The sequence below is a fragment of the Theobroma cacao genome, chromosome 5 (assembly GCF_053813885.1).
Source record: "Theobroma cacao isolate CCN51 chromosome 5, ASM5381388v1, whole genome shotgun sequence".
NCBI lineage: Eukaryota > Viridiplantae > Streptophyta > Magnoliopsida > Malvales > Malvaceae > Theobroma > Theobroma cacao.
In genome coordinates, this window is record NC_142643.1 from 35561189 (window position 1) to 35698651 (window position 137463).

Below are 137463 nucleotides of genomic sequence, written 5' to 3' on the forward strand. Positions count from 1 at the left end.
AAAGACGGGAAATGTATTGAAGGATATGCTGTTTTTGAGAATATGATTCGGAGTGGGTTTAAAGCAAATGTGGTGATTTATACAACTGTGATAGATGCATTTGCAAAATGTGGAAGGATGGAAGATGCATTAAAGCTATTTCAGACGATGAAAACTGATGGGCTTGAACCAGATGAGGTTTCATATGGGGCCATTGTTAATGGGTTGTGTAAGAGTGGAAGATTAGATGAGGCCATGGAGTATCTCAGGTTTTGTAGAGCTAATGAAGTGGCAATTAATGCCATGTTTTATTCTAGTCTAATTGATGGGTTGGGCAAGGCTGGTAGAGTGGATGAAGCTCAGAAACTTTTTGAAGAGATGGTTGAGAAAGATTGCCCAAGGGATTCATATTGTTACAATGCCCTTATTGATGCCCTTGCAAAGTGTGGGAGGGTCAATGATGCATTAACACTCTTTAATAGGATGGAGGATGAAGGATGTGATCAGACAGTTTATACATACACAATACTCATAAGTGGACTGTTCAGGGAGCATAAAAATGAAGAGGCAATGAAGCTTTGGGATATGATGATTGATAAAGGTATCACACCAACTGCAGCTTCTTTTAGGGCTCTCTCAATTGGGCTTTGTCTATCAGGTAAGGTAACCAGGGCCTGCAAGATTTTGGATGATCTAGCACCAATGGGTGTTATTCCTGAGACAGCTTTTGAAGATATGATCCATGTGCTGTGCAAAGCAGGCCGTATCAAGGAGGCCTGCAAGTTGGCTGATGGTATTGTTGATAGGGGTAGAGAAATACCTGGAAGAATTCGAACTATCCTAATCAATGCCTTGAGAAAAGCAGGCAATGCAGATTTGGCCATGAAGTTGATGCATAGTAAGATTGGTATAGGTTATGATAGAATGGGCAGCATTAAGAGGCGAGTGAAATTCCGGATTCTTGTTGAAATTTGAGTAAGCGCTTTGCCTTTGTTTCTTATTGTATAACACAAAGGTGGTCTCGTTTTATTATCTAAACCGACAGAGCAGATTCTGAGCAAATGCTTCATCCTTATCCTTCACATAATTCGGTTTAAGAAATATCACTTGTCTGTTCGTTTAACTAGATGGCAGTCAAGTAACCAATTCTGTTCAGCAGCTAGGACCATCCATCATGTTATGCTGCAAATCCTTGGGCATCCAAGGTATGTACTTGGTCACTACTTTAGAACAATTATTTTACATATAATATGTAGAAATTAGCCCATAAACACAACAGCACCTGATTCCGGTATTGCCATAGATGTATGCTAGAAGGTGCACTTTTGACTAGATCTTATGGATACTGTTCATCAAGTTATGACTCTATATCTAAAGACTTTGGAGATTTTGCATATGACAGATCTCTGTTCCAAATGGTATAATATTTCAGACCACAGCCAGATTTTGGAATATAATCTAGGACCACATATAACTTAACTTGCACAAATAACTTTATTATAACTTAACTGCAATTTTTTATTTGGTTCTCTTAAATGAAATGTGTAGAAATGCTGCTCAAGCAAATATTTTTGGTGTCAAGAGAGGAAGCTGAAGTTTTCCTTATATTTGTTTTTCTTTTCTAATGTAGCATTTGGTATCATTTTCAAGATCTCCTTGGTGATCTTATTATCAGGGTAACCTTTTCACGAGTGAGTTAAGATTATCACGTTTGGTTAACAATTATCAATTATTGGGATTAAGGATCACTGTGTTTGGTATCATGTAAAAATCAAATGACATTTTTACAAAATAAAAGTTAGTAAGATGAGTAACTTTAACCATTTTTACGTTTTACCTTCAATGAATAAAACCTCATCAACCACCAGATGATGATTTTTCGTTTCCCATTCCCCTCCCTTAGGTGGAAATGTGCATGTACATGTTTCCTAGGAGGACACACGGGGAGGGCTTCCAGTTACAATTAGCAGTCAATGCTATTAGACACAGACAATTTGCTGTCTGTTGCTTTAGAAGCTTGAAACTATTTGAAAGAGTAATATTAAAGGAACACTTACTGTGAAATTTTTTCAAAGATGCATCTTTGTTTGGATATCTGAATTCATGTTTAGTGTGACAAGAATTTCTAAAACAAGGCAACGTGGTTTTGATTAGAGCTGTTTAGTGTGTATGCTTATATTTGTTTCATAGCGTAACATCTCATCAGGTACTGTTTGTGGATCATGTTTTTATAGCATTATGATATTGATTTTTAGGTATTAAGTCTGCTTTGGTTTGATAAATGTGTTTAGCTGCTACTATTCAAAAAAAAAAAATTTGTTTAGCTGCTGATGCCATAAAGGGAATTAAAATGTAGTACTACACAAGCAACCTGATGAGGGGCATGCTGAGAGCAAGGATGATGGTATAGAAACCAGAATGTATTTCCTGAATTGCTTATGCCTTCTTCTGGGGTGTTTTGATGGGAAAAAATTTGAAGGCATAGTGGCAGAATATGGAAAGCAGATGTTACATCTCCTTTTATCAGAGGTAAGTATAGACGAGGTCTTGGAGAAACATTGTTAGTTCAACATGAGTCCACATATGCCTATACTTGATGGTATGCTTTAGTCTGTTGCTATGAGAATCCTTTGGCAGCATACTTGCATTCAAGTTCTCCTTCCCTAGGTAGTGACAGGTAGTAGGTCTAATTCCTCAAAACAAGCTGTGTATGCACAAGCTTTTGCTGTCTGCAGGCAGATGTGGGGGATTTGCAGTCTGTTTGCTTTGTGCTAATTATTTTGAAAATGGTTGGTCATGAGGCTGTTCAAAATGGTTTATGTGTTTGCAGCCTTCAGCCTGCTGTTATTTTAGACTGGATGGGTCCAGCTGGCTATTGCTATGTCTATTGAACTTTTGGGAAATGAATTGACTGATTGTACTCAATCTTAGCATCCATAATACCCTGGATTTGAGTGCTAAGCATTCAATGTTGTTATCATTCTTTGCAACACACAAAGTCTAGGTTATTGTTTGGGCATTGTGTCTCATTGTTGACATACTCACACTGTTTTTCTGTCCTTGGTGCATTTTGGCAAGCTTCACTGCAATGATGACAATGTAATCGATGGGGTTGTGAGTATATTCAAGGCTGTCATTTTTAAGCCAAAACATTCGTCTGGAAGCAGTGTAACTGACACCAAGCAGATGGATGCTGTGGTACTGTTGCTGCTTCACCTTCTTGATGAGAGAGATGGTGCAGCTAGAGCCGTTGTTATGCTCATAGCAGAATACTATTCCATGTAACCTGTTTAAGTTTTCATTCATTAGTTTTTGACTCATGAATAAATTTTCATGGCTTTTGTTTGGGGTTTAAACCTGACTTAGATTAATGGTCAACCAGAACTGCTGATGGTCACTGTCTTGAAGAAGTTATTAAACTCCTTGCTTCTGGAAATGCTATTCAGAGAAGGAACGTGTTTGATGTTATATCTGAACTAATTCACATATTGACAGATGCAGCACATATAGTTTCTCATTCTACCTGGTATGAGGTTGATTTAGATGCTATGATTTTATGATTTCTTGAGTTGTCACTATTTAGTCTCTTTGTTGATCTTCTTCCTATTATTATTGCAGGCAAAATATAGCAAATAATTTACTTTTGTGCCTTGGAGATGAAGAAACTGCAATCTGGGAACAAGCATCCAATTTGCTTCCTCTGATTGGTTAGTTTGACATTATTTAGTGATAAGTCTCAACACTATTTTGTGTGACTTCGATAATTTTGGCAAACCACATAATTGGATTTGCCTTCCTGGCTACATTTCTTGAAAGGGTTAATTATACATTTGGTGTTCGAACCATAATCAAATGTTTGACTTGGTACCTAAAGTTTACATATGTTCACTGCTACTCAAACTTTGCTACGGTTAACCGGATTGCACATTCCATTGGCAGAAAGTCTGACATTTCCCCAACAGCCAACCCCACTCTATGACATGGTGATGGTTTGGCAATGACATGACATTGCCAGGCCACACTTTCCGCTAACAGAGTATGCGATCTAGAAACAGAAGCAAAGTTCGAGTACCAAATTGCATGTTTTTAAACTTTAGGTAACAAATTGAACACTTGACTGTAGTTCGAGTGCCAAATATGTTATTAACCCTTCTTGAAAACAAGAAATGCTGTGAAGACAACATATTAGTACTAAAGTGTTTTCTAATGCCATATTTATGTTCTACAACTGGTTTGAAATTGAGCTTTATGTAATTTCTTGCGGAATTTTTTTTGCGATTAATCAAATGCTTTAGTACCTTGACAAAAATCTTCTTTTGTTCTTGCCTCTTGTATTTAAGAGTAATGATTTAATTACGGCTTTCTGCATAACTGAATTACTGCTTTCTGCAGACCCATCGTTTGTGTTGCCTGCATTAGTTCGTCTTGTTTGCTCGTCAGATGAAAAGATACAACCGGCAGCTTTTGTCAGAGTGCTCAAGCATCATAATCAGAAACCTGAAGTTGCGTTCAGGCTGCTTGACAGTCTTAGGTACCTTGCTTTCTTCTTTAACTTTTTATCCCTACAATCCTTAAAATTAATCAGGAATATCAAGAAAACTATTCTTTCCTTCATGAATGTGTGTGGGTACACGCGCAAGAATCTGAGCATGCATATACATGCTTACTGGGAGTCTTGATTTTTATTGACCAAGAGGAAAGATAAGTTGCACACACAGTGGGAGATGCTTACTGGGAGTCTTGATTTTTATTGACCAAGAGGAAAGATAAGTTGCACACACAGTGGGAGTCTTCGTAAACTGCAAATTCTACTTCTTAGTTGTGTTAAATTAAACAGTTGTTGCACCTGCTTACCATTAATCTCTCATTTCCTTGCAGCAACCTAAGTCAGGGTCTAGCTGATGCAGAAACTGGAGCACATACAGTGGAAGGTGTGGCTCTTTCATTGCCGTACCTTGATATTTTAATTTCTTCCCATTCTGTTGTTTCAGAAACAATGTGCTACTGCTGTGGTTTATGCATTGCTTTCTCATTTAATTGTTGAAATTTAGTCATTAGGGATGCAGTATTTGATTAATACTTTAAAAGCTTGTAAGAGCTATGAAATCTAGTTGTCTAATCTTTGTGTGCATGTGGGTGTAGCTACAAATTTTGTTGTATTTCTTTTCGAAATGGACTTTGCAATTTGATATGTATTTTTATTTTCTGTTTGGGTTCTGAATACACAGGAATTTTTGAAATCTTATTTCAGTCATTTTTATCCTTGTTCTTTGCTTGCTTTTCCTTTTAATCTCCTCGTCAATTTATTAAGTTTCGACTATTCAAACTTCAGCATTTTATTTCTTTGCAAGTTTGTTTAGTTTCTTTGGACTAGAATACTACCCTGGATTATTTTTGTTTATCATCTATTTATACTCTTGTGGCAGGATCAAAATTGGACTGTGATAGGGTGCTCAGACTGATCTTGGAGTGGTTTAAAACTGTAAGAATTATAATTATAATGCTACTATCCATTAGATTTATATTTCGCCATGATATTTCCCTCTTTGTGATGCATTGGGATGCCATATATCTCTTAAGCACAGATACAGAGACTAGTTATGTGAAGTGCTACACTTTAGAGCTGTGCCACAGGTTTTCTCAAAAAATTATGATTTGAGTAATAACTTCATACCTGGAAACATACATATATCCTATCAATTTTTATCTACAGAAACACACACGTACGTATAGGCATATACAGACATACAAACATACATATTTCCGATCATAGTGAATTCTTGTTTTCTGAGTAAAAAATGTGAAAGAAAAGAGGTGAGAATAGAGCAAGGCAAAATGAACAGTCTGGTTTCCTAGGAACTTGACTATACTTTGAGGGAAGAAAAATTTTAATTATTTGGACTGTTTGGTTGACTCACTTCTAGTCTCCCTCAAAATTGAATCTAATATCCACACCTATTCTAAGCATTGAGTGGGATAGGCTGAGACTTTTGCCTTATACCCTTTTTGTCTCTGACATATCCCATACAAATCATTATTTCTAATCTGAAGTATCTGTCATATATATATCCAAGCATATTTGAGGCAGATTCTGTTCAATATGGTATCTGAGGGGGTTAAATTGTGTGTGCACTGTGGCTGCATGGCGTTTCCTACTCTAGGGGAAAATTTTTCTATGTGCATCTTATGTCTTTTAATCTTCTTTAGATCATTAACATCCAAGTAGCAAGAAAATGTGTCTCTTTGTCATCATTAGTTGTGCGTACTATTTTAATCTTGGCCTTTGCCAACATTTTAGATTGTATGTGCCTAATATTTAATTCCATTAATATTTTATTTTCTTTGTCGTTTTTACCCTTTTTCTTCCTGACATAAAGGCTTCTTGACTGCAACTTTAATTGAAATTGCGGAAACAATTTCCTGGCATATTTACTTCTGGCACCATTTATAGCATTTGAATTATGGCCATGGAAGGAGAAGGGAATAGAGGGATGGCATAGTGGTATGATCTCCTAAAATTTGAGGTCCCTTTCTCTTACGCACTCACATGCAGCAAGCATGTGTATTTAGTGCACTCATAAATGTAACCAAAGATGCTTGTGCATGATGATAACCAAGGTGTTATTAGCACTCAATCAAACAAAGCTCAAATTTTGGACAATCAAGTTTAATGCTTTTTGAATCCCAAAATAATTTATATGCCTTGCTGGTTTAAGAGGATATGGCCATGGACAGGGCCTAGTTGAAAAAAAGGATGTGTGTAGTTGAGCCAACTAGTTCGAAATCATGTTTGATTTGGGTTGGGTTGAGCTAGTCCAATTGTTGACTTGAATGTGGTGCATCTACTGTGTTATTCCTTTTGTTGGTTCTGTACCATCTGAGAATGAAAACAATTGCCTGACCCATTAGCTCCTCTCCACATACATGCTTATGATTTTCATCTGTTTCTTTGTATGCATGTCCATGAAATCAGATGGTTGGAGGTCCATTTTTGCCCCAATATTTGAATGTTTTAACTCTCTGGTTCTTCTGACATATTTTAGGTTCAAGACTGGAACATCTTGATTGGACCCCTGATTGACAACATGCTTGCAGAGCCATCAAATGCTACTATTGTCTGGCTTCTGAGTCACATAAATGCGCAGTTAGCAGAAGCTGCTGATGTAGTCCATCATCGAGTTTTGTTGCTGATGAAAGGACAGAAAGAGTAAGCACATAATTGTCCAAATTATTTTCATAACAGCATGCATTTTTTCTTAGCTTTCTAAAGGCTTGTTTAACTTTAAAAAGAATGAAGTATATTGTGTAAGGATGATGGCATTGAGGCCGTGGGAGATGACTATTCTCGTGGGGCTGGAATGTATAGTAGGAGAATAAGCAAGTAGGATGATAGGAAAAGCATGTGTAAGAGAAGGGACTGTTCCCATAAAGGAGTGGAAGGTTTGCTCTCAGTCAGGGAAGGCATGGCAGGAATAGAGTGGGCAGCTAGGAACTGTAAGCAAGGTGTGGAAAGACATAGGGAATATTAAAATTAGGGAAATGGGAAAGCTTCTAATTAATAGTAAGGTGTTCAATAGAAAAAATGAGAGTAAAAAGAATCATTGGGTGAGTGATAGAAGTAGATGTACATATTGGTAATGGGTGACCTAACTAATGAGACTTCTTTATAATGTGTCTCAGCCAATCAAACAAAGAATATGTGATGGAACCACCATGAAATGGAAAGTGTGGGCACGTAAAACTTAAGAATAACAAATCTTCTTTGCCAGTTCACCTTTTTCAATGTATTGAATAACTGGTATCTAGTATTCGGTTATAGTATGTTAAATTTTATCATAAGCTAAGTAGCATGAACACCTTTCTTTTTTGAAAATAAGTAGCATGAACACCTTAACAAAAGGGCTGAGTCTGTATGGGATATAAACACTTATTCAACACTCCGGGACAAAATTTTTCACATTCTTTAGATCTGTCGTTTGTTTGACCATTAATGATTGATTTTGCAATAACTTAACTGGTGGTTTGATTATTATGTTTCCTTTACCTTAAATGATTTTTACTGGAGAGAAAAGAGTCTAAGTAGTTGCAAACTGCAGTTTTAATTTTTAGGAAATTGTGATTGTTTTTCTTGTCAACTTAATTGTAATTTTTCACTCATTATTTTCTTTTAATTTATTGAAATAATTTCCAGAAGCCATGAGGCTAGTCTATTCTACTTGTCAATACAATGTTTCCTTTTATCCATTTGTGGGTAATTAAGGAGATTAATTTATGTCTTGGATAAAATCCTGTTGCATGGAACACATTTGCATGACATCTGAAATGAACAATTCCATGTTGATCACACTTTTTTCTTGTATTGACTGCTCAAAATTTTCCCTGTAGCATGATTGATGAAGCTTTCTTCTCTTGATGGGAGACAAGAACCCGTAGAAGTGATGACTCCATGACACTGCAGCAATCTTTGTTTGAGCGACTTTGTCCATTACTCATAATTAGGCTGCTTCTGTTGAGAGTATTTAATGATCTAAATTCCTCTGTCATGTATGGTCGACTTCATAATCAGGGTATTATGCATGGTATGATTTGTAATTGCTGTTAGCTCATCCTTTTTTCTCTTCCTATGACAATCCAAGTGTTATATTCAACATTTTTTAATGGAATGAAGATCTGATTGACTCAACTGCATTGTGATGTATTACAAAAATTAAATTCTATACATACTATGACAGAGAAGAGAGTTCTAGAAATTCAGTAATCTCATACTATGAAAGAGAACATTACTCTGGAAATTCAACAATCTGCACTGGTTTATCCTGAGGAGACTGCTATTTGACTTGTACAGAACAAATTCAGCATGCTTTTTTTTTTTTTTTTTATGTAGATTTATTCCATTTTATTATCTTACTTTCAATATGTCACACTCACTGCATGTTATTGTTCTTGACTTGATTTGAAAGGGAAATTGTTATGGTAAATTAGAATGAAGCAAAAAAGACAAGTTAAGTTCACAGACCCCGCGATACTCCATTTTAATCCCGCTCCCTACCCCGCTGTGTGTTTTTTCCTGACTTGTTGGAATGCATCAGAGTTAATTTAAGCTGGTGCTGATTGGCCACTTGTTGTTCATCAGGAAAGGATGGCTGGTGCAAAGCTGATGGCTTCTCTCATGGGCGGTGAAGATTCAATTTTGGAGAGTATAGCTGATGGATTAGTAGAAGCCAGATGTGTACTTTCAGAAATTTCTTTGACTGATCCATCATCTGACGTTCGATAAGTATGTAAAAAGTTGCTAGCATGCTTAACCTCTACATAGTTTCTCTACGAGGGTTTTGCCCACTAGGAAAGGGAATAACATTACCAACTTCTTCATGAGCTGCAATAATACTCTGTTCAATGCTACTGTATGTATAGTTATGGTGTATAGATTTTCAAAGTGTTTATGGAGCTCAGCTTTTATTGACCTTATGTTGAGTTCAATATTTTATCCTCGTTAAGCTTGAACTCAATCCTGACTTCACTTGCAAAGAAATTTGTTTATTTACTTTGCAATTCATTAAGATAATATATCAATAATTCAATATAGATTAAGTTTTTAAACCATACATTTCGCATAAATTACACAAAATATAATTAAATACCACAAACAAAAAAGATTCTAAAAAAGGAAAATTTAAGAACATTTCAAAAAGAGGTAATCAAAACTTGTCTGATAAAATCCAAAAAAAAAATGTTATTAATTTATTTTTTTAAGGTAAAAATGTGTGCTTGCCTTAAGCTTTGTATCATATGTCAGTGATTAAAAGGACTTAAGGAGTCCTCATTTCAAGCCAAAAAAAAGAAGAAAGGAGTCATCATCGATTTATTTTTTGGTTTTTGCATAATTGAATAGGTTTTGTATTATATCCCAGTTCTGATTAAGACAAATGAAATTTAGGTTTTGAGCTAACCTTTTTTTTCTTTGTTGGTAGGATACTTACAAAAATTTTAAATAATTCATTATTCTTTTATTATGTTTAATCAAATTTTTATATTTTTATTTTAACTAAATAAGTTTTTTATCATTAATAGTTGATTAATAATTATTAATAAAAATATCATTTGTCATTTTATATCATATGACATTGACATGATATGTTGATATGTCATAATAGATGATGACACGACATACTGATGTAATAGAATGATATGATCATATTATATTTTTCATCATTTTCGTCAATCTCATGTGGATGTAAAAATGATAAATGATATTTTAACTAATGATAATTAATCAATCGTTAGTTATAAAATCTTATTTGATTTAAAATAAAAATATAAAGATTGACTAAACGTAATAAAAAAATTTATTTAAATTATTTAAAATAATTAAAAAAAAATTTCAAGCATTATACCTTAATTTTTCCTTTAAAAATTTTCATAGATATTAAAAGAAAATAACTTAAAAAATGTAAAACGTGATAGAGTTTAATAGTAATTGTCTTAAAACTAAAATGTAGTTGAGAATTGTCAATTTAATTCACGATGGTCGAGAACGGTCAATTTAATTCATGAACTACAAGGTTTCTAAGAAAAATATTCGTGATTTTGAAGTTTCAAATTGAGTTTATTTTAATTGCATTTGACGATAAGCGTTGATTCAAAAAATTGTTATTAACAATTTTTCTATAAGTAGATCTGACTGTGTTGAATTAATTTTCTAAAAATAAACGGTTTGGTCCAACTCCAAAATGATAATGACACATGCCAATTTTCATAGCATATTTCATGTCATTCTTAATTGAGAATGACGTATAAAATTTTTAATTTATTTTTAAATAAGATAATACATGTATCGACAATTAAATAAGATGCTCATCAACTCTTTCATTGTCATCTCATTATAAAAATAATAAATCAAAAAACCTTATTCGTTATGAATCACAACATTCCTTTTTGTAAATATTTCTTTTTTAAACAAAGACTTAGAAACAAGACAACGATGTTAGATTGAAAATAAAATAATTTAATAATTTAATTTTCATGTCACTATATATCTTTTTATCTGATTTAGGTGTCTAACTTTATACATTAAACTTTAAAACTTATTATCTTTATCCATATCTATCTATTTATCCAAACAAAAGTTCAAAAAAAATAAAAAAAATAATTTTTAATGACATACATAATAGTGTTCAAGCTGTCTCATCTGATTGAACTCTCGATGCTTTGACCCAATTTTCAATAAGCGCCTAAATGCTTTTTTGTTGTGTAGTTTTCATAGGTGGATAGAAGAAAAGCTTAGGCTTTAGCTATGGCCCCTGCCTTGAATACTAGAAAAGCTAACTTTAGCTGCAATTACATGATACTTGTTGGATCCTTTTGGTGAGGTAGGAAGATGAAATAAATGGTTGTTAATGTGTTTCTACCTATAATTCCTAACTCGTGATTTGTTCATCTACCTCATAGTTTGAGACTTTTAGTTATCATAATTGAGGTAGAAAAGAAAGAAATTTGAGCATATATGATTGTCGCCACTTCTAAAATTTGTTTAATAAGAATTTTTTATTTTATTTATAAATATCGCTATTTCATGTTATTCAATTTTGAGATGAACGTCCAATTTAAATCAATTGACTCTAACTTGTTAATGTTTCATAACTGTCAAAACTCTCTTGTTGACTATATCTTTAGCCACAATTGTAGCTTTATATCTCTTGAAACTGCCACCAGTTTTCAATTTCACTTTATTGACCCATTGACAACCCGTGGTTTGTGCATCACTAAGAAGAGAAACTATGGACCAAGTCCCATTGTTTTTTAAGGCCTTTATCTCATATTTCATTGTTGCTCTCTAGTGAGAATACTTGACTGCCATATGGTTTTGAAAATTGGCTAAGAGAAGTAGTAAAGGCTTTATGATTATTAGACAATTGAGTTGAAGAAACAAATTTATGAATAGGATGATGGGTTACTAAATTTGTTTTTTTTTTTTTGAAAGATTATATTTCATTAATATCCAGGGAAAGTCCCCTTGACCAAGTAAACAGAGGAGGGTTTGCAGCTTTTATGCCCCAGTGTTAAGCATAAATGCTGCAAACTTTTTTAAAAAAAAACCTATCCAAAGGCAGCAAAAGATCAAAAAATTACAGGAAACCTCAAAGCCAGAGACCCACCAAAACCCAAGAAACAAAGGCAACTCCCTGCCCTAACCAAAAAACATAAGAGATCACTGTACACAGGGGCTAAAAAACAAACTCATCCATCCGAGATCAAAAAGCATAGAGGACAGCCACATTCAAGAAACAAAAAACAGATACTCAACATAGGAATCAAGATTGCCCATCCTACTGCCACCGAAGCATAATAGGGAGCCAAAACCAACGGGAAACAAACAAAGTGTCACTAAAACATAGTCGCTAAAACGTCAAAAGCCCGCAGACAAACAGTCCAAAAACTTCAAACGTAAAGGTTCACAGATAAACATGGAATAAATCAGACTCTCTCATAACTCCCTTTTTTTGCTAACATATCAGCAGCATTATTAGCACTTCCTAAGGTGTGCACCACATTCCACTCTTTGATTCGCCCTTTCAAGTTTTCAATCCTAAGCATCCATCTCCTATACTTCCAAGGAGCACGGTTAGGATTGTTTGACCATTTCACGGCATTGAGAGAGTCGCTTTCAAACTCAAGAGAGTGAGTTTCAGCCCATTTTAAAGCAGCAAAAATTGTGAAAGCCTCGAGAATAGCTCTAAGGTCATGTTTGGTAGGTGGAATGGTTAAGCCATTCCCCTCTATTCCTTACAAAATTTTATCCCCTTGTTTGGTTTGCTCTTGAGGAAGGAATAGTCATTCCAAAAGTAAGCAAAAGCTTAGAATAGCTAATACCACCATCTCCCATGGTATTAGCTATTCCACACCTATGGAAATAAAATTCATACATTTTGGACTAAAATGTTATTATTTATTTTAAAAATTACAAATTTAAATTTAAAAAATTAATATTTTAAATTAAAATATAAAAATATTAATATTTTTATATTTTAATTATAACATATTTAAATTATAAATAAAAAATTAGTATTTTAAAATATTAATTTTTAAATTATTAAGTGAAATTTAAATTAAAAAATGAAAAATGAAAATAGAGAAAAATAAATCTTATTATAATAAAAAGGTTAAGTTATTAATTATATATTATAAAATATTTTGAATTTAAAAATTAATTAAAAGTATTAATATTTTAATCATAATAATATTTAAATTATAAATTAAATTACCAATTATTAATATTTTCAATCAATTATAAATTATTAATATTTAAAAAATAAAATAAAAACAAATAATCATAATGACATTTAAATTATAAATAAAATAGTAGTATTTTATAATATTAATGATTAAATTACAAATAAAATATTAATACTTAAATAATCAACTATTAATATTTAAAAATATAAATTATTAATATTTAAAAGATAAAATAAAATAAAAATAAATAATCACAATAACATTTAATATTAATGATTAAAGTATAAATAAAATATTAATATTTAAACTATCAATTTTTAATATTTTAAATAAATTATACATTATTAATGTTTAAAAATAAATAATCATTATAACATTTAAATTATAAATAAAATATTAGTATTTTGTAATATTAATGATTAGATTATAAATAAAATATTAATATTTTAAAAATAAAATAAAAATTAAATAATCATTATATAATAAAGGGTATTTTTATCTTTTTATTTTTATTCTTTTCTTATTTCAAAGTTATTTTTACCAACAAAACACTGTAATACGTCATAATAATCATTCATGCTCTATTGCATTTATCATACCAAACTACGTAATAGTTATTCTATTCCATTCCTATCTATTCCGTGAACCAAACGTGCTATAAGTTCAACCATTTTTGCATATCCTCGCTTGATTAATTTGGAGAAAATAACTTTGCTCTCCCCATTTTCATTCCTTAGAATCTCACCAATACCAGCATCTCTTGGGTTGCCTCTTGCAGCCCCATCCACATTGAATTTCATCCACCCATTGGCTGGTGGCCACCAATCCACTCTTAACTTGATTTTCTATTCCTTCCCCGAGACTGTGATTTGATCCATACACTTGATAATATTAGTGGTGGAGGCTGGTAAATCAACCCATCTAGCTTTCGCCCAAGTGGCCAGCCTAAGCTTTGCAAGATCCAAAGTTTGTGAGATATTCCATTGCTTGCTTCTGAAAATTATCCTGTTCCGTGCCAGCCACAAGGTTCGTACCACAGCATAAAACTATAATGCCCAAATATTTCTATAATCATTATTTGGCACGAGCCCATTCCAAGCATATAGGAAATATTTCGCATCTCTCGGGCTTACCTAAGAACAACCCTATAAACCGAGCTAAGAGCTCCATAATTTCCAAGATTCGTAACATGAGAAAAAAAATTGTTCCATTGTTTCAAAATCTGATTTACAAAACTCGCACCACGCACTTCTGCTGTTAAGCATACCTTATTTGACTAAAGCACTTTTGACCATGACTTTCTCTAAAATCATCTGCCACACAAAACCGTCCACTTTATGGGATGCTATCCTTCTCCATACAAGTCTCTAATATCCTCACCTAACCTCCCCTCCTTCATAACACTCTACAAAAAGATCCAGTAGTGTAAATTCCATCAGTCTCTCTCTTTCACACCAACCTATCTTTTAGGCTAGGAACTAAAGGAAACTCTCCTAATAACTCTATCACTGCCTCCCATTGACCCATTTCCCACCCAAAGACTCTCTTTCTTAACTCGATCCTCCACACCCACTCATTCTCAACCCAAACCCCATACTCACTAACCTTACAAACCTTTTTAACTGCAAGTGCAAAAATTCTTAGGAGCCTAGTTTTTAAAGACCCTTCCTCGACCCACTCATCCTCCTAGAAAGACAAATTTTTTCCATTCCCAATGACCACCTCAATGCTCGATTTAACCTGCATAAAAAATTTGTTAGTAGGTGATAGGGGGCCAATGATGTTTCGCCATAAAATAGAGCATTGATAATTCACAATAGTAGCTACGATGATACTTGAAGGACCTCCTCCTGTCTTCCCATCCACCATAGCCCTCAATAAACTACCCACCTCATCTCCATATCTTCAAATCCATTTATTAAGTAATGCTCTATTTTTTAGACTTAAATCTACATGGCCGAGCCCTCCAAATTTTTTTAAGCTGCAGACACTTCCCTAGTCAACCATGTGGATTTTATCTTTAGAGCCACCTCTACAGCAAAGAAATCTGCGCTACATCTTCTCAAGCTCTTTAATAACTCCTTGCGATAGTTTGAATAAAGACATATAATATAATGGAAGACTCGCTAGCATTGCGCGTAATATAATTACTTTCCCCCCCATGGATAACAATTTCGACTTCCATTCGCTTAATCCTGCTTCCACTCTCTGAATCAATGATTGCCACATCTGTAAGTTACAAGGATTAACTCCAAGAGGCAATCCCAAATACGTGGAGGGTAGTGACCTTACTAGACAACACACCGAATCAGCCCATGTTCTGGGGATATTTTGTTCAATCCCAACTCCAAATAGATTACTCTTATTGAAATTGATCTTAAGGCCAAACGCAAGCTGAAAACACTTCAAAATTCTTCTTATATTCATAATATCACCAAACTTTGCTTGACAAAATAAAATGATGTCGTCCGCGTACTATAAAAGTGTGAGACCACTTTTTCTCCTGCTTTAACTATTAAACCTTTAAATAACTATACCCTTTCAGCTTTAACCAAGAACACACTAAGTGCCTCTGCCACTATATTAAAGAGAAAAAGAGAGAGGGAATGACCTTGACTCAGATCCCTACGAAGGGTAATTGGAATAGTGGGGGAGCCATTAACTAAAATCGAGATCGATGAGGTAGAAACACACTCCATAATCCAACCTCTTCATTTTTCCCCAAACTCAAGCTTCCCCATCATGAGGTACAAAAATTTCCAACTAATACTATCATACGCCTTATCAAAATCAGCCTTAAAAACAAGTCTCCTTTTCGGTCCTTTTGTTACCATGTCAATAAGCTTATTCGCAATTAAGGCACATTCAATGATCTACCTCCCTTTAGTAAAAGCAAATTGAAAATCTCCAGTCACTTTTTGAATCACTCTCTTGAGTCTATTAGCTAACAGTTTCGCTACAATTTTGTAAATACGACTAATGAGGCTAATAGGTTGAAACTCATTTACTGTTTTGGGATTAGAGACGTTCGGGATCAAGGTGACGAAAGAAGAATTAACACCTCTGCCTAACCTCCCACCTTTGAAAAAAAAACTCCATGAAATCCATGATATCCCTTTTAACGATACTCCATTGCCTCTTGAAAAAATTAAGGTTATAACCATCGAGCCCTGGTGCTTTGTCCCTATCACAGTTGGAAATAGTGTCCCATATCTCCCTCTCTAAAAAAGGCTCATCCAATGCATTTCGTGAGCTCTTTGATAGTTTCCTAAACTCACATCTGATTTCTCTAACAAAAACTTTAAGGCAGGCTCCGTACAACTTAACAAAGTGATTTCTGATCATCTGCCTGATGACCTTAGGTTCTTCACATTCCTCCCCATTAACCTTCAAACTCTTTGTGGTATTAGTTCTTCTCCTTGCTGAAGCATGGGCATGAAAATATTTCATATTCTTGTCCTCTTCAGCCAACCACTTTACTTTGGATTTTTGTCTCCACACCCTTTCCTCTTTGCATTATAAACCCCACAGCTCATTTGTTTTTTTTTTCAGAATTTTGACTCTTTTTTCACTATTCTCCACCTCTGACTGCCATTGATTGCTCAACTTATGGATATCCAACTGCAACTATTTAATTCTCTTTTTATCAACACCCAGATTTGCACCTTTCCATCCTTTGATATTCTTTTTAAGATTTTTCAACTCCCACCACAACAAGGAGCAACCCACAACTCTTTCCTTTTCGCTACTTGAAATTGGAAGAACCCCTAACCCCATCACCCTTCTGTCTTTAGATTTTGAACCGCTCATCCCAAGCTTTGCGTGCTTTATCTTGATTAGATTCAATTTTCATTTTTTCCTAACCTTTGGCTTTTCACACCTCTTACCTGCAGCTATGACCTCTTCCCCTTTATCAGTTGACTCCTTATGACTTTTCACCATTATATCCCTTAGGCACAGCGTGGATGTTAAGAATGCGAAAATAAACATATAAGCTTTCCTTGTTTTTGACTGCTTTTTTTTCCACTGATTCCTTGTTTTCCAATGCCTACCTCTTATCGGGGCTTTAGTCCTCTTGCCAATCATTTGACATTTGCTAGGTCTGCGGTAACACTCTTCACTTGCTGTTAATGTCCTTTAAACCATTACCAGCTTTGAATCTCGCCAATCTGCCCACTATAGACTATGATAGTACTTTTTTATTTGGATTATGATTCGCTAAGGTGATGACCCCCTTTTCTCTGGTTTTAGCTTTGTAGTTATCATTCTGGTTTGATCGACTTGTCCTTAGCCCCATTGAGTAGCTACCATTCCCAATTTTTTTAGATGATCCTGTTGAAAGATTTTCGCTATCATTACCCATCAAATCTACCCATTTTTTTCTTCTTAACTCTGAATGGTTGTGAGCTCTTTCCATATATTGTGATAGGTTCTTCTATTTCTTCAACCGAACTCGACTTTCCTTCAAGACACACCATCGGCCCCACCTTTTTAATTCTCTCCCCATCCTCAACATTCACTAGATCCTTGTCTTGGGCGTGTTTTTTCTCCTTGGAAATTGTTGGTTGAGCCTTTGGTCCCTTAGGGCATGCCTTGCCCAAACCCCTATTTACATCTAGGCTTCCCACCATATTCTTGGCCTTCTATATAGAATTGTTCATCTGCCTTTTTTCACCTCCCTTGTGGATTAAAAGTCCACCATCTTGTCCAGTCATCCTATATTGTTTATTTCTTTGGCATTCTTTAGCCCCATTGCCAACGTCATTTATCTTTGGGCATGCTCTTTCTCCATATGACCTAGTATTGCTATATTTTTCTAGGCTAGTTGATACTGACACCTTTTTCAACCCACGTCATTACCCTAGAGTCATTAGCTAACCTAATCTCTTTCAATGGGGCTTGTGACGGGGTCAGTTGCCTCTCTATCAGTGATTGGATTACGTGTTTTTCTTGCACTGACTCTTTCCACATCCTTATTTTCATGCAAAGTTGGCTAATCAACACCTCTACCTTTATAAGTTACTTGGTCAAGGTGTTCAGAGTTACTAGAGGGTCTCGAAACCCACATCATTCCTACTTCATCCTCGTTTTCAAATTTTAAATTTTTTTTAGCCATCTAGATGGCAAACTTGACAACACCGTCGTCTTCAAATGGACCTTCTTCACCAACTGCCTCTTCTCACCATTTTATAGAGCTGCTCTCCAATGAAGTGTCAACATCTTCCTTTGAGGTCGTAAGCCTATTAATGACTGGCACTAAAATTTTCTCCATGTCAACAATTGTAATTTTGATAGCATATGTTTGATTTCCCACAAAGACTTTTGTAAACGGTTGGATCTTTCTGAGGCTGTCGATCCCAACCAACATTTTCCCCTTATCCACCTTATTTTTATCCTCAATATCTTTATCAATACAAATGAAATAGCCCCAAGCGTCACCCATAACCTTGAACACCTTTAAATGCCAAATATGCAGAGGAACTTCCTTAAGCTTAACCCACACCAATAACTCCTTCTTGTACCTTGACTAATCAAAAGAACAAATCTCCTTGAATTAGCAGTAAAAAATCTCTCTATAGTTGGATAGGAGAAGTTTCATATATTCATGACTTTCGAAAGTGACCATTACTGAAAGATCCTCGGCAGCTTTCATAAAAGCAGACACACCTTCTCTAGCATGCTTGTCTTGGATGCGATCAAATTGAGACAGATCATGTAGAAGGCCTATTGCACTTCTCTTAAGCCACTCAAAATCTTCCTCGGCACCTGCATTTGGATTCTTTTTCTTTGACTCTTTAAGTGTCAAGATTCCTACTAGTTGAACCAGTCCACCCCCCATGTCTTCCAACCTTTTGTCACTTTTCATATCTAGCCTGTTGGACTTTCCCTTGTCATCCCTCACTAAAGCATCCTTAAAAGATTTACGATTTTCACTATCTCGATTAGCCATAGTTCTAAAAGGCCCACTCCTTCCACTTTCAGGTCTTCCCTCATTTGTTAGCCTTCTTCACCATTAATTTCTTTCCACCCACCAGTCTCCCATTACAAAGTGTTATCGTCATTCGAAGCTTTACTTCTTCCCTAAACCGAATGAACGCAAAGTTAACTGCCCTTCTTTTTGGAGGGAGATAGACGTCCACCAGCACTCCTGCTTGATCAAATAAATCTTTCAGATACCTCTAGTTTACCCTGGTACTAATATTGTCAACAAAAGCCGTGTGTAGACTCCTTCTCCACCTTTCCAAATCTGACAAACTTGAACGTCATTTCCTTTGAATTTATCCTATTTCTCTCCAAATCATATTTACCATTCTCTTTCCTTTTTCTTATAACAAGAACTGTGTTACACTACACTATTGTTGACATCTTGAAAGAATGAAGAAGATATGTTCTTTACAAATCATACATATCTGGTATTGGTAGGACTTCTTATCTTCAAAATTAACGTCCAAAATTCTACTTGAAAGTGTTTTCTTTTCTTGTATTTTTGAGTAGATAGATGATAAACAACCAAGTATTTTGGTGTTTTTCTAGTTCTAGTACTTTTCCTATATGTAGGTAATGGTTGTGAAGAAATTATAAGTACAGTACCACTGGTATGAAGCTCATCAACCAAATGTTCAACATTGTTTTCAACAGGGACAGTTTGATCAAAAATAGAATTGGTAGGGCTAGTTTGGTTAGGAACAAAATTGGTTGGTTGGGAAGTTCAATAGAAGGATTTTCACGGTCAGAATGAAAATGACAATATAATGATGAATCATCATTAGCAAAATGTTAGGGTGATGATATTATTTGAATGGAATCATCAATGGTATTATGAGATGGATGAATCCTAGACATTTGTTTGGTAGCAAATAAGGAATCTAAAGTAAGAATATTTGAATTAATATTGATATTTTTGAAATGAAACATATGCTCATGAAATTAAAATCTTTCCGAACAAAAGTCTGATGAGTGTTTAGATCATATAGTTTGTAGCCCTTTGTCCCACTAGGTTTATCTATATATATACATTTTCTAGCTCTTGAATCAATTTCTTTTTTTTTCTATTGTGTGTGAGAATGGAAGCAAAACATAAGGCTCCACACACTCTATGAGTGTGAATATGTAGGAACCTTTCCAAACAAAATCTCATAAGTTGATTTATTTTCTAAATTTCATGTAAAGACTATTGATAATGTGTGCAAAAGCTATTACATAAGGACACCAAATATCCATGTGAACTAACTCAAAGCACATAACAATAGATTTAACATGAATAGGAAATAACAATTTTCTCTATGTTGTTATAGGACAAACATCACAAACTGATGTTTGTAGAAAATTCACTTTAGGACATAATTGTCGAATTATATGTAATATGTTTGAAAAGATATGATTTAACCTAAAATGTCAAAGATTAAAAGACCTTGGTATAGAATTACCAACATCAATATTTACATCAGAATAAGGAAAAAAAATTATGTCCAAGCAATTTATAGTTCGAAAAAGAACATGGTCAAATATCAAAACTAGCTTTGAAAACATCAAGGGTGCTAAATCTGCAACTTTACTTGATACGATGTAAAATCTAGCCTTGAGTTTAGCAAGATCAATCATCTTCCAAGACTTGGTGTCTTAAATTACACATTTTTTATAAAAAAAATCAAAATATATTTTTTTGATTAAGTTTCTTTACTTACTAAAATCAGATTAAATTTAAAACTAAGAACATGAAGAACATTATGCAAGATGATATTGGGCAGCAACCTAATTGATCCAATGTAGGTGACTGATGCTCTAAGGCTATTAGGCGTTTGAATAAAAACATTTCTAACTGGAGTACATGTAATGAAGAACTCTTTTTTTTGAAAGGTATGGACATATTGAAATCCAAGAATATCCATTGCAAATGTGAGTTCTATCACAAATAAACAGAAACTCGCACCAGAAGCCAACTAAAAAAAACACAACAAAAGAAAAGAATCCTAAGATGCAATGAACACCATCAACACACAAACACATGAGACGACAAAACAATAAAGCAAAATCCCAGCAAAGAGCAAAACAATTTAAGAACCATATAAGAATCCCACACTCAATCAACCAACCCAAAATCAACTAGCATCATCTTCATCAAAATATAGCATAGTCACCAGAAGAACATGAAAAAACCAATAGGTAGATCCCTAGGTAAACACCAACATTATCCTTTGATCATTTTGAATTAAAAGCAGGTTCTATTCGCGTAATACATATTCTTTAGCCAGATAGTCAACTTCACTATTAGCACTTTTAAGCACATGAGAAAACACAACTGTTTTAAGTTGAACTTTAAAATTTTCAATGGCCAAGATTAGATTCTTGACTTTCCAAGGGGCAGATCGACTATTACTCACCCATTTAATAGCATTAGCAAAATCACTTCCAAAAATAACATTAATAGAGCAAGCCCATCTAGAGGTCGTAAAAATAATCAAATTATCTTAGACGGCAAGTAACTTAGCCTCATTCATTTGCATCACAAATGCCAATGGACTTGGAAAAATGAATTTTAACATTACCTCATTCATCACGAAAAATCCCCCCAATGCCAGCATACCCTAGACATCCATGAGTTACGCCATCAATATTAAATTTAAACCACCCTTCGATGGTTTACTTAACAAGTTTAACAACCTTTAAAATTGAAATAAAACTAGGAAATCTAATAGCATTAAGAACCGAAGCACTTCACTCAGGCCCTTTAGCCTTGGACCATTAAGCAACTGTAAATTTAATAATGTCAAACACGTTGAGCTTATCCCATAACTTTCCACTAAACTCAACTTCATTTCTAGCCAACCAGATAGACTAAATGATTGCAAAGAAAAAAATCTCAAAATATTCAAATTACCATCATTGATCAACAAATGATTCCAAGTCGAGAAATAATTAATTGGGTTTTTATGACACCTAATCAATCCCTCAAGTTTTGCACCAAGCATACCACATTTTCCAAACTTCATAACAAGAAAAGAATAAATGCCCCACAGTTTTTTTTTTCTCCATTACAAATAGGACAATTTATCACAATAGCCTGAAGCAAACTTTTCTTAAACAACTCAAATTCAATAGCCAGCTTACCATGAAAAAGATGCTAACATAAACCTTAACCTTATAAGGGGCCAACCCCAACCTAAACGTGATTTAAATGCTTAGCAACAAACAAATTATTACCAAGAAATAGCTCACAACATGATTTGGCACTATAAGTACTAGAAAGAGATTCTTTCCGCACTAAATTATCCTGAAGATCTTTACTTAAACACGCATTATTTATCAGCATCATAAATCTGTCCCATTGGTCCATTTCCCGACCCAAAAAGTTCTTACAAAGATTAACCTTCCACGACCAAATATTATTGACCCACATCCTAAACTCAACAACCTTACCAGTTTTATTACTCGATAGCGTATAAATACGAGGAAACCCTTAAGACAACGCCATTAATCCATTCATCACACCAAAAGACTATTTTTATCGTCCCTAACAACTATACCAAAACTAGTCAAAACAACAAAATTATAATCATTATGAGGGGACAAAGGTTTAACAATATTTTTTCATACATGAGAATACGTTCTATCATTGGTAGCCATAGGTAGTAAGTCAAGTTGGTTGATTTCATTTTTTCTAGCAATGATTCTCTTCCGAGAGTTCTCATGTTTATTACCAAAATGTCAAATCCATTTATTGAAAAGACTACAGTTTTTTAATTGAATGTCAATAAGGCCTAAACCACCAAGTTCTTTGGATCTACAATTTGTATCCTAATTAATAAAATGAATCTTTCGTCCTTCAATTGAACCATTCCATAAAAATTTTCTTTGAATCTTTTTAAGTTCATGAGCAACCTGAAAAGAAATTTGAAAAATTAAAAGATAATACAACGGACGACTAGCCATAACACTTTTCAATAAAGTAATCCTTGCTCTAAACAATAGACATTTAGCTTTTCAACCCACAAATCTCATTAGGAACTTCTTAATAACATGTGCCTAAGAATTATTTATCTCATGGCCACACCCAAAAGCAGACTAAGATATAGAGAGTAGGAAGGCACTCTATCTTACAAGCAATTAAATCAACCTATTCATTCATCTCAGCTTGCTTAACTCCAACACCAAAAAGACTGCTTTTATAAAATTGATCTTGAGGCCCAACATAGCTTGGAAGCAATACAACACCGTTTTGATATTAAGTAAACTTTGAAGCACCAATTTGCAATCATTAACAAATTGACGATAAAAACACTCTGCTAAATTCCTTCCGATCAAAATACCTTTCACCAACCTAATTTCCATAGCTTTATTCATGAGCATGCTAAAGATATTAACAACAATATTAAAAAGAAATAAAAAAAGAGGATAACCTTATCTCAACCCTACACATAGAAAACAGCCTTGTTGAAACCCCATTAACTAAAACAAAAATTTTGGCCGTTGAAATACATTCTCTAATCCACTAACTCCATAGATTACCAAACCCTATTTTTTCATGATATGCAATAAAAAATCCTAGTCAATACTGTCATATGCCTTTTTAAAGTTGACTTTAAGAATGAAACCACCTTTTCCATTCTTTCTAATCACATCAATCAATTCATTTGCTATAAGTGAGATATCCAACATTTGCCTCCCCTTAATACAAGCAAACTAACTCAGACCAATAATCTCAACCATCACCCCTTCAACTTATTGTTCAACATCTTGGCAATCACTTTATAAATATTACCGACCATATTTATCTAACCTAAAGTCCTTTAAATCCATATGAGAAACAATTATAGCAACTAAAGTAATAAAAGAATTGTTCATATTACCTTCCAACACCCCTAAACTAGGAAATTTAGACAAAAAAACTCACAACCCCAAATTTAATCGTGCTCCACTATTTCTTAATGAAAGTGAGGTTGAACATGTCCAAATCGAAATACTTATTCATATCGCATTGACATATAAATTCCCAAACCTCCTCCTCAAAAAACAACCTTTCAAGGAATCTTGTTGAATTGCTAGTTAACACACTAACTTCACAATTCCACTTTTCAATACTCACAACAGTTTTTTTATTATACTAGTTTCCAGAAAAAACAGGCCACCTCTTCCTTAATTTGGTCTAAGTCCAAAACCTCCACACCACCAGTAATGAGTTTATTGATCTAATTATCTCTTTTTCTTGCCGACACAACTAAACAGAAACACTTTGAATTTTTGTCACCATCGAGGAACCATTTAACTCTAAAACGTTGATGTCAAGCTATTTCCTCCAATATATACAACTTTCATAACTCATTTTTTTTCGAATTAATAACTCTATATTATTAGACTCCTTATTACCCTACTAAATATTGAACATGATTTGTTGAATTTCATTCTAAACTTTTGAATTTGTTTAGTTGAATCACCAAACACAGTATTCTGCCATTTTCTAATCTCTTTCTTTACTTTCTTAAATCTAAACCAAAGGCTTCTACCATTATGAAGCATATCACTTGCATTCACCCACGCTTTTATAAATATTGGATAAAAGCTAATCTCCTTTATCAAATGATTAAAGATTTTAACTAGTTTCGGACCCCAATCAAAGCTAACCTCGCAACGTACAATAGGATTATGGTCTGACAAAGAGTAAGGTTTGCAAATTTGACTAAGATTTGATACCACAATGAAATCTCAAAATCCAAAAGAAACATATCTAAATGACTAAAAATGGGAACCTTTCTATTATTTTCCCATGTATATTTGTCTTCCAACAAAGGAAGATCAACTAAATTTAATCCCTTAACAAAACATGAAAATTGGAAGCAAGAATTAGAGATGTTAGACACTCTCTAACGTTCATCCTCATTTCTAATAGTATTGAAGTCCCCCCCAAGAATCCATGCCACACCAAAAGACCTCACAAAGTCATAAAGAAACAACCAAAATTCTTGTCTCTTCCATTCCCTTTTAGGGGCATAAATATTACCTAGCCCATACCCCCTGTTACCTGAAACCAATTGTCCCACCGCTAAAATACAATGTTTCCTTTCAACAATAGAATTCAACCTGAAAAAATCATCTTGCCACATCAAAATGAGACCCCCGATGCTTCCTCGGCTTAAACACCCTTTCCTTGAATACTGTCGATAAACTATAAATTCTCAAAAAAGTTTCTTCTAAGTTTTTTCAATTTTGTTTCTTAAATAAAAACAACCAAATACCTTTCATTTCTAATGACATTCTTAACCGTTCTCCACTTCTCACTATAATTAAAACCTCTAACATTCCAAGACACTAGCTTCATGAGAAAAATAAAATACACACACAAACAAGAACTCAACAAACCTGTAACTATTTTCTGCCATTTTCCATTGCTTGTTCAATATAGTCATTAATCAATCCTTCTCTACTCTTACTGAATACTATACTAAGTTTCATGGTGACCTTATAAATATTTTCAACCTTTTTAACAATCACTAAGTTCTAGTGTGCAATGTCAGAATTAGAGATTATTCCTTCATCAAGAATGAGTTTAAACAAATTACATTGTTCGGCCAATTCCCTAACTTCTTTCCTTATCCTTCTTTTTCTTTTATTCACAGAACAAGTCCCTTTAAGCTTCACAGACTCAGTTGAATTCTTCACTTTCTTTTTTCCTCCACAGCTATCTCTAGAACCAAAACATTCTTTTATATGATTCATAGCACCCAAATCAACAATTCAATAATTTAAATTAATTTTAGAGATATCATTATTTAATGATCTTTCATATAAACTGTGAAAGGAATTGAAACAAAAAGGTTTAGCTATTACACCTGCCATTAATGAATCCATAATTGAAAAGCTTAAGTTGCTAAGCATTCATATCATTATTGGTTGGAAAAGGTAGTTTATCACCATATTCAACATGATCCTCATTGGTTAACAACATTAATTTCTAACACTAAGTCTTTGTAAAAGACATATGAGACGAAACACCATCAAAATCTTCTTATTCAACAACTTGAGTATTCACCATAATATTGTTAATTGAAGGGACTATCTTTTTAGGAGGATTTTTATTTTTGGTAACTTTAAAGTCATGAGAGAAACCAATAAGTTTGTAACAATTTTCTGTAGCATGCCCTGTCTTACCACAACGAGTACAAACAATATTAGGTTCGCACTTTTTCCTTTTATCACTGAAACTTGCTACAGTTGAGCTTTCAACAAATGGTTAGGACTACAAATGAATGTTCCTATGTTTCCTTCTTAATTATTAGATTACATGCTTCATCCAAGCTTGGGAAAGGCTTCACTAGTAGTATTTGAGATTTTAAAACAGTGTAAGATTCTTTCAAACCATTCAAAAACTTAAAGACACTGTCCTTTATTGACTGATCAATATTCTTCTAGAAACATTTTGGATTACACTTTCCATAATCACAATGAGGCAATGGTTTAAAATTCGTAAGTTTGTCCTAAATGGCATTTAATTCAATAAAATATAAATCCATAGTTCGAATACCTTGAGTTATATTGGAAAGAGTAAATTGAATATTACAACTGCTACGGTCATTTGGTTGAGCAAAATGTTTCTTTAGAGTCTCTCAAATCTATGCTGTTTAGTTGATATATAATATAATTGTCGTAATTGGAGGAGAGATGGACTCCAAAAGCCACGCCACTATGAGGTTTTTACACCTCATCCAAGCCATATAAAGCTCGTTAGAATATTCAATTCCTCAATAGATCCATCAACAAAATCCGAAGAAAATGATTGACTCGTATAATTGTTGGTAATAAGTTTTGAATTTATCACCACTAAATCATGATGATTTAAGTGACACTCAAACATTTGATTTATTAATTGATGTATGATCTTTTATCTAAAAATTAGAGTTCAAATCTTTTTTCTTTTGATGATTTTAGTGGTGGATGTAAAATAAGGATTAGGGAACCTCCATAAGAGAAAACACACACATCCTAAGAAATTTGCCATATGATTTTCAACAAAAAATGAATCAAACAATTAAGAATCTCAATTGAGATACAAGAAAATCTCAGCAAGAACATAAACAAATAGAGAGAAATACCAACTGAATTGAAAACCAAGTTAGTAACCAAATCAAGGAAGCAAAATGAATGAAATCAAGAAGGTAAATCAAATGATGAAACCCTACATCTTGAAGATATGCTTCGATACCATATTGGAAATGAAATTTGAAAACTAAAATTAGATGAATTGAGACGCAATTGGAAATATCTTGTAGTATTTTGGATTGCATGAGAGATCATGAGAGAGAAAACTACCTCTCAGTATTGATAATTACAAGCAAAAGAGTAAAGTAGTATATTGCTAACTTACACATATAACCTTAACTATTACACTAAATTACAAGCATACCCTTTAATAAAATCTAACAGTGATATATATATTTTTTAAAATTTAACATCGTTTGACTTTCATTGATAAACAAAATCTCACTTCTCATGAAAAAAACTTGTGTAATTTATGCTTATGCACAAAAATTCATTAATTATTTTCTTGCACCCAAGCATTTGACTCATTGGTTGATGCATGATCCCTCTACCTAGAGAATAGAGTTCGAATCTCCCTTCCCTCAAATAATTATTTTCTAGTACTTAATTATGACAAAGAAAGTACATGTACACAGCGTGACAAACTATGTCCAAACTGCACCTATTTAATTTGACCAATCCTTTTAGGAAAATTATACATCTCATAAATAAAAAATAATTAAATGACATAAATCACTTAAATAAACATGTATCAATTATTCAAACCTGTTGATAAAATTTATAAATTTTAAAAAAATTATCAACATTAAAATATAGGATAATAATCATTTTTTAGTATCATATCTAATTCATCAAATGCTCAAAGAGTTATAAATAAATTAAACCAACTTTCTATAGAAAAAGAAAAAAGACCACTGCTTTTATCTAATAAAACCAATCAACATAATTCTAATTATAACAAAAAATTTTACATTTTCAATACCTCTAACTTAAAACTTTTGATTTAAAATTCTAGGACATAAAAGATAAAGTTTACTAAATCCAAGAGGCAATGTAATAATATGGAAACATAGTTAATAAAACGAATATATCACCTATAAATATTTTTATAACAATGTTACAATTATCAAATCGTAATAAATACAAACTTTATATAGTAATATTTAATGAACTCTACACAATTTATGATTGTATTAAACAATTGTAATGTCAAATTGACAGTGATATAATCTTGTTTATTAAAAAAATTATGACGGGTTCACTTAATACTTTTTTTTTAAAAAAAAACCTCCTAGCAAGAAATAAATAAATTTATTAAATTATTATCTTTATGCTAAAACGATTGGAACATTATGAATAAATTGTGGACCACTTAGAAACAAAATTATCACATCAAAATTTAAATGGAAAAAACAAGGTGATGTATATAGTAAGTTCTTTTATTTGGAAGGTAAAAAGAAAAAAAACAAAAGAATTGAAGAGAACTGTACACCTCAAATCCAAAACAAGGAGTACTGTTTTAAGGAAATAAGTGATGAATATTTTAAATTGCAAAGCATGTACAACGTAGGAATTGGTTCTAATTAATAAATACATTGACTTAAAAAATAAATACATTTAATTCAATGACAACTGGCGACTATTCCATAGTAAAGTAATATTAATACAAAACAATAAAGAATTCATCCATAAGTGCCGCCCAACACGTACAACTACTATTCAAGCTCCCCACCTCACCAGATTCCTCCTCTCGTTTTCTTTCTTCAAAGTAGGAAAAAAAAAAAAAAACCAAAGATTTGCAAAATGCTGCAACTGTTTTTCGCGGTGGCGTTCTCGGCGGTGCCTTTGACCCTTTACGTGCCACCAGTTCGGAGCCTCAATCTATTCGTCCAGACCGTCGAAGATATACTCCGACAGACAGCCTTGTACACACTCAGGGCTTATCCTCGTATCCGCCTCGGTCTTTCCCGGATCTTCCACTCCATTTTTCACTTGTCTAGGTAGATTTCTCTTTTTTTTTCTTTCTTCTTTTTTTCCTTTTTAATCCTCTCTGTACATTTCCTTATGAGAAAATCTTTTTTTTTTAATCTTATTTTATCCTTCGTGTTATGAAATTTGGATTTTTGGGAGATGGAGATGATACTGTTTGGTACACAAGTAACCTGGGATTTTTCAGGCATTGGGTTTCTCTTAAAAACCCAAAAATTTCTGATAAATTTGTTATCTTTTTTAATGGGTTGTGTATTTTTGATTGTTGTTTTTGTCATGAATGAAGCAAATGTTTTTCCTTTTTTATGGGTAAATCGAATGACTAATATATTATATCACGGATTGCTTTTATTTGTGTCAGTGATTTATTGCATTAATTATGGTAACGGAAGGCAGGACCATACCCCAATTAATCTGATTTTGTTTCTTCTTGTTGGAAAAAGTTATGCCATTGCTGGACTGGCTATCGTTGCTCAGAAAAGCTTTTTCTTTTCCTTCTCCTTTTGGCTGTCTTATGGATTTTGCCAGACAAACAAAGGGTTATTGGTGATACTGATTGGGCATGCCGTTTATTTATCTTTCTTTGTAACCCCGAATTCATGGGACAGACAAACTTTATTGTATGTATTTGTCTCTCCCTTCAGAAGAGACAAAGCGAAGTAGAGAGGAGAGGCTGAGCCCTTTCCCTCTCTGCTTAATCTCGGAAATCCTTGGATTTTTTTTTGTTGAAAGTTGGAAATCCTTGGATTTTAAGATGAAACAAAACAAACGCAGAAGCAACTACTCTTGCATTTTACAACATGGTTTTCATTAGGTGGGTTAGTGGGTTCATTCATTGGTCAAATTGAAGAAGCTAAAGGGAAAATACTTGTCACCTTTCTGGCACCTAGAAAACACAAGAGCCGTTGTACTTGGTCAAATTCAAGAAGCTCAAGGGAAAATTCTAGACATCCTTAATCTGTTTGCGGATGTCGCTTGTATTTTTCCTTTTGGGACCCTTTTAACAATTTTGTTCACTGTTGTTGTTTTAAACGATTTGCAGATAAGTTCAAGTGTGAGCATTAATTTTGAGGTCGAGAAGAGATTGGTGGAAAATGGATGACAACAAATTATTATTATTTTTTGTTCTTTTTGCTAGAGATTAAGTTAGAAAAGAAAGAGATTAGTGTTCTTCTTTTTTCCCTCAAACCCATGAATACCAACTTCTATGCCTATATATCAACAAGAACAAAAGTGGATCCATAAATGAATTTTCTTTCTTTCCGTTCACTATTTCACTACTCCTTAACTCTCTATTTTCACACATTTTTTCAACCTTAATCCTAACAATACCAAACATGGTCTAAAACCCAGCCAATCTTCTTATGCTGGGAATGAATATCACCACCAAGAAAGATGTTTGAATTAGGCATAGGTATACCCATTTAATTTGAAAGATAATAAGATACGAACCAAAGCAATTTGCAGCAAAAGTGTAAAAGACAATGGCTTGGCTTCGTAAAATTGTTTTTCTTCTCTTTGCAGCAATCACCGCTCTTATTCCGGTATTACGTTGAAAGTATAATTTTACGGATATGTACAGATTTGAATAATAGAAAAATAAGAAAAAGATGGAATTTATCTCATCTCAAAATATTTAAATCAGATAAATAGTGTCAATATCAAATTGTTTCAACCTTTATATTTGGAAATTCATATGAAAATGGCACAAAAAAGGGATTCGGTAAAATTTAAAAGCCCAACAGTTTTGGGAACTAAAATTCTTGTCTTAATCAGAGCAGCCCAATAAGCTAAACTCAGCAAGCTCTGTCTAGTGTATACTCACTCGCGTCTGTTTTCCCGCTCTACCCTTTTTTCTCCCATTAAAGAAAAAATAAATATTAAAAACCAGCTATAAAGTGTAAAGCATTTCTTTTTTCTTCCATGAAGGAACTTTTGGGAAACACTTGAATGTTTCTCATTTCTGTTTTGTGAATTTCGTTCAAAAATTTTGAGCGGTTTCCAAGGTATTAAGTTTCTCTTCCCAGCCTCTTCTTTTTGTTTATTTTTTTAAACAAGTTAGGGTTTTGTTTGGTTCACTTGATCACTTTACTCTCTGTGTTCTAACCCAACTTTGATTTCTTTTTCATTTTTAATTTGTCGATAATTTTTAATAATAAAGAAATGGCTAAAATTTGTGAATATCAGATAAAAATAACCATTTTCGTATTTTAAATTAAAGCTTTTTTCCCCCTGTTTTGTTTGTTCTCTCTCTCTCTCGCAATTAAGTTTTCATCTGATATTTTTATTTTTTTAATGTGGTATATTATTAGGGTTTATTTACATTTCTTAGTCCAAGGGCAATGGGATTTTTTAAAATGTGGATTTGACTTCGAATTTGTAGTCTTTTCACTTAATTTACGAGCGTCAAGCTGTTACTCCAGTGTTGTTTTGTTGAAGTACTTTTCTTGAGATCAATGCACTTAGTATTCATAGCTGAGATAATTTTTTCTTATTTCAATTGTCAGTTAATAACGTTTCATTTGTTGCAAAGTTGTTGTTTTATTTCTTACGAAATTTAAGTTTGATAGCTCATTTCTGCGCATGGCATTGTAGAATAAGCCGAATGGAGTTACAAACAGTGATTCCTAGTGGTTGAATAATGCCATCATTTAGTGTTTTTTTTTAATGTGGATATTATTGTTTGTTAATGCTTAGTATGCAGTGAAATTTTGCGTTTTTAAAAGGTGTTCAAACTTACAAAACTCGTGATTTTATAATAGGTATATCGAGTGCTGGCTCCTGAACTCAAGCATTCTAATGGACGAAATAGGCCGGATGCTTGGCATGTTTTCTTCTGGTCCAAGCCTTCCGTGGCTTTGGATCATTGAGTACCTATCAAGCTTCCGCCAGATAGACACTTCTATCATCCGTGGTAGGGACAAATTGCGTTCACTCTTGATTTATGTTGACCATACTTATTTTAGGGTGTTTTACTATTTCTCTCTTCTTTTAGGTCTGATTGAAGCAGCTCCAGTATTGCCAGATGATTTAGGGGAAAATACAAGAGAAATGATTGCTTTAAGATGTCTGGAGGAGTTATTTGGTCCTACTAATGGTCTCAGAGATGTTGCTCCTCCTGATTCAAGAGTTGTCTTTGATCTTGCGGCAAGCTGTGAAGATGTACTCAAACACATTGTGCAGGAGGTAAAATATGGAACATACTTTCTAGTTTCAGCATTGCTTTATGAATTTTGGTTGCCTAGAAAGAAATTAAACTCTTTTTTACCTTTCTCTCATAAGAGCTTGCAAGCGGAAATGTACACAGTGAGTTATAAGTATCTTTCTTTATCAGGTCTCACTTTCAAATCTAAGAAAGGCTGGACCAGAGCTGTTGAGATGGGATGTTCACCCCTTTATTAGGCATAAAAGAGCCTCCCTACCAAAATGTGCATTAGAACAGGTAAAAGAGGAGTTTCTTATTTCATTGTTCCCGTTGCAATGATGGCATAATGGGTTGTCAATCTTCATCCATCTTTTTGCGCTTATGACCCTTTTTTGAAACAGTTGAAAGATTCAATTTTGGAGGAAACTCCTGTCCTTGATGGTGATGAAAATACGCCTACATGGAGGCTTGATGATAGTGATGATGAAAATGGTAATCGAGAGGGCAACTTGATTCCTCAAACTCACAAAGATGATAATGAAGTGTTGCAAGATGGGTTGCTTGAAAGAAATTTAATCCCCATTAAGAGGTGTAAAAGTGATTTGGTTGCTGGAAATTTGGTGGGACTAGTCAGTTGTAACCAGGATGGTATGCATAATGATTTTCTGGTAAATGCAAAGAAGTTCAAGCAGGATGCCACTTGTACTATTCAGTCTGTTGAAAAGATTCCAATTCCCTTGCATGGTGTTGAGCAGTTGGATGAGTCTGGAAAGATAATAAAAGTTACTGAAATAGAAGGTAATAACTTGGGAAAGGATTCTCAAGCAGGTGAGGGCGATGAAGATGTGTTTGTGGTCTCAAGGACACTTGGGCAGAGTGATGCTGTTGGTCATGTAGAATTGCAGGACAATGAGATGGAGAATGCTCAAAATGCAGATATAATGGGTGAGCAAAAATATGGATATAGGCCTTCCAAAAATGTTATGATGGATGAATCCAATCATGTTGAAAATGGTGCGCTGGAAAAGAGTCCTGGTGGTGATGCTAGTGAAAATTTTGATCAAGGTTTTCCATTATATTCCCTGAATTCAACTTCTGCTGTTGGATTGCAGCAAAATATTGAACCTGATGAGGCCAAAGCTGACATGGAGCATCCTTGTGCAGAAAAAATGTGTGAATATGTAGATGAAAGGTTTAATATTGCCTTGAATAAGAGTCTTTTCTTGAGTTCACAGTGCATACCAAGTCAAGATCCTCTAGGGAAATCTGGCTGGACAGAACAAAAATTTTGTGTAAAGTGTAACAAAAATGGACAGGTGTTGGTCTGCAGTTCTAGTGGTTGCCCACTTGTGGTTCATGAGAGCTGCTTGGGTTCCCCTGCTAGATTTGATGATAAAGGCAACTTTTATTGCCCTTTCTGTGTATGTTCTGTTTCCATCACGAAGTACCTAGAAGCTAAGGACAAGACCTCCTTGGCAAGGAAGGAACTAGATGCATTTTTGGAGCATTGTTCAAAAAAACTTACTGAGCAACAGTGGAAGCTTCAGAGTCATCTAAGATTAAATGTAGATGAGGACCTTGTTGGAATTCAGATGAATGGACATCTGGGAGAGAGTAAACACAAATTCATTAGTCAAAAGAGAGAAGTTAAATGTGGACCTTCTGCATCATGTCTAGATGACAAACTGTGTGTGGAAGAGAAGTTTGTGGGTGGGGCAGTACGTGTTCAAGGTGAAAAAAATGAAGAGCAAGAAAAATTGGTCCATGGGCAACAATCCATGAGAGAGCATGAACACCAACAGGACCAACTACCAGATAACCGTAAGTGCAGTGATGATAATCCAGCTGGTGAAAACACTAAAACCATCCCGGAAAATCAGGTAGAAGTTGGAGGAAAAAATGTGAAGGAAGCTGTACAGCCTCAGATTACTAATCCACCTCAGAAACCTGTCTGTGCTTTCAACGGTGATGGAGAAGAATCTCCTACTGCTGCAAATGATAAGTTTATAGTATCTAGTTACTCCATAAGGTTGAGAAAACGTGAGACAAAGTGGTAAGTTCCCTTCATGTAAATTGATATTCTTGTTATTCCTGTAACATTAATGCCATATTTAAGCATAGATGTTTTGATTTCACATTGTAAAGCGTCTTTTTAAAATCTCTAACATGCTTTGGCCATCAATTTTATGGCTTTTGTGGAACATGAATAGTTGTTCTGGAAGAAATGAGGGAGCCTTTGATTTTATTGATAATTAAATTTAATTTAATTCTTATTTGCAGCACATTCCCTCCAATTCCACAGTTGAGGAGGAAGAAACTTCCATGGACAAAAAATGAAGAAGAGATGCTTAGGGTAATTATTCTGTCATAAATGACTTGTAGAAGTTATATAAATTATAAATCATATTCCTGTCTAATCCTTGTGTTTGGAATTTTGGTTTCAGAAGTGTACTTCCTGAATGTTTATTTTCTATATGCCTCCAGTATCATATGGGTCTGATGAAGATTTTATGAATCCAGCAGGCTCAATATTAACATTTAGATTTTCCAAGCCTGTGGCTTTTAATATGTGACTCATTATTTCTTGAAGGAATTGCATCTTGTTTCATATCTTTCCTCTCAAATTATAGTTTTTCTAAGATTTTAGCTGGCTGTGAACTTCTTTTTCCAACGGTTTTAGAAAAAATTGCTGCTATGTTTTCAGAGGGAAGTTGAGAAGTATGCAAGTCACGGTGGAACTGTTCCATGGAAGAAGATTTTGGACATGGGTACTTCTGTTTTTCTGAGTGGTAGGACTACGGTAGACCTCAAAGATAAATGGAGAAACATGTGCAAGGGTGGCCCCTCGATGTAAATGAAGTGATGTAACAGGCTCACAGCCCAGTGGTTTTGCATATGGAGTTATGTCGTTTTGTTTTGCTCAGCCTCCAGAAGTTTATATTCTCGGTTAAGGTATCTCTCTGTATCAGTTTGAAGGAAGGAGCTGGGTGTTGGGCTTCCTAGTAGCTCTGTTGTTATCATATACCGTATTAAGGCGAGTGTATAGTAGTTGTTAGAAAGTTGGGTGTGGCGGGTTTTCCCCTTCCTTTTGTTTTTGTCCATGTGAAAAACCTGTTTGTCTTTGGTGGAAGCTAATATTTTGAATGATGTTTGTATATATGTTGTTAATCGTAAGCTAGTTTCCATTAACCTTTGCTGTTTGATCTTTGGTGGTTGTTGGGTAGTGGTTCTTAATACTTATTTTTAAGCTTATATGTGGTTGGCATATATTTAAGGCCAAAGTAAATAACAAAAGAATATTGGCAATAGACGAATAAAATTAAAATAAAAAAAAAAGGATTGGCATATGGAAACCAGGATAATAATTGGGTAAAGCAAATTTAAAAAAAAAAAAATTCTTCAACAGATTGATACATTGAAGCTTTCAAATTTCATTAACAATGTTTTATTCTTCCTGGCTCTTGAGCTTGTGATTAGCACAAGAGTTCATGCATGTATAAGATAATTAAGCAACCTTTGATGTATCTACATGAAATGTCAAAAACCAATAATTATTCAATTCGGAACCCTTTGTAATAAGAGTGATGATAGTGCTATGCCATCATCACCATCCATGTGTGTCGGCCAGATTCATTCATATGCATGCAGCCACTAGCATACGAGTGATAATACCAATTCAACCAGTTTGGTTTTGTCAGGAAGACCCTTTGGTGGCTGAATGCGATCCAGGTTTTTGTAGAGATTTTTGTCTTTGGATTTCTTTGATTGTTCAGGGTACGAATATGATGTGTACTGGACAGTCAGTTGCCTTCTTTGTTCTTATGCTTAGGAGGTTATGCTTGTATATTGAAAGCGTACAGGAAAGGTTTCTTGTGTACATTGCTTTTGAGGGCTACTGGGGAGGTGTAGGGAGGCCAGGAATCCTCTCCTTTTTGTATAGATTTTTGGATACAGGGCATGTGGTGTTGATTCAGGGAGGTTACCCTCTTAAGAGAAGAGTAACAGATTTGAACTGCTTGTTTCTTTTTCCAGAGAAGTTGGTTTCCTCTGATCTGAATACATTATCAACTTTCAAAAAAAGAAAAAATACCAATTCGACATGTGAGATGGTTTAGGAATATGAACATCTTTGCAGAGAGAGGAAGGGAGGGAAGCAAGGCATGGGAAAAAGGTGAAGGGAGTCCCGGGAATCAGGTCGTGGATGGCAGGAAACAACATGTGAAAAATAGTGGTGCTCGTGAAAGTGAAAAATGTTGTGAGGTGGGTTTCCTCCATGGTAAAATTCAATTCATGTCTACATCTCACTCCTAGAATCCGAGGGAGATTGCCAAGCCCTAAACACTACTCACAGCATTTACTGCCCTTGATATTACTCCAAACAGTAAAGCAGCTTTAGATTAAAAAAAGACAATTTTCCCAGTCGCCACCACGACAGTTTTAATGCATTCTTATCACATTTTCGCTTTCTGGGTGGCAAGCTTACCTATATTTTGTCTTGCGGTTCACAGGGTTTGCCACAAGATGCAGAATGTTTGCTTACTGTTTCAAGCTATAGGGCATTAAGGGAGGAAGCAGAGAAGGAGTTACTACTATTATCACCACAATTGTTTTAACCTTTTTTTTTTTTTTTTGTTTGGTTTAGGACACAATAAGTTCCCTATTTCAGTAACTTTGAATGTATTTACTTGTGAATTGTAATAATGCAACTTTTAATTACATACACTAAACTGAGTCAAATCCATACATTTCATTGTACCCAAATAAAAAGAAATTGTATTTCATAAGATTACATGGATTATCAAGCTAGATGAACCCTTCTTTGTGGATAATTTAGTTAGAAGTAGTACTGAGACTGACTCTTTAGATGTTGATTCTCTAACCCTTGTGCTGTACAGACTTGTGTATTTAGATTGCAAAATGAGCTCCAAAGAAAAATGATTTCTTCTCCAAGGGTAGGGGATGAAATTGACAATGCTGATGACCCGACAAATGCCATGTTAACAATACACTCGAAAAGCTTATTAGATATTCGTTTTATAGGATATTTAATTATTTTTTAAATGATGAAGAAAGAAAATTTGAATTTGATTTTTGAATAAAAGATATATGCATTTATCATTGAATCAAACACTCATTTTTGTTAATCACGATTCAATATTATAAAAATTTATTCCTTAATTATAGGTATATCTATGTTTGTCATTGATCTATCCATAATTACAGAATGGTGCACTCTTTGGACATAGAAATGGCACATCCCTTGTTTTAAACCATGTCACAATTACTTGAAAAGATTTGATTATAATAAAAACCATTGGATTTGAAAATAATCCGATTAACACCAAGTAACGGTCACATGGACATGAGCATGAACGCTTTTCATGGAACGTGAACACATTTAAACCAAACTGCACTTCAACTCCCTACATATCCCGCGCCTTTCTACCCACTTCTCTTCACTCCCAAAGTTCCAACTTCACTCACTCTCCTCACTCCACACTCAACTTCCTCTTTTCCCCCCTACTAAAACTACCATGGAAAGTTACAGAAGATCTCCATTGAAGCCATGGAAGAAAGGCCCAACTCGAGGCAAAGGCGGCCCCCAGAATGCTTCATGCCAATACCGTGGAGTCAGGCAGAGAACGTGGGGTAAATGGGTGGCTGAAATAAGAGAACCCAAGAAGAGAACTAGACTCTGGTTGGGTTCTTTTGCAACAGCTGAAGAAGCTGCCATGGCCTACGATGAGGCTGCGAGGCGATTGTATGGTCCAGAAGCTTACCTCAATCTTCCACACCTTCAACCCAACTCCAATCCTCAAAACAAACTGCAGAAGTTCAAATGGATTCCTTCCAAGAACTTCGTCTCAATGTTTCCCTCTTGTGGATTGCTTAATATAAATGCTCAACCTAGTGTTCATGTTATTCATCAGAGGCTCCAAGAACTTAAGAAGAATGGGGTTTTAAATCAGACTGGTTCTTCTAGCTCATCTTCCTGTGAATCAAAAACTGACATTCAGATTATAAATGATAAAACCCCCGCAGAAGATCCTCAAATGAAGGAGAAGGATGTTGAAATTTCATCAGATAAAATGGCGGGAGCCTATGAGGATAAACCACAGATTGATCTACATGAGTTCCTTCAGCAACTAGGAATACTGAGAGAAGAAAAGCAGTCCGAAGGAGCTGAGACTACAGAGAGTTTAACAGCAACAGATTCTTCAATAAAAGATTATGATGAAGTAGCTGTCTTTGCAGAGAATAGCTTCAATTGGGATGCTATGATTGAGATGCATGGAGTTGCTGATTACCAAGGAGCAGAGGCCAGCTTCCAAGTTCATGATGCTCAAGAAGACCTAACTTTTCCTGCTTCTATTTGGAATTTCTAAGAAGCCTAGTCAATCTCGGAAGAAGGGACCTAGCTTCTCTATAGATTGTTATCCTTTTTCAGTTGGCATCTGAGCTATGATAGAGATTTGATGCTAGTTCTAGAACTGTTTTGAGGTTGTAATGATATACGATATATAGATGCATTTCTATCCATTGCTGGCAGAAGAGATCATACAAAAAAATAGTTTGGAATTTGATTGACAACTAGAGAGTGAAAGAGAGGCTATCGAATTTAATGGCAAGAGAATTTTTGCGACCTGAAGGGAGGTAGAGGTTCATTCCTTTTTTTTTTGTAGCGGTGGGAAAGTTGTTTTCCACCATTGTGTGATATGAACTGGTAAAGTTTACTTTAGTCACCTTCACAACATAGGACTAGTTTCCTTTGGCATTTCTGCTTTCTTTCCAACTCGGTAGAAAATTCCCAGAGACCGTAAATTAATACCATCAAAAGTTTCAGCATCTAGCATACCATTGGTAGAAGACAATTAAGGTGGCCAAACAGTGCTGCTTGTGGGGCTCATTTACAGGATAAAACCAAGTAACAGTCAAGAACTGAAGATGAACAACTAATTAAGACAATAGGAAAACCTAATACGGTACCTTGACATCAAGTTACTTAAGCACTCACCAAATAATACTGCATAAATAATTAAGACACTAAAGAGTACCTGGAAATCAAGTTATCTAGGTACTCATCAAATAAAACTGCAGCTCATAAATCTGCCAAGTAATAGCACCCAGTAAAAAGAAGTGAATAGTGCACAGACTATGCATTGTAGGTCAAATTCACTATTTTTGAAATTGCGGAGGCTTTATGATGAAGAATTTTGCGCAGGGCTTTACACATTTCTGTCATAAATGATGAAAAATAACCTTTTCCTTTATCTCCATGTGTTAATGAGGAGGTTCAAGCACCATTTATAAATCTTCTCTGGAATCCAAATCACTGGCTTGTGCGCATCATTCGACACCATATTCTTCTTGTGACAATCCAAGATTTCTATATCCAACCAATCTAGCTGCAAGCCTATGACTTCCCAAGACCATTAAATCTGGAAAAGTACTTTGTTATTATCTATCAAGATTCTGATGTCCATACAACATTCCTTCAACCTAAGCTCAACTTGTTCGATACTAGCATGAGATAAAACAGGGATGATCAGGATGTCTCTATCAGGTCATTTTCCATTTGCTTCTGCAAATATAACAATAATAGACAAGATAAATGTATAGAACATAAGAATACCATTTTTTTTCTTCTCCAAATGCATGTAGTAAGAGATTCAAAGAATGACAACCCAAAGCCAACAGATTGAAATACCCTCATAATGTGATAAGACTATTGTTCCCTTGGGATCTTCACTCATTCATTACAGTACTCAGAAGCACTTAGATACTCGCCATGCTCCTCAAAATACTCAACCAGTCGCTTTAAGAATCCATCGCTACTTACTGTTTCAGTGTCACATACAAGACAACACTGTCTTCTTGCTCGTGTCACAGCCACATTCATTCGCCTACAGTCACTTAAAAACCCAACCTGAAATGGTTTGAGAATTATATGAAGGCCAACTATATCGTAAATCGTAACTTTAACACCAAGACTTCTACTATATATTCTGGAGTCAATTAGCAATGGTAACAGATGCTTAAAATACCTCTTTCTTTGAGTTTGATCGAACCATTGAAATAATAATTGCTTCCTTCTCCCGACCTTGGAAACCATCAACAGTTGAGATTTCCATGTCCTTTAGCTTATCGTCATTGCTTTTCAATGTCTTCAGCAAGACCACCTGCAAAATCATCCATGGATTTAAGAGTTTGTACATAGAAATAAAGGGTACAGGTCCAGTAGAGTGATTCAGTCTTCAAAGGTTTAATCAAGTTGTGAAGCCCACAGAAATGAGACAAGTGACTACTTTATAGTAAAATCTTTTATACCTGTGCAGCATAAGGAGTAATAATTCCGATATCAGAAGCATGGACTCCAGTCTGAACAAGTCTCTTTGCATGTGAAATAGCAACCTCGGCTTCACCCTCGTTCAATGTGCTCTCTTCCTCATCCTTCTTCTCTTCCATATCACACCTGTAGCAAATTCAAATTAGTCATATATGCTTTCCATGGCATTTAAGATGTTTCTTGTGGTAGATTCAAATTGATTCCTCATTTTCACACATTTATCTTAAACTTCTACCAACATCTGGTCTCACTTTCGTTAATTTTAAGAAACCAATAGTCAATTTATTTCACTAAAAGTAGGTTAAATAACAATACAGATGAAAGGGTGTGATTCCATTTCTTGTAGTTGTCTAGAAAACAGCCAAAAAGAAGAAGAACAACAGGTCAAATCTAAAACACACATGCTGCTAACCAAATTTCGATAATAAGCTGCTTACCCAGATATGTCTATAAGAAGAATGGTTGGCTCAGAAGAAGAAGAAGTCAAATCTAAAACACACATGCTGCTAACCAAATATCAATAATAAACTGCTTACCCAGCTATGTCTATAAGAAGAAGGGTGGGTTCTGTTGAAGATGACCTCTTAACATTCTCAAGATCAAAGAGCATGTGTGCAGCAACACTTGGATGGGCTTCGATCTGCAATAATCATGTAACTGCCATTACCCATCAGCACACCAAAGCCAAAGGAAAAAGATTTTAATTTTGAATTTATTAGCCAACAATTTGAATATGTAAGCAAGAATACAGCTAAAATCTTATAACCTTGCTGTTGTAAAGCTCTTTAGATGACCAATTCATAATAAGCTCATGCATGCGGTACTGGACAGTGAGCATGGATGTGACTTTATCTCCATACAGATCTGCAAGGCGTTCAAAAAGGGTTCTTCCTAACCCTTTCCTCTCAGCTTCAACACTCTGGATAGTTGGAGGAAGCTGAAGATGGTCACCTGCAAGTATACATCTTGAACCCTGAAAACAATGATTGTGGATCCTTAGTTGGGATTGCAATCTGTTGTTGCTCTACATGCTAGGTTGATGCTCTGCCATGGAATCTTAAATATCAATTTTCATTTAAAAACATTGAAGAAGAAACATGCATCCTGGAGCCTAGAAGAAGGCAGGTTTTACATTTATAAATCTCTGAGAACCATATTTTAAACACAGCAAAATAACTACGTATAATAAGCGGGAAAAAAGCGAGTTCTTAAACACATATTTCTGCATGTATCTAAACTGTATAAAATGTTAGTTCATATCTGTTTTCTTTTTTATATGAATGCACATATCTATGTTCAATAAATTATTACCTTTAGTAGAGCCATCCAGCATGCTATCTCAAGTGCCTGAGCAGCTTCATCAATTATAACCAAATCAAATGTAGTGTTGTCTAGTTTGCGAGAAAATGCACCAGTCAACGTTGTCAATATGACATCAGCATTCTTAATTACATCAGTCACAGCAAGCTGCTGCCTTTTACGTTCTTCTTTCGAAAGAGTCCTAAGCTCCTTCTGGATATCTCTCCTTGTACTTCTGTCTTTGGTTTTCAATAATTTCCCATTTAGTGCCTGAAGCAATGAAGTGGAGTATGCTGAAGAATATAATAAAAGTAAAATCCGTCTATTTTACAACAATAAAACAATCATCTTGCTTTAATAAATCAAGAGATTAGGTTGTAATGTCAAAAACGAACTCAGTATGCAGGTATGTTTTATAGAAAAACGTGCTAATGTCAATAGTAAATTATTCAGATATAATATATTACCATATCATTTCAGATGAAAAAACTTAATAGCTAAACAAAGCTCACAAGTATAGCATCATTTTTCAGTGGATTAATTTTACTATAGCAAACTGAGAGTTCTTTCTTTTTGTGTGTGTGTGTGTGTGTGTGTGTGTGTGTGTGGGTGGGTAAGGGGGGGGTGGGTGTACAGCTGAGACTTCAAATTCTAACATATACTTATACCTTCATTTCCTTTCGAATGTCATTTGCAAGAGAGCTATTATCCCCTCGTAGAACCTAACAGAAAAAAGCAACCAAATATTTAATCACACCTCTGGTTTAAACAAGAGATAACCTCAAATCTAGTAACACATGCAGAAAGGAAAAGTTTGCATCCACTTGAAAAGGCTAAAAGTTTTAGAAAACAAAGTAACCATATTCGAAAGTAGATGACATCAAATGAAAGTTTCTGCACTTTGTGAATAGCCACTCAGATAGTGGCGGTACAAAACCTGCATCCATTTCTCAGCAAATAGAATAGTGGTAGGATATTTCTTCCCTACAAAAACTAAGAATAACATCATGACAAAAGATCCTTAAAATCATTTTCCCAGAAGCATTTTTGTTATCCTTTCAACAGATGAACAAAAGCATAGAAGCATAGTAAAAGGATTAACACAAATATGTGATACATTGGCTTGGGATAGCATTCAGATATGTGTCTGAAACTGAAACCAACAATTATTAATACACAAATTTCCTACTTTAGTTCTTTTCCTTTTCAAAAACTAAGGCTTACCAGCACATCAAGCGCACTGTCTAAAACTTGAGGTAGTAAACGTGCAGGATGCCCCAGTCTCACCAGCTTTACTCTGATAAAAGAAACAGAAGCAAAATTGAGTAATACCATGCCATCTTAAAAGCATCTTACATTTTAAGTGTTAACATTAATCATATGAAAGGAACTGAAAATAAAACTGAGGAAGTATAACTGGTGCATCAAATAGTGATTCAGGTCAAAATATCTTTACAGCATCTTACATGCTAATTTAACTACTTAACTATGATTCCCTGAGAAAGATAAAAGCATGATTGTCAACAGTTTGAGGGTTTGGGGAAGACTTGTTTAGTTGAAAACATTCATAGCTATTATTATATATTAGTAAGAACCTTTTCCCAAAACTCAAGGAGTGAAGAAACTTTGCACCCAGTTTAGTTAAATAAACAGCCCACACAAGTACGGGCATGCATATATATATTTGACAATGCTTTATTAGATAAAAGAGGACTCCCTGGGATTAATTAAGTCATGTTGTTTCAATACCTACTAACCAATTGCTCTACTATGTTCAGTACTCTAACAAAATTTATTCAAACATAGGCAATTAAGTACAAGAATTCCTTTTGTAATTCAGCTAAACAAATCTTACCAATTGAAAAATTTATGGAAAATGAAAGCTGCCAAAAACCGTTAACTTCAACAGAACCGCAGAAAGCATTAAAAAATGGTAGTTTATAGCCTTTTGGTTCTTTTCCGCTCAAAAAACCATTAGCACTTTTGCATGCATAACAGCATAAGGTCCCCAAAGAGAAAACCACGCAGATTAGAGACAAAAGCAAATGAGGAAAGTCTCCTTTACTAGCTCAGGCAGAAGTATCATTTCCCAACATATTAACTCCCAGTGTACCTGTGAGGAGCAAGTCGCTCAACAATGTTGTCAACAGCAATATTTGAAGCAGCACAGGCAAGGATCTTTGATCCTCGCTTCACTTCTTGAAAGATAATTTCCACAACTGTTGTAGTTTTTCCAGTTCCAGGAGGCCCATGCAGCAAAAATACATCCTTTGATGACAGTGCCTTTAAAATGGCATCTTTCTTGACCCATAAAAAGGAAAATAAATAAATTATGGCAGGGAGAAAGAACCTTAGTTTCTAAAAATGTGGGATCCATGAAACCTATATATTGGATATACTACAAAAAAATATTGCATAAGAATGTCGGTTATATGGGTTTATAATCATGGTGATGGTCACAATACTATACAACAGTTTGTAGATATTTTACATCAACATTCAAGGAAGATGATTTGTGACCATCAAATGATACATGACGGAGAAAAAAAAGGAAACCATCAAATGCTTTAGGATGTAAATATTCTTCTAAAGCTACTATAGGAAGAGCATGGCAATAACTATTTTTTTTTACTTCATGTTGATTGAACTTAATAAAATCTGACAGAATAAATTTTTGATTGCTCAAAAATATGAAAAAAAGAAAAAGTATGATACATGACAAAGGAATAAAAAGGACACCATCAAATGCTTTAGGATGTAAATATACTTTGATGCCAATATGTTCATAGTGCCACTAAAATAGCTTTTAACCACATCTCCATTCCCTTCCCAACCAGAGAGAGAGAGAAGCGGAAAAAGAAAACAAAGGCAAAGGAAGAAATAATAAGCTATTTGAAAAGCTAAAATACTGTGAATCCAAACATCACCTGAGAATGATCAAGGCTGGAGTTAAAGGGGGTGAATGTGACACCCTTCTTTGATACCGATGGCAGTCTCTCTCCGAACAATACAGGAACTAGATCTGCAGCAGGTCCCTTCAGCACAGCTTTACTCAATTGTATCAAGGCATCCTTCATCCTACGATATGTCACCTGCACAGGCAATTAACTTGTGTAATGCTCTGATAAGCTTAAATCTATAAAACATAGTCAATTTAATGACAGTACCAATTCCAGAATAATTGCCATATTTTATATTTTATATTAATTCCACAGTTTCAATTTAGTTTAGGCACTGTCTTTAAGATTAGACATTAACAGTCAAAATGAACACTATAAATTAAAGTTGTTCTAGATGACTCCTGAGGTCAACCACAATGAACTTTTAAAAAAACATAAAAAGATGAAAAGTGATTTGAAATGCATATGGAAAGTTTGTGTCCACCTAAAAATAATAATAATAATAATAAAAAAAAAAAAACTATTGTCTACACAGAGAAACGGAAGAAGCCAACATGAAAAACCTGGAAGCAACTGAGAATTCTGAATAGCAAACCTCATTTGCCACTTTTTCAAGACGCAAGGGACTGTTTAAACCATCTTCTGGGACGTCGTCAAAAGCAACAGTAATTGAGGAATCCTGTTTAATGTGAACGCCAATCAGTGGTACAAGAATTTAAGTGAGGACCATACATGACTACAAACAGCAAAATCTATAAGGTAAGCACCCAACAGTCGATCACTAATAAAGTCACAATTACCTTCAACCGGTAAACTACACCTTGTCCAAGAGCAGGAGAACCTATATCAGCCTTGTTCGGTTTTAGAACAACTACATCATGGGTTCCAAGCTGCATTACAAGGGGGAAGTAACATAAGGTCGTATAAAGAAGCAAACATGCACTTCAAAACAAGAAGTAAATATATTTTCCCTTTTATTGTCAATGGATGGGACATCTATTAGTAATCAATTTCAAGTAGCACCAGCTAACAGATAATTTAAGTTTCTCTTAACTGGAACATGAAAATAAGCTAGGCCGTCTTTACAGTTTTTACTTTGTGTTAGAAGTTTAATCAACCATTAACTAATGCAAGTGAATCTATGCCATTTCTTATTTACATCAATTACTTATTTCAATGTTTTTAAGTAAATAAATTAGAGCATTTGGAGCCAAAGTCCTGTTTTTGACAACATTACTCCAATAGTGAAGTAAGCCAAATAACTGTTAGAATCCAGCATTATAGAAGACTCAAGGAAACTGAAACAGTGTCATGCATATAATAGAAACGATTAAAAAGCCTTAAAAGGTTTTGCAATTTCAAAAATTACAAAGAAAAATCTTACCAAAGAATAATTAAATAAAAAAAAATGCTTTCCTCACTACAATTCACAATGTATTCTACAGTAGATCATTATTATGGAAGAAGAAATGTAGCACCTAAAAACCCAAAATTTGCAAACTCTACTACTTTGAGAATCCTTACCTTGTGAGCAGGAAGAACATCTCCTTTGGTGGATTGGAACTCAAGTAGAGATTTCCCCATTAGCCCTGTCTATTTGCAAAATGAAAAGCAGAATAAATTACAAGAAACCCAAAATTATTAGTAATACTTAATTTTGAGCTTGTTCCTTTCAACAAAACCGAAAGCTTGGTTCCCTTTTTCCCCTGCCTTCTATTTTTCATAAACACCAAACAATGCTAATTAAAAGAAGCACAAAGGCCACCTATAAAGCTAAGAAAATAATACAACCTGAGCATCAACACACTTCAAATTTAGAATTGTGGAGCCTCTCTTTTGAGCAGTATCCAAATTTCTTGATGCTCCAGAACTGATAGAAGCCGATATCTCAGCTTCCTGAAGCACATAAACAAAAATTTCCTTTCAAAAGTTTGTAATGATAAATAATCAACTAATAGAAATATCCAAAAATATTATCTGTTACATCTAAATCACCAATTCAGGAATGCTGGAACAGCGTCTCAGCATTCATGTATGAAAATTTCTTCATTTTGGTGCTATTTGATGATTGAAAAGTGATTTAGAGAAACGCCCATTTCTTGGTTTGGGATAATAATGACATACAATTGATATCAGATGCATTCAATAATTTTTTTATTTTTAGAATCAATGGAAAAAGGTAAAGATAATAATTACACACACACACACAGAGAAAGAATCAAAGAAAGAACCTTCTCCAAATCAATTAAAGGGGTCATGGTGGAGATGAATTGTTGTAGAGAGATTGGAGATGATTTCTTCTTCGTTTCTCCCTCCATCGCCATTGTTACTTCTTTGTTATAGCTACTGTTGAGAGAGAGGCTGAACTTTTATAGAGAAACTGGGCTTTGAACTTCTGAGAGGTTCAGCAATTTCCCTTTTATTTTTTTAATTTTAATTTTTTTTTATCTCATTGAAATAAAAACTTACAGATTAAAAAAATATTTATAAACAACTTCAAGCAATAAAATAAAGAATTCATTTCATTTTTTTCCCCTGTACTCTTAGATTGCGGTTTTGTTGTAAAAGAGATAAATATAAATGAAATTATAAGTTTAATTTAAATGCCCACAATTATAGTTAATAAATAAGAAGATTGGGTAAATAGTGTAAATAATTATGTGTTCTACAGTTAAGATTAAGTGATTTTACCCAACAAAAAATTTGTGATGCCAAACATTAATTTTCTGGCATAAGAAAAAAAGAAACAACAACGATACTAAACAAATTTATTAAAAATGTAAACAAGTATATACTGAAATATTGTTAAATATGATTCCTTATCAATCTATTAATTATTATGAATTTTCACTGCTTATGCATATTTTACTTATATTTCACTCAGACACAAATTTTAATATACTAGTGGAAGATTTGAATTTCATTTTATTTAAAAAATAAAATCCATGACACTTGCGAAAACAAGAGGGTTGGTTTTGAAAACAAAATAAACCATTAGGCAAGTAGTTCTTTTTTCCAAGGACATGATCTCAAACGCCTTTTTGGTACCACGATCTAATCAGAAATAGCCTTTTATGACTCTATGCCGCTGTGCTTGAATAACTTGTTACATAAAATTTCTGATGCAGAAGCTCTGTCAGAGTGGTAACTGCAGAATATATCTCATACCATTGCTTACTAAGTATTCTATAATTCAATATTCTTGCGTATTAAAAATGGGTCCAGGCAAATTGGCATGACAAGATTAATAAGACAGGAGATTTCTTATTTAAGTTGCTGAAAAGCTACAAAATTGCTGTTACATTAAACCCTTTTTTTAACTCTTGCTTGCAAACTCACCACTGCAATCAAAGAGACTTCAAAGCATAATAAGCTCAAGAACTAATACTAAACCAAATTTCCACAAGCAGATTGAAACCTTGGACCTTCATTACATATATAAATCGAAATCCCCAATTCCAAGTAACCCGCACATGTGAAGGTATTTGTTATTTCGTGACTTCAACTTCATGTATTTTCCTAATTTTGTCCCAAAAAATTTTCCCAAAAAGGGGAATAAAAACTTTCTTGCACTAATAGTTTTGTTTTGCCGAGTGCAAGATAATAAACCAACAATAATTTAAGAGAAAAATCATCAAATTATTTGAAAATGAGAGCATCACGGCCAGGTCCAACACCAATATAATGGACAGGCACACCAACAAGTTCCTCTATTCTCTCAACATATTGCTGTGCACCCTTTGGAAGATCTGAGTAGTTTCTGATAGACGAAATATCACAATTCCATCCAGGCAAAACTTCATATTCAACCTAAACACATTGGAAGCAAATGAATTAACAAGAGTGCTTAACAACTGCTAGAAAAATAGCAAACATGAACAACCTAGTAATTGCTAATTCATCATTCTTGTTAGCAGTCAGAGCAGCATACAACAAATTCATAGATAGTGCCAGCTTTCCCTGTGTCTTTGTCCAAAATAAAGATCTCAAAACTATCAAAATTGCATCCATTAATGGAAAGCTCAAAGAAAAAGCAATCAACATATGGTGTTCTCCTATATGGCGTCTATATTTCAAGAACTTCCAGTCAAGTCTTAATCTGTACTAAGAATGCAGGATCAGTAAGGCAACTGAAGGAGTTAGGTTTGCAATAATGAAGAGCAAAAAGTAAAAAATTAAAATAAAATGAAAAAAAGAAAAATCTCAGGAGTGTCATTTATGTTAGAAAAGTTGGCTTACCTTCAACTGCTCAAGAAGACGAAGATCTGCTGGGAATGATTGCACTGGTGTACCATCAACTTGTTTATAAGCAACACCCAATTTAATTTCAGGAAGATCCGACAGGACATCCAATTTGGTGAGATTTAGAGAAGAAAAGCCATTAACCTGACAGCAGAACTTAAGAGCAACTATATCGAGCCAACCACAACGACGGGGGCGACCAGTAGTAGTGCCAAATTCCTGCCCAGCAAACCTAAGGAGGTCACCCCCTTGACCCAAGATTTCTGTTGGGAAAGGACCAGAACCAACTCTTGTGGTATATGCTTTTACCTGCACAGAGTGTTTAAGAAGAACATATATGAATGAAGTTAAACATATTTTATGTGTTAAAACAACCAGCTATATTCAGAACCCTTTGGCTTTGCATGTCTATAATTCATACCACCAACCATACAGCTAATCAATTCTAAAACGAAGAAATCAAGAGCAAACAAAACAAATCATTCACTTACAACTCCAATTAGATCACCCACAACTCTTGGAGCAATACCAAGCCCAGTGCAGATTCCACCAGCAGATGGGCTTGACGAAGTTACAAAGGGATAAGTACCAAAATCAATGTCCAGCATAGTAGCCTGGCCACCTTCAACCAATATCCTCTTCTTCTGTGCGATCGATTCATTCATCACATGCACAGTATCAGCAATGAATGGCTCCAATCTCTCAGCAAATCTCTTGTAGTTTTCAACCTCTTCCTTGAGCATTTCTGGGGTATAGTTAAAACCAGGGAATCTCGAAGCTGCATCTGATAATAAGATATCAAGCTTCTGAGCGAAAGTATCCATGTGCCTCAAGTCACTAACTCTAATGCCATTCCTGATCACCTTGCTCGAATAACAAGGTCCAATTCCTCTTCTAGTTGTGCCAATCAAAGACTTAGCAAGCTCAGCTTCCCTAAGCCCATCAACTACTTGATGAAAATCAAATAGCAAGTGAGCACGGTCAGATACCAATATCCGTCCTTTGCAGGAGACACCATTAGCTTCCAGCCCATCAATTTCTTTAAATAGACCTGGCAAATTTACTACTACTCCATTTCCAATAACACATAGAGTCTCCTCATTAAGGATGCCAGAAGGAACAAGATGAAGGGCAAACTTCTTTCCTTCTGAATTGTAGATGGTATGTCCAGCATTAGCTCCACCCTGAGATCAGAAAAATTTCCAATACTAAGAAGGATGCTACTTGTTTAACAGCAAGCTAGCTAATTAAAGCCTAGATTAGGACTACATCAGCAAGGAGGTTCCAATGAGGACCACCATAAAACTATATTTTAAACCAATCAGACGGAACTTTGGGGTTCTCCAAAAAGCCCAACACAATGAAAATAAAATTCTTACATAATCATTATATGATGAAGTCCTGCAAAATCTATTTAACACATTTCTGCATATGCTTGTGTTCTAGTAGTAGTACACAAAGGAACGGTTTGTTAAAACTATCCAACATTTGTATTTCCTTTCTTTTTTTCAGAAAGAAAGCAGTAGATAGACCCTGCAATGTATTAACAGTAGAACTCATATGCAAGGCAAGTCACATAATGTTACTTATGATATATAAAAGTTCCTAAAATTACAAGTACTATGAAGTAAAAGGGTCATAATACTGCAAGGGATAACTTAAAGGGTCCAGGCTAAAAGCAAAAACCTTAATTGAGAATTACATTCCAAATGTATATCAATTAGAGATATGGGTTATTTACATGACCATAGCTTAACATTGTAGGCATGACATCATAAACACTCTCCCAGACACAAATCACAATCACAAAATCAAATATTGATAAGTTAAAAGTAAAAAGAAACTGTGAAATGAAAGGGTAAACCTTAAATACTTGCACTCCTACAAAAGAAACATTAGGTTGAAACTTAAAAGAGAAGCCCTTGCTAATGCTGTTCAAAAAACTTGTGTGTGGTACCATGATTTCAGATTTAAGGTTTTTAAATCCAAAAACAACTCTCAGATATGCAAGCCGGCATAAAATTAATTATGCTATGTTTCGGCTGTTGATTTCACTATTTTTTTTTTCTTTTTGGCTTTGTTAAAAGTTGTTAAGAAGCAAAAGCAAATACAATTTAAAAAAAAAATTCATATTTACTTACAAATAACTAAATAGCTATAATTTAATACACCAAAAACATAATTGTTTGATATAAAAGTAAAATATCATACATTTTGTCACTTTCAATATTTTCATTTTCAATTTTCCATTATTCAAAAAAATAATCTTACTTAGACATACTTCAACAACCAAATAGAGCTTTAAGAAAAAAAAAAAAAAAGAGTTCCACCTCAAGATATCATATACTTACTAACTCATATTGCACAGTCAATCGAGGTTGACTTTTAACATCATTTTTCAGGCAGTTTTCTCTCCATCAAATTGCAAATTACTGATAATTTCCATTTTAATAAAAAAAATCAAATGTATTCATTTTTAATTCCAACCTAAAATAAATAAAGCCCAGGCTCTTTCTCATGTTAGCTTTTCCACTTTCTTTCTGCCGTTTACATTTTACTAAGAAATTGCAAAGTAAAAAGCAAAATTATATTCTATTGATTAAAGCTCTTGAAGAAAAAAAAAAACACCAATACGTATAAAAGTACGCATATAAGAGCGGTACCTGGCAGCGAGCAACGATGTCGAAGTGCCCAGCCAAGATGTCAACAAGCTTGCCTTTGCCTTCATCACCCCACTGAGACCCCAACACGCCGGATACCTGACTCAGCGACCCGATTCGACTCAGCGACTCACTGGCGGCTGACTCGGCCACGCTTAGAGAAGAGGAGGCGGCGGGCTTCAAGGAGCAGACAACGAAATTACGGCGGTGGTGGTGAAAGTGGAGAGCGGGTCTCTGGTGGGCCCATCTTGAGGTGGCGACTGGACTGGGGTCGAGAGCGAGAGATGAGAAGTTCATGGTAAACACAGAAGAGAAGAAAAAACACAAGCGAGAAGAGGAGAAACGTTATAACACAAGGGTTTTGTTGAAAGGAGGGAGGGACGGTTTGGTGCTTGGGAGTGATTGAGTTACGGACTGGTGATCAAAGAGGGATTGTGAATGGATGACACGTGGAGTGCGATGAGACTTAAAAGAAAACAGCGTTGGGTTGACGAGGGAAAAGGAATAGTTGCTGGTCAGTTGCAAGCTTGGAAGTCCAGCTTAGCCCTTGAAGTTTCTTCATCATTGTACTAAACAAGCACCGACGCCCGCAGGATGCTGTGGGCAAAATTATCTTTGTAATTTTATATTTTACACTATAAATAAATATTCAGAATATTAGATAATAGATAAATTTTTTTTTTGAAAAGCATTAGATAATAGATAATTAATGTAATCAATTACTTCACTCATTTTTTTAAAAGATAAACAAATTTTAATTTATTAATAAAATTACAGATTTGAATGCTTGAGTAAATAATAATGCATAAAATAGAACTACTTGATTATAAATTCAAGTCCAATACAAAATTTTGCACTTAAAATATTTAAAATAATAAGATTTCCAAGGTTAAAACAATAAAGTGTTTTAAATCGATAACAAAAATAAAGATGTTTTCAAATCTTATATTATATTTCTCACATCAGTAGAATTTTGTAAATCCACTTACTATATTTTGAAATTCTCGAATCTTACAAAAAAAAAAATGCTTGTGTGTCTCCCTTTTGGTTTGTTTTCTCGACAATCAATGTGAATATTAAGGGCTAAATGGGCTACTTTCCCAACCCCAATTTAGTTTCTATAGATCCCTAACATAAGAATGTATTCTAAGTATTCTAATATAAACCACACTAATAAATCAATAAGAAATTTTTGTCACATTTTGAGTTTTATAAATATATTAATTCAAATGTCATGCACTTTTTTCAATTTAATTTTTAATTTTGAAAATTGTTGATTTTTAAACCCAAGACTTCATACAAGCACATTAGTTCCTTGTCAACTGTTCTAATCCCTTGCATTTGATTATATATATTTATATATTTTTATTTCTCTCTTCTCACATTTTCCCTTACTGCACGTTTGGTACAGGGAATAGCTTACCTCCGTTTGGTATGGCAATATCACAAAGAATAGCTATTACTTAGTAATAGCTATTCTCTCAAAAAGGGTAAAACTCAAGCATAGTTAAACCCGAGGTTTCCCATGGTTTTTGCTATTCCGTGACCATGGGAATAGCTCTGAATTATGATATGACTAAAATGCCCTTTTATTATTTAAAAATATTACAACCCTAAACCTATATATATATATATATATATATTTCTCATTTTCCCTTTTTTTTCTCTCTCTTCTCATTTACTTTCCTCTCTTATTCTCTCTCTAAGTGGCATCAACGCCGGAGATGATGTTAGTGGCGGCGGCGACGGCAGCGAAAGCGACGGCAACTGTGACGGAAGCGGCTGTGACGACAACTGTGACGGAAGCGGCTGTGACGACGATTTTATGACCGAATATGGTCGGATCAGGTTACGCCGGAGATTTAGCTAGATCTGACACTCAACGGCCAGATCTGGCAGCGGGAAGCACCGGATCTGGTGCTTCCCGACCAGATCCCACGGTTGGATCTGGCACTCCACAGCCAGATCCAGCCGCGAGGAAGCACCGATCTAGCGTCGTAGTGGCCAGATCTGGCCACATGGTGCGCCAGATCGACGTTTTGTTACACCGGTCGCCTTTCCGACGACCGGCCCATGAAAAAGAAAAAAAGAAAAAGGAAAAAAATAAAATAAAAGAATAAACTATTTATAAAATTTAAAATATTAATATTTTATATATAATTTAAATATTATTAATATTAATATGATTAAAATGTTAAATATTAATATTTTAAACTATTAATATTTTATTTATTAAATTATTAATATATTAAATTTTTAATGAATATAAAAATAAAAATTATTAATATTTTAATAATATTATTATTAAATTATAAATAAAAATATTATTAATTAAAATATTAGTAATTAAATTATATTAAAATATTAATATTTAAATTATTAATTATTAATATTTTAATTAATTATAAATTATTAATATTTAAAAAATAAAAATAAAAATAATTAAATATAATAAAAGATATTTTTATCTTTTTATTTTCTATTCCTTTCCTATTCTAAAGCTATTATTATCAACCAAACACTGTAATAAATCATAATAATTATTTCTACTATATTCTATTCATCATACCAAACTACATAATACATATTCTATTCTATTCTCACCTCATTCTATTATCACGTAATAACTATTCTATTTCATTCTTATCCATTTCGCGAACCAAACGTGTCATTAAAAATTGATTGTCAATCACTAGACGTCACTAACGATCGTCGGTCAACAAACGCATATTGTCATCCCACGATCACCAAACACAAGTTGTCGATCCTTAAAAGAGAAGATAGGAGGAGAGAAAAAAAAAAAGAAAAAAAAAAAGAATATGAGGGAAGAAAAGATCAAAACAATAAAAGCAACATATAATCAACAATAACGGCTTAAAGCTGATAGCAAGAGTTTGTTGTCCTTGCGTGACGTCTTGGTTCGAGTAGTTTAGTGAAAATAAGAAAAATATACGCCCACTTGATATGCTTGACATCCTCTAGACATGCCGCATGGTGTGTCATGGAAAAGTGTTAAAAGGAGAGTGTGACACATGATGCCGTCCACGTCATGATGTCAACATGTCAAATCACCTTAGCACTTTCAACCCACTTCATATATCACGTCAACAACAATGCTGATCAATTGTGTGAAGGATAATTTTAAATAAAAAATTAAAAAAAAATTAAATTAAAATAATTTTTAAAATTAAAAAATTAAATTGTTATAATTTTAAATAGATGATTAAATTGAGAAAATGTATGAGTATAAAGATTGTTGAGGTATTTTGATCATAAATAATTTTCATTGTCACATTCAATCCATATAATCCCCATTTATGATTTTTATTTCTATTGGACCTTAAAAAAATATTTTTCTTAGAAAAAACACTAATGTATAATATTAATATAAGTAATATAATTCTAAAACACTTTTTATAGAACATTCTAGTCGAATTTCTTAATTCCAACAATCCTATGAAGATCGTTTGAATATTTTTCTCAATAGAAAATGGTGAATCCTTTATTAAGCATCGAACATAACTTATTTAGCATGTACATAACCTAATGTATTAGGGTATAGCATTTAAATTCAACATCATCTATTGATAACATCAAAGTCATATATAATAAATTATATTTACTTTTCAAATCTAAGAACAATTAATAAATTGTAATAGAACTCTTTTAAATTATTAACAGTGACAAACTTATATGGAGCTCTTTAATTGGATCTTATTCGATGTATGTATCTCATACCTTACATCCATTTATTTGCTTTAAGGTCACTACCTCTAATGCTAGAGTTAAAACATTCTATCGTTTTTGATAAAGGCATAACAAGTATAAACTTTAAATAGTTTGTCACATTTCGCCTATAACAATTTTGACAAACAAAGAACGAAAGAACTATAACTCTCTGCTTAATAGTTCATCAACTATTAGCATAATTTTTCTATAATGTTACCAAATAATTTATGATCATATCATATGTGTCATAAAAAAATAAAATATCAATTAAAATATAATATATATATATATATATGAAATTAAAAATTGATGTAGCAATTTATATATCTAATAAATAAATAATAAAACTGGTTTTTAAGAACATAGGTCCAACAATTACATCCTCCCACCATCTTGAAACTTAATTTACCTTTATTTTTGAATAAATAAGGATGTTTTTTCTTTATATCTTCTTTGTATTTCGCAAGTTGTTTCCTTGGTGTATGTTGGTGCATTGGACTTTTTACAAGAGAAATAGTTGGACTATTAAAATAGGATATTTCGAATATATTAAATCTTCTTAACCTTGTAAAGATTCATATTCCACCGCATGGTTAATATTTGGTGGTAAACCTAAGAAAATATTTAATATAGATCCAACTGCTTATAAAATAAATGAATAAATTACCTATTTATTACACTTTAAGTTTTATAAATAAACTGATTCAAATGTCATTTGGATTACTTAACTATTTAATGATCATGAAGGATTCATTATTGGAGCACAAATCAGTGGACAAATTAACACTCAAAACGACAAAACTTCATCAGCGAGGGAACCTACAATTCATTGATGACATTGTAATATCATACAATATACAACATGATCACCTTCATATTATGTAACCACTATAAACAAAGATAGTAAATCTCATTGTTTTGGTTCTTTTGGCTTTGCTTTCAGAATTATTTCTATGAGTTGAGAAAATATATTACCACTAGTATAAAATGAAAGAGGTGATGTTGGCTGTGCTTACAAGGAAAGTGTTGCTCAACTGGCGTGGGCATTGAATTCTTTAATTATTGGGCATATGCATGGTCATGATTATGCCAAAGCAGTAACCTCTGTTGCCGCAGGGAAGCATAATTATGCGAGATTCAAACTGATCTATTTTGTAGGAACTCTACTTCAATGAATTTTGAGGTGAAGATAAAAAATGTCTTGATGCATGGTTTCTGTATTTGTATTTGTAACTGTAAATGAAGTTGAATATATATATTAACTACATCTTGTGGCAAATGATATCGCCTCTTATATATATGCTGTAAGGAGTTTTATTAGCTGATCCCATTGACTTTTATAGAAGGCAAATCTCATTTGATATCGTAAACAAAAAAAAAGAAAAAAAGAAAAGTTTCTCACAATCTTGAACTAGTAGTGGGACAAGTTCAGCATTAGGATTCTAAGAGAAGAGTTTAAACGTGCTGCTGATGTTATGCGGTATGATCACATTAGATGAATCTTATTCTACTAGTTAACAAAACCTTGTCCATCTGTGTTAAATGTAAGCTATTTGGTTGGTTTCATTTCATTTTCAATTTTGTCCTTGCGTCGGATATCAAGTTTATCAAATTATCCTCATTACAATTTAAAAAAAAAATAAAATGAAAGAGATCTCAATCCCTCACACAGCGTCTGGCAGTGGTGCATTGGAAACTTCATTGCCGTCAAATTGAGCTTGTTCCATGGTATTTGTCGAAGGATCATATTGTTGGACCACCAAAATGGATGACGTGGTGGAGAAATCCGACGAGGCTAAATAGCTTCCAAGATGGCCTAGTTCAGGACAGTCAGTACTTCTTTCCGTCAATGGCATTGTTGGGGACATTCGTCCTACCAAAAACAGGCTAGATTTGCTCATTGATCTCAGAGCAGCAATGATGTCTTCTTTGCTTCCCACTATTTTCTCCTCGTGTCCTATTGATTCGTTTCTCTTGCTTAAACTAATGAACTCGGACAAAATTTCATTGTCCTTGTCTGATTCAGCTCCAACATCAGCTTTAGCATCTAGTGACATTCCAGGTTTGGCTGTAAACTTGAGGACAGTGAGATTGATTCCAGGGTGTTCAGCCATCCTCATTCCGTAAGCAAGTGCTTCACGATCATCTTGACCCCCAAAGAAAGGTACCACCACCGAGTAGGACACTTCACTAGCAACCACTTGGGTGGTGCCTCCCAGGCCACGGTCTACAAGAATTCCCACGGAGCAAGGGGCATGTCGAAGGACTCGCTGGTTCACTAGATGGAATGAGTATCCTAAGGACTCCATCGATCCATCTAATCTTTGGTGCTTGTGGAATGGCATAAGAATCAGGGCAGCTCGCTTTCGGTCTGCGCTAGTGCAAATATCTTCATGGATACTATTGAAAGCTGATATTGCTGTCATGGGACGGACAGTGACGCTACTGAGCTGCTGATAGGCCTCAAATGCAATGACCATTTGATCTTGATCCTGACGTTTCTTGTTCCAAAAGGGTAGACCATTTTTGCGGGCTTTATGAATCATTGTAATGGCTGATGATCGTTCCGAGAGTTCCATAAGATGCATGGCATACACACAGAGGTGTCCCCTTTTTTGAATCCCTCGAGATGACTCTATCAGATTGATCAGGGTAGGAATGTTACGAGTACTATGAAAACAAGCAAGGATTCGGAGCTCCGTATCAAAGTCTTTGCGGTGAATTCTTCGATGCTTGTAAGGCTCTCCCTTTCTAGCAGGCTTGTAAATAGCCATCACAATTGGGGTCGTGATGAAGGTAGTGAATAATGCCATTAGAACCATGATTGCAAAAGATTGGTCGTTTAGCACCTGAAATGGAACAATGCACGCGGTTGGTTTGCACTTCAGTTAAATACTTAAGTTGTGGTGCATTTCAAGAGAAAGTAATGTCGAAGAACATGTACCTTGCGGTCCTTGCCTATATTAAGGACGATGAGTTCCACCAGGCCTTTTGTGTTCATAAGGAATCCAAGTGTCAAAGCTTCCCTGAAAGGTACCTTGAACAGCATTGACACACCAATTGTGCCAACAATCTTCCCAAAACAAGCATTGAATATAACAAGCACTAGCAATCCCCATGATTGTCCCCCTTTAATAGTTGCAACATTGGTTTTCAATCCACTAGATGCAAAGTAAAGCGGCAAGAAAAGCCCTGAAACTAGATCTTCTATCTTCTCTATCAACACGCCAGCGAAAGGACCATCTTTAGGTACTATTATGCCCACCACAAAAGCCCCAAAGAGTGCATGAATGCCAATGGTATCCGTAACAAAACCAGCAGCCAATACTAGTGACAGTGTGATACAAATGTAGAGCTCCTTCACTGGCTCACCATCAAGACAACGCCTAGCCATCAATGTAAGAATCGGTTTCAATAAGAAAATGGCGAATAACACGAAAGCTGCTCCACAAAGCAGCACCCATACAGAGACGAGAGGGGAATTGTTGGATCCTGTGAGTGCAATCGCAAGTGCAAGAAGTATCCAGGCAACAACATCATTGACAGCTGCTGCCGACATGGCTATGCGGCCAACATCGGTGGTGAGAAGTTTGAGCTCAGCGAGGATACGAGCAAGTACAGGAAAGGCCGTTATAGAGAGAGCAACCCCCATGAAGACAAGAAAAGCTATTTCACCAACTCCTTTATTGATGGTAGAACGAAGAACAAATGATGTTCCAATGCCGAGAACAAATGGGAGACTGATCCCTGCAGCGGCTATTCCCAAGGCCTTTTTGCCAGTGCGACGAATTGCACGGATGTCAAGCTCAAGACCCACCAGAAACAAGAAGAAGAGAAGGCCAATGTTGGCTAGGGTGTCCAACACGGTCATGCTTCTTTTAGGGAAAATTTTGTCCATAAACTCCTTGTTTCTTCCCAAGGCAGAAGGACCAAGCAAAATTCCTCCCTGGTAAAATAAAAAACTAAAGAATAAGTCACATGCATGTATATCATCAGTAGTGAAACAAACCAATTCATGTTTGCTTTTATTTGATTAACAATTATATTCATTAAAATCAACAATTTCTTAATATAAATAACATCTAAATTCAATTTGTCTATATAAGAATTTACCCCTTTTAATTGTTCTAGTTACATAGTCAAGACATTGTTCCCCTTCATCTTCTTTTAGGAAACAAAACGCTGAAAATGAAGATGAAAATTTGGGAAGCATGCAGATTAAAGAGATAAATAGCAGAACTCACAATGATCTCCGCAATGACTCTGGGTTGCCTTAGAGGTCGAAGAATGAAAGCAAGGACTCTGGTTAAAGTGACCACCAAAATTATCTGAACAATGAGCAATGGAAGGGCAAAATCGAGTGGATTTTCATTCTGGAAAGCTCCATTGGATGTTGCCTTCATTGGTGCAGGGCAAACAGGCGCAGCAGTGCCATTGTTGGTAGCCATTTTGAAACCATGCAAAAGCAAACTTGGCTAACAAAGAAAAAGAGGAACCAAGGCCTAGACCCTCTGCCTGTATAATGTCCTTAATATTTTGCATGCATGAAAATTCAAACTTTTTGTCTGTGAAGACAACGAATAAAAGTTGTGTTGCACTGATTATCTATATAAATTAAGGCATGGAAACCAGAAAACCCCGTCAAAGGAGATCGTTAAGGAGATTAAAACACTTTTAACGCAGTTTCTGCCTAACTCTTCCGTTACAAACTCAGCAAAATATGGAAAAGGAATCCAACTTTGAACAGTACTAATTACTATATATAGTATATTTTCTTGGTCAAAGCTTGTTATGAATCCAGAGTTTCTTCTTCGTTGTCCTTTATTTACCATAAACGTTAGCATCCCATTTTTTTTTATTATATAAGATAATAGCATGAAACTCACAATTTTCCTGATAGTTGATCTTCTTACCAGGCTGCTGGGATTTTGAATTTATGTAATGATATAAAAAATTCCAAATTTACCTCCAATTTCTTATGTAATCCAGTGGCCAAAATGGAAATCTCATTTGATTTTAGAAAACGCAATTTGAAAGATAAAGTTGTGCTGGAAAGTGAGAGAAGTTTTGATGGCAATGGGATTGAAGTTTTTATCCTTTTGTTGGCATTATAGTATAGCACAATTCACAATGTTTGGGCAGACAAAAATGAAGTTTGGCTTACAAATAAAAAACAAAAAGAAAGCAAAAATGAAGTTTGGCTTACAAATGAAAAACATGAAGAAAAAAGGGTTCAACTTCCCCATCTCTTTGCTAACATGCACTTGTATATTCCAACAACCCCCTCATTACTTCCCCAAAAAATTTCCTTCTTTCTTATTCTTTTAAATACTCTTAAAAAATTCTAACAAAATCCTGTATTCTGTAGCCACTCCTGTTTGGTTAAGAACCTTGCAAGAATTGACATGTCTTGGGATATCCAGCTTTCTTGTCGATATCCTGCTGGCCGGTTTTACACACTTTTAAGCCCTGACACAGTTTTCTGAAACTCAATCATTTGCTAGAAGCTAAAATGTTGATTCATGTACATTTGCTCTGGACACTTCAGCTCTTCGACTGCAGCATGCTATGTATGTTAGTTTATAGCTCTTCACTTGGTTCTTATCAAACATTCGGGTGGTACTCCATACTCCTTTTTAAGGTGAGCAAGTTGCCGCCTCCAAGGGTCATTATGCAACTTGTAGTGCAGAACCTAGTTAACAGCAGAAACAGGTTAGCATGATATGCATACAAACAAGCAAAACACAAATATGTACTCATGGATTAAGATAATCTAAACAGCGTTGAGACCCAAGGTCAAGAAGTGTAATCGAGAGTGCATGCAACACTTCAAAACATACATATTGAAACTTGCATTATTGGTTCTCTGGTGGTCAAACTGCATATTCAAACTTCAGAGAACAGAGCACTGCAGAGAGTTAACTGTAATGACCATGCAATGACACAAGATATCATCTCTGAAGAGTTGCCCTACATATTTTGAACCCTGAGCCCCACCAAACACTCAACTACCACACCATGCATAAGAAAAAGTGATTCTAGGATTTTAAATAAACAGATCTGGTTATTATTTAAACATTCCACAGAAATCCGCAACGCTGCACAAATAAGAGCAGAAGTTGTTGCTGCTATAAGAACTAAGTCTGAAGAACAATTTTGGTTGACAGTGTAAATTTATAAGTGTCAAGGGGACAATATAAACTTGAACAGGAAGAGAGAGATTTCGACCTTTAATATGAAGAAAACTACAAAACTGTCTAATCCAAATTTGTTTAGATGTACAGCAACTAATCAGAAAGAAACTACAGCAGTTTTTAAAATTCAAGGGAAATAACATAAATACATAGGGTGCCATTGAGGAGAAACAAAATGAGAACTCTAGTATGCTATTAAAGGACTTAATTTCAGTCCGCCATCACTAGTGACAATGGCACCCATTTCCATTACTTGATTATTCACTTTGCTTCAAGGATAAATGTGAAACGCTCCAGGGAAAGCATCTGCTAGTTTCCAATTTTTATAGGATATCCAAAAAAGTCTATAAACAATTTTAGCTGTTATGATCAGACCACGTCCAGTTTCATCTGCCCTGATACCTTAATATTATATTACTTAATAGATATTACTAAAAGCTCACATAAATGCTGAACTTCACTCACATCATAACAGTCCATATCTTGAGAAAGCCAAAATGATTTTAGTGTTTGGCCAAGAACTTCTTAAAAAGTTCATGCTCTTGGATCTTAGTATGAATGAGTTTGCTAAAGATTCCTTAGATTCAACCCTCAAGTATCAGTAAGCTCACATTCTACTGAGAAAAAAGTGTTCTAGGGAAATAAATTCTACAAATATGTTGAGAAAACTGCTAGAAGGTTCTTCTGTAAGCAAAAGTATTAGATATTTCTTTACCTTTGGTCTCTCTACTAAAACTACTCAAAGAATAAACCTAATTCCAGGAACAGAGGTTGTATATTGGAAATATACTCAGATGTAATGCAATCTGGAATAGTTAATATCAATTTCACTTGTTTCATTGCATAGGATTTGGGGATAAAAAAGCTTTATATTCAGTACAGAAGGAAGAATACCTGTAAAAATGTTGTAAAGACGTCATCTTCAGTTTGTTGCAAGAATTGAACCGCCCAATCCTCCAATCGGCCAAAAAGAGTTTTTTGCCTCTCAGCTTCTAGCAAAATAGAATTGCGATAGAGGAACCTCTGCCATATTTTCTGTACATTGGCCAACTTGAATTCTATTTCTGATTCATTGATTCCCTGCAAGACGTAAAGGCCACCAAACAATCAGCTACATACTAAAAAAAAAATATCATCTTTCTATGTTCCAGTTAATAAGAGACACCTAAAGAGACAATACCTGTAGAATCTTTATCAAATTTGGAATTTCGTCTTCACGTATTCTAACAGCAAAGCTCTCATAGTTGAGCACATTCTCATATGGCAGGAAGATCCCATCCTATAAATGAGGAGATGCCAAATAAAAAAGGAACAAACCAGAAAAAAAAAAATGATCAAACATGCAGTTCTTTTAAGGTAAAGATAGAAGTTAGAAGTCCAAGATGTAAAATAACCCTGGAACTGGAGGGGAAAACATTCAGGTGTATTTGCGACATGATGACCTAAAAAATGGCCATTGAATTCGATCATTCAAAGTATTAAACTATCAATGCACACTCCCCTGAAGCCTGAATGTGAAGCCATAACTCACCCTAATGGTTAAGGTGTTAAAGACAACAACTAGATAAGGGTGATAAAGATAATTTTCTTGTCCCAGTGGTATTAGCCACTTCAATAAGTTAGATACCTACTTCATAATCAGAACAAGTTATCCTTTTCTCTTATAGATATATACTTTTCAGAAAGCATATTTCAGGAACTCAAATGTGGCTAGCTCTCAAAGTGCCTAAGAATTGTTATAAAAAATCTTATTCAGAGGTCAAGGATGAAAGTTCGACTCCAACAACTTACAAGCACTTTATCAATGTTTATAGCAAATCGTGGCCAATGTTTGCAGCAGCATGCATTTTTCTCATTTGAACTTAGTCTTGAGAGAATGAAAGCCTACCAAATTCAGGATGTGGGCTCATGCAAATTACCATTTCTCGATAATTAATGTCAATTTTTTAAATTATCATGGTCAATCAAACAGTGATATCATTGATCTCAGCACAATAGGTTATTTATATATGAGTTTTCAAATTGCATCTTTGGTGAGCCAAATTCCTCCAGCAAAAGTGTTTCATTAACAGAAAATAAACCAAAAGCTCTTGAGCTGCCACTTGGTGAGAAAGCCAACTGGCAATAGTCTGAAAATAGCTCATTTATATGAGGTCTTTCAAAAAAAAGGGAAACCAAGCTCACATCTAATAAGGCCTATATAGAATAAAGTTCTGTCTTCTAAATATCTACCTAACAGAGCCAAAAGTCCTTAAGCACTGCCTTCCAAAAGGATACCTTAAGTTGCACACTTTTAAATGCAATGAATTTTGAATTAAAAGTTTTATATTTTATATTGCCAAATATTTTGAGGTGCAAAGCAGAAAGGTGAAGCCATAATTCACCAAAATATGACAATTGCTTATAACGTATGCAGAAAATCATTTGCCACTCCAACATAGAAAGTAATCCAAGTCTCACTACATTTTCAAAGAATTATATGCTTCAAGCTATAAAAAGCTTCTCTAAACCCATAAGCTGGCAAGATCAGGTAGCTATGTGAGGAACAACATGCATTAATGCAGTACCTGAATAACCACAGGAATGCATCCTTGCAACACACTGTCTTCCATGCGACCACTCCAACCATCTCCAGGCAGCACACCACAGAAAGTAGAATTGGCTATATCCTCATGATAGTTATTAGAACGAAGAGAAGTCACAATCACATCTTCTGCATACTGTTTCCCTAGTTTTCCCTCCTTGTTAGGGGTTGATCCAAACTCATCTGCCAGTTTCTGTCTGATCCCCATGCTATACCTGCATGAACAGCAACAAACCATCCATAGGTAATTGCCATGATTTGAAACTTATTAAATGCATATCAGCTGCCATGTGATGACTGAAAACCAACCATTAAACTATGATGGCCGCCAGATCAGTCAACATGTTTCTTAATAACGACACCAAAAGTGAAGACTAATAAAGTTGATTAAATACCATTCTTAAAACATCAGAAAATGGCTCATTTTAGATAATGAATACGTAAGAGATGGAAGAAAGAAAGACACAGCTACCAAAAAGAAAGGTGCGGATCGTGATCCTCTGTGCAGATTGTCTACATTTCCTTTAAATGTCCCTAATCAAAATTTATCCATATGAACATGTAGTCAACTTACGTAGTTTCTGGTCTTCCACTTGTAAAAGCTGGTCCTAGATTTCCATTGAAGTAAAATAGCGTCTTCCGCTTCCCACGAGGCCTGAAAATAAATAATCAAAGAATTTTGTTTTTCTCAGAACCTATGTGAAGGTGTTTCAAATTGAGAAACACAAGTATTACATATAAATACATATATAGATATATGTATATATGTATATACATGACAGGTACCTAGACCACAGTTTGGCACTCAAGGCAGTAACATCAGGATGTTTCCAAGCAGGAAGAACAAGATCTTTCGCAGGATCGAAACAAGGATGGTTGCCTCTTCTATCAGATGGAATCTTGTCCCAGTTGTCAGCCCAGTATGCTGTTGTTGAGTGGTTGTGCTTAGAATTTGTATTACCCCAGTGAACCAACATCATGCTATTCCATATCTCCTTAGGGGCATAGCAAGCACCTTCATCCCATGAAAAAGACTGCCTTCAGAGATAGAGGTGGACATAATTAGTATACATACTGTAAAAATCTACACACAGAAAATGCTCGCATATGGATAGACAGACACACACATACACACATATACAGAGAGAGAAACAGCAACCATTCTCATCAAATTTCATATCATACCCAAACATGGTCTCTTCCTGCTGAGCGGTTCCAATAAGCATATTTCTCAACAATGTGATCATATGCCTTCCTATAAAATTCCAAAGTGAGAGAGCTCCTCAGGCCAGTATGATTCTGAAATTAGACAGTAATAAGCACATAAATATGTGGATTGTGGGCTCAAATAAAAATAAATAAAGCCATGTAGATGTTTGCACGCGAAACAAAATAGTGCTGCCCTTTCGTTGCTCTGCAAGGGCAGACTAAGGAAGGACCATATAAAGCACAATGAAAACACTTTTCTGAGAGGTGAAGAGATGATACTGATTTTGAAAATTACTAGGTTATAGACCCATAAAAACATTGAGTAGGCCAAAGCCAAATGTAAAATTTTTGTTAGAAAGAAAGGTAAGTTACAAAGCATCAACTATGCTGTGCAATAGACTCAGTTCTGTCTCAATTTAAAAAATTCATTTAAAAGAAAGAAAAAAAGAACTTGTTAAATGACCCATCTATTGGTATATCTACAGACTTCCTCTCAAGAAGAATCAGATTGAAGCCTATAGTTTTAGTTGAAAATCCTAAAGAGGATATGAACATTGAACAAAGCCCCAAAAATAGAAAGCAATAGAGATTCTGCTAATCCATTACGCAATAAGTTCTTTTAAGCATGGTAGAATATAAACTGAAATATAATAACTTATGAAGTTTACCTCCATGCTCAAATGGGGTGCATCATCAGCACGTGTTATGATGCAAGAATCCAGAACAGGAACAAAGAAAAAATCTGCTTCTTCACCATTTAATGTTCGATATGGACTAGCTAAAATACTCTCATAGAGTGCCATCTGGAAATTTATAGCATCAAGAAAATTTCTAAGCAATGCTTCAGGTTATGTGGTGCTTTGCATTGATACTAGTTTGAACAATACCTGGGAGCCATACAACTGATCTGTCCACAATGTTGCATTCCTGTCATCATAGATTCTGTTTACGCACTCAAACTTAAAATGTCGTCCCTACAATGGCCATTAAGTGAAAAAATAAGAACCTTTTCTTGATAGTATCAGATACAAAAATATTGCTCATTCTTACCTCAAGAAGTAAACTGTTGAACTCTGGGGGTAAGTCATATACATAGATAAGGGGCCTTTTCTTTTTCACTGCAGCATCGAGATTGACAAGGCTTCCTGTGTGTTCAATACTGGGAATATCAACCTGAGCAGGTCGGAGCCACTTAGGCCACTCTCCCATAGGAGATACAACTGAAGGAATACTGCAGTCTGTCCCATACCAGCCATTATAGCACTGAAAATAAACTTGATTTAGTTTTGAATACAGTCAAGAAAGACGCAAGTTAAGCCAAATATTTCCAATGTAAGGGGTGGTTAACTCAAACAAATAGAAAAACCATCACGGACAAAAATTCATAAGTATTGAATGATGTAAATCTCTCTAACTAATGGAACAATCCTCATGGGCAAAAACTCACTTTTTAAACCACATAGAGAAAATGTAATTGCCCAAATCAAGGAGTACAGTGTCATGTAACGTTGAAATATGCTCCTAAAATTTCCAAACTATTCTAAAATTCCAAAAACACTTACGAAGATTGTTGTTATTATTAGCCTTCCAACAAATCATAGTAGTCCCTTAGTTTTGTGCTATTCCAAAAGTGGATAATTGTTTTTATGCTCATTTATTATTGCTGATCATATATCTTTGCCTTACAAGGAATGTAGGTGGAAGGAAGATTGTTGACCAATTTTTTCCTTTCAAAGGCAAATAAGTCCCACTATTAATAGAAACAAACAGAATATTAAAGCTATTACCTGACAAAACCCACCACGGCAATGGCCATGTCCAGAGCATTGATTGATACAAACACTTTCAACAGGCACTTCACAGAAACGTCCCCAAAGACCATCATATTTACAGTCACATTCCTCTTTGAAGAGCACTTTTGAAGCATATGCAGCATCTGGGTCTACATTACACCATCCTGGTTTGCTACCATTTGTTGTAAGAATATTATCCAGGTCAGCTTTTGACCAGTCGGTAAGTTTGGGACCTCCAGGTTCAGAAGGTAAGCTGAAATAGAGGCAACACAAGGACTGTGGCTCGTGATGTTCATGATAGAAGAGAAATACCATAAAGCACATGTTAGGAATCTGACTATACTTACTTCATTTGAAACCCGCATGCCTCTGCCACAGGACGATTTGGATATTTTGTGCCTTCTCCACAAAAGCACATAGCTCTGGTAGTGTCACAATGAGCAGGACATATTGAGACAACCCATCGCCCATATGGTAGCTCTGGTGTTTTAGGGTAATTGCAACTCAAATGTACCCTCTCAGAGCATTCTTCTCCTGTTCGATCAGATATGTTATTTAGCCTAGAAATGTGATTGCCATATTCTATTATTTTAGGAATTTGTTTTCAAGTTAAAGTAAAATTTTTAACAACACTTAACATTATTGATTGCACCATAATCAACCTAAATCTGCCGTTGGCATTTAAATTGGTTATATTTCAAATTCATTGTCTTTAATTGATCATCCTAGAGATGGATAAAACATACAGTTGCACCGTCCAAGTATTGCATGGTGTCTTATGTCCAATTTTCTAGAAGCTAGGAGCAGCAACTACTAGTAGTGGGACAGGACTATTTATTTTTTCATAATAAGTAGTACTGTGTAAAGAACAGTATCAAATAGAAGGAAAGCACGAAAAAGTTTTTACCATGTCAAGTCCTCTGTATTTTATCATTTTATAAGTCTATAATAGTCCACTGCATTTTATCAAGTTTTTATGTTATCAGTGTTTGCAATGGATAAGGCTTTGCTTTCAATGAAGCTTCTTAAAGAAGTTTAATTGAAATGAAATCAATGAAAGGAGAAAATTACTTACCACTAAATCCATGAAAGCATCTGCATTGGCCCATTTCATGATTGCAAACACCTTGACCACTGCAGTCAGCTTTGCAGCGCCTACCACCTATGGTCTGCCAAAAGGAACATTGTTATGGCGTGAGAGTCAAGATGATATTGATGCAACATTAAATTAGTTGTCGCATAGGTATAAGAAATTTAGCAACATATACATCCACCTGAGTGTAACAAATATAAACTTTCTAAGAGTAGAAGTATTAAATTAAAGTGGCCACTGACACACAGAGATCCAGGAGAAGGGAGGAGGGGGCTGCTCAGAAGACGAGAAGGATGAATGATGATAAAAAATCATCATAATTACCTCAACAATATTGACTTCCCTAGCAATTGCATCACAACTAGAAAGCCACCGCCCAATTTCTGCCTTCCATGGTGCATTATGATAAACAACTCCATTATGCAAGTCAGAAGGAAACCTGTGATCTAAATCAAGACCTGGTTGTATATTTTCCCAAACATGATCAGCAACCTTTTCAACCGACGCATTAATAGGAACACATTTGTACTGAACTTGCGGGGCACGGAAGTAATCAAAAGAAGGGACAACAGGAAACAGGAATAGATGAACTACTGAAACTAGCACTATAACAGAAGCAACTGTAGCCACCAGAGACCATGAGCATTTCCACTTCTGAACAGAAAACATCATCTCAAGCACCTCTTCTACTACAAATTGAGAACCAAATCACCAAACAGCAAGTTTCACAAGAAAAAATTGTTGTTTATTTATCCCACACTCTATTCCAAGCACCTACAGCAACAATCAGGAAGCAATATTAGGCAACAAGCACAATAATCTTATGCTTCATTCGGAAATGATTAATCTGAATTGGATTTGATTCATTTTACAAATCATAAGAATGAATGTAATCATAATTGTATCTGAAAATCACTTTTTATTTAGGCATTTCGAATTCACTACTCAATAGAAATGTAACAAGTCCATGAATTTGAGTGTAATCATAAAACTCAAAAGTGTTGAAATACATTACCACAAAATTTATACAACATTTGACATCCGAATCCCTCCTTTCCAATTAAATTCTCAAAGGCAACCTTAAAATATTTTCGAAATTACAGTTTTCAACCCCAAAATCCTACTGTAATTTGTTAATATAAGCAAACAGAAATTCATAATTCACACAACCTTAAACAAAAAAGGTTTTTTTAAAAACAACACCTCAAACTAGAAGCAAAGAATGCCAAACAAATTCTAGCATTAAAACCGTTAAATTCTCATCATAACTAACAACAGGCCAACAATTCACCATAATTGGTAGGAGAAAAGTGGAACTCTATGGAATAAATATAGAATTTTGATGATCAGACAGCAATGGCTGACCTTTAACCAGATCTGGGGTTGCAGCTTTTAACAAAAAAGACAAAAAATTTTACAGGAAAAAGTTTAAAGAAATAAGAAAGAGAATTTGGCACTACAATAATTATTGTATCTAATAAAATTAATGAGGTTCTAAGGGAGAGTTTACCAGTTTGGAAAGGCGCTTGCTTTGGAGATTCCCAGTAAACCCAGAGTTTAAAAAAGTATTAATTTGTAATAAATTGTTAAGATTTAAAAGGACATAAGACTGTGGCCGCTAATCTTAGGAGAGTAAATGCACTGATTGCAAAAGCCGCCAAGGCCCTCGCTGGAGAAGTTTGAATGCTGGCATTTAGCTGTTAAAATTACTGTAAATACCCTTGCCCGCTTTGCCAATGACTGCCTGCAACTAGCCTGTTTTGAAAGAGAAAGCCGTTAGAGAATTAAGGCTAATTCTGTCATTTCACACCAACCCTGTGTTGTCTGTGAATTTTGTTAAAAGAAATACTAGATAAAAAAAAAAAAAGTTGTCCAAAAAGATTGTCTGTACCTGAAGTGAACAAGTTTTAATCGGGGACCACTAAAAAGATTAATAATATTTTTATTAAAAGGAAGAAATTAAAAGTTTCACAATCAAAAAAAGAAATAGATTAAAAAAATTGGTTCAAATGGCATTAATTATTGGACACGTGTGAAATAATTGAGGGGTCTCTTTTTTCTTTTCTTTTTTCAAAAAAGAAAAAAAAATGTTTCTATTGCTATTCAAAGTAAATTTCTAGTCTTTTTTATATTTCTTAATGGAAGTAAATTAAAAAAATTTAAAAATTATTAGTTTTATCAAAATAAAAATAATGTGTGATTAATTCAATGTTAATAATTTTATATTGGTGTCTTTTTCTCATTGAAAACCTTGAAAAAGGATAAGCAGTATACACTTTGTCTCAAAATATAAGAATTTTTGTTCAAAAAAAGGTGCTCCTAAATACTACTAAATCAAACCCTCATTTTATTTCTGTTTTTCCATTTACAAATAACTAAATGCAATCTTCCCATTTTTCAAATTACTTAACTTACCCAAAAAAAAAATACTTTTCCTTGAAAATAGGAAGGTTTTCATGTGGAAAGAATCAAGAAAATAGTATTGATTATTAGGATGACCGTATTTTTTTTTTGCTTGATGTGATGATTAATTTTAATTCTCATATACTCTTTCAATAATATTTTTCTGATTCTTTCCATATATAATATTGACCGTCAATTATGTTTTGTCGCCTTAAGATGTGAAATGCATGGCTTGTAAAACAAAGGACAGCACATGGTGCCATGGCGTGAGTCTAACTCTTCAGCCTCCTATGTCCAATACCATGAATATGAAGTAAAAAACTACATTATTTTTGGTTGTATTAAGTATATATAACAAATTCCTTTTCGATCAGATCAAATCAGGTCCCATAGACAATCATTTATTTAATTTATTGTACTTATTTACAGGGCAACATGTCAGTTGTTCAGCCGCGTTTTATATAATTTTTTGAAGTCATAAGGTTCAGCTAGCTTCGTTGGCATTTCTCTGCATATTAAAGAAGGAAAAATACTTGATGCATTGATAATATATAATTTTTATACATTATCAAATCATCAAATCTTAACATTTCATTAAATATTATTTTAAATTAAATAAAAAATTGATATTAAAATATATCATTGTTTTGAAACTTTATTAATATTTTATTTTTTTAAAATAATATTTTATTAATAAAATTTGATGACTTGATCATTTATAAAAATTATACACTATCACTATATCAAATATCTATAAATATATAAAAAGGGAGCCTCACGAGGGCTTCAAAATTGTGACACGTTACCTTACCCTTTAATCATTTGACACGTGGCTAACTTTTGCTGTGAGTTTTAGATCTATGGGGCACCGTTCATCTCACAGACTATTATTTATCTTGGGTTGTAGTCTTCAAATCTAATGGGTACGCTTGATGTTCTTCAATTTTTTCTTCATCTTTTTGCCTTTTTGCTTCCATCTCTTTCAGTCATATACATTATTACATTGTTGGGTTTTGGCTTGGTGGCTGTGGCAGCTGTTTTCGGCTTTACTTGGTTTGTATTATGGAGGCTCAGCTATCAATCGCAAGTCGTTTTTGTTTGCACTCGAATTCCTATTTTGGAGCTCAACTCTTACTAGATGATGAATGGTGAACGGCTTTGGTAAAGTCTTAACTCTTTAATTTTGTTGTGTAGTGTCATTCTGGATATGGGGTTTATTGAAATTTTTTAGGAATTTTAAGTCTCTTTTGGTCTTTTGAAAATTTTTCTTTTGCTTTGGCTGGGGTTCTTTTGGGATTTGCAAAAACTAATTCATACATTTTGGTATTTTTGCTCTGTTTAATCTAATCAAGAAGCTTCCTGCTTGCTATTTTCCGTTTACTTTCTTCCTGTTTTCTTTTCTGTTCTTGTTCCTGGTATTGTAGCTGCGATTTTATTTTGGTTTGTTGTGCTTTGTTGGTTCTTGTATGTTCCATTCCTTTTGTTTTCATTTGCTTAGTGTCTTTGTCTTCTTTACATGTGTACACAGAAATTTCTCATCAAAATTTCTTAATTTAAAAATTATGAGATAAATACAAATATTTGATGACGCGGGTGATGATCTCTTAAAATTCTTCTGATTAATTTTTTTAATTCATTTTCAAGAGTCACAAACTTAGATTTAATTTTGAACACAAACTTGTTTGATCTTTGTTTTAAGGGTACTTAATCTTGATCACGAACACTTGATCTTCGCTAGGGTCTTAACGACTTAATCTTGATCATGAACTTTCTTTGATATCTTGGTCACGAACTTCATTGTTGCTTGATCACGAAGGGTACTTAATCTTGATCACGAACACTTGATCTTCGCTAGGGTCTTAACGACTTAATCTTGATCATGAACTTTCTTTGATATCTTGGTCACGAACTTCATTGTTGCTTGATCATGAACTTTCTTTGATATCTTGGTCACGAACTTCATTGTTGCTTGATCACGAATTTCGTTGTCGCTTGATCTTCACTTCAGAAATCTTCTATTTTTCTCGATCTCTAAAATACTCTCAATCTTTGAATGCCTCTAAATGAATCAAATGGCTTGGAGGAGTTCTCTATTTATAATGTTTGGTGAGAGACTTTGATAAAAATGTAATTTTTTTGAATTATCTTTAAATTATTTTAATTTATTTAGAAATAAATTATGATGATTCATTAAAAGTTTTTTGATTGACCGAACCTTGAGTCTTTGAATTTTGATTGGCTAATTTAGATATTATCTTTAAATTATTTTAATTTATTTAGAGATAAATTAAATAATTTAATTTAATTTTTATCTCTAAATTAGTATAATTATTATAGATAAATTAAATAATCAATAATTAAATTTTGATTGGTCAAAAATATGAATATTATCTCTAAGTTATTTTGATTTATTTAGAAATAAATGGGATGGCCAATAACTAATTTTTGATTGGTCAAAAATATGAATATTATCTACTAATAGGTGAATTGGTTCAACTATATGTCTAAAATAATCTAACTAATAAATTAATTATTTTATAATTAATTAAATGGTTGTTAAATCCACGTGGCGGCACGCAATTGGTTGATAATTTTTCTCCTTGTACAAATGCCCCTTAAGACTTGTTCACACATGATTTTGAATGTGGCCAGTGGACAAGTCTTGAAATTTTAAAATTTTTAAGATTTCTTAAAATCCTAATGTGTCTTGGTATACTTGCAATCCAAATTAAATTTAAATTATGCTTACTCATAGGTAAGAGAATTATGATATTGGAAGATGTATATTGCAATTAAACTATTTGAAGAAGTATATTGCAATAAGGCTATAATTTTGAAAGAAGTATATTGCAATAAAACTATTTAAAGAAGTATATTGCAATTAGGATTGCATTCCTTAATCAACAGGGACTTTGTCCTTTTACTCTATAAAAAGGGAATTTCCTTGTTAATTTTCTGCACATCAAAATATTAGAATTACAAGTATTTCATAAACTAGCAAAAATCTTCAAGGTATGTCGCTTATATCTCAAGATAATTCGGCTATCTCTTTTTTTTATTCTTATTTTGATAGCTTACTATCTTGTCACCTTGTTTATTCAATTCCTTCTGCATTCCAAGATTTTATGCCACGTTACAAAGCCAAAAAAAGCCAAGAATTGGCTAAAGTCTTTTTAATTCTCATGACCCTTTTGCCATGTTATAAAACTAAGCCAAGATTTCAACAATTGACTAATGCCCACGTTACATCATCTTTCTGCCACATTACAAGGCTCATGCACTTTGTATTCTTGCCACATTACACACCTAGGAAAGGAAATTATACTAGCCATGATTTGTTTCAATCGTTATGCAAGCCGTCACTTCTTTCCATTGCCATGTGTAGATACTTGATTTTGGTTAATAGCTATTCTCTAAAGAATTATGTTACAACATAATGTTGTACAGAGAACAACTTAAACAAGTGATGTGTTACTTCACGCAGAATAACTAGAACAAGTGAAGCGTTACTTCACGCAGAACAACTAGAACAAGTGAAGTACTACTTAAAGCAGGACAATTAGAATAAGTAAAGCATTACTCCATATGGAACAACTAATACAAGTAGAGCAATTACTTTGAATAGAATAATCACTTCACTTGGATGATAGTGAAAGTAACTCAGAATAAGTGACAGGGTTCATGGGTTACTTTCATCTTGGGATGTTTCGGAGAGTTTGGCTTGGTGGTTCAGATATAGAGGTAGTTAAAAGGTTTTCCTCTTAACCCTTTCCTGAAGTACAAGTGTTTCACCCTCTTACCTTGTTCTCGTATACCTATTCATGTACAACTTCTTCTCATGTACCTATTCTTGTACAGTTTCTTCTCTTGTACCTCTTCTCACACAACTTCTTCTCTTGTACATATTCTCGTACAACTTATTCTCTTGTACCTTTTCTTGTACACCTATTTTCTATTACCTTTTACTTGATAACAAGTCTTATTATATTTAATTACAATAATGGTTATTCACATTAATGTTCTTCATAATAGTGTCATTTATTAGGTGCATTAAAGCCTATTCTTGAGTAACCGTCACTTTTAGCACTATATATAAAGCCTCACAAGTCATTTAGAGGGGCTCTTCTCTCCCCTTCTAAGCTAACAGATTCTCAACTTGAGAGCTTCTCTCTCTAATTTTTTTCTACTCTTTAATCCTCTTCTTACTTTATTCTACCTGTTATTACACTCAGTACTTCAGGAACTGCTCCAATTTTCCTTTCTGTTGCCTTCGGTGCATCTTTTTACTTGTTTGCAACGCTTCTTCTCCCTATCACATATCACCCTTTACATTTTGGCGACTCCACTGGGGAGGAGTGATTGCATTAAGTAAAAGCTTACTAGAAAAACTTTGCGTTATTGGAAGAAATAGACAGTTCCTTTAGTAACTAAGATACATCTATTCCAACCTACATCCAAAAGCTGATGAAAATGATTGAGGCTTCTTAAGAGAGAATGCAAATGTTAGAAGACAATAATAGGCGGATGTTGGAGACTATATCTCAACTTACATCCTTCATTTCCACCATTTTTCAAGCTCAATCTATACACTTTAATGAGAGTGCACCTAACGAAGTCATTCCTTTAGTTGTAAACACTAAGGGGAATGAAGAAAATGGAGAAACTACAATTGATGTGGATGTTCAGGGAGGAGTTCTTTTTCTTTACTCAAGAAAAGGTTAATCTCCTTGATTTGGGAACAGAATATCAAAAGTCTAGAGAAGACCTCATGGAATACATCTAACATTTTAGAGAAAGGGTGTTGGATATACAAGAGTCTTATGATGAGAAGGAGTTGGTGACGGTTTGCATTAAAAAAAAATGTTTGACGAGTGTAGGCTATACTAGCAGAATTTACCTCTTCCAACTTTTGCTACCTTAATGGAAATGGCACGAAGAACCAATAATACGATTTTCAAACAAAAGGGAGCTACTCGCTTCGATAGGAAGAACACTCAAACAGTGAATGCAATTTAAGGAAGAGGTAAAGAAAGAAGAGATCATTTTCAAAAGGGAATATTCCATAAGAAAATGCAAGCAAAAAAGTTGTTGATTGAGAACAACAGTGTTCAAAACAACCCGCTTCTTGCTTATGTATGATATTTCTATGACTTTAACTCTTCATTGCTTTATGAATTGCAATTTGACATTAAAAAAAAAAATTCATATTCAGTCGTTAGTTTTATCGTTTATATTTTGGCTGTAATTATATTATACTATTGGTCGCAAGCTTTATCGCTTATTCTTTGACCATAGTTCATCATTCATACTTCAGTCGCAAGCTTTACTGCTCATATTTTGGTTGCAATGATATTTTTCTATTAGTCACAAGTTTTATCGCTTATTCTTTGACCATAATTGATTATTCATATTTCAGCCGCTAGCTTTATCGCTCATAATTTGGCTGTAATGATGTTATGCTATTGGTTGCAAGCTTTATCGCTCATTTCTTGGCTCTAGCTTATTACTCACAAATCGGTCGCAGTTATTACGCTTACTTATTTTAAGGGTTGAATTAATCTCTTTCATATCAGGTTAGAATTAATCTCCTTGATGTAAAGTTGAGAGTTCCCTTTGGCCATATACAATAATATGAAATGTGAATAAATACGCAACAAGTGTATATCATTATTATTATTGTAAAAGAAAAGAAATATGATATATCAATAGCGAAGTACTAGTTCAAATGAGCTTTCAAAAAGAGTAAAGGAAAAGCAGTCAATTACATACTCCATAGAGGAGTTATTATTGGCAAATACATCTAATTGTTCTTGTACTTCAGCTTCATGATTTTTCAGTAAAGCTATCTTCGCTGCAATGTCTTCTAACTCATTTTCCAAGGAAGACTTGTTGAGAAAAATCTTGGTTTTAGATCTACAATCACTGAGGCACTCAAGCTTGAATCAAAAGTTACAAGCATCATCGAAATCCTGTAACATCTGTTGCAATTCCTCTAGTGAAGTACTCATTAGTGGAGCATGGGAAATGGCTAAAGCTTTACCCAACACTTCCATCATTAGGCAAATGACATCTACGTTCTTTATAAAGGAGGTACTCCAAAACTCTCCTTATATATTGAAAACATTCTCCAAGTATGCCACATGCTCCAATGAAACTTGAAAGCCATGGAAGTCAACTTTCTTACCACTTTGTTCAGTATATGCTACTTGAGTGCTAAAAGCACTACTTGCATCTCTGTGTTTTGGCACTGGGGAGGAAGAAGCATGAAGAGTCATTGGAATAGCTCTAACATCATCAGTATCAACTCCAACATCATGAATGACCTCAACATTTGGAGTAGCCTCAAGAACAACTTCAATAGCAGGAATAGTCTCAGTGTCAGGAACAACCTCATCTCGAATAGCCTGCGGAGTAAGAACAATCTTAATTAAAAAAAAAAAGGGGAATGGAACAGCATCAATCAGAGTAACATAGTAATATGTTTATACTTGGTTCATGGTAGAGCTTTGAACATGATTTGGAAATAGAACATCCAAATCAATGAAATCATCAAAAGGGGTTAGTTCACCCTCAACTTCAGCTTTATCAACATCAACTGATTCATCATCAGATTCATCACTACGTTCAAAGTCACATGATTCTTCCTCAGTCTCAGCTTCAAAAGTCTCTTCCTCTTCAATCAAGTTAAGTTCTACTCTCGCAGTTGTTTCTCTCTATAAAAAAAAAAAAAGTATGATGAGGAAATGAATTTTAAAAAAAAAAGTAGAAAAAGAAGTAAATGATGAACTTACTTTTTGATGCACATGTTTTGTTTGATGAGTAAGAACGCAAGGAGCATCATATTTTTCTTCATTTACATTTCTTTTCTTTTTGAGAGAAATCAAGCGTAAGGATACATCGAAGTTACTTATAGGAGGAGTGTAGAGACAAGCTCTGGGATTAGTCAAAGGCATAATAAAAGATCTCCATTCTTCAACACACTCCATCCAATAAGCAAACCATCCAGAAGTGTTAGTACCAACTCTATCAAAAGCTGGGATAGTACAACTCTTAAGTTTATCTAAACGAAGTTGAAGTCTTGCCATGAAGAATGAAGAAACGCAAGAAGAAAAACTGATACTTGAAGAAGAGTCAGGCGGAGCTGGTTGATCAAACCCAAATTGACGTGCCACTCTAAAAGGAGAATATATCTCAACAGAAAGAATATTTCTATCTCCACCTGAATTAGAACTCTCAATCATAGATGGCAATGGGGAACTGTGAACCCATACACAATGAACTCATTCTTCCAGACTGTAGAGGGTGGCGATCATAATAAATTCCAAGATCACCAAATCCATTTATGGGCTGCACATAAGGTCTGGGATTGAATTCTTTTGTCACATCCATCACTTCAAGAACATTACCTCTCGGGAGTCGATCATGCCATGCCCAAGCTCTGTAGTTATTCTTGGATAAAGGGTTATTCACAGAAAAAGATGCAAAAAGATATGCATTAGGCACGGGAGCGCAAGTACCAAACCTTTCCCATAGGCACATCTGAATGAAGGAAACATCTACATAAGTCAAAACCTTGTAACGCCCAGCTAATTCAACAGTTTTGAGTTGTTGCAAGTCTAATCTCTTATATAAGGAACCTAAATACAGTGGAGCAAGAGGAAAACGTATTCCCTTAACAATTTTTATTACTAAAGGAACAACTGCTGAAGAGATACCATCATCTGGACACCTTAGGAGTACGTGTCGTGCCAACCAAAAAATTGTTAAAGCTACTAGCTCATACTTATGGTCTGGGTACTCAGGAGAATCGATCTCAATACCCTTAGCATTGAACTTTTTATAAAAAACCCCTATTCAATTAGAGAATCGTGCAACCTTCGAAGTTTTACTCAAACTCTTAAGTAGATCGAAGAAAAAGTCTCGAACATACCTCTTCTTCAGAAAGCTTAATAGAATGAAAATCATCATTTTCTATACAAGGAAGTTCTAAGAGAACACATACATCTTCTAGAGTGAAGGTAAATTCCCCCCATGCAGTAATCATAGTATGAGAAAACGTGCTCCACCTCGCAAGAATAGCACGCCACACATCTATCCTTTTTTCTCTACGAATATTGAGCTTGGAAGTGATACGTACAGCATCAAGTATCCCAACAGAAGAGAGAAGTTTAACATAAGAAGGATTCTTTAACACCTTAGTTACCCATTCATCCCAACTATGAACAAATTGAGAATTAGAGCCTAACTTAGTAGCAGAAAGGGGAAACTCACCACGTTCAAACCTGAATTTTAGAATAGATGGTCCTAGAATACCACTTCTTCTATGAGGAGGTGCTTTTGAGCATAAACGATTCCAATCATATCCAACAGACTCAGAGGGATGTTCGTCAACCTGTTTGGCACGAACTTCTTCCCAAAAATGATCTTCTCCTCGTTCTCTAATAATTTCATCTCCCCAATTTTCAGGGACAAGAGGAACTTCACCACTCTTTCCTACTCTAATTTTCGTAGGAGCAACTAATTCAAAATCATTATTCTTCCTTTTATGTGCAGTAGTCTTTCTCCTTATTGCAGCCTTCCCAAGCTCACCATAATGGATCTTCGGAGGAAGATGCGTCCTAGGCATAAAGGAAGATGGAAAAGAAGCCTACAAGCATGATAATGGAAAAAGAGATAAGTAAAATAATTTTATTATTATTATTTATGTATTTGTCAAAAAATATATATATAAATAAATAATAAAATAATAAAATAAAAGCCCCACAAAGTAGAATAATAAAATTTATCAAAGTTGTAATTTTCATTATTAATATATATAATAAAAATAATAATAACCAATGAATAAAAAATAATAAAATAAATAAATAATAATAAAATAAAAAAATAAAACCAAAAATATAATATTTTAAAATATATATATTACAGAACTCGTGACGCTTGCCGCGAGCTTCGTTTAAAAGAGTTCGTGGCAAATTTCGCAAGCTTCACTTAAAATTGCTCGCGACACTTAAAAATGCTCGCGGCATGTCACTTAAAAGAACTCTTCAAAAGCTAGAGAAAGACATGACACAAGTCAAAGTCATAATACAAGCATAAGTTTAAAAAAAAAAAAACCAAGTAAAAAGCTGCACCAAAACACAATAAAAGTCAAAGTCAATTTATATTAAAATATATATATATATATATATATATATATATATATATATATATATATATATATAGAAAGACATGCTGTTCATTTTGTTAGTTTTTATGCAAAACAAAAGACAAGTGAAAGTCAAATTATATTAAAAAAAATAAATTTCTTTTGCTTAGTACTTGTAACACTCCAAAGGCCAAGAAACTCCTTTTGTGTTGCTAACAAATAAAAAAAAAAAAGTAACAAGAAGTTGACATACACCAGCTTTTATTCACCTTTTTTCACTCTAGCTTTTATTTGTTTCTTTATTTTAATGTTTCACATGGAAGGGTTATACTTCAAAACAAAAAGAAGATTCGAAATGAAAACAATCAAAGCATCAAAAACAAGCTTTTAAGGCAAAAATCAATTCAATAAAAAAAAGAATTTTTTTTGACGTGCTTGCTTGAATTATTTTACATCATGACTTGAAACAAATCCTTGATTTACCAAGATAATTTTCTTCCAAGCATAAATAATTCTTATTTTGAACTTTGAAAAAAAATTCAAACAATTTACTGTCTGTTTAAATATATACATAAAAAAAATCTCTTTTAATCGAAAAACTTCATCTTATGCATGAATTTTTTTTAATTAAAAAAAAATTCATGCAGGGGGCAACAAACATGTAAGCAAAAGAAATTCAATTTTTTGCAAGAAAAATATAATAAAAATAAAGAGAGAGAGCAAACAAAAATTACAAGAAGAAGAAAAATTTACTTACTTGAAAAAAATTCGCAAAAGAATCGACTTTGCTTTAAAATTTGTTTTGCTTTACTTTGAATATGAATGAAGAATATTGTTCATAGTAACTTGATATTTATAAGCCACATAGAATCAAGGTTTTTTATGAAAAAGATATTAAATATTATTGCATAATCAATAAAATATTACAAATAGAATCAAGGTTTTTTTATGAAAAAGATATTAAATATTATTACATAATCAATAAAATATTACAAAAGATATTTACATTAAAAAAAATGCAATCAAATATTACGAAAGATAATAAATATTATTTCATAATCAATCAAATATTACAAAAGATATTGACATTACAAAAAAAAAAATTTGGTATTACACCTTACAGAAGGCAATAACGTATTACTGCCTAAAACGTTACTAGCTAAGGTGTTACTGTCTAAAACAGTACTGCCCGAGGCATTACTGCTCAAAGTGATATAGTACAATACGTTATAGTACAAAAAAAATTATACTTTAAATTAATACATAAGAATTATTTTTAACAATGAATTCTTATGCAGGGGGCAAAATGTAGATACTTGATTTTGGTTAATAGCTATTCTCTAAAGAATTATGTTACAACATAATGTTGTACAGAGAACAACTTGAACAAGTGAAGTGCTACTTCACGCAGAATAACTAGAACAAGTGAAGTGCTACTTTACGCAGAATAACTAGAACAAGTGAAGTACTACTTAAAGCAGAACAATTAGAATAAGTAAAGCATTACTCCATATGAAACAACTAATACAAGTAGAACAACTACTTTCAATAAAATAACCACTTCACTTGGATGATAATGAAAGTAACTCAGAATAAGTGGCAGGGTTCATGGGTTACTTTCATCTTGGGATGTTCTGAAAAGTTTGGCTTGGTGGGGCAGATATGGAGGTAGTTAAGAGGTCTTTCTCTTAACCATTTCCTGAAGTACAAGTGTTTCACCCTCTTACTTTGTTCTTGTGTACCTATTCATGTACAACTTATTCTCTTGTACCTATTCTTGTACAGCTTCTTCTCTTGTACCTCTTCTCACACAACTTCTTCTCTTGTACATATTCTCGTACAACTTCTTCTCTTGTACCTTTTCTTATACACCTATTTTCTATTACTTTTTACTTGAGAATAAATCTTATTACATTTAATTACAGTAACGGTTACTCATATTAATGTTATTCATAATAATGTCATTTATTAGGCGCATTAAAACCTATTCTTGAGTAACCGCCACTTTTAGCACTATATATAGAGCCTCACAATTCATTTAGAGGGGCTCTTCTCTTCCCTTATAAGCTAACAGATTCTCAATTTGAGAGCTTTTCTCTCTAAATTCTCTCTCTAATTTTTTTCTACTCTTTAATCCTCTTCTTACTTTATTCTACTTGTCATTACACTCAGTATTTCAGGAACTGCTCCAATCTTCCTCTCTGCTACCTCCGGCACAGCCTTTTACTTGTTTGCAACGCTTCCTCTTCCTATCACATATCACCTTTACACCATGCTAAACCACCATTTATCTTGCCACATTACATGAACATAGGCAAACATTAAAGAGGCAAAGAATTGGCCAATATCTTCTCATCAACTTCCTGTACGTACAATCGTAAATTGCTGTGCCAAGAAAATCCAACGTTGCCATGATTTTTTTTTATTGCTTCAACTTTTTTTTTTGTAAATCGTTGTTTTAGACTAATAATTTGATATTTTATTGACAGTTAAATCTCAAATTTATCAGCATATAATCAAAGCAAGTTCAAATTAAAGCGGAGAAATTGATAGCAATTTAAAGTGGTGCTCTTTATAATAGCACGTAATTTATTATCCTCGAAGGGTGCTCTTTATAATAGCACTTATTGATCCTTGAAGGGTGCTCTTCATAATAGTACAATTTATTATCCTCAGTGGGTGCTCTTTATAATAGCACTTGTTGATCCTTGGAAGGTGCTCTTTAAAATAGCACACAATTTATTATTATACTTCAAGGATTACAAAGATGGTCTCATTGTCTTCAAGAATGAAGATATATAATACCCCGTACTTTTATATGGTGACTAATAAAGCGTATTGGATGCCAATTGAGGGTAATTATAACGTTTAGAAATGATGAAAGATGAAAAGAATAGTTTGGGATAAAATATTTCGCACACGAGGAAATAATGATAAAGTAATGATATTTTTATCGGAGAAGAATTTGCGAGATAAAAAGTGATTCGAAAGTCAATTGAAGCATAATAAGATATTTTGGGTACCAAGGGGACAAGAGGAGATAAGAGGAAATTTTTGTAATAAAATAATATTAAAATATTAATATTTTATTCAATGTCAAAAATTTTCATGAAGAAGGAGTATATGGTCAATCTAAGTGAGGGAGAAGAAGAATGAGAGAAATTTCGGAGAAAAATTACGTTAGTGGGGCCCGCATGTCTTTATTAAATAAAGATAGCACGGGGTACATAATATTTTAAATATTATGGGAACACCGCGTTGGGGTACAAACTTTATATTTCATTTGTACATATGTAAAAGAAGATAATAGAAGAAAATTGGAGATTTAAAGATTTTGAGAGGACTTAATTAAAAGGATGAGAACCTTGAAGGGTAAAATAGTAATTATGTTACAAAGCTTGGTCAAAGCTTCCTTTGGAAGCTTTGACTCTTCTTTTTGTTTCTCATGACCGGCCATCCATGTAAGAATTGCTGGAAATATAAGGCTTATGTACAAAGAAAGGAAAAGACAAAGAAAATGAGGAGAAAAAATGAGACAATAGTGAAATGGGAGGAAAAGTCAAGTAAAGTGGCTTTAAAGGTTCCAAGCAATTGTTGACTTGCATTCTAACCACATGGTCGGTCAAGAAAGACAATAAAAGAAGAAGAAATGATGGTATAGGCGGTCACATGTGAAAGAAAAGAACGAAATGGAGAATTTACAAGCAAGCTTGTCATTGTCAGCCCCACTTGCAAACCAAATCAAATGAAGTTTTATCAATTTCTTTTGTTACCAACCGGTTATGGAGATCGGTTATGGAGACAAAAGAGAGAGTCAAGCTATTAGTATTTTATTTTAAATCATGTGTGAAAGTAAGAGGGGGCCGACCATTGAGATGAAAGGCCATATAAAAGAAAAGAAAAGTTAAGTCGGTTAAGTGAAGAAGAAAAAGGAAAAAGAGAAGTCGGTTGTGAGGGAGAGCAAAAGAAAAGCAAAAGAACAAAGGAAAGAACAAAGAGAGAAATAGCCGAGAGAGAGAAAAAGAAAGAAGAGAAAAGCTGAACGGTGAGAAAAAAAAAGAAAGAAAAGGAAGGGTGAAGAAGCTAAGTTGAGAAGGCGGTTTTGCTACCATTTAGGGAGGAAAGGAACAGCTGTGGCTGCTTATTTTTGGAGGAAGAATAGAGCAGCTTAGCTACTGATTTTTGAGGAAAAATAGAGCAGCTTGGCTGCTGATTTTGAGGTGGATATGAGCAGCTTTGGTTGCTGAAAATTTTTGGTTGAAAGAAGCAAGAACTTGTTGCCGGTTGTGAAAGGGAGAGAGAGGAGGAAATTGTGGCTAGCTTGTGCATGTAAGAAAGGAAAAAGAAAGACAAGCAGAGTGTTGCTAACCTGCGGGAGAAAGGAGAAAGAGAAAGAGAGAAAGGAACGGGAAAGGAAGAAAAGAAAAGAAAGAAAAAAAAAATATATATGGGCATAGCCCAATAAGAAGAGAGTGGGCATGGCCCAATAGGAAGAAATTGGAAGAGCCCATGGAAATGGCCCAATTGCAATAAGAAAAGAAAAGTCCAAAAGAGAAAAGGAAGGTTGAGACTTGGGCCATCTAGCCCAATTTAGAAGTGCTTAAGTGAAGATAGTGCACTATAGTGGCATGCTAGAGGAAATGACGAGCGACTGACAAGTAGAAGTAGCGATGTAATATCTCGCTATTATGAGGTGAGTAGGGGGTGTCAATTTTAAAATTTTCGTAAATATATACCTATACATATGATTTATTTTAAACGTGAAAATTTTATATACATGTTCACGACTACATGATTAAAAAAAAAATTTCATCGTTTCATTATGGTTATGTTTTCAAGTCATGATATGGGAATGTATATGATTAAGCAGTAACATGAATTGATGGTCGTGTATAGTGAGTTATTGAGAATATTCATTAAGGCTTGTTTGGGACTTGATGGGATCTTCCGGAGGTCTCGGACGTCGATAGCGACCAGGGAGGGGTCATACTTTGATATGGTGACTAATAAAACTTATTGGATGCCAATTGAGAGTAATTATAATGTTTAGAAATGATGAAAGATGAAAGGAATAGTTTAGAATAAAATATTTCGCACACGAGAAAATAATATTAAAATAATAATATTTTTATTGAAGAATAATTTGCGAGATAAAAAGTGATTCGAAAGTCAATTGAAATATAATAAGGTATTTTGGGTACCAAGGGGACAAGAGGAGACAAGAAGAAATTTTTGAAATAAAATAATTTTTTATTAATAAAATAATATTAAAATATTAATATTTTATTCAGTGTCAAAATTTTTCATGAAGAAGGAGTATATGGTCAATATAAGTGGGGGAGAAGAAGAATGAGAGAAATTTCAGAGAAAAATTACGTTAGTGGGGCCTAGTGTCTTTATTAAATAAAGATAGCGCATGGTTAATAATATTTTAAATATTATGGGAATATCGCGTTGGGGTACAAACTTTATATTTCATTTGTACATATGTAAAAGAAGATAATAGAAAGAAATTGGAGATTTAAAGATTTTGGGAGGACTTAATTAAAAGGATGAGAGCTTGAAGGGTAAAATAGTAATTATGTTACAAAGCTTGGTCAAAGCTTCCAAAGGAAGCTTTGACTCTTGTTTTTGTTCCTCATGGCTGGCCATCCATGTAAGAATTGCTGGAAATGTAACGCTTATGTACAAAGAAAGGAAAGACAAAGAAAATGAGGAGAAAAGATGAGACAATAATAAAATGGAGAGGAAAAGTCCAGTAAAGTGGCTTTAAAGGTTTCAAGCAATTGTTGACTTGCATTCTAACCACATGGCTGGTCAAGGAAGACAATAAAAGAAGAAAGAATGATGGTATGGGCGGTCACATGTGAAAGAAAAGAACGAAATGGAGAATTTACAAGCAAGCTTGTCATTATCGGCCCCACTTGCAAACCAAATCAAACAAAGTTTTATCAATTTTTTTTGTTACCAACCGGTTATGGAGACCGATTATGGAGACAAAAGAGAGAGTTAAGTTATTAGTATTTTATTTTAAATCATGTGTGAAAGTAAGAGGGGGCCAGCCATTGAGATGAAAGGCCATATAAAAGAAAAGAAAAGTTAAGTCGGTTAAGTGAAGAAGAAAAAGGAAAGAGAGAAGTCGGTTGTGAGGGAGAGCAAAAGAAAAGCAAAAGAACAAAGAGAGAAACAGTTGAGAGAGAGAAAAAGAAAGAAGAGAAAAGTCGAACGGTGAGGAAAAAAAAAAGAAAGAAAATGAAGGGTGAGGAAGCTAAGTTGAGGAGGCGGTTTTGCTACCATTTAGGGAGGAAAGGAGTAGTTGTGGCTGTTTATTTTTAGAGGAAGAATAGAGCAGCTTAGCTTTTAATTTTTGAGAAAAAATAAAGCAGCTTGGTTGCTGATTTTGAGGTAGATATCAGCAGCTTTGGCTGCTGAAAATTTTTGGTTGAAAGAAGCAAGAACTTGTTGTCGACGGTGAGAGGGAGAGAAAGGAGAAAATTGTGGTCGGCTTGTGCATGCAAGAAAGGAAAAAGAAAGACAAGCAGAGTGCTGCTGACCAGTGGGAGAAAGGAGAAAGAGAAAGAGAGAAAGGAACAGGAAAGGAAGAAAAGAAAAGAAAGAAAATATATATATATGGGCATAGCCCAATAAGAAGAGAATGGGCATGGCCCAATAGGAAGAAATTAGAAGAGCCCATGGAAAGGGCCCAATGGCAAAAAGAAACGAAAAGTTCAAAAGAGAAAAGGAAGGTTGAGACTTGGGCCATCTAACCCAATTGAGAAGTGCTTAAGTGAAGATAGTGCACTATAGTGGCTTGCCAGAGGAAATGATAAGCGATCGGTAAGTAGAAATATCGATGTAATATCCCGCTATTGTGAGGTGAGTAGGGGGTGTCAATTTTAAAATTTTCGTAAATATATACCTATACGTATGATTTGTTTTAAACGTGAAAATTGTGAATAGCATGTGCTGGTAACAATCTTAGGAAATTGTGGTTGCAAATTATATTTAGAAATCGTCTCAAATATATATATGTATAAATTATATGTAAAGTGTTTTGAAAATCGGGAAACAAGCCTTTCACATTGTTTTGCCTCACAATTTGTGCCTTATATTTGTGCAGTGTGCATTCATGATTATATTGCTTACTCACAATGCAAATCACTATTTGAAATTCATGCATAAATTTTAAATAGTGATTTGCATGGTGAGTAAGCAATATAATCATGAATGCACACTATACAAATATAAGGCATAGATTTTGAGGCAAAACAATGTGAAGGGCTTGTTTTTCGATTTTCAAAACACTTTATATATAATTTATACATATATATATATATATATATATATATATTCGAAACGATTTCTAAACATAATTTGCAACCACAATTTCCTAAGATTGTTACCAGCACATGCTATTCACAATTTTCACGTTTAAAACAAATCATACGTATATATATTTATGAGAATTTTAAAATTGGCACCCCCTACTCACCTCACAATAGCGGGATATTACATCGCTATTTCTACTTGTCAGTCACTTATCATTTCCTCTAGCACGCCACTATAGTGCATTATCTTCACTTAAGCACTTCTAAATTGGGCTAGATGGCCCAAGTCTTAACCTTCCTTTTCTCTTTTGGACTTTCCTTTTCTTATTGCCATTGGGCTCTTTCCATTGGCTCTTCCAATTGTTTCCAATTTCTTCTTATTGGGCCATGCCCACTCTCTTTTTATTGGGCTATGCCCATATATATATATATATATTTTCTTTCTTTTCTTTTCTTTTCTTCCTTTCCTGTTCCTTTCTTTCTCTTTCTCCTCTCTCTCGTCGGTCAGCAGCACTCTGCTCGTCTTTCTTTTTTCTTTCTTACATGCACAAGCTGGACACAATTTCCTCCTCTCTCTCCCTCTCACCGTCGACAACAAGTTCTTGCTTCTTTCAACCAAAAATTTTCAGCAGCCATAGCTGCTCATATCTACCTCAAAATCAGTAGCCAAACTACTCTATTTTTCCTCAAAAATCAACAACTAAGCTGCTCTATTCTTCCTCCAAAAATAAGCAGCCACAGTTGCTTCTTTCCTCCCAAATGGCAGCAAAATCGCCTCCTCAACTTAGCTTCTTCACCCTTCCTTTCCTTTCTTTTTTTTTTCCTCACCGTTCGACTTTTCTTTACTTTTTTTTTCTCTCTCTCGGCTGTTTCTCTCTTTTTTCTTTCCTTTGTTCTTTTGCTTTCTTTTGCTCTCCCTCACAACCGACATCTCTTTTTCCTTTTTCTTCTTCACTTAACCGACTTAACTTTTCTTTTCTTTTATATGGCCTTTCATCTTAATGGTCGGCCCCCCCTTACTTTCACAGATGATTTAAAATAAAATACTAATAACTTGACTCTCTCTTTTGTCTCCATAATCGGTCTTCATAATCGGTTGGTAACAAAAGAAATTGATAAAATTTTGTTTGATTTGATTTGCAAGTGGGGTCGACAATGACAAGCTTGCTTGTAAATTCTCCATTTCTTTCTTTTCTTTCACATGTGACCGCCTATACCATCATTCCTTCTTCTTTTATTGTCTTCTTTGACCAGCCATGTGGTTAAAATGCAAGTCAACAATTGCTTGGAACCTTTAAAGTCACTTTACTTGACTTTTCCTCCCCATTTCACTATTGTCTCATCTTTTCTCCTCATTTTCTTTGTCTTTTCCTTTCTTTGTACATAAGCCTTTCATTTCCAGCAATTCTTACATGGATGGTCGACCATGAGGAACAAAAAAAAGAGTCAAAGCTTCCTTTGGAAGCTTTGACCAAGCTTTGTAACAAAATTATTATTTTACCCTTTAAGGTTCTCATCCTTTTAATTAAGTCATCCCAAAATCTTTAAATCTCCAATTTCCTTCTATTATCTTCTTTTACATATGTACAAATGAAATATAAAGTTTGTATCCCAACGCGGTGTTCTCATAATATTTAAAATATTATTTACCCCGCGCTATCTTTATTTAATAAAAATACGCGAGCCCCACTAACGTAATTTTTCTTCGAAATTTCTCTCATTCTTCTTCTCCCCCAGTTAGATTGACCATATACTCTTTCATGAAAAATTTTGACACTGAATAAAATATTAATTTTTAATATTATTTTATTAATAAAAAATTATTTTATTTCAAAAATTTTCTCGTCTCTTCTTGTCCCCTTGGTATCCAAAATACCTTATTATGCTTCAATTGACTTCCGAATCATTTTTTATCTCACAAATTCTTCTATGATAAAAATATCATTATTTTATTATTATTTTTTAATGTGCAGAATATTTTATCCCAAACTATTCCTTTCATCTTTCTTCATTTCTAAACATTATACTTACCCTTAATTGGCATCCAATACGCTTTATTAGTCAACATATCAAAGTACAGGGTATTATAAGATATGAAGAAGAAGATGTTTCTTCCCACAGCGAAATTGTTGATTCATCCTCATTGAAGGACATAGCTGAAGAATGCTTTGGACAAGTTCGCAAATTTATTGACCTTGAACCATCATTCAGTAGTATGTTTGTAAAAAGATCAAACTTAGAAGTTTCAAAAACTTGACCAAATTTGTTGGGCATGTTGTTGATTAACAAATTGAGTTGACAAATCTTAAAATGAATTGAATGCTTTGTGTCGCAAGAAATACGAGATGGAATCTTCTCTTAAAGAAAAGAGATGCAAGGAAGGAAGTCAGTATTTTCAAGATTAATGAAGAGATAGCTTTCATCAAGTGTTCTCCTATTTTGTCCATCAAGTTTTCTCCTATTTTGAATGAAAGCAAAGTTAATTCCTTAAACTTGTTGCAGAATATGTTGGAATCTTCTCGAGAAGAGCTATAGAATTTCAAGTGGAAGCCTTGATTTGATTACTTCCTTATTCATGTAGCTCTTTTTTTTCCTAAGATTTATACCTCTAAATTTTCTTTCACATTGTAATGCATTTCGAATTAGCAATAAAGATCAATTTGTTTTTCTTATTGCTTTTCTTTACTTGTGAAGAAATTTAAAAGAGAATCCTATGAGACCTTCAAAATACTTTATGTTTCACAAATTTTCTTGGATACTAATTGAATTTCAAAATAATTCAACTGGCGATTGCAATTTGTTTCACTTGCAATTTAATTGATTGAATCACATAACTTGACGAAGAAATACAAACTGGATTTATTCTTTGATCTTCTATCTTGGTAGCTTCATCATCATAAAGAATTGAGCCATGCTTGATGCAAGAGATTTTTTTTTTTGTGTGACTGAACTTGGCAATGGGACCAAGCTGCCTACGTACCTTCGAAGAAGGATCAAGTCATAACGTAGTTCATTTTTTTTTGCCTTAACTTTTGCCTAAGTCGTCCTATTAAGCATTTTCAACTTAGCAGGCTTCTTTTTTTTTTTTGCCTTTAACTTTTGCCTAAGTCGTCTTGTTAAGGATTTTCAACTTAGCAGGTTTTTTTTTTTGTCTTAACTTTTGCCTAAGTCATCCTGTTAAGGATTTTCAACTTAGTAGGCTTTTTTGTTTTGGATGCAGTTTAAGCTCTTGCCGAGGAGCATCTGACCTTCAGGCATAGTAACGTTTCAAAAATCTGTCATTAATTGGGCCAACTCTTACTCCATCTTGATCAACAATTTGTATGAGCCAATATAGTAGACTTTTTGAACAACATATGGTCCATCCCACTTTGAGAGGAACTTGTTACCCATATGAACTAAGTCTCCCACTTGGAATGATCATGGTTTAACTTTCTAGTTGAAAGCTTTGGACAATCGAGCTTGATAACATTCCAAGTGTTGTTGTGCTTTCAACCTTTTCTCATCCAACGCTTCAAGTTCTTCAAGGCGTAGGCGAACATTATCTTCATTTGAAAGACCTTATTGAATGGCAATTCTCAGTGATGGAATTTGATGCTCTAATGGGAGGACAACTTCCACACCATAAATAAGCGAATATGGAGTTGCTTAAGTAGGTGTGCAAAATGTCGTACGATAAGCCCATAAAGCTTCTTCTATTTTCTCTAGCTAATCTTTCTTTGCGCGATTAGCAACTTTCTTGAGAAGATTGCACAAAGTCTTGTTAAAAAGCTTCTGCTAACCCATTTGCTGGTGCGTGGTACATGAAAAAATTATATTGCTTGAAGTTAAATTGTGCACATAACTTCTCCATATTGAACTGTTTTCCATTATCTGTTATGATGCATCGTGGCACGCCATAACGATAAATGATGTTTGTTCTAATGAAGGTAGCAATAGTTTTTTTTCTTTACTTCTCGATAAGATGTTGCTTCCGCCGACTTTGAAAAGTAGTTTATGGCTACGAGTATGTAGAGATGCCCTATGGAACTTTTAGGTAATGGTCCAACAAAGTCGAGTCCCCAAGCATCAAATGGCCATGATGTAACTGTTGGGTGGAGTGGCTCAAGGGGCTGATGAATGAAATTAGCATGAAATTGACATGCTTGACATCTTTTAGCATAATCCATGCTATCCTTCACCAATGTTGGCCAATAATACTCCATTTTTTTGATTTGGAAGTGCAACTTGACTCCTAATTGATGCACCCCACAAATTCCTAAGTGAGCTTCTTGTAAAGCCTTGTATGCTTCTTCATCTCCTAAACAATCAAGAAAAACTCTGTCAAAGGAACGACGATATAGTGTACCTTTGAAATAAATAAATCGAGGAGCTCGACATTTTATTTCTGTTTTATGTCTTAGATCATTAGGAAGCTTCCCATACTCCAAGTAGTCAATCAACGGCTGTGGCCAATCTTCTTTTTCCACTTCAAGGACTGAGACGACATTAGACTCTACGTCGACTTTTTCACCTAAAGTGATTGGTGATATAATCCATCGCTTGCAAAGATGCACTTTTAATTCTGTATTTGGTGATGCAATTGCTGACGCTAAATTAGCCAAAGAATCTGCTTGCCTATTTTCTTTTCTAGGCACATGTTCTATGCTAGCTTTGTCAAACCACTATAAAAGTTTCTTAACATAGTTGACATATAGCAAGAGCTCAGGCTTTTTAACTTCATAAAGTGTAAGGACTTGGTTTATAACCAGCTTAGAATCTCCAAACACCTTAAGTTGAGTGATTTGCATATCCACTGCCATCTCCGAACCTATGATCAAGGCTTGGTATTCTGTCACATTATTGGAACAATTTTTTATGACAGTAAATGTGTAAGGCAATACTTTTCTTTTTGGGGTAATACAGATGACTCCTGCACCTGCCCCATTTTGTTGAGCTGCTCCATCAAAGTATAGCTTCCATGGCTTAGGGATTTCAATGTAGAGAGCATCTTCATTTGGGAAATCTTCAAAAAATTTTCAATCATCTGGAATTAGATGACCAGCAAGAAAATTTACAAGTGCTTGTCCTTTAATGGCCTTTTGAGGGATATATGTGACGTCGAACTCTTATAACAAAAGAGCCCATTTTGCCAATCTTCCACTAAGCACCGATCTTGACACATGATACTTGAGGGGATTTGCTCGTGAAATTAAGTGAACAAAATGAGCTTGCAAATAATGCCTTAATTTCTTAATGGCAAACATTAATGCCAAGCATGTATTCTCAATGGGAGAATAATTTAATTGTGTGCCATTAAGAGTTATACTAAGGTAGTAAAGCACATTTTCCTTTCCTTCATCATTTTGTTGTGCCAAAAGTGCTCCTAAAGAGCGTTCTTGTGCCGCAATATAAAGGATCAATGGACGTTCTAGTGTAAGAGTCCTTAAAATTGGAGGCCTTAGTAGATAAGACTTTATGCTTTTAAAAGCATTACTACAAGACTCATCCCAAACAAAAGGCGTATCCTTCTTCATCAATCGACTAAAAGGTTGACATATACTAGCCAAGTTGGATATGACGCCTCGAATATAAGCCAATCTTCCTTGCAAACTTTTAAGTTCGTGGAGATTGCTTGGCTCAAGCATTTTCATGATTGCATCTATTTTTGATTGATCAATTTCAATCACATGATGACTCACTATGAATCCTAAAAATTTTCTAGAAGATACTCCGAAGGCACACTTTAAGGGATTGATTCTCAATTGATATCGACGCAATCTCTCGAATACTTGACGAAGATCTTCAAGATGATCAACCCTCTTTTTAGACTTAACCACCAAATCATCCACATAGCATTCAACATTCTTGTGTAACATATCATTGAAACTCTTTTGCATTGCTCTTTGATAAGTGGCGCCATCATTCTTTAACCCAAAAGGCATAACTTTGTAACAGTATATTCCTTTAGGAGTTTGAAATGCAGTGAGCTCTTCGTCCTTTGGATCCATACGAATTTGATTATAACTAGAGGAGCCATCCATAAAAGATAAAGCCTCATGGCCAGTTGTTGCATCCACCATTATTTCTGTCAAAGGGAGAGGAAAATCATTCTTTGGGCAAGCATTGTTCAAGTCTCGAAAATCCAGGCAAACTCAAATTTGGCCATTCTTCTTTCTAACTAGAACAATATTTGAGATCCAAGTAGGGTACTTGACTTCTCAAATAAAGCCAGCCTCAATGAGTTTATTGACCTCAGCCTCTATTTGGGGAATTAAGTTAGGGTGAAGACGTCGTTGAGCTTGTTTAATGAGTCGAACGCCTTTCTTTACTGTTAGATGATGCACAACAACTTTAGGGTCTGATCTTGGCATTTCTTTGTAAGTCCATGCAAAAACGTCTCGATACCTTGTCAAAAGGTCAAGATAAGACTTTTCTTCTTCAGAAGTTAAATTAGCACTAATGAAGATTGGACGAGGATCTCCTGTAGTGCTTATGTTAATTTTTTTAATTCATTAATTGTAGGCCAATTTCCTTCCTCTAATGATGGAGGATCTTCTAGGATATCTTATTCTTCATATTTTTCATTACTTTCTACTATAGACACATGATTGCATGTGAATATCTTCATTTCTTCTTACTCTTCCTTTTTTGAGGATGAGACTTGTTTAGTCACAACCACAGTGCACCTTCTAGCCTTTAATGTTTCATCATTTGTTACAATCCATTCACTTTTTCTTTTCATTCATGAAGGGATGATACTATGAAAATCCTTTAATTCATGTGTCACGAGGCTCTTTTATTCCTTTTTTGTGAAGGTTTTCTTTTTAGCCTTGAATTGATGCAATCTCTTGAAGTCCCTTCTATACAATCTTTCTTGATACGATTAAACACTAAGCCTCGATTTGAAGGCATGCTTAATCGATCAAAAACTGATGTTCGAGTTGTGGCTGTGCCCAAGCAATTGAAAACTGAAAGTCTAGATGACTATACTAGGGTTTCTTCATCCTTGTCGACTTTTTCAGTTGTTATATATCTTGAAGCTTTTTTATGAATCTTTAACTTTAAGGGTGCAAATCTCAACCCTGATTTTGTAGCTTTGACAACATTTGTCTTTTTCTACCAAACTCTACGATTCTTGGAAGGATCTTGTGAAGTTTCTTTTGGTTGGTTCACTAGGCTCGTACCAACTTAGAAACTTCTTCTTGCTTGTAACCAACCCTTATTAGGAGCTTATAAGCATTAGGGTCAAAACCATTAGCTCTTTGAGAGGGAAGATCATTATGTTCAACCAATGGCTCATTTGTTGGCCTTACAAATCCTTTCAATGGAGACTTAGAGAATTTTGACTCTTCTAGGCTAGTGAGTGGCAAAGTCAAATTTTTTAAGCCTTCAATAAGATCATTATTTTCCTTTGTAGACGAAGACAGTTTCTTTCCCTTTTCCTTTGATGATTGTCTTTCATCATTTCCCTGATCGCCTTTAGGTTGTACCTCTTTTACAAAGTACTTTCCAAATAGAACTTGACATCAGCCAAATGCGCCTCTGCTGTAGTAACTGGCTTAGCATTCGCTATGACTATCTTCACTTGACCATTTCTACAATATTTAAAGCATTGATGAAGTGTCGATGATACTACACCATTTTGATGTATCGAAGGTCGTCCTAACAACATGTTGTATGTTGTGTTAGCATAAATCACATGAAACAATGGATTGGATTCCATATCATCAATGAAAAGTTGAAGTCTAACTTTTGCTATAGCTCTTTGCCCTTCAAGATTGAAACCTTGGATCATCAAATGGCTTCTCGATAATTCATCAAAGGGCATCCCAAGCTCTTTCATTGTTTTTAGTGGGAGTAAGTTGACAGCAGATCCATCATTTATTTGGATTCGATTGATCTTCTGTTCACGACTATATCCCTGAACAAAAAGAGGCCGATTATGAGGGGTAGACCCTAACAATAAGTCTTCATCAGAAAATGTAATTTCTGCACCATAAGAAGAATTAGAATCGAACTTAATTTTTTCTTCATTCCAGACATCTTCATCAATTTGGAAACATGATGTGGGAATTGGATTTTTCTTTTTGAATTGCATTGGCATGAAATCATTCAAGGTGATTAGTCGTCTAGGCCTTTGCACCATCAAATTTTCACACTTGCCCATACTTATATTTCTCGGTATTACCTTTGGCGTCATCCTCCTAGATGGCTGTTTCACCATTTTGGATCTTCTTGGTGCTTGCTTGTCCTTGGGAGGACTTTTCTTTCCTTTTCTCCGATGAGTAACTAGGATCCATCCTTCATTGTCTAGATCCTCACTTGTAGAACCACAAGCTTTGCCCACATTATCATGAGGGTTGGATGTTTCCTCTATGTTCAGAGCCAACATTATATAGTTGAAGGATTCGAACTTTATCTTGCTCCACACATTAAGTGGAGAAAGCATGCTGGTTACTGATGCTACATTTGCTGTAACCGTTTCTTCTTCAAACTCAATTTTCCCATCCTGGTATAAACCCATGATTTTGTCTTTTAAGACAAAACATTTTTCTACCGGGTGACCAATTAAACGATGGTACTTGCAGTAGTTGGGGTCATTTACTCGATCAGCTTCTTTCGGTCACTTCATCTTTGGCAATTGAATGAGTTTAGCTTTCAGAAGTTCTTCCAACATTTCTGCGATATCTGAGTCAAGGAAATGATACTTTTTCTCTTGTCTTTCTTTCAAAGACACTTTCTTTTTATCTTGTGAGGGAACAAGCTTCATTTCTTGAGTTTTCTTTGAATCGGCCATCACTTTGATAAGCTTGGTATTTACAATCATAAACTGTTTTCCTTCACCCTTATCTACCAAAGCTTTGCCCGCTTTAAGGACATCTTGCTTACCCTCCCTTGGCTTTTGCACTAGGGGTCCTTGATTTCCAGCTACTGACATGCTTAATTCCATGTCATGAGTGCGAGTAGCTAATTCCTCAAAAGTATTAAGCTTAATGCCTTGAAGAATATTGCATAAGCCCCAATTCATCCCTTGGATGCACATATCAAGAGTTGAGGACTCGGACAGTCACTCTTTGTAATTAAGACTGAGATTTCTCCACCTGTGGATATAATCAATCACAGGCTCATCTTTCCATTGGAGCGAACTTGTGAGTTCAATCATTCTCACCACTTGTCGAGTGCTATAGAAGCGATTAAGGAACTCACGTTTTAATTGCTCCTAATTATCAATCATCCCAGGCTCAAGTCTGTGTACCAATCAAAGGCATTGCCCTTTAAAAAGCGAACAAACTGCTTAACCATAAGATCATCATAAGTGCCAGCGTTGTTTCAAGTTTTTACGAAGTGTGCAACATGTTGACGAGGATTTCCTTTACCATCAAACTGTTGGAACTTTGGTCGCTGATAGTTTAGTGGCATCCTCATGCGATCAATTCTTTGAGAATATGGCTTGGCATATGTGTATGAAGGTTGAGTGACACTTTCCACCTGTTCCTTGATAGCTTCTTTAATGTGTTCTTTCAATTGATTGGTGGTGACTGCTTCATTAGATTTTTGTTAGAGATTATTTTCCACTTCTGTAGTGGAATTATCCTCATTATCTTGGTGTTGATTTTGACCAAGATCCATTAGTGCCTTCCAGTAAGGCTACTAATTTTTGCCATCATTGAGGCAATTTGTTCATCCTTTTCTCTAATGCTTGTTGTCAGAGATTCCACAATCTTCGCAAGAAGCGCAACTTGTTCTTATAAAGATGCTGTTCCAGTTGTCATGACAACCATCATTTCAGAATCTTCTTTTGATGAAGAACTTTGGCGAGGGGATGACGAAACAGAGCTACTGCTTGAGTAGCCATCATGTTCCTTTAGTTGATTGGTACTTGATCCTTTGAAGGAAGCAAGTTTCATATGGGCTTTTTCAGAACTTAGGGAAGAAGCATCATACAAAGGATTTTGGTTGAGGATTGGGAGAGTTTGCTCATACAATTTAGTTAGAGCTTTTGTCTTTCTTCGAGTACCATATGAATGTTTTGGAACCTCTGTGCTTGATGATGAGATTGGAAAGACTGCAGGATTCGCTCTAGCAGGCTTGACAACAAGTTTATTGATGAGATTCTTCTTAGGAGCCATTTCAACTTGGAGATATTTGGAGATTTGCTTGAAGAAAGAAGATGAGAGACAGAGATTGTTCCACCAGACGTGCCAAAAATTTGTACACACAAATTTCTCGTCGAAATTTATTGACTTGAAAATTATGAGACAAATACATATATTTGATGATGTGAGTGATGATCTTTGAAAATTTCTCTAATTAATTTCTTCAATTCGTCTTCAAGAGTCACAAACTTAGACTTAGTGTTGATCATGAACTTGCTTGATCTTCGCTTCAAGGGTCTTGATGACATAATCTTGATCATGAACACTTGATATTAGCTTCAAAGGTCTTGCCGACTTAATTTTGATCACGAACACTATATCTTCGTCACAAACTTCGTTTGATATCTTGATCACGAATTCTGTTGTTGCTTGATCACGAACTTCGTTGCCGCTTGATCACGAACTTCGTTGCCGCTCGATCTTCACTTTAGAAATCTTCTATTTTTCTTGATCTCTAAAATACTCTCAATCTTCGAATGCCTCCGAATGAATCCAATAGCTTGAAGGAGCCCCCTATTTATAATGTTTGGTGGGAGACTTTGATGAGAATGTAATCTCTTTGAATTATCTCTAAATTATTTTAATTTATTTAGAGATAAATTATGATGACTCATTAAAAGTCTTTTGATTGGTCGGACCTTGAATCCTTGAATTTTGATAGGCCGAATTTAGATATTATCTCTAAATTATCTTAATATATTTAGAGATAAATTAAATAATTAAATTTGATTTTTATCTCTAAATTAGTATAATTATTAGAGGTAAATTAAATAACCAATAATTAAATTTTGATTGGTCAAAAATATGAATATTATCTCTAAATTATTTTGATTTATTTAGAGATAAATTGGATGACCAATAACAAATTTTTGATTGGTCAAAAATATAAATATTATCTCTAAATTATTTTGATTTATTTGGAGATAAATTGGATGACCAATAACTAATTTTTGATTAGTCAAAAATATGAATATTATCTACCAATAGGTGAATTGGTTCAACTATATGTTTTTAAAATAATCCGACCAATAAATTAATTATTTTATAATTAATTACACGGTTACTAAATCCACGTGGCGGCACGCAATTGGTTGATAATTGTTCTCCTTCTACAACATGTTTGCTTTTTTGTTTATTGTTTGGTTTTATTCTGTAGTGTCATACTAAATCTGCGGGTTTGCTGAAAACTTTTAAAGATTTCACATCTCTTTTGGTCTTTTCAAATAGGTAAGCTCATAATTTTTAAATTTAATTCTACCTATCAATCTGTATGGTGTGAATGCCACCTTACCTAAAATATTTGAATATTTTAGTGGGGCAATGGCTGGATAATGCTAAAATTTGGTGGACTGTTTTGGTTCAAAGAAATTGGCTGAAAACTGAATTCATCTTACCTGTGATGGGCAATCTTCCTCATAGACCCGTAGTGAGTAGTTAAACATAATATTTTTTTCTTAGAAATGTCCATAATTCATGGGAGACAATAATCATGTAGACATATAGCATAGTTGGTAGTTTTTAATTTTTTTTAAAGATTATTGGAAAGCAAAAAGAAAGAAATCTTAAGATTGAAAATTTTATAATTTATATAAAGTTAAGTTACATTATTCATAATTTTCAAAAAATTCGCTTTTCTTCCTGCATCTATTATTTGTTTAAATGGACTTTTGGATGGTATTGTTCAGACTTTTTGGCCTATAATTGTCTTTTATTATTTTTTTTGATTTGTTCTATTTGAGTGAAAATGCCTTTGCATTGTATTATGATAGGCAAAGTAGTGAACAATTTTTCTTAAGTACTTTACGACAAAAATTGAAGGGAATTAAGAGAAAACAATAACAAAGTAACATTGGTCTTTCTTGGATCAGCCGCCTAAGTTTTTTTGTAGCTACTAACAGTCACTAATTGTGCAGTTCTTTTGCCCAAACCAACTTTTTTATGTCATGGGGAATCTTTAGCAGTTGGCTTTAGACTTGTAATGGCATGTCGGCTTAAATAAGATTAAAAAATTCTCAAAATAAAATTGATACCAATAAGTTTTTTTATCTGATGGTTTTAACCACCACCTTTTACCCCATTATTTTAGCAAATAAGTAAAAAAGATCATATAATATAAATATATATATATTTTCGCACACACAGAGATACATGGACTAATATTTAATAATTTAAAATTTTTAAGTTTTTAAAATATAATCTATACACATCAAAATATATTATGTAAGTTTTTAGGATAATTAATTATTCAAATATTTCATTTTTAATAGATATTCTATATTTATTATGTTTATATTTTAGTAAATAGATCTGAAATAAATTCAAAATTAAGTTACAGATGAAAAATAAAAAATTTGAAATTGAGAATGAATATGAAATATTGCAAAAAATTTACAGACTAAAGATTCAATTTTCATACTATAGTAATAAAATTATGACAAAAATTTGACATACCTTGAACTATATTTTGATATTGGACAGATATAAATAAAAGAAAAAGCAAATCTCAAAGATTACTGGATTGCTTGACCTGACAAAAAAGAAGGAAAGTAAAGCTTAAAAGTGCAATCAGTGAGAAGGACCAAATTAATTAGTAAAGGTTGTTGTTGCTTGCAGTGCAGAGCATATATGTGTGGGTCATTGTCTTGAGACTGTGACTATACCTTGGAAACTGGATTAGCCTAGAATTTTGTTTTCCAATGAATTAATTACCTCATTGAACAAATAATTGATTTCTTAGAGTAATCTATTTACTTTATATTCAGTCTAAATTATTTCTTTTTGTTGTCTATATTAATTGATACATTTTTATTGTTATAACCCTCAATCATTTTTTTAATCGGTTTCATTCTTCTGTTTTCATTATCTTTTCAAATTATTTCAATATATAAAGTAGAAAGCAAACATATATATATATACATACATATTCATGTGTGATTTATCACTTATGATCAATTTTATTCTCAAACAACATGCTCACGTTTATTCTTGTCTTTTCTTCGCAGTTTATTACTCGATTTCTCGCAAGATCTCAAAGTCAGCACTCCTCTTATATTATGAAGTATGTTGATTTTCTCTTGCTTAGTAATGTTATTTACACTTTTTCTGCACCCTTTACAAGTTCAATGTTTTGCTTAAATTATTAAGCTTATCTAATTTTCTTCTCATTCCATTGCTTTGTTTGCAATTTATGCTTTTAATGTTTTGTATCTACTTTAACTCAAAACAGAAGGAAATTTGATAAAAGAGTTGTTAAATGTGTCTTTGTAGGGTATCCAAGTGGTATTAAAGGGTATAAAGTGTATGATATCAATGCAAATAAGTTTCCTGTATCCAGGAACATTGTTTTGCATGAGCATAAATTTCCTTGCCAGATAACACAAAATATCATTAATCATCATTCATTTCTACAAACACCTGGTGTGTATGATTTTGATTTTGATATTTAAACTCCTGACATTGTAAATTTTGCTCCAAATCTTCATTCTTCTTCTTAAAGATCTCCATGTACACTTATTCCATCATCTGAAACTGGTTCTTCATCAAAATTCATTTACATACCTCAAAATTCAATTAAACTTGTCCTTGAACATAGTCTTGCAAGTTCTGTTTCTGCACTAGTTAATCCTGTTACTGATGTTATTCAATTTCCTAGAAAGAGTAGCAGGCCTAAGCATTTTCCAAAATACCTTGAAGTTCATCGACTTGATTTACCTTCCACTTTACATCATGTCACAGTTCATCCAATTACCAATTTTTTGTCATCTTATGCTCGTCATTTGCACATAAAGCCTTTACTACCAGCTTATGTCAAGTGTATGAACCTCATACATATGACCAAGTTGTTGAGTACTCTCATTGGAGAAATGCCATGCAATGTGAACTTCAAGCTTTAGAAGATAATGCTACATGGAGTATTTTACCTTTACCTTCAGATTCTCATGCCATTGGTTGTAAATGGGTGTTCAAGGTTGCAATGAATGCAGATGATACTGTACAAAGGTATAAAGCAAGGCTGGTGGCAAAAAGGTATAATCAAGTAGAAGGGTTTGATTATCAAGAGACTTTCAGCCCAGTTGCCAAACAAACAGCTGTGAGAGTTTTTATGGCACTTGCAACTGCAAAATGACTGATTTTGTCCTAGTTAGATATCAGTAATGAATTCTTAAATGGTGATCTTGATGAAGTAGTTTATATGGACCTTCCTGAAGGTTATTCTATCAAGGGGGAGTATCCACTTGGTTCCAAAATGGTGTGTAAGTTGCATAAATCTTTTTATGGGTTGAAATAGGCCTCAAGGTAGTGAAACACAAAGTTTACAGATTCATTACTCAAATATGGATTAACTCAATCATATGCAAATTATTCCTTGTCCACCATGACATCATACAGTAGTGATTTCAATGCTTTAGTAGTATATGTTGATGATATAGTAATTGCCAATAATAATGTTCAGTTGACAGATCAAGTTAAGAATTATCTGAGTTCATAATTCCAGCTGAGAGACCTAGGAACAATGAAGTATTTATTAGGACTCGAGATTGCTAAGGGTCCAAAAGGCATTTCTATTTGTCAAAAAAAATATACATTGGATCTTTTAGATGAATATGGGATGCTTGGTACTAAACCAGTCACTACTCTAATAGATTATAGTCATAAGCTTAGTAAGGCAGTTGATGGAAAGGAGGTTGATAATCCAACAAGATATAGGCAGCTGGTAGGCAAACTATTATGCTTAACATTCACAAGACCTGATATTTCCTATGCTGTTCAGGTTTTATCTCTGTTTATGGAAAAACCAAAGCAAGAACATATGTCTGCAGCTTATGGGCCATTGAAGTATCTTAAGTTAGCTCCAGGACAAGGGATATTCATGAAGGCAGACTCGTATTTAAGCATATTAGCCTACTCAGACAGTGATTGGGTTGGTTGTGGTGATACAAGGAAATCAGTTACAGGGTATTGTGTATCCTTAGGAGATTCATTGGTCAATTGGAAATCCAAAAAGTAATCAGTGGTTGCTTGCAGTTCAACTGAGGCTGAATACAAGTCAATGGCTGCAGTTTGCTATGAAATCATGTGGCTAAAATACTTGTTATCTGATTTAGGCATTAAACGGAGTGCAGCAGTCAAACTTTATTGCGATAACCAATCTGCATTTCATATATGTCGCAATCCAGTGTTTCATGAGCGCACAAAACATATAGATATGGACCACCATTTTATTAGGGAAGAGGTGCTTGAAAGATTGATTGAACCAGTGTATATTTCTACTGGATCATTAACTGCAGATTTGTTGACAAAGGCATTGCAACCAACACAATATCACCGTTTATTACACAAGATGAATATTCATGACATTCATGCTCCGCCATGAACATTCATCTTGAAGGGGAGTATCAATCTAAATGAAGGCAATAAATGCAACATCAAGAAGTCAGAAATAAAGACTTGGTTAATGAAACCAAGTAAAAAGAAGTGGACACGTGAAACTCACATGACTTCTAATAACTAGGAGCATCTGCTGCGAAAGTTAACTTTATTTTATATTTTACAGTTTTACTCTAGTTAAAAAGTTAGTTGATTGTTAAAAATTATTTTTAGTTAGTTTACTTCCCTCCTTTTATAACAGCTTTACTCTTTCTTTCACTTCGGGTATATAAATACTCTGTACTATTAATATTTTTAGATCATTTGAATTGTTGTTCTTTCCACAAGATATTTCTTTCGATATATCATGGTTTCTTACAGACATTGTGCCCATGTTGAGAATGATTCTAGCCATTTCTATTCAATTGGTATCTGCCCTTACAGTTTAAGGAATCATCGTCTGGCTATGATGGAACATTGCATAACAAGTATTAACACCCAAAGCTGAGGTTGTTGCAAAACATAAATGAAAGAAATTCATAATCTTTGAAATCTTCATATTCTATAAATTAAATAGCAATTTAGAAAGCCAGACCACATTTCACTTTTCCACAGTTGACATCCTTCTCATTAATGTATGTCCAAAGCAAAATTTATCCCACATGGAGTCGGGAGAGCTTTCAAAATGGGCATGGAGCTTTCAAGTATGAAGGTAGGAATGAAGGTGATTTTTATTCCCATATATCTCTCCCTCAGTTTTAATGCAATGTTAGTTTAAAAGAATACTATAAATAAAATTTAAAATAATTTTTGATAAATTTAATGACAAAAAAGAGTTAGAAAAACTATTTGATAAATTTAGATAAAACATCTTCATTTACTTGTCATTAAATTTCTCTCAATCTCTTTCTTTTTTTTTTTTAAATTACAAATAATTCAATGAAATCTTCCCTTTCGCCAAATCAGATCTATTTGAAATGCTATAGTAATATTTTTGAATGAGATTTATTTTTGAAAAGTCAGATTAAACAATTGACAAGTTGCTCAAGAAAGAGTGAAGAGTATGATTAGCAGGTTATTTGTTAGGGGAATGCTATTAGCCTCTCCCTCACTCATGCACTGCATTTCCCATCTTGCCTGATAAAGCAAGTGTATAACAAAGTAATACTAGTTTGGGCCGTCATTACCTGAATTGAAATGCATAGTAATTTCTGTAGAAGGTAGAGGAAACCATGAAAATAACGAATTATAGTCAATTTAAGCCGATAGATCCTGAAACTGATGAAAGCAATCGATTTTGACTCAACACTGGAAAGCAATGTTAATTTGGTACATCCTTGACCAGCTCAACAAAGATCAGTAGATATGAAGTGTTCCAATGAGAACTACTAGCAATAAAGATCCAATAAAAACATCACAAAGGAGATAAGACTATTTATGGATTCCAATCATGGCTGCAAAGTCATGTTTGATCTAAAAATGGACACTAAAAACCAAATTGACAAACAGATATAAATAAAAAACATGAGCAGTAATTGATAAATTGGGTATGTGCAGGTACCCTGGCTTGTGACCTCTATATTTGATCAACACTAGGATGTAATATCATTTTTTATACTCTAAAGACCAGCTGCATTCCCAATGGACCATAAGGTTGCATCCAGGTTCTTTACATTCAAGGGCCTGTCCATTGCAAAGCTTACCGCATACACTACACCAAGGACAGTCCCAAATCCTTTTGACAAAAGTGAAGGGGTGTGGATGATCACGGTGTCTGTATGTGCTACCAAGCTTGCTAAATGGGAGATCCCCAAAAACACATTTAAGATGAACAGAGTTATCACAATCTGCACAGTAGTAAACCAGTGGTTTGGGTCTCTTTTTTCCTCACAAATATCATAAAAATGTTGACTAGGATCAGAATTATCATGATATCTTAGAGTGAGATGATGTTTGTCATACTTGTACCAAGCTGTATTTGGCAATGTAATGCAGTTAAAATCTAAGACGAATTTGCAATGCTTACATCTATATGCTCCTAACCTATAAGAATATGATATAGGACTCTGACAAGCACTACAGTCTCCTGAATACTTGTGATCAAGAAAAAGTAGGTGTTCATGACTTGGATGCCACAAGGTGTCTGATAGCAAACTACATGTAATGTCAACACTAAAGTCACAATATTTTTTGTCGCATTTATAGCTAAATCCTTGGTGATGTCGATGGCAAGCCCAACAATATGCAAGCTCATCATTCGTGAGTGTAAGCAGGTGCGTGCGACTTAGGTGTTGCTTTTGTCTAGGCAACTCAGCACAGTTCATGTGGAGAAAAAACTCACCTTGCTCACAACGATAAAAAGGGGCTGATATAGGCCTCATACACCCATCACAGTTGTTAACAACTTGGACTTCACCGCTAAAAGTAGGCATGTTTGATCTCTGTCGCTAATACATCTTCTCCCACACTCATTTTTTTAAGAACAGTGATCAAATTTGTAGATTCTTGTAGTACTTCATCTTTGTCTTCCACCCAAGCTGTTCCATCCCAAATGCTTGTATCGGTTTCGCAGCGCACATGAGTAATGTAATTGCAGTAAAAAACAGAACAAGAGTAACTCCCATGATCTAAATTCACTTCTTCGTGACAAATTCTGCACTCCTTGATGATGTCGTGTTATTTTGATGGTGTGTGGCAATGTCGATGAAATGCAATCCTTATGAACCATAAGGTCACATGTAGTACAGATATAAGGATTGCGGCCTCCATCTATACCACAAAAATCACAAATGAATTTATTTTACTCCTTACAAGTGTAAATGGGTGTTCATGACTTGTAACTGTAACCATGCGCAGGGGAAAAGCATCTGCAACCCTAATTCCCAACTTGCAAATAGAGCAGTGATAAACAAATCCCTTGAATGTTAGTTTGCACAAATAGCAAGAACATTTCCCTGGATGAGTTGATGGATCTGCCAAGAGTGTCAGAGGATGCTTGCGGTGGTAGGTATGAGTAATCTCAAGGGGCAGCTCAGCACATTCCTTATGAAGGTGAAAGTAGCAATCCAAACATCTGTAAATCGGAAATGATAATGGTTCCTTACATCCGATGCAATCCCCACGGTCTTTCCTGTTATGCTTTTCAATAAAGATCAATGGATGCTTGCGGATTAAACGTTCGAGTTTCGGAAAATTTCCAATCATAGATAGTTGAAACAAAGCACAATTGACGTCGAGACTGAAATTACAAGAAGCACAGTGATAACCAAATCCCCGACGACCCGTGTGACAAAACCAATATAGGTATATACCAACACGATGTGGTGGTTTTGGTCGAAGAATGAGAGGGTGTTTGGGGTGGAAAGGATGATTGATCTCAGGGTGTAACTCAAACTCCGCGCATGTATTGTGAAGATAAAACTGGCAGTCGTTGCAGCAGTAACTAGGACCCTCTACTCGATCCTCACACAGAAAGCAATATGCTGCTTCTTCTTCTTCTCCACCAGAGGTTGAATCTGCAGTCGGTGCATGCATCTGCTTTTGGATTAACATCAGAGGATGTTTATGGCTAAAATATTTGAGTTCCATCTCTTTCTTTCCCTCTCTCTACTTATTTTCTGGATTATGAGCTAGATATTGTTTGAAGAAAACCATGTATTTTTTATCAATAAAATTAGGATAACATTGGGCCAACTGACAACCATGGTTTCCTTTTCTTTTTTTTTTTGGAAAGATACCACCATAGCTTCTTTATCCCTGAAAGCTCCCACTCCAATAATTCTTTGCAATTGGTCCTACAAACTTATGAACTGAAGATCGAAAATAGACTAACACATAAAAAAGCTCAAAAATCAAAGAGATCCAATCATCACAATGATTGCATTCTTATCTATGAAGAAATCAAAGTAAAAGCCAACGGGGATTGGAAGCTAATTGATTAAGAATTATACCTGCCACAAATCAGAAGAAGCTATAATAGAAATCAATTGGGTAAAGGAAAAGCCTGCGAGAAAGAGAGCCTTGGGTTGAGAAAATAAGCCAGACAATGGAAAGAGCATGAGACTGTCAGAAATTGCTGGTAATGGAGAAATTAGAAATATGAAGGTAAAATGGGGACTTTGACAATTAGAGTACCAAATACTTCAGCTAAATATCAAAGTACCAACTGTAAAGCCTCTTTCAAGATATCTTACAGAAAAAGGCCACTTGTACCTCATACTTTCATGTAAAAAAGAAATTGGCATCTAGAAATCGCTTTTATTTTTTTTTTAGTTTAAATGCATCATGTTTGTAGAGTCAATTCCTTCTTTCAAGCATTCAAAACAATGTCAAACTATAAAATAAATAAATTGCTCAGATTTTAACATTTTAAGTATCTTTTTAGATTAAGTTAGACTACATGTTAAATAGTTAATTTAAGTTATTTTAATATAATTTTATTTTATTTTATTTTATTTTACTTTAAAAAGAGTTATTGTTGATTTCTCTCATGGTTTTTTGTATATTTGATGAAAAAGATGCATTTGAGTTAAAATCGCACAAGAATGGTGAATGCTTCATTGGTAAATGTTGCTATATTTCAAAGATAACTTGAGCTACAGAAGTCCAATTGATACGATTCTTAATCCATTAGAAAGCTAAGAGAACAGGCTACAACTTTCATGTTTACCACTTTAACTAGTTTACATTCGATCAAAGTGAAAATCATGTTGGAAGATGATGGATGGATGTAGTTTTGCACAATGCAGCATGTTGACTAGAGGTCGCGGCCTTGAGTTACTCAAGGCTGTAGCGTTGAGGAAGTTAAAGCAGCAATGCTGGGAAGATCATGGTCGTGACGTTGGACAGTTGAGGTGTGTCATATAAACTCCCGAAGCTAGAGCGTCACAGGCACAAATGTAGCCACGGTGCTGTCGTGCCAAGGAAGCATGGTCGTGATGTCTTGCTATTTTTCAAAAATAAAAGTTTTGATAGAAATATGGACATTAGATTAACTTGAACCTATAAAAAAGACATTTTCAGAGCATTCAAGAGGAGATGATGGCAACAGTTTTTTTGAAAAATAAGAAGAAAATTAGAGCTAAGAATTAAGCAAGAAATTGAAAGCAATTAAGAGAGATTCAAGATCCACAAGGCTTCAGTATTAGTTGTTTTCTCTCTTTTGTGTTAAACTTATTTTCTTGTTTTGAATTCATGGCTAAATTTCTTTGGATATTGTTTTATTTAGATATCATGAACTAATTTGCTTTTCTAGAATTATTATGGATTTCAACATATTGTTTGAATATTAGCTTCTCTTTTATTTATCATGAATATGTACAGTTTTGTTTATTCATATATGTTCTTAATGCCTTTAATTTTTTTTGGAAAAGCTTAATACCTTTACTTGACTAATCAACAATTAATTGATGTGCGAACCTAATTGAAACTTAACAGAGAGATTTTAGATTGAACTAAGATTTGAATAGTGTATGTTCACGTCACTTAAGGGATTTGATTCGCAATTTAGGTAGACATACGCTAATTGCCATACATAGAAAAATTAGGACACTAGATTAATGAACTTAATTTAATTGATTCCTATAAACATATAGTGAACTAATTAGGTTAGGTATTTGTGCAAGCATCTCGACGAAAACTTGTACATAGCTTTGGATTTTAGGTTAGTAAAACCACCTAGGAAAGATAAATAATAAAAGAAGCTAATATCAAATGAAGTATTGAATGAACCCACAATCCTAAGTCTTTAATCTATTGTCTTTCTCAAGCATATTTAATTTCTGTTTGTTAATTTAGTGTTTATTTTAATTTCATTTTAATTAATTTTTTTTTGTAATTTCCAGTTATTTAAAGAAAATTGATTTGTTATAAAATTTTAATATTTAGTGAAAATATAAAAACAAATCCTTGTGGGAACGATACTTTACTTATATTATATTACTTGTTTGCGATAACATGCACTTGCATGAAAATTTGACAACACCACTCACCAAGAAGCAACAAGCAGGAATTGGTGGAATTTTATAAAATAAATAAATTAAAACCTATATTGATGATTACAGTGAAAACACCAGTTGAGTTATGGACTAATATCGAAGAGGGATTAATATGTATGAAAAGAATAGACATCACTCCTTCAAGCATAGAAACCGATAAATTCTTTTAGTGCATTTGTTTTCCCATGTCATGCCCCTTACCTGCATCCCTAAGCCCTTAACTTAAGTATTACTTAGTTGATGCTCTTTCTGCTTTGAACCAATCTGATGAATGACTTTTCTCTATGCTTGTCCCTTGTAGTAGTTTTCTAGTTTGATTGTAGTAGTTTATTTTGCTTTTGTTTTGGATGAATGAAACTTCCAATTATCCAAAAGAAAGAAAAAACCAAAAGAAAAGCCTATGGATCAACTGGAAATAAAAAAAACTATCATCTTCAGTCTAACATTTTAATAATCTTTGTTCTTAAGATCATAATCACATCTGCTAGAACTATAGCATGGCTAGGGGAAACTACTAGTGTGGTTCAAGTTAGACATGCAATCATGTTGACATAAGTTATAAATAGAAGATTTCGTGAAGAAATTACTGGGATCATACAATCAACTATTTTAGCCTAAAATCATGTTTATAGTTGTTATCGATTTCTTTCCAAATATAGCCTGTTGTTCATGCTATAAAACAGTTATCATGCAATCAAAATTATATGAAAAAAATAAGAAATATATCATTTTATCATGGTATCAGAGCATAGATCCGAAGACCTTATGATTTTTTTTTTTTTTTGCAAAATAACAAAAAGAAAAGAGAGGAAAAACATGAGAGGTTGAAAGAATGGAGGACCAAACTCCTTCAATTGGCAAATTCCAAGTAAGAGTTAAGGATTCTCTACTCACAGACTTAACATCCAATGTCACAACCCGAAACTCCCATCGAGCCCGTGACAACCGTCACGACTTCTCGATCGACATTCATTACTCGAAATGTCAACCGAAACCCCGCAAAGCTTTAATATCAGCTTAACATTTCCCCTATGGGTAACTGTTGCCAAATACCATATTCTAAAAGATTTTAAACTGTTTCCAACTTAAACAAATAAAATAATAACTTTCATCTCAGAAAGGTATTTTGGTCATTTATCTCAAAAATCTCAAAATCAGTTAAAAATATAGTATGTAAGTGAAAAACACATATTTCATAATCAAAAATAATTTTGGATGTCTAAAACATTCGTTTAAAATGGAATTATGACTATTAGAATAAAATAAAAGTATTAAATAAAATATTCAATTTTCCCATAAAATAATATTTTAAGAACACTGCATGAATAATTTTTACAGCTTAAAAGCAAAATAAATTCCTACATACCGTAATGCAGATAACCAAAGTATAGAATTTAATTTACAGTAACACGTGGGCCCACGAATGATCAAAAGTATCAAAAGAAATGAACCTACAGTTTTTGGATGTGGTAAGTTCAATTGTAATCCTCAGCGATATCAGTTATCTACAATCCATTCTGAGCCTGAAATGGGTGGAAAGAAGGGTGGTGAGATTATAAAATCCCAGTGAGTAAACAAACATCACTCAAAATATCTAAAGTAGAGTAAAAGGAGATTATTAAAATATTTCATCAAACTGTAATTTATCATCTTTCAACTTATTTCAACCAAATGATATCAATTTATTTAAAGCAAGTAATCAGTATGACTTATGAATTTCTTAAAAAGCTTGGCTCATGCAAAAAATTATTATCATACTCAGTTATCTGAGATACCTTGGCCGAGAGCTTTCCCAACTGAGTCCGCCAAGGCTATTAGAAAGTCATGTTTTTATTTTGAAAATATAGTCGTTCCTTGGTGTTGGCCGAGTTCCCCTTCACATGGTGGTTTGGCGTGAAGTGAACTCTAAAAGTTATATCTCGGGAGTTACCCTACTCGCCTCTCCAACCGAGGTAAAAATATAACAAGATTTCGTGCCCCTCTAATAGGCTAGTCCACAGAACTCAGCCCATTGCAGCAAGTCAAACCCACCATACAATAAAATTCGATAACATGATATGGCTATTATTGCAATTCACAGCCTTTCAAAGCTAAATATATATTTTATATATTTCAACATAAATATCAATTCAGCCATTCATACAAATACTGTCATAAGCCATTCGATTCAAATAATAAATTTAATTCATAACAAATGGTCTCCAATTACTCTATTTTCAAAATCGTTATTTCGTTTTAAGACAATTTATAAAATATTTTCATTTAAACTCATTTTGTTTGCAAAACATAAAAATTTACCATTTAAACTTATTTTCATAAAATTCACCAAAACTAAATAAAGACATACTTTAGATAATTAAAATGATGGTAAGGTTACTCACAGTGCCTAGAATGGGGATTTTTGAAATACTCAAACTACTGGTCATCGGGTGCAATTCCCTTGCCTTTATCGGAGGACTCACCACCTTGACACAGTACAAAATCGAAAAATTCACCACATTGGTACTAAATTAAAATTAAACTAATTTAGACTACTAATGCATGATATGGAATGCAAAAATGTCTAAATTTTGCCTAAACGCGGTGTTAGCCTATTTCGGACATTTACTTGATATATCAATATATGCGTCCGTTTAAACTCCCAATTAATTTTTTTCAATTTCTATACCTCAATTGCACCCAAATTGACTTAATGTCCCTCAGTGTGGTGTAAATTATCAGTCTCGGTAGCAAATTACGAAAATACCCCTAGTGGGTAAAAATTCGTATTTTTGCTCCGAAAATTTTCATTATTTTTCTAGGCTCATAATTCATCATAATTCCTCAAATAAACATCAAGATCAGCAGCCAATATTCCCCTAAAAAATTCAGCATAATGGGTTTCAATGGGAGAAAATTATTTCTCTAGCTTATTTTTGCTATATTTCAATATAACCTAACTAAAATCACTTAATTCAATTAAAATCAACCAAAACTCAAGCTCAAAACTCATCCATGGAGGTTTGACCAGCATGGGTGTCCATACCCACTTTCTAATTTTGCATGGAAATGAGAAAAAATGCATGGGTAGTGAAAATCACAAGGAAATCAATGAAATTTACCTTTTTAATGCTTGATTTCTTGATTTCTCTTGATTTTCTCCAAATTTTTCAGCTAGGGTTCTTATTTCTTTTCCCCTTTTTCTCTCCTGGTTTGGACGGCTTGAAAAAGATGAGAATTCTGGAAATTTTGACCTTTTTAAAGGCTAAAATAATATAATATTATTTTATTCATTTTTTTTGTTTTATTAATTCCTTAAATTCTAGCCATCCATTTGTTTCCAAATTTTCACCATACACTTGTCCCACATATCCATAGCTCAGATAAAATTCTCAGACTTATCCAAAGTCTTGGTGGTGTAATTTTTTTGAAATTTACACTTTTGCCCTCGTAAAAGTCAAAAATTACATTTTTACCCCAAAAATTGAAAAATTACCCATAGACATATTTTTCATCCCTTATACTCATACCATTCTCCAATTTGTCAAATTTGATCTAAATTCTCTCAAAATCTCAAATTTTGTCAATAGGTGGTAAAATTACGATTTTGCCCCTACACTCTAGAAATCACCGAAATTAAATTTTTTCACTTCTAAACCTTAAATCATACTCCAATACTCAAATCATACTCCAATAAGTCAAATGGGGACAAAAAAAAATCTTTTTTAAAAATTCCCATTGTGTCCCTAGGTGGCAAATGACCATTTTGCCCCTAGACAGTGAAAATTTCGATTTGACTCCAAATTGATCTTCGAACTCCGAATCACCATATTAAACCATTCTGGGACTTTAATATTCTTAATTTCATTTTAAATTCTCTATTTGATCTAGTTCGAGGCTTAAATTAACTTAATTGTACCATTTGGTATATTGTCGTCTTTTAAAGATTTTTCTTTCGGGGCTTTCCAAGTATGCAAGCATATTGTCAATCATATGAATGACATGACAAGTATTTTATAAGGTGGGGCTTGACATCCAAGCTATCTTAAATGATGAAACAAACACCAACATTGACAAGTCATGAATCTCTTATTGCACCGATTATCATCAAGCTTGACAATACTAACTATGGACTTTGGTCCCAAGTTGTGGAGATGTATATCTTGGGCAAACACAAACTGGGATACATAAATGGGGATTTTCCATAACCACATGAGACAAATCCTACTTTCAAGAAATGGAGGATAGAAAAAGCAATAGTGAAAGGTTGGTTAATCAACTCTAATGAATCTAAAACTAATCAGCAATTATATTCGATTTCCAAAGGTGAAAGCAGTTTTAGACGTTATTGCTACGATGTATTTTGATGCAACTAGCACTTCACAACTCTATGATCTCAAAAGAAATGTGACAAGGCTGAAACAAGGTGGAAGATCTATTGAGATGTATTGCAACAATCTTCAATGCTTGTGGTGAGGGATTGATTTTTGATGACCAAACTCGATGAAGATGAAGTGCGAATTTGATATACAGAAATAGAACTTTATTTTACAAGAAGATAGAGTTTATACCTTTCTACATGTGCTAGATGATCGACTTGAAAAAATTCGAGGTGATATGCTTTAACTTTAATCGTTTCCCATAGTAGAACAAGCCTATGCACATGTTTGTTGAGAAGACTTAAGGCAATCTGATATGTTGACAAAAGAAGATAATGTGCACTGCGCAATTATGATCTCAAAAAGACAGAAGTGACAACAACAAATTCACTTTAGTTGGTATGTAATGGGAAACCAAATACGTCAACAAAGCCAAGGTCACAAGTAAAAAAATGAGGTTGCATACACTATGGGAATGCAAAGCACAACAAAGACATCTGTTTTAAGTTACACGGATATCCAGAATAGTGGCATGAACTCAAAGTAAAAAAAAAAAAATTGTGATGTTGGTCGAGCCGTCTTCATAAACATTGGAGATACTTCAACTGCTGCATTTACCAAACTATAATTGTCCCTCATACCAAAAAAGGACTCACTACCTACTACAGCGAATAAAACAATGGCCTTTAATAACCCAAGTAATCAAAGTTGGATTATTGATTCAGGAGCTACTGATCATATGACATTTGATTAGCAAAATTTCATTGAGACAAGCCAACCAAAACGAACATGCATTACCAATGCCAATAGAGTAACATACCTAGTGACAGAGGTAGGAAAAATGGCACTTTGACCATTTCTTTTTTCACTTCTAAATGCTTTGCTAGTTCCATCCCTTTCTAATAACCTACTATCTATCAACCAAGCCACTGAAGAATTAAACTATTGCGCACTAATGTGTCCTAAGTTTTTTTTTTTTTTTAGGATCTTTTTACCAAAAAGATTATTAATTGTGGTACTAAAAGAGAAGGATTGTATTATATGGATAATCTTAGTCTTGGATAGACAAACATTGAACATGGAATCAATAACAACGAAAAACAAATTTGGTTATGGCATTACCGACTAAGACATCCATTCTTTTCATACTTAAAGCCTCTTTTTCCAAGTTTGTTTTCAATTTTACATGAATCTTTATTTCATTGTGAAACTTGCATTTTGGCTAAAAGTCACCGTGTTCCATAACCTATTAGTTTTAAAAAATATAAGAAAACCTTTTATGATAATCCATTCAGATGTTGAGGGCCAGCCTCTATCACAATCTCTTTTGGCATTAGATGGTTTATGATATTTGTAGATGATTGCACACGCATGACTTGGCTTTATTTGATGAAGAATAAGAGTGATGTGTTTGCTATTTTTGCTTTTTCCATAACATAATCAAAACTCAATTCTCAAGCAACATTCAAATTCTTCAATTTAATAATGGCAAAGAATATGATAACAATGAATTGCGACAATATTTTCAGGAGTGTGGTTTATATCAAGAAACTACTTGCACAGATACTCCAAAATAAAACAGCATTGCGGAATGGAAGAATAGGCATATTCTTGAAACGACTTGAGCATTATTGGCAACAACCCATGCACTAAAAAAATATTGAACAAATGTAGTTATAACCTCCATGTACTTACTCAACCGAATGCCATCTTGAGTCTTAAACTTTGAAACTCCATTACAAGCTCTTGCTCATCACGCGCAATTACACTCAATCTGGATGTTTCCACCTCGGATAGTTAGATGTGCAACATTTGTGCACATTCACAAAACACAGTGAACCAAACTTCATCCTTATGCTGTTCGATGTATTTTTCTAGGGTATGAAGACCATAAAAAAGATTACTAGTGCTATGATCCTACAATTATATGCCTTTATATCACTATGGATGTTACCTTTATAGAGTCTAAAATGTTTTTTTATAAATCAAATTGCCATTTTTCTCTTCAGATGGAGCTATTTTGTGAAAAGTAAAATATGTGGAAAGGCTGGCCAAGATTTGAAGGTATTACCAATGGGAAAATGGAATCCAATAGAGCTCAACCACAAGAAGCAGTACAGACTTAATCAAGACTTGAAAAAAATGAAAATGTTCAAATCATTGAACCAATGATGGCAATAACAAGAATGAAAGAAGATAATGTTATCGATTCAATGAGTGACCAAGAGAAGTCCACTAAAGATGTACAGAGTAAGCAAAAGCAATCTACCAAAGGAAAACAACTTCTCCTCCCTCATACTCTAATACCAAACAACTCTGAGGTACAATCCCTAAATTTCTATCTTGACCACACTACTAATGAATCTGTTGGCTATGAATTACCTTTCAGACATAATCATGGCAAGTCATTACGCTAATATTCTCCAAATCATGAAGAAACGAGGACAAGGTATCCTATTGCCAACCACGTTTGTACACGAAGACTGTCACGACCCCTTAAAGCCTTTGTGGACAAACTATCTTCCGAACACACTCCAAGCACAATACAAAAAGCCTTGAATGACTCAAAGTGGATCCAAGTGATAAATGAATAAATGATAGCATTAAAAAACATGAATACGTGGAGACTAATCCCACTACTTGAAGGAAAAAAAGTAGTAGGGTACAAGTGGGTGTTTTCCATTAAATACAAGGCAGATGGATCAATAGATTGGTATAAAGCGAGACTTGTAGCATAGGGGTACATTCAACCTTACGATGTAAACTACAAAGAAACTTTCTCTCAATAGCAAAGCTAAATACAATTAGAGTGGTATTATCACTAACACCTAACTTGTACTGGCCACTACACCAGTTCCATTTGAAAAATGCCTTTTTACTCGGCGACCTAGAAGAAAAAGTTTACCTAGACATCCCACCGAGATTTATTGCTTTTCAAGTTGGAACTGTGTGCATGCTACAAAAAGCACTATATGGTTTAAAACAATCACTAAAAGCATGGTTTGGACGCCTCAGGTTAGCCATGAAGAAGCATGGTTTTAAACAAAGCAATGTCGACCACACCTTGTTCTTGAAGTATCGAGAAAGAATAGTGACAACTTTAATAATCTACGTCAATGATATGATAATCACAAGGAATGAGGAGGAGGAAATTACAACTTTGCAGAAGTACCTAGTAGCTGAGTTTGAAATGAAAAATCTCGAGGACTAAAATATTTTCTAAGAATAGAAGTAGCTCGGTCTAGCCAAGGAATTTTTCTCTCACAAAGGAAATATATTCTTGACTTATTAGCCGAAATGGGAATGCTTAAATGAAAACAGACCAATACTTTTATAATCCAAAATCATGGACTAAGTGAATACCCAAATCAAACCCCCACAAGGCCAGATACTACTTACATCTCGAGCTTAGTAAGTCAATTTATGCACAATCCAAGTGAAGATCACATGAACATAGTAATCTTAATCCTACGATACTTGAAGACATCCCCTGGGAAATAACTCATGTTTAAAAAACATAACCACTTGGATATTACTGGCTATACAGATGTAGACTAGGCCAAGAGTGTCATGGACAAGAATTCTACATTAGGATACTTCACATTTATTAGAGGCAATTTAGTCACTTGAAGGAAGAAGAAGTAGAGGGTGGTTGCTTTATTTAGTGCAGAGGTTGAGTTTAAAGGAATGGCTAAGGGGCTTTGTGAACTACTTTGGCTAAAGGAACTATTGTCAGAGATTGGTCATTCATCCAACTCAGCAATGAACATGTTTTGTGACAACAAATCAGATATAGAGATTGTTAAAAATCCAATTCAACATGACCGAACAAAGCATATTGAAGTAGATCAACACTTTATCAAGGAAAAACTTCAAGCAAAATAATGCGTTTCCCGCTTCTGAGGTCAGAAGAATAGTTGGCAAACATCCTAACAAAAACAGTTCCAAGCAAAATGTTTCATAACTCACTTGACAAGTTGAGCATTAGAGACATTTATGCACTAACTTGAGAGGGAGTGTTGATATGAGATGTAAATAGAAGATTTCGTGGATAAATTATTGGGATCATACAATCAACAATCTTGGCCTGAAATCATGTTTATAATTGTTGTTGATTTCTTTCTAAATATAGCCTGCTGCTTATGCTATAAAGCAGTTATCATGTAATCCAAATTATATGAAAAAAATGAGAAATATATCAATTTATCAAATCATACTGAAATTTGGTTTTTTGATTATTATGACAAAGTCACATTCAAAACAGAAAAAGCAAAAGAAAATTTCAAAGAAAAGTTTTACGTACTAATAACTATCTAAGAATGGAAGAGAAAGGCGTGAATGTGAGAAGAGAGAGAAATAAGAAGGAAAAATGAGATGAAAAAGAAGGTATTTATATATCTAAGGTTGTAATTTTTTACATTTATAAGGAATATTTTAATCTTTTCAATTTTTAAAGTTATTCCCTTAACCATGGAATGACAAATACCATGGGAGGATTTGGTCTAGTTAAGCATGACTTTGGGCTTATTTTGAGGAATAGCTAATATTCAAGAATAACTATTCCTTGAGACTATTATTAACCAAATGAGGAGGAAAAAAAAGATGGGAATAGAGGGGGAATAACTTAGCTATTCCTCGTACCAAACATGTTATTACACATTACACAGAGATGCTTGTGAGATTCTCTTCTTAACTTTTGTTTTCTCTCTCAAAGAAAATGGATTGCTAAGTTTAAATGGGTTATTTATACTAGCCCTAAATTATTTTCTAATAAACCTTAATAAACTTTAGCATAAAAAATAGGATAAAATACCCTCATCACCTTAAGTTTTAATTGAAATTTCAAACGAATTCATTAGTCTTCGAAATGGACACTCCACCCCAAGAGTGCAAACACCGTTAACATGGATTATGAAAGGACTAAAATACCTTTTGCTTTCTTTATTAATTTAAAAAATTATTATTATATTATTTTTAAAAAAATAAGGATATCCGATTGGTGTTCCCCAGCTCCCCAAGAAAGGGGAGCACTGGTGAAGGGGAGCTTTGATCTGTGCTCCCTAAAAGAGGGGAGCACCAGTGCTCCTTTAGGGAGCCACCCCAAGGGAGCACTAATGCTCCCCGAATAGGGAGGTTTTTTTTAATTAATAAAAAATTGGTAGAATTATATAATAGTAATTTAAAAATTAACCAAGGGTTACATCATCAAACTGACGAAAACAATAATGGCTGGACTTACGTGTCTAGCAAAAAATATTTTTTTGGGACGGAGTGTCTATTTTGAAAACTAATGGACCTCCGTGTAATTTCGATTAAAATTTAAGACAATGAGAGTATTTTACCCTTAAAAATAATATAATTCAATACGGGCTTACTTGATATGCTTTAGAATAATACTACCAATATTCAAGAGCCAATAGAACTTAAAAAGATGTACATCAATTATGGACTTCCAATCATGTCTCCATAGTTATGATTGATCTAAAAGCTTTGAAGTAATCAACTAACACTAATTTGTAACCAAACTGAAAAAGAAAGATATAAACATGAACCAAGGGTAGCAATTGCAAAATTTGGTATTTGCAGTTACTTGACCTATGGCTTCCTCTATTCTACCAACTCTAAAGTGTCATTTTTGTGTGTCTTTAAAAAATGACAACTTTTCCAATGGACTACAAGATTGCATTCAAGGGCTTGTCTATTGTAAAGCTTGCAACATAGGTTACATTGAAGGTAGTCCCAAATGTTCTTTACAAAGATGAAAGGGTGTGGATGACCTAGCTTGATAAATGGGAGATCTCCAAGAACACATCTAGGATGAACATAGCTATCACAATCTACAAAATAATAGAACTAGTGGTTTAGATGCTTTTCTTCTTCACATATATCACAATAAAATTGATTAAGATTAGAACCATCATGATAAGTTAAAGAGTGTATGTTTCTCATACATGTACCTAGCTGTAAGTGGTAATGTGATGCATAAAAAGTTTAAGATGAATTTACAATCCTTCCAACATATGTATGCTCTGCTTTCATCCTATAAATAGTTGGGACGAGAACTACAACTCCTTTCGTAGTTCTAGTCAAGAAAAAGTAAGTGCTCATGACCTGGATGGCTCAATGTGTCCTCTTGTAAACTACATTGAGGTTGCGTTTGGTGTCTTACAATGCAATCACATCGTAGGGAATACGATTGCTAGTAAGATAACATTACAGTGTTTGGCTTACAAGCACTTTGCTAATATAATAATAATTTCTAGAATTACCCCTATATTAAAATGCAAGTTTCATATACTTGTATGTTTTTTTATTGTAAATTTTTATATGATATTATCTCTTAAATAAATTTTCCAACAAACAACCAAGCATCGAGCAAATCCATGTTAATCTTAATTAGAAAATAACTTTTTATTTGTTAGCAATTTTAAATCTTTTAAAATATATTGTTATTATTGTTATTTTGAAATATTCCTAAAACATCAAAAACAGAAATAATTCTTTTTAGAAAAAAATAAAAAAATAAAAAACCACAAGAGATTTTCTAACAAAATTGAAAGTAAAAAAGAAATATTTTTTATTTTTAATTGTTTATTAAAAATTACAAAGAGGAAATAATTTTATAAAAATTTTAAAAAATTATGAGCAAAAAAAAGAATATCTTCTATTTTTTCAAAAATTCTAAATATATTTTTTATTTTATGGATTTTCTAATATTTTATAATTTCTAAAAATAAAAATTATTTCTATTTTTTATCATTCTAGAATTTTTTTAATAATTAAAAATTATTTTTGGTTTTTTAAATTTTTTTAGAATTTCTAAAAATTAAAAAATTATTTTTATGTTTTTCAAAATTTATAGATTTTTTTCAAAAATTTAAAAACATTTCTAATTTTTTAATTTCTTTAATGTTTTTAAATTTTTTTAAAGTGGTGAAAATTAATTTTTAAAATTTTATTTATTGAATAATGGCAAAAATGTCAAATCAAGTTTGATAACATTACAGAGTACGTCGTAATCTGAGATTGCATTGATTTATGAGTGCAATCGCATTACATCCATTGGCAGTGATGTGATTGCATTACAATCTTAAATTACATTAGTTTGCATTCAAAACAAACGCTACAATTTAATTTAATTAAACACATCACAAGGAATGTGGATGTACATCCCTCGTATCAAACACCACCTAAATGTCAATCTCAAAGTCACAATGTTCATTATCACATCAATAGCTAAATACATGGTGAAAATGAAGGTAGGCATAGTGTCAGAGTCCCAAAGAGGAGCCATTAATCTCACATCGAGGAGAATGTCATGGTCTTAGTGGGAAGCCATGAATCACACATATAAGGAGGATTTTATGGTTCCAAATGGGAGCTATGAATCTCACATCTATTGTATACTAGAGTGAGATTAGGTATTTAAGAGTTCACACTATTTTCATTCTGTGAGATATTTTTTGTAAGACAAAATCGTGAGTATATCAAGTCAAAGCGGACAATACCTTGTTAGTTGGTGTGGATTTTAACAATTAGTATCAAAATGGCTGACAATTGTTGGTATCTAAATGGACTCTATTGGTATCAAATGGACTTTGATAATCACTAATGCCATGGAGTACAATGGGTCCTTGTTGGAGGACAATACCTTGCAGTCGCAACTATAGAAAAATTAATATCAAAATGGACTCAAATAATCACTAGTGCCACGAAGGACAATGCATCCTTATTAGATGACAATACATTATAGCTGCAACTATAAAAAAGAGTGGTATCAAAGTGCCATTGAGGACAATGGGTCCTTATTGGGGGACAATACCTTGTAGTCGCAACTATAGAAAAGAGTGGTATCAAAATAGACTTTGACAATTGTCATCAAACTGGGCTTTAAGGTACTAGTGATTAGGGATGGCAAAGGGTACCCCATTATAGGGTACCTGCGGATACCTGACTCGATTTTATAGGGTTATGGTACCTTATAACCGAGGTTTGGGATAGGTTCGAATAATGATTTCATTATCTGAATTGAGTTCGGGTACCACCCCTTAGGTACCCATTACTAGAACTCGATTACCACTTATAAATATTTTATTATTATTTTAATAATTAAATTAAAATATAAAATTTTTATCAACTTTACAAGCAATTCTTTTTGTTAAAAACTAACAAACATATAAAAAGTATGGTCACTCTAATTATTAATATGATGACATTAATATATTTAAATTAAAAATTATTAGATTGTTAATTATGTTTAAATAATATGAATATCATATCATATTCTAAAGAAATATAATTACTATTATATATATACTTTTAACATAAATATATTTACTTTTTATTTTGTGTTTTAATATTACAAAAATTATGACTTACAAAATTATTAATTATAATGTATATACCATTATTTATATAAACTTATAACATATATACTTAAAGAGAGCTTTAAGATTAGAATAGTTTTGAAATCTAACTATTTCTTTTAATTTCATGAAATTAAGGACAAATTCATATAGTTAATTAAATTTATTCATGAAACTATTATTATTAATTAACTTGTAATGTCTTTCAATATATATAAGTTATATATTGTGTTAATTTATAAGAAATATAATTACTATTATATATATACTAAAATATTTTTAGTATATATATACTTTACATATAAATATATTTACTTTTTATTTTATGTTAACATTACAGAATTATAACTTATAAAATTATTAATTATAATATATATAACTTTGTTTATATAAACTTATAATATATAAACTTAAAGAGAAGTTGTGAAATTAGAATAATTCTGAAATGTAATTATTATTTTTAATTTAATGTAATTAAGAACAAACTTGTATAGTTAATTAAATTAATTCATGAAACTATAATTATTAATTAACTTGTAATGTCTTTTAATATATATACTTTGTATATATTAAGTTCATTTATAAGGAATACAATTACTATATATATATATGAGTGTGTGTGTGTGTGTGTGTGTGTGTGTGCCTGTGTATAAATATGTACTTTAAATATAAACATATTTACTTTTTATTTTGTGTTAACATTACAAAAATTATAACTCATAAAATTATTAATTACAATATATAGACCTTTGTTTATATAAACTTATAACATATAAATCTAAAGAGAAGTTGTGAGATTAGAATAGTTTGGAAACTTAGTTATTTTTTTTAATTTCTTGTAATTAAGGATAAACTTATATAGTTAATTAAATTAATTAATGAAAGTATGATTATTAATTGACTTGTAATGTCTTTTAATATATATACTTTATATACATTGGGTTCATTTATAAGAAATATAATTACTATTATATATATATTAAAATACTTTTAGTATATATGCACTTTAAATATAAATATATTTACTTTCTATTTTGTGTTAACATTGCAAAAATTATAACTAATAAATTTATTAATTATGTTTGAGATATTTGTGTTTGAGTATTTAAATTTAAATTTTATTATTTGTGTGTTTTAATTAATTTAATTATTAGTAAATTATATGGAATATGTAAGTGAACTATTATTTTGTATGGATACGGATTAGGATTTGGGTAATTGGGTACCCATGAATAGTATTTTAATAATTTTTTACATAATTAGGTTTTTAAACGGGTTAAGGTAATTATAGGGTAGTGGAAATGTATTAGAGTTAAGGTTAGAATAGTAATTTTAAAAAATATTCGGATAGTTAATAGGGTTCGGGTAGTTTATTTTTTATAAGGTTCAAGTTCGGGTACCTCAAACTTAGCGAGTACCTTACCCGTTGACATTCCTACTAGTGATGTCAATCAATAGTGCCATGAAGGATGATGAGTCCTTGTTGGAGGACAACACCTTGTAGCTACAACTATAGAAAAGAGTGGTATCAAAGTGCCAAAAGAGTGGTATCAAATTGGACATTAACAATTGTTATCAAAGCGGACTTTAGGGTATTAGTGATGTTTGTCCTTGTTGAAGTGGCACAAAGTGGACAATACCTTATAGCCGATCCTATAAAAAAGAGTTAAGATAGGCGAGTACACCCATCATGATTAATATCATATTATGGTAGGCATGTTTGATCTCTATTACTATTTTAGCTTCTCCCATACTTGTTTCACTAATAACAACAGTGATCAAATTCATTTATTTATTGGCTTCCAACATAGTTGTTTCATCCCAAAATACTCTTATGGATTGCACAATTCACATGAGCAATGTAATTACAATCAGAGGTAGAACAATAGTAACCCTTAAACTTTAAATTGACCTAGTTGTAATAAATTATGAATTCTAGTTTTTCATACTAATTTTGTTGAAGAAAATAAGTATGAGAAATCGAGTGATGAAGTCATGTTATCTAGATGGTACGTGGCAATAAAATGCGAATCTTGTGAGCAACAAGGCTACGTTTGATGCATAAATAAGGAGTGCAGCCTCCATTAGTGCCACATGCATCTCATATACATGAGATTGGTCTTGATAGAAGAGTTTGTGGGTGTTCATGACTTGTAGCTGTAATTATGCACAATGATAAAACATTTTTTAGTATAAGGTTAGATGAAAAGCACAATGATAAACAACTTCTTCATCAATTGGATGAGTTTGGTCTTGGATGAGCACCAATTGAATATTGATTGCTAAAATGTTTAATAACCATCCTCTCTTTCCCTTTCTCTGTTCAAGATATTCTCAAATGAGATTTGTGCTATAAGCCAGTTTAGGAAACTTTGCTAAGATGATTAAAGAAAGATTGATTGGTGAATTGTAATAAATAAACTTCCTATTTTTTTCTCAATAACAACAAGTTTTGAAAGCTAAGAAATAGAGTATAGACTTTCACCAAGAACCTTGTGGAAAATCTGAGGAAACAAAGGAGGTTACTTGAAATTCCCACTAAAAATTGATTATTTTAGATAAGGAAGAATAACCTTTCGCTTTCTTATTTTTGCCTTTTAATGACGATCAAGGGATGCATAATTTGTTGGTGTGTTTTCAAAATAAAAGGCTATGTCACATATTGTAAATATTGAATTATAGGTGGGTTTTAATAATTATATCTCTTAGAAAAGTGATATGTTGGAAAAACACCTCTAAATCTAAAGATTATGAGACAATTGAAAAATACCACAACTAAAGAGTTTGGATATGAAATGTTATCTTTTCATATTGTAGCTAAAAGATTATGTCTTATGGAATGAATGATTGTCCTTTCATAAAGTGATTATTGAAACAATACCTTTATCCAAGGATTGTGTCTTGCAAAATGCAAAGGTGTCTTTAAAACGAAATGGTGCCTTGATGAAAAGGTTGTGTCCTTGAGAAGAGACACTTGCAAGCTTATGTAAATGGCTTGCTACCAACCATTTTGACACACCAAAAACAAATAAGAGAAGAACAAAAAAATTGAGCAAGATAAAAGTGTTATGTTTTGAAAATAAATATAAACACTTGAGTTCTCATCATTTATCAAAGAAATCCAAACTTTTTATAATCTACTTGCTGCAGAGTGTAAGCTATAAGGCCAAACTTTGCAAACCCTCAAGTGTATCCAACGATCTATTCTCATAATGCAAAGACGAAGTTAGATGTCAAACCCTGCTTTGTAAAATAATTATAATGTCATTCACATGCTCGATGGAATGTTTGTATATTTAAGAAGTTTGAAAAATCGTTAAAAGATGATATTGCCCCTAATGATACTATTGAGTCGATTAAGCCTCGAACTAGTTCAAATAGGAATTTTAAGGTGAAATTAAGAGTTTCACAGCTCAAGGATGACTCAAAATGGTAATTCGGAGTTCGAGGATCAATTCGGAGTCAAATCAAAATTTTCAGTATCTAGGGGCAAAATCGTAATTTTTCCACCCACGGATAAATTTTGAGATTTTGAGAGAATTTAGATCACATTTGACAAATTGGAGAATGATATGAGTATAAGGGATGAAAAATATGTCTATGGGCAATTTTTCAGTTTTTGGGGTAAAAACATAATTTTTCACTTTATGGGGGCAAAAGTGTAATTTTTAAAAATTTGCTCCACCAAAACTTTGGAAAAGTCTAGAAATTTCATGCAAGACATGGATAAGTGAAGAGGATTGAGTGGTAGAAAAAGAAAGTAAAAAAGATGACTACAAAAAAAATAAAATAATAAAATATTCAAAAAGTAAATAAAATAATAATATTTTATTAAGCCTATTAAATGGCTTGAAAATTCCAGAATTATTCATTGGGAGGGTCAGCCAAAACCAGCAGGAGAGAGAGAGAAATAGGAACAAACCCTAGAGTGAGAAAATTCAAAGAAAAAGTGTGATTTTTCAAGGAATCAAGTGTTTAAAGGTATGATTTTTCAAGCTTAGCTTAAGATTTATCATTTCCATGCATTTCTCCTTATTTTCCATGGTTAAATTATGTGTTTTGATGATGGATTCAAATCTGATCATATGGGTTTAGAGAGAGAAAGTTATTAGATTAATTTGATTTTGAACTATGTTAGTGTTTAGTGTTAGTTTAGCATGTTTATGAGTAAAACAACAAGAAAAATATTCATTTTCTCCATGAATTTCTCTAGCCCGAATCTAGCCAATGGTGTGTGAGGATGAGGTTGACTTTATTTTAAGAGAATTAGATGGAAAAATGATGAATTATGAGGTTAAAAATTTAATGGGAATTTTTGGTGCAAAAAAATTGAAATTTTTACCCATTAGGGGTAAAAGTGTAATTTATGATCCGAACTGATAAATTGTACCACATTCACAGTCATTGAGGTATTGTGGATATAATTGGATAATTGAAATTGAAATGGATGGACTTGGAGTTGAATTGAAGATTTTAGAAATTTACACTGTGTATAGGCGAGTTAGGTCGGACACTGTGATTAAGCGATTGTCCAAACATTTCACACCCTATCTAGTGCATACGCATGGATAAGAACCTGAAATAATATATATTGATTTGACACAAATTATTGAATTTTTTGTGTCATGTATTGTGGATAGGTGGTGAGCTATTTGATACGGGTAAAAGACTACACCCGAGGACTGAGAATAAGAGTATATCTACTCCTAGTACAGTGAGTAAACTTACTATCGTCTTAATTATCTAGAGTAGATTTATTTAATTGTGTGATTTTATGAAAAAATGGTTTAATTGGAAAACTATTGTGTTTTATGGGAAAATGAGATTTTATAAAATTTTTGAAAATTTAATAATGATTTCAAAAATAGAGTAATTGGAGACCTATACTATGATTGTGTTGTTTATCCATGATTTTACATTAAATGGCTTATGATAAATGTGGGTATGACTGGTTATTTTTATGATTTAAAGAATATGTGAACTGCTTTGATTTGCCTTGAATGTGTTAAGTGAGTCATGTCATACTATTGTGATTTTATTGGTTGGTGGATTATAAAGTGGGCACTGCAGTGACGGGGGTTCCGTGGGCCAGCCTAATTAGAGGGGCACAGTTCCTAATTATTGAGCTTACCTCGATTGGAGAGGCGAGTAGGATAACTCCCGAGGTAGGATTTGAGTACACTTCACGTTGGCCACCACGTGAAAGTGGGACTCAGCCAACGCCAAGGAACGGCTGTGTTGTCAGAGGTGAAATGTGTTTGTGTGTGTGATAATAAACAGCCTTGGCGGTCTCGGTAAGATGCTTTCGCGAGGTATCCCCGAGAATGGATTTTTGGCAAGGGCTAAGTTTTTGAAAAGTGCATAAGCCATGTTGAGTAATTAGATGAAATCCAATTATTTATATGGGTTGTGATGAATTATTTTAATTGTCTCCTATTACTCGGCTTTAGATTATTTTGATGATATCTGTCTACTCACTGAGATTTTATAATCTCACCCCTTCTTCCTATACATTTTTCAGGCTCAGAATAGGCAATAGACTGTCAATTGCATCGAGAAGTAAATTTCGGAATTGCATCCTAGAAAGCAAGGTTATAGACTAAAACCTTCTCAGTTATTTGGGGGCTCACGTGTCATTGTAATTTAAATTACATACTCCAATTTTCTATATTACAGTATGTATAAATTTATTTTGTTTTTATGTGCAGAAAATTAATTTTTGATGTTTCAAAAATATATATATATATATATATTGTTTTACATTAAAATAGATTATTTTAATTAATATTTTTATTTTATTTTATTTTTCAAAAAAAAAGAAAAGAAAAAAAGAGAGAGAAATGGAAAAACTGGTACGAAAGCCTTGCGAGGTCTCGAAAGGCATTTGGGGGAAGAATGTCTGTCGAGGCTTCGCGACGGTTGTCACGGACTCGATGGGAGTTTCGGGTCGTGACAATTCGATTGGTATCAGAGCTTTTGGTTAACAAAGCATGGTTTTAAAGTTTTTGATTTTTATAGTTATTTTCAGAATTCACACTGACACTGCGTGGCCCCGGGTTGAGTTAAACTAGGTTAAGTTAAGTTAGGTTAGGTAAAGTTGCATGTATGTAGAGTCTAAGATTACTTAAACTTGCTTCGTTTCCTTTTTAGATTACCATACCTCCTCGACGTGAGTGCCCACTCCCTACTAGATCAGCTAGGAGGGGCAGAGGTCGTCTTAGGCAGGGTCAGCCAAACCTTAGAGGAGAGGAATCGACTGCATCCCCTTTTCGAGCAACACTTGCTGCTGAATCGGTCGAGATTCCTCCGCCACCTACTGGCATTCCTGCCGTGTCTTCTGAGGTAATTCAGGCAATGACAGCCTTCTTTACCGCAATGGCTGGTCAAGCTCAGACTAGTCAAGTCCCACCTGTAGTGCCACCAGTTACTCCTTCAGTTCCATTGGCACATGATGTCTCTATTTCTAAAAAGCTGAAGGAGGCTAGACAATTGGGTTGCATGTCCTTTGTGGGTGAGTTGGACGCCACCGCAGCGAAGGATTGGATTAATCAAGTTTCAGAGACACTATCTGATATGAGATTGGAGGATGAGATGAAGCTGATAGTGGCTACGAGGTTATTGGAGAAGAGAGCCCGTACATGGTGGAATTCGGTGAAGTCCCGTTCCACTATTCTCCTAACTTGGTCAGACTTTCTGAGGGAATTTGATAGTCAATATTATACCCATTTCCATCAAAAAGAGAAGAAGAGAGAATTTCTAAGTCTGAAGCAGGGGAATTTAACTGTAGAGGAGTATGAGACTCAATTTAACGAGCTGCTGTCTTATGTGCCTGATTTAGTGAGGACTGAACAGGATCAGGCTGATTATTTCGAGGAAGGGCTCCGCAATGAGATAAGAGAGCGAATGACTGTGACAGGTAGGGAGCCCCATAAAGAGGTAGTACAAATGGCCTTAAGGGCTGAGAAGCTCGCAAATGAAAATAGGAGAATGCGAGCTGAGTTGGCAAAAAGGAAAAATCCGAATATGTCCTCCAGTCAGCCACTAAAGAGGAGCAAAGGCTCATTTGTTTCAGGGAGTGCTCCTTCTGTTTCGGTAACATCCTCTCGACCATCATTTTCACAAATGCAGCAGAGGCCTCCGAGATTCAGCGGATCTGCAGTGACTACTTCTGAAAAAAGTTTCGGAGGTTTTGATAGATGCAGAGAATGTGGAAGATTTCATGGCGGGGTGTGTTGGGGGCCTTTGCGATGTTTTCACTGTGGCCAGACGGGTCACTTTAGAACTAATTATCCACAGTTAGGACAGGCCACTGTAGCTGCTCTATCTTCATCAACTCGTATGGACTTGCAGATGAGAGATTCCTCTGGAGCACAACCGAGGCAGGGAGTAGCTATCCGGCCCGATGTGGAGAGTAACACCCCAGTATACCCACCTTCCAAACCACAGACTCGTGCGTCAACAAAAGTTTTTACGGTAATGGAAGATGAAGCACGAGTCCAACCTAGAGAAAGTGAATGAAAAGTTAGGTGGAAATGTAAGATAATGATAAGAGATGTAAATACTAAGTTCTGAGAGTGTAAATAAAGCTTTTAAGAATAATATAATAAATGAGTTTATGTAGAATATCGCTATGAAATTTTCTTAATGTATTGTGGAAATTGGAGTTCAGAAATGCATAAGACATGAAAGATGAATCCTTGAGGCATTGATGAGAATGAAAGTGCAACCCCGCATGTGTAGGGATTAGTAATATGGGTAACTAAAGTGAAGAATGATCCTGAGTGGTTCAAGATTTAAATTTCATGTATGAGGAGTGATGTAGGTAGAACAAAAAAAAGAACATCTCAATAGTTAAAGGATTGTGGAAGAATGCTCAAACGAAGGAGATGACATGAGATGTTGAACATTGGATAAAAGCTAATACCCCTATCTTTTCTTGGAGTTTGATAAGTGAAATTTTGGGGACAAAATTTTTTTAAGGGGGGTAGTGTTGTCAAACCCTGCTTTGTAAAATAATTATAATGTCATTCACATGCTCGATGGAATGTTTGTATATTTAAGAAGATTGAAAAATCGTTAAAAGATGATATTGCCCCTAATGGTACTATTGAGTCGATTAAGCCTCGAACTAGTTCAAATAGGAATTTTAAGGTGAAATTAAGAGTTTCACAGCTCAAGGATGACTCAAAATGGTAATTCGGAGTTCGAGGATCAATTTGGAGTCAAATCAAAATTTTCAGTATCTAGGGGCAAAATCGTAATTTTTCCATCCACGGATAAATTTTGAGATTTTAAGAGAATTTAGATCACATTTGACAAATTGGAGAATGATATGAGTATAAGGGATGAAAAATATGTCTATGGGCAATTTTTCAGTTTTTGGGGTAAAAACGTAATTTTTCACTTTATGGGGGCAAAAGTGTAATTTTTAAAAATTTACTCCACCAAAACTTTGGAAAAGTCTAGAAATTTCATGCAAGACATGGATAAGTGAAGAGGATTGAGTGGTAGAAAAAGAAAGTAAAAAAGATGACTACAAAAAAAATAAAATAATAAAATATTCAAAAAGTAAATAAAATAATAATATTTTATTAAGCCTATTAAATGGCTTGAAAATTCCAGAATTATTCATTGGGAGGGTCAGCCAAAACCAGCAGGAGAGAGAGAGAAATAAGAACAAACCCTAGAGTGAGAAAATTCAAAGAAAAAGTGTGATTTCTCAAGGAATCAAGTGTTTAAAGGTATGATTTTTCAAGCTTAGCTTAAGATTTATCATTTCCATGCATTTCTCCTTATTTTCCATGGTTAAATTATGTGTTTTGATGATGGATTCAAATCTGATCATATGGGTTTAGAGAGAGAAAGTTATTAGATTAATTTGATTTTGAACTATGTTAGTGTTTAGTGTTAGTTTAGCATGTTTATGAGTAAAACAACAAGAAAAATATTCATTTTCTCCATGAATTTCTCTAGCCCGAATCTAGCCAATGGTGTGTGAGGATGAGGTTGACTTTATTTTAAGAGAATTAGATGGAAAAATGATGAATTATGAGGTTGAAAATTTAATGGGAATTTTTGGTGCAAAAAAATTGAAATTTTTACCCATTAGGGGTAAAAGTGTAATTTATGATCCGAACTGATAAATTGGACCACATTCACAATCATTGAGGTATTGTGGATATAATTGGATAATTGAAATTAAAATGGATGGACTTGGAGTTGAATTGAAGATTTTAGAAATTTACACTATGTATAGGCGAGTTAGGTCGGACACTGTGATTAAGCGATTGTCCAAACATTTCATACCCTATCTAGTGCATACGCATGGATAAGAGCCTGAAATAATATATATTGATTTGACACAAATTATTGAATTTTTTGTGTCATGTATTGTGGATAGGTGGTGAGCTATCTGATACGGGTAAAAGACTACACCCGAGGACTGAGAATAAGAGTATATCTACTCCTAGTACAATGAGTAAACTTACTATCGTCTTAATTATCTAGAGTAGATTTATTTAATTGTGTGATTTTATGAAAAAATGGTTTAATTGGAAAACTATTGTGTTTTATGGGAAAATGAGATTTTATAAAATAATTTTATAAAATTTTTGAAAATTTAATAATGATTTCAAAAATAGAGTAATTGGAGACCTATACTATGATTGTGTTGTTTATCCATGATTTTACATTAAATGGCTTATGATAAATGTGGGTATGACTGGTTATTTTTATGATTTAAAGAATATGTGAACTGCTTTGATTTGCCTTGAATGTGTTAAGTGAGCCATGTCATACTATTGTGATTTTATTGGTTGGTGGATTATAAAGTGGGCACTGCAGTAACGGGGGTTCCGTGGGCCAGCCTAATTAGAGGGGCACGGTTCCTAATTATTGAGCTTACCTCGATTGGAGAGGCGCGTAGGATAACTCCCGAGGTAGGATTTGAGTACACTTCACGCTGGCCACCACATGAAAGTGGGATTCAGCCAACGCCAAGGAACGGCTGTGTTGTCAGAGGTGAAATGTGTTTGTGTGTGTGACAATAAACAGCCTTGGCAGTCTCGGTAAGATGTTTTCGCGAGGTATCCCCGAGAATTGATTTTTGGCAAGGGCCAAGTTTTTGAAAGGTGCATAAGCCATGTTGAGTAATTAGATGAAATCCAATTATTTATATGGGTTGGGATGAATTATTTTAATTGTCTCCTATTACTCGGCTTTAGATTATTTTGATGATGTATGTCTACTCACTGAGATTTTATAATCTCACCCCTTCTTCCTATACATTTTTCAGGCTCAGAATAGGCAATAGACTGTCAATTGCATCGAGAAGTAAATTTCGGAGTTGCATCCTAGAAAGCAAGGTTATAGACTTAAACCTTCTCAGTTATTTGGGGGCTCACGTGTCATTGTAATTTAAATTACATACTCCAATTTTCTATATTACAGTATGTATAAATTTATTTTGTTTTTATGTGCAAAAAATTAATTTTTGATGTTTCAAAAAAAATATATATATATATTGTTTTACATTAAAATAGATTATTTTAATTAATATTTTTATTTTATTTTATTTTTCAAAAAAAAGAAAAGAAAAAAAGAGAGAGAAATGGAAAAACTGGTACGAAAGCCTTGCGAGGTCTCGAAAGGCATTCGGGGGAAGAATGTCTGTCGAGGCTTCGCGGCGGTTGTCACGGGCTCGATGGGAGTTTCGGGTCATGACATTAGATGTTAGCTTCATTATATCAATAAAGCTATTCGTAAAATTTCCCTTTTGCAGATCGAGTGGTGGCGGCAAAATAAGTTTTTTAAAAAATGTTTATTAAAAGGCTTACCTTGAAGTCAAATTTGTTAGTTCTTTGAATTTCATCTAAATCCTATTTGCACTAACAATTTTAAGACTTATTTTTCATGGTGTTGGAATTCAATAGCTTCTTTAAAAGTGATATACCAACATCGTCAAGCTAGACCATTTTGAAGGAGAAAACTTTATTCGTTGACGAAAGTTGGACCATTTAAAAGTGACAAAGAAAGTTACAAAATGGTTCGTTATCAGATTACAAGATAATTTTTCTTTCCTTGTCGATATGCATGATATTGTATTTGATTTGTATAGAAAACATATATTGGTTTGAAAGAAGGATTTTGTTATATTCATATATGGTACTGATATAGATGAAGATATTATTATGTCTTCCATAATTGACATAGTCCTCCCGTCATGGAGAGACACTAAGAAAACTCTAAAGCATAAGAAAAAAAAGATGTCTCTTGAGGATCTTGGTAATCATCTTAGAATAAAAGAAGATTGTTGCAACTAAGATGAAGTCACAAACAAGATGAGAAGGATAAAGATCCTAAAGTAAACCATCTTGAGTTGATGAATGTCCATATAATGGAAGACACAAGGAATGGACATGTGGCATTTCTATTGTACATTAAGGTATAACGATGTCAATAAGTGAATACCATCAAGGTCCATGTGATAAATGGGCATGTGGCCTTCCTATTATATATAAAGGTATAATGGTGCCAATATGAAAATTTAACATCTTGATATATGGTGTATTACTATTTTATCATCAAAGGTATAATGGTGCAACATAGATGTTCAATATCTTTGACATGACATTCTTATTGTGCAATAAAGATACAATGGTGCTTATGTGAACATATACATTGATATATTAATTTAACATATCGATTGTACATTAAGGTACAATGTTGTCAATTGAGGAAAAAAGGAATACGTGTAAGCTTGTAAAGTCCTTGTATGGATTAAAAAAAGCACCTAAACAATGACATCAAAGTTTGATGAAGTTGTGCTAGCTAATGGCTATAAGATCAATCAATGTGACAAATGTGTCTATAGTAAGTTCAATAATGGTGAATGTGTCATCATTTATCTATATGTGGATGACATGTTAATATTTGGTACCTACTTGGAACAAGCGGAAGACACAAAAAAGTTCTTGTTAAAGAATATTATTCTTGGTATAAGAATAATGAGAGACAATAATAGCCTGACATTGTCTCAATCTCATTACATAGAAAAGATTGTAATGAAGTATGGTAAGTCAGGTTGTATGCCAATGTCTACGCCTTATGATTCTAATCTAAGGTTAGCTAGTATCCAACAAGGACAAGCTAATAGCACAAAATGAATATGTAAGGGTCATTGGATGCCTAATGTATGCTATGGTGTGTATAAGGCTGGACATTGCTTTTGCAGTTGGGATGCTAAGCCAATTTACAAGTAATCCAAGTAAAGAACATTAGTATGCTATTCATAAAGCTTTAAGGTACTAAAGAGTACCATAAATTATAACATTTGTTATCTGGGTTTTCCTTCTGTTTTAAAAAGGAATACAGATGCTAGTTAGAACTCAAATAAAATAGATCATACTTCTACAACTGGTTGGATTTTTACAATTAGTGGGGTTGCTATTTCATGAGGTTCTAAGAAACAATCTTGTCAAGCGTACTCTACTATGGCGACTGAATTTATTGTTTTAGCATCTGCCACCCAAGAAGTGGAATAGTTGAAAGATTTACCTTATGAAATTTCGTTGTTGCCTAAACCAATGGCATCAATCTTGATACATTGTGACAATGAAACAATGATGTCAAAAGCATATAATCAAGCATACAATGGAAAAAGTCAATATATTAAACTTTTACATAACATTGTAAGATAAAAAATTTGGGATGGTATAGTCACTATAAATTATGTGAGGTATCGTGAAAACTTAGTAGATCCGTTTATCAAAGGTCTGAAAAAGGACTTGGTAATAAAGACCTTAACAAAGACTTGGTAATAAAAGCCTTAAGAGTGATGGGCTTCAAGCCTATCAGCTAAATCTCCAATGGTAAGAGCTTACCTCGATGCTTGTGATTGACCTGCAAGTCTTGGTATTGACCATTCTACCATGTGAATGATTGCAAACACTAATTTATATTTTCCATCCCAAGGTGTATAGTGCTCGATTTTCGTAATGTGTAAGGTAAAGTTGAACAAAAAGTTTTTAATAGACCCATAACATGTATATATTGAAGTATTATTATTACAAGGTATTTTCGATGGGGTTACTAATGGGTGTGGAAGTGTGGCAGCTTTTAGGAGCTAAAAGATTGACTTTGACAATACTTATGAATAGATACAAAACACATGGCCATAAAACATGTTGACAAAACTAAATACAAAGTGAGCAAGAAAGCTTGTGTGGTTTAGTGGCCCGACTAGTCAAGTGAAGAATCGATAGTTCAATATTTGGTTAAACACTCAATTCAGACCAGAACCAACCATACTCACTAAATGAAGGCTCAAATCTGCAGAATACCTTCATTTATGCACAAGATTACTAAAGTTGTAGGTATTTAGAAATTTTGAAAATAGTTGGGAATTGTTGGTGTATTTTCAAAATAAAAGGTTATGTGACATAGAGTGACTATTGGATTATAGATAGGTTTTTCATATGAATAATTATGTCTCTTGGAATAACACTTCTAAATTCAAAGATTATGAGATAATTGAAAAACACCACAATTCCAGAGTTTGAATATGAAAAGTTATCTTTTCATATTACAGCTTAAAGATTATGTCTTGTGGAATGAATGATTGACTTTTCATAAAATTATTATTGAAACAATATTTTTATCCAAAAATTGTGTCTTACAAAAGGTAGACATCATATTTGTCTGAGATTTAACTTTCTTTATTTATTTTCTTCTTCTTTTCTATTTATTTTATTTTTGGTCTATTTTTTATTTTTATATTGATTAATTTTTGGGCCTTAGGAATGATGGGTTTATAATCCAAATGGATCAAAATTAAATAAGGAAATGGTATTAGGTTGGTAGGCCCATAAACAAAAACAGTAGGGCAAAAATACATAAACAAAGATCAAACAAAACAAAAAAGGAAAGCAAATTAAAATAAAAAATTTTAACAAAAAAAACAAAAAGGAAGGGAAAATTAAAAGAAAAAAGATCAATGAAATCCCTAAAATCATCCCACAAATTGAAAGATTTTATACAAAAAACCCCTCCCACAAAATAAAACAAAATCAAAGATTCACAATTAAATCAAGATTCTAAAAAAACACCTATAAAAACCCAAAGAAAACACAGCACTAGGGGAGAAGAAAAAAGAAAAAAATTACAGAAGAAAAGTGAGAAAAAAAAAATGTTCTTGGTTTTTTGGGTTTTGAAATTTTTAGATTTAGATCTAGGAATTTCAAGGAAGTTTTAGAGAAAACGAGTCCGATTAAAAGATAGATTGGCTTGAAAGGGTTTTGGGGGTGAATTTCAATGAGATTTCAACATCGGTTAATGGCAGTCAACGGTGGAGAGTGCGACGGCCGATGATGTCTTGGTGAAAGAAAAAAAAAACGTTTGAGAGAGAGGGAGGAAGGAAACTCAAATATTTTGGCTTGTTCTTGGCTCTGGCCTAACTTACTGAGGCTTGCTTTGGTTGTTAGGTTGGTTACTTTATTGTCCAATCCTGTTTCATTTGGGTCTTTGGATTACTTAATTGTGGATTGCATTAGACAAGGCCTAATCCCTTTCAATTTTTGTTCCATCTAGCAAGCATGGCTTCAACATTCATCTTACTTTATTTATATTTTTTTTGTAATTTATTTTGTTTTTGGTATTAATAAAAACAAAATTTGTTTTAGGCCATAATTAGGTTAAAATGAAATTTTTATCACCATAATTGGTAGAATAAAGTTATAAAAATAAAAATAGTAAAGATTTGCAATTATTTAAAAATAAATCTTTTAAATGGAATTTTTAAGGAAAGTTGTAAAGGGTAATTTTTCTTAAAATTTTAAGAGTAAAAATAATTATGGGACCTTACCATAAGGGTTGGGGGGTAATCCCATATATTTTTACCAAAATGGTTTATTTATAAATAATTAATAAGAACATAAATAAATAAATACTTTAGGTTTTGTAAATATAATTTCATAATGAATGTTTGATATAAAATAAATGAAAGTCCTCCGATGATGGAATTTGAGAATGTTATAAAGGATAACTTTCTTAAAAAATTTTAGGTGAGAAAATCTTTCTAAATTTTACCAAAAAGGTTGGGGAATTTAGGAAGAATTTTCAATATTAAAGGACATTTTATTTATAAAAATGAATTGGAGAAATAATTAAAGGAAATAAACTAGGATATCAAAATAAATTAATTTATTAAGGCTAAAAAGAAAACACATAATTAATTAGGTATCATTTTGAATGGGCTTTGTGAGGGTGCTAATCCCTTCCTAATACATAATTGTGCTTTCGAACCTAATCAGTTTCTTAGACCGAAACCTATTTTTTTAATGAACTTAAGTCAAGCCTAAGACCTCATTAGAAAAATAGATTAAATTAGGTAGTCAATCGCACCTAAACAAAAAAACAGATTGATGACGACTCCTTTTATGTCAAACTACTGAGTTTTAGGACTTATACGTTATGACACAAAATGCAAAAGTGTCTTTAAGACAAAAAAAAAATGCTTTAATGAAAGGATTGTGCCCTTGAGAAGAAACAATTGCAACCCTATATAAAGGACTTACTGCCAACCATTTCGACACACCAAAAATAAATAAGATAAGAGCAGAAAAATCAAAAGAGATAGAAGTGTTATATTTTGAAAATAAATACAAACACTTGAGTTTCCATCATCTATTAAAAGAATTCAAATTCCTTATAATCTAGTTGCTACAAAAAGTAAATTATAAGACTGAATAACTTTACAAATCCTTGGGTGTATCTAGTGGTTTACTTTAATAAAGTACAAAGATGAAGTTAAATATTAACTTCATTGTATTTATGAAGCTATTAGTATAATTCTTCTTTTTCATACAAGTGGTGGGGGCGAAATAAGTCTTAAAATATCATCTTTAGAAAGGCTTGCCTTGAAGTCAATTTTACCGAT

General features: G+C 33.7%; 7 protein-coding genes, 1 long non-coding RNA gene and 1 pseudogene across 17 annotated transcripts in view; 4 read left to right on the top strand and 5 right to left on the bottom strand.

The window, feature by feature from the left end:
* Nucleotides 1-8662, top strand: part of LOC18599001 (uncharacterized) — a 9736-nt gene extending 1074 nt beyond the window's left edge. Inside the window, exons 1-11 of one of the 7 annotated variants that reach the window (XM_018121481.2) lie at nt 951-1184; nt 1610-1670; nt 2336-2508; nt 3058-3260; nt 3362-3505; nt 3598-3686; nt 4372-4510; nt 4858-4910; nt 5406-5461; nt 7023-7186; nt 8365-8662. In XM_018121481.2, the coding sequence (XP_017976970.2) occupies nt 2398-2508; nt 3058-3260; nt 3362-3505; nt 3598-3686; nt 4372-4510; nt 4858-4910; nt 5406-5461; nt 7023-7186; nt 8365-8392 (987 nt within the window). In that variant the 5' untranslated portion in view covers nt 951-1184; nt 1610-1670; nt 2336-2397 and the 3' untranslated portion in view covers nt 8393-8662. Of the gene's footprint in view, nt 1185-1609; nt 1671-2335; nt 3513-3597; nt 3687-4371; nt 4511-4857; nt 4911-5405; nt 5462-7022; nt 7187-8364 lie in introns of those variants that run through there. The other 6 variants (XM_018121480.2, XM_007028765.3, XM_088806248.1 and 3 more) reach the window with 6 other exon arrangements.
* Nucleotides 8663-30987: 22325 nt separating this feature from the next.
* On the top strand, nt 30988-35566 carry LOC18599003 (uncharacterized). The gene is made up of 7 exons (XM_007028768.3): nt 30988-31238; nt 31995-32146; nt 32228-32418; nt 32567-32674; nt 32779-34430; nt 34658-34730; nt 35082-35566. Exons 2-7 carry the CDS (start codon nt 32032-32034, stop codon nt 35229-35231), a joined length of 2289 nt encoding a protein of 762 aa, XP_007028830.2. The 5' UTR covers nt 30988-31238; nt 31995-32031; the 3' UTR covers nt 35232-35566.
* Nucleotides 35567-37911: 2345 nt separating this feature from the next.
* LOC18599005 (Integrase-type DNA-binding superfamily protein) lies at nt 37912-38918 on the top strand. The gene has a single exon (XM_007028770.3). The coding sequence runs from the start codon at nt 37912-37914 to the stop codon at nt 38761-38763; it is 852 nt and encodes a 283-aa protein (XP_007028832.3). The 3' UTR covers nt 38764-38918.
* An 892-nt stretch (nt 38919-39810) lies between these two features.
* Nucleotides 39811-47329, bottom strand: LOC18599006 (DNA-binding protein). 2 transcript variants are annotated; one of them, XM_007028771.3, is made up of 16 exons: nt 47155-47329; nt 46715-46819; nt 46448-46516; nt 45724-45813; nt 45519-45602; nt 44951-45115; nt 44137-44324; nt 43248-43320; nt 42692-42745; nt 42036-42293; nt 41491-41697; nt 41261-41364; nt 40706-40850; nt 40423-40557; nt 40086-40304; nt 39811-39959 (listed from the first exon to the last, which is right to left on the bottom strand). In XM_007028771.3, the coding sequence occupies exons 1-15, from the start codon at nt 47245-47247 to the stop codon at nt 40128-40130; spliced, it is 1947 nt and encodes a 648-aa protein (XP_007028833.3). In that variant the 5' UTR covers nt 47248-47329; the 3' UTR covers nt 39811-39959; nt 40086-40127. The 2 variants fall into 2 exon arrangements, with proteins under 2 accessions (XP_007028833.3, XP_017977534.2); XM_018122045.2 differs by lacking the exon at nt 47155-47329 and having other exon boundaries at nt 46448-46512.
* A 991-nt stretch (nt 47330-48320) lies between these two features.
* ADSS (adenylosuccinate synthase) lies at nt 48321-52204 on the bottom strand. Its single transcript, XM_007028775.3, has 4 exons — nt 51829-52204; nt 49657-50349; nt 49163-49474; nt 48321-48733 (listed from the first exon to the last, which is right to left on the bottom strand). Exons 1-4 carry the CDS (start codon nt 52120-52122, stop codon nt 48563-48565), a joined length of 1470 nt encoding a protein of 489 aa, XP_007028837.3. The 5' UTR covers nt 52123-52204; the 3' UTR covers nt 48321-48562.
* Nucleotides 52205-57218: 5014 nt separating this feature from the next.
* LOC18599008 (cation/H(+) antiporter 19) lies at nt 57219-60002 on the bottom strand. The gene is made up of 3 exons (XM_018120858.2): nt 59799-60002; nt 58499-59500; nt 57219-58403 (listed from the first exon to the last, which is right to left on the bottom strand). The coding sequence occupies exons 1-3, from the start codon at nt 60000-60002 to the stop codon at nt 57219-57221; spliced, it is 2391 nt and encodes a 796-aa protein (XP_017976347.2).
* Nucleotides 60003-60619: 617 nt separating this feature from the next.
* Nucleotides 60620-70095, bottom strand: LOC18599009 (exostosin family protein). Of its 2 annotated transcripts, none has more exons than XM_007028777.3 (15): nt 69938-70095; nt 68752-69201; nt 68410-68503; nt 67682-67868; nt 67329-67587; nt 66592-66804; nt 66429-66515; nt 66210-66344; nt 65518-65631; nt 65119-65366; nt 64907-64987; nt 64316-64547; nt 62929-63027; nt 62643-62828; nt 60620-61246 (listed from the first exon to the last, which is right to left on the bottom strand). In XM_007028777.3, exons 2-15 carry the CDS (start codon nt 69097-69099, stop codon nt 61145-61147), a joined length of 2385 nt encoding a protein of 794 aa, XP_007028839.3. In that variant the 5' UTR covers nt 69100-69201; nt 69938-70095; the 3' UTR covers nt 60620-61144. The 2 variants fall into 2 exon arrangements, with proteins under 2 accessions (XP_007028839.3, XP_007028840.3); XM_007028778.3 differs by lacking the exon at nt 69938-70095 and adding an exon at nt 69793-69887.
* A 1669-nt stretch (nt 70096-71764) lies between these two features.
* Nucleotides 71765-101775, top strand: LOC18599010 (uncharacterized). The gene is made up of 2 exons (XR_001927737.2): nt 71765-71991; nt 100445-101775. It is a non-coding gene; the product is annotated as an uncharacterized LOC18599010 (long non-coding RNA).
* A 2313-nt stretch (nt 101776-104088) lies between these two features.
* Nucleotides 104089-106967, bottom strand: LOC18599013 (uncharacterized; annotated as a pseudogene). Its single transcript, XR_016026162.1, has 2 exons — nt 106760-106967; nt 104089-106343 (listed from the first exon to the last, which is right to left on the bottom strand). The product of XR_016026162.1 is annotated as an uncharacterized LOC18599013 (transcript).
* Nucleotides 106968-137463: the final 30496 nt, after the last annotated feature.

Bases quoted from the DNA above. Each gene is read 5' to 3' on its own strand.
- LOC18599003 (XM_007028768.3), top strand. From the start codon at position 32,032: ATGGACGAAATAGGCCGGATGCTTGGCATGTTTTCTTCTGGTCCAAGC. The intron at 34,431-34,657 runs GTAAGTTCCCTT...TCTTATTTGCAG, and splicing joins AGAAAACGTGAGACAAAGTG to CACATTCCCTCCAATTCCAC. The intron at 34,731-35,081 runs GTAATTATTCTG...CTATGTTTTCAG, and splicing joins ATGAAGAAGAGATGCTTAGG to AGGGAAGTTGAGAAGTATGC.
- LOC18599005 (XM_007028770.3), top strand. From the start codon at position 37,912: ATGGAAAGTTACAGAAGATCTCCATTGAAGCCATGGAAGAAAGGCCCA.
- LOC18599006 (XM_007028771.3), bottom strand. From the start codon at position 47,247: ATGGCGATGGAGGGAGAAACGAAGAAGAAATCATCTCCAATCTCTCTA. The intron at 45,814-46,447 runs GTAAGGATTCTC...CTTGTAATGCAG, and splicing joins ATGTTCTTCCTGCTCACAAG to CTTGGAACCCATGATGTAGT. The intron at 40,851-41,260 runs GTAAGCAGTTTA...AATTTGCTACAG, and splicing joins CTTCTTATAGACATAGCTGG to GTGTGATATGGAAGAGAAGA.
- ADSS (XM_007028775.3), bottom strand. From the start codon at position 52,122: ATGAACTTCTCATCTCTCGCTCTCGACCCCAGTCCAGTCGCCACCTCA. The intron at 50,350-51,828 runs GTACCGCTCTTA...TTCTGATCTCAG, and splicing joins ACATCGTTGCTCGCTGCCAG to GGTGGAGCTAATGCTGGACA. The intron at 48,734-49,162 runs GTAAGCCAACTT...CAATGTGTTTAG, and splicing joins GTCTTCTTGAGCAGTTGAAG to GTTGAATATGAAGTTTTGCC.
- LOC18599008 (XM_018120858.2), bottom strand. From the start codon at position 60,002: ATGGCTACCAACAATGGCACTGCTGCGCCTGTTTGCCCTGCACCAATG. The intron at 59,501-59,798 runs GTGAGTTCTGCT...TTATTTTACCAG, and splicing joins GAGTCATTGCGGAGATCATT to GGAGGAATTTTGCTTGGTCC. The intron at 58,404-58,498 runs GTACATGTTCTT...GTTCCATTTCAG, and splicing joins ATATAGGCAAGGACCGCAAG to GTGCTAAACGACCAATCTTT.
- LOC18599009 (XM_007028777.3), bottom strand. From the start codon at position 69,099: ATGATGTTTTCTGTTCAGAAGTGGAAATGCTCATGGTCTCTGGTGGCT. The intron at 67,588-67,681 runs GTAAGTATAGTC...CCTCTATTTCAG, and splicing joins GCATGCGGGTTTCAAATGAA to CTTACCTTCTGAACCTGGAG. The intron at 64,548-64,906 runs GTAAGTTGACTA...CTGTTCATGCAG, and splicing joins AGTGGAAGACCAGAAACTAC to GTATAGCATGGGGATCAGAC.